This window comes from Pongo pygmaeus, chromosome 18 (assembly GCF_028885625.2).
Source record: "Pongo pygmaeus isolate AG05252 chromosome 18, NHGRI_mPonPyg2-v2.0_pri, whole genome shotgun sequence".
In the NCBI taxonomy this organism is placed as follows: domain Eukaryota; kingdom Metazoa; phylum Chordata; class Mammalia; order Primates; family Hominidae; genus Pongo; species Pongo pygmaeus.
In genome coordinates, this window is record NC_072391.2 from 47,619,307 (window position 1) to 47,760,093 (window position 140,787).

General features: G+C 51.3%; 2 protein-coding genes across 6 annotated transcripts; one reads left to right on the top strand and one right to left on the bottom strand.

The window, feature by feature from the left end:
- Window positions 1-8,377: 8,377 nt before the first annotated feature.
- Window positions 8,378-108,206, top strand: NKD1 (NKD inhibitor of WNT signaling pathway 1). Of its 2 annotated transcripts, none has more exons than XM_054454564.2 (10): window positions 8,378-8,607; window positions 8,746-8,778; window positions 9,453-9,586; window positions 67,192-67,258; window positions 80,578-80,684; window positions 84,448-84,543; window positions 89,163-89,310; window positions 89,803-89,887; window positions 91,251-91,378; window positions 92,163-108,206. In XM_054454564.2, the coding sequence occupies exons 1-10, from the start codon at window positions 8,583-8,585 to the stop codon at window positions 92,750-92,752; spliced, it is 1,413 nt and encodes a 470-aa protein (XP_054310539.1). In that variant the 5' UTR covers window positions 8,378-8,582; the 3' UTR covers window positions 92,753-108,206. The 2 variants fall into 2 exon arrangements, with proteins under 2 accessions (XP_054310539.1, XP_063511116.1); XM_063655046.1 differs by lacking the exons at window positions 8,378-8,607; window positions 8,746-8,778 and adding exons at window positions 14,850-15,088; window positions 16,024-16,315 and having other exon boundaries at window positions 9,482-9,586; window positions 92,163-105,042.
- A 17,228-nt stretch (window positions 108,207-125,434) lies between these two features.
- Window positions 125,435-140,150, bottom strand: SNX20 (sorting nexin 20). Of its 4 annotated transcripts, XR_008494716.1 has the most exons (5): window positions 139,758-139,847; window positions 135,974-136,112; window positions 134,347-134,498; window positions 126,504-126,634; window positions 125,435-125,514 (listed from the first exon to the last, which is right to left on the bottom strand). XR_008494716.1 is itself a non-coding variant. In XM_054454954.2 (4 exons), the coding sequence occupies exons 2-4, from the start codon at window positions 136,101-136,103 to the stop codon at window positions 131,995-131,997; spliced, it is 951 nt and encodes a 316-aa protein (XP_054310929.1). In that variant the 5' UTR covers window positions 136,104-136,112; window positions 139,758-139,847; the 3' UTR covers window positions 130,207-131,994. The 4 variants fall into 4 exon arrangements, 3 of the variants coding, with proteins under 3 accessions (XP_054310929.1, XP_054310931.1, XP_054310930.1); XM_054454954.2 differs by lacking the exons at window positions 125,435-125,514; window positions 126,504-126,634 and adding an exon at window positions 130,207-132,663; XM_054454956.2 differs by lacking the exons at window positions 125,435-125,514; window positions 126,504-126,634; window positions 135,974-136,112; window positions 139,758-139,847 and adding exons at window positions 130,207-132,663; window positions 139,986-140,150.
- Between the last annotated feature and the right edge of the window lie 637 nt (window positions 140,151-140,787).

Here is a 140,787-nt window from a genome sequence, read left to right on the forward strand (position 1 = left end):
AGAGAGGATTAACTCAGGGTCAGGACCTCAGTGGAGGCAGAGAGGGCGATGCTGTTCTAAGCAGGGCATCAGAGAGAGCGAGCATCTGCTGAGGTCCCCTCGGCTGGATGCCCTAAGCGTTTTACACACATTGTCTCATTTATCTCTAGAGTTGGTTTGAACAAAGAAGTGCTTTGAGAGTTCAGATGTAGAGCCAGGAACCCTGCCTGCCAGGGGATGCAGGGAGAGGGGGTGGCGAGCAGGTATGGAAGAGGGGGTTCTCTAGGATGGGAACGGAAGCCAAGAGGCCGCCCTGGTGCTGGGACGCGCAGGAGGCAGGCGGAATTCATGGGTGTCTGTGGGCTGCGACACTTGCCAACCTCTCATCTTTGCAAGGCCCTGGGGCTCTCTCCTTGGCCCTCTTCTGTTCTCTGTCCACAGTCATTCCCCAGGGCATCACATCCAGTGTTGGGCTTTCAATTCCATCTGCATGCTTATGATGCCTGGGCACATATCTGCAGCCTGCAGCTTGCTTCTGTACTCTAGGTTCATAGATCCAGCTTGCCACTCGATCACACTGCCAGGACACTCAACGCTCGTCTCAAAAGAACGTGCCAAACGGAGCTCCTCTTCTTCCTTGCCTGGCAGACCAGCTCCACCCGCAGGCTTCCTCATCGCAGTTCATGGCAGCTCCATCCTTGGAGTTGCTTAGGCCCCACATCTTGGCGGCTTCCTTAGTTTCTCTGTTTCTCTCCCACTCCACGTCCAATACATTTGCTAATGCTGTTGCCTCTAATTTCAAAATACATTCAGTGTCCAACTTCTTTTACCTCCTCCACTGCCATCACCTGGTCTAAGTCGCCATCATCTCAGGCCTGGTGCCCCACCATAGCCCTGTGACCCACACTTATTCTCAACACAGCAGCCCAGTTGCTCTGGTTACTACTGTCTCTTTTTTTTGAGACAGGGTCTCACTCTGTTGCCCAGGCTTGAGTGCAGTGGTGCAGTCTCAGCTCACTGCAACCTCTGCCTCCTGGGCTCAAGCAATCCTCCCACCTCAGCCTCCCTAGTAGCTTGGAATACAGACATGCATCACCATACCTGGCTACTTTTTAAAAGTATTTTTTGTAGAGACGGGATTTTGTCATGTTACCCAGGCTGGCCTCAATCTTCTGGCTGCAAGGGATCAACCCACCTCAGCTTCCCAAAGTGCTGGGATTACAGGCGTGAGCCACCATGCCTGGCCACAACTCTGTCTTTCTCCAGGAAGGCTGAAGTTTTTGATGACACCTATAAGGGTCTCATGATCTGTCCCCGTCACCTCCAACCTCATCTTCTTCCCAATACTCCCAAACTGTGGTCTCTCTGCTCCAGAGCCAGGGGCCTCTTTGCTGTTTCCAAAACATTCCTGGCATATCCTTACCTCAGGCCCTTTGCACATGCTGTTCCCTCTGTTTCTTCCTCATTTTCAAGTCTTTGCACAAAGCTTATCCTCTCTGACCTGTCTATCTAAAATCATTAGCTCCTGCCCTGGTATTTTTTCTTTCTCTTTATCACTTGAATTTTTTCTCCCATAGACACACCACATATTTCACTGACTTGTGTATTTATTGTCTGTCTTCCTCTATGAGAATATAAACTTCATGAGGACAGGCATTTTTGTCTGTTTTGTGGACACAAGAGCCTGATGTAAATTAGGCCCCCAACAAATCTTCATTGAATGACATGATAAATAAAAGAGAAACACCCACCTTTATTTCTTGGTTGCCTCCTCCCTGACTTTGGCCTCTCCATCTCCTCCCCAGCACGGCTGCTTACGCGAGGCAAGGGCAAGCTATGTAACCTTGGTTGCTTCTGAGAAGGCTTAACTTTCTAGAGCCTCCAAGTGTGTGTGGTCTATATACCAGCACCATCAGCCTCACCTGGGAGCTGGTGAGAAATGACTCTCAGGCTCCACTCACACTGCATCTCAACAAGATCCCAGTGAATTCATATGAACATTAAATTCCAGGGAGCCCTCCTCTAGGCTATTTGACCCTAGCTCAAGAAAGGGGGATTAAGAGTCTTACAAGGAGGGATCCAAGGTCAGCACATACAGTTAGTCAGGGACCAGTCAGTCTGTGTCTCTCTCTCCATGGGGTTTACTATCATTGCTTCCCCTAATAGTTCTTACTCCTGCTTCTCCCTGCTTATTTTTCAGCCCACAGCGACCCCAAGAAGCTGCTCCAACCCCTGGGGCTATGGAGCTCTCCAGCTGTAGACACCACCAGGAAGTGGACTGCAGGCCCCTGGCCTCTCCATTCAGATTCTGCAAAGAGATCCTGATGGGTTGGGCCAATGGGTCAGGCATCCAATCAGCTCTGGCTAAGGGGTGAAGGAGTCAGGTGTTACCAACATGGTGGCAGGGGCCACCTTGAAGATGTGTTCTGTGTCATGGAAGAAGGAGGAGGAGGAGGAAGCTAAGCTGAAAGGGAAGGCAGGTGATACAGGAAAATTAACTATGAGCTTTGCTATAGTGACCACTTTTCCTTCACTCCTTGAGCTGTGGTCTTAAGAACTGTGTACCAATGGGAGGCACTTGCATAGTAAGTGTTCAATTGCTGAACACTTACAGAGGGGTGTAAGTGGACAAATATGTCCAAAAACACATGAAATACACACTATCAACACTTGCAGATGGTCTCCTTCAGGGAACCTTTCCACACTGGCTCTCCCCTCACTGAGCTTTCCTTCCTATCACCCTCCCAGTCTAGGCTCCTGGAGTCAGTAGTTGGAATCTCAGATGGGAAGAAACCTTAAAAGTCATCTGGTCCAGTATTTTCCAAAGCATGTTCCATGAACTTGTTTTCCAGAAATGGTTTCCTGGTCTGGTGAGTTTAAGAAACCCTGCTTGTGACGATGCTCTCCTCTTAGAGAATCACAAAGCTTGGCTACTCAATGAAAGCTCTGACAAGTCCTGCAGGAAAAAACTTGTCTTCTTTTGGCTAAGCTAGGGCTGCCCAAAGTTTCTCATGGAGTCCTTTCTTTCACATAATAATAGCATCTCACAAACCAGTGGTCGGGGGAACGCATTATGGGAAGTGCTAATCTTCTGGACCCGTCCTTCTATTTTACAGTTGGAGAGGCTGTGTGGTAGTCAGGCTGGCTGCATGTAACTGGAAAACAAAGGCTTAAAAAGATAGGGGCTTCTTTTGCTCTTTTGTTAACAAAGTCTGGGAATAGTCAAAGACTGGTGCTGTGACTAGAAAGGCTTCTGATACGGTTTGGCTCTGGGTTCCCACCCAAAACTCACCTTGAGTTGTAATGATCCCCATATGTCAAGGGCAGGATCAGGTGGAGGTAATTGAATCATGAGGGCGGTTAACCCCATGCTGTTCTTGTGATAGTGAGTTCTCACAGGATCTGATGGTTTTATAAGGGGCTTTTCCCCCCTTGCTCGGCACCTCTCTCTCCTGCTGCTATGTGAAGAAGGACGTGTTTGCTTCACCTTCTGTCATGATTGTAAGTTTCCTGAGGCCTCCCCAGCCATGCAGAACTGTGAGTCAATTAAACCTCTTTCCTTTATAAATTGCCCGGTTCTGGTATGTTCTTATAGCAGCCTGAGAACGGACTAATATAGCTTCTCTGCCCAGTGTGAAGAAGAGCAGAGAGGCAGGGCTGGGAGGAGAACAAGGCGCCTGCCAAGGAGACGGTGAGGCTGGCCTGGCTTTCTCTCTCCTCCAGGCTTACCTGGGAAGCCTGTGCTCTAAACTTGCTCAAACATCCTGAACCCAGGAGGAGTTGGTGGCACAAAAATTCAATTCAATTCAACCGACATCCAGACTGTACTCAAGCAGCAGTCCTTTGGCCCAGTCATCTCCAACCTCATCTTCTCTCCTCTACTCCCAAACCATGCTCTCTTCTCCAGAGCCAGGGGCCTCTTTGCTGTTTCCAAAACATCCATGGCAGTCCCCACTTCAGGGCCTTTGCATGTGCTGTTCCCTCTGCCTTTAGTACCCAAACAGAGTGGCTTGGAGACCCCAGCCCTAGTTCTTGGGGAAGCCCAGCCTCCTCCATCTCATATCCAAGGCCTGATGCCTCTTGGCTGCCTCTGGCTCCCATCTTTTCTCCTGCAGGATATCTCCACTCTGAAGATTGCTGTTGGCCCCATTAATTACCTGTGGGAGTCATCTTTCTGATTCCTTAATTTTGTCCTGTGCCACTAACCCAGGGAAGTGGCTAGGATTTTGCTGAGGGCTTGGAGTAAGAAAGGAAGAAGAGAGCACTGCCAATTGCATGGTAGAGCTCACTGTCCCAAAAGTGAATTGGCCAGTCCCCACCTTGCTGGCTGTGCCTTCTTAGGCTCCATTATCACTCTCTTCTCGTGCTGTTTCCTTTGAGACCTTTCTTTTCCCTTTCCCTCCAAAATGCCTGATATTTTCTCATGCAGAGTAGTCTACCTTTCCCCTCCTCACCCAAACTAGGCTTCCAGGCCCCTTCGCAATGCCAAAACTCACCAGGGAACTATAAAATAAAGCAACTCCAGGGATCCAGGAGGAATCAGTGGAGACTTGGGAACTGATTTTCTCCTTCATATATCCCAGATAGTATTCTTGGCAGTACTCCCTCCTTATTGACCACAACATGCTCCTGGCTGAGGCTGGGCAGAGAGAGTTTGTCTCCTTCCACAGCAGGTGTGATGGCACCTGCTATAGGCAGTGCTGTGTTCGGCATTGCATTCAGAGATGCAAGTAAGGCAAGAACCCTGGCCTCAAGGAGCCCTGGCTCCAGGAGTGAAACAGCCTCATCCGTAAAATAAGTGGAGATGGGAGGAGGCAGGGAAACCTTGGCTAATCAGAGCAGAGGAGAGCCCTTCAGGTTGGAAGGTCAAGGAGGGCTTCCTTTAGGAAGTAGCATTTGAAGGGGCCAGATCAGATGGCTTAACTTTGGGGACAAGCACTGGGGCAACCAACTCGGTTGATGTAGGGTTTTTTTTTTTTTTTTTTTTTAAATCTCCCAGCTCTATGTCTGACAGATTTCACCTAAACCAGCCTTGTTAAATCTCAAGCCCCATGAAACCCATTTCTGTTATAATCTCTCTCTCTTATCTCTTCCTTGCCTTCCTTTCCCATTCTCCTCCCCCAAAGGATAGGAAATCTTCAAAGAAAAAGATGTGTCACTGTAAGTATACAGCCCAAGAAATGGGCCAGATAAATTATTAAAACACATGAAAAGACAGTGAGTTATGGGGTGGGAAGCCCTCGGAGGCCGAATGGCCACCCCAGGTGGACAGCATGCTGGTGGCCCCTGGAGACCCTCTTCTCAGAGCCCTGGACAGGCTAACATTTTGCCACAAGGCCCATCTCTTGGGTTCTCACCCGAGATCCGGGTAGGGGTGTCATGATTCCAATAGCAGTGAAGTCCCAGGCGCCTGCTGGGCTGGGAGGCACCAGGGTGAAGGTGGAGGGGGGCTTTGTATCTGGGCTGGACATTTGGGATTTACTCCCCGCAAGACTCAAACTGCTAACTGCAGTTTTAGTTCTTGCTTTTATCTCTTTTTGAACTGTAAAAAGAAATTCCCAAGGGGAAGAGGGGATACTTTTTTCTCATGGAAGAAGAAAGCCAGGACTGGTTTAAGAAAGTAACCAACTTTCTAAGCACTGTGAGAAAGGATGCTCCAAGTTTTGCTTTGATTTAGAGGCACCCTGGTACCAGTAGGGAGGGGTGAGAAAGGCAAACAGGAACTCCAGACAAATTCCATTGCCTTTTGAGGGGTCTGAAAGAGGGTGCCCACTCCAACTCAGATGCTCAAACCCCTGCCTCCCTCCTATACCTGACCCCTGCAGTTCTGCCCCACTTTTTCATGTTCCTACAGCTCAGGGGTTCTTACTTCAGCATTACCCACATTTGATGCTGGATCATTTGTTCTGGTGGGGTGGGGGGGCTGCCTTATGCATCGTGGGATGTGTAGCAGCAACCCTGGCCTCTACCCACTAGATGCCTCCAGGCATTACTAAGTGTCCCCCAGAGGGCAAAATTGTTTGCTGCCAGGTCCTTATGGGATGGAAAGAAAGAAACATGGCCTGTTACCCCTGGTGTAACTTACCACACTGTTTACTCATTCATTGCATTTATTGTTTCTTGCCTATCTTCCCCTAGGTGAGTGGGAGTTTGATGAGAGTGGCAGTTGTGTATTTTGTTCACCAATGTATCTTGAGTGCCTAAAACAATAGTTGTCACATAGCTGGCCCTTCATATTTGTTTCCAAATGGGAGATTCTCTTTCTAGTGGTGGAACGTTAGTTTTGCACTGTGTTGGGACAACCTGATGTAGTGAAAACAAGCCTGGGCAATGAAATCAACAGATTGGAGTTCAGTTCCTAATTGGGTCATGTATGAACTGTGTGACCTTGGGCAAGTGAGTTCACCTCTCTGAGTTGAATAGGTTCCCTCCTTTCTAGAATAAGTATGAGTCTGCATCAGAGAGTGGTTGTGAGGGCTACACATGATGGAGGACGAGGACTGGCGCATCAGAAGTACTGAATGAAGAATTGTAACATAAAAATGACAACAGTAATATATTTTTGTGGTTTCAGCACTCTTCAAATGAAACCACCCGGCCAACAGGATTTTAATGTACCTGCTTATAACATTAGCCTTTGTTTCCACCAAAAAGGGTGTGTAAAAAAGGAAGCTTGGAACATGAAACTAAGACACTTGGATGAAGAGATTTATGACTTTGGGGGGCAGTGAATTCCTAATGTCCTTTTGAGACATGTAGATCTTCCGGAGCGATGCTGCCCAATGCAGTAGCCACTAGCCAAGTGCAAATGATCACTTGCAATATGGCTAGTCTTTGAGATGTGTTTTAAGTGTAAAATACACACTGAATTTTAAAGACTTAGCGCAATACAAAGAATGTAAAATATCTCATTATATCTTGAAATTATACTATTTTGGATATACGGTGTTCCCTTGGTGTCTCTGGGGACTGGTTTCAGGATCCAAGAGGATACCCAAATCCCCAGATGTCAAGTCCCTTATATAAAATGTCCTGTAGTATTTGCATATAACCTACACACATCCTTCTGAATACTTTAAATCATCTCTAGATTCCTTGTAATTCCTAATACAATGTAAATGTTATGTAAATAGTTGTTATACTGTATTAAAAAGTTTTTTAGTCTTTATTTTTGCTGCATTATTCTTTCTGCATCTTTTCAGTCCACAGATGTTTGACACCGCAGATGTGGAACCTGTGAATAGGGAGGGCTGACTGTATTGAGTTAAGCGAAACATATTATTAATATTTCATCTAGTTCTTTTTACTTCTAAAAGATGCGGCGACGAGAAAATTTAAAATTACAAATGTGGCCCACATTATATTTCTATTGGGCAGTGCTGCTCTAGAGAGTCGGCAAAAAGGGCAGAATGGAGCCTCCATTATACAGATCACAAAACTGAGCACAGGGAATCCACTCCAAAGGTCGGGGCTGGTCTCACTCTGAGCTCCGGGTTTTCTTTTCCCACGCCCGAGCTGCCTGGTGCCAGGACGAGCGTAACACGGACCCACAGTGTCCCCAGAAGGGGCAGGCGTTCTGAGAGCCACAAACGTGGGGTGGAATCCCTTGATGTCGACCGCCACTACCCCTCCTCCCCCCAGGCGACCTCCCCGCAGAGACCTCCCCAGACAAAACAAACAAACTCTTGGGTCTGGCGAACTGCAGCGGGGAGCGGAAACCAAGGAAGATCAAAGACCCAGCGGTTACCCCCTTCCGGGCCGCGCAGTTTGGCAGCGCGCCCCGACCCGGGCGGGCACCCACGGGCCCCCGGACGAGGAGATCCGAGAGATTGGCTGATAACGGGGCGCTTTGGACATTTGTCGCTGCCTGGAGAGGGCTGGGCCCACACTGGCCCGGGTGCGCTGGGGCTCCTCCTGGACTCCCCAAATAAGAAACTAGAGGAGTGCGGTGGTGGGGGGGCGGGGCACGGGGCAGGTAATGAACACTTTCTGCAGAAGGTAGGTCGTGGGAAGACTGGGAAAAGGCAGCGCTGCCGAAGCTTGCACCTGAGCAGCTAAGGTCTCAGCTCCCGACCTCAGTTTCCCCACCTGTAAATTGGAGCCGCCGAGTCCCGCCCTGCCCGTTTAGAGGGAACCTGGAGCGGAGGGAAGTGACAGTACAGTTAGCGATGGCCGGGCTCTTCTGTCCCAATACGCCTCCTGGACAAGCCGCCCCGCCGGGTCTCCAGCCCCGGCGCTCGGCCCCCGGCCCCAGACCGCGGCAGGGAGCGCGGACTCTGTCCGGCCCCTCCCGTCCGCGCCCCGCCCCTGTCCCCGCCCATTCCCCGCCTCCGGCCCCTCCCCCGCCGCAACCAGCCTTGCCTTTGATGCGCCGCACCGGCCAATGGGCGCGCGGGGAGGCTCGGGCCGCGGCGGCTGACTGGGGGCTCGGCGCTCCCGGGCGTCAGTCGGGCCGCGGCGACGGCGGCAGGAGCGCGTCCCGGCGCCGCCTCGGGCTCCGCTCGGCTCGGGGGCTGCTACGGGAGGAGGAGAGCCAGGGGAGGCGCCAGGCCCGCCGGCCGGGCGCATGGCTTAGGGACGCTCCCGGCCGCCGCAGCCCCAGCATGGGGAAACTTCACTCCAAGCCGGGTCAGTGCCCCCGCCCGCGCGCTCGCCCCGGGCCCCGCCGCCGTCGCCGCCGCGGTCGCTAACTCTCTCCCTTCCTTTCTTTCCTTCTCCCGCCGCCGCCGCCGCCGCCGCCGCCGCCGCCTCGCGATGTGCCTGCAGCCGCCGTGTGCAAGCGCAGGGAGAGCCCGGAAGGTAGGGGCGCGCGGGGCGCAGACCTCGGGGATGGATGCGGGGGACACCGCGGCCGCGGCAGAACGGTCCAGCCCGCCAGGTCTTATGACCAGGGCCACCCCCAAGCCCCAGTTCCGGCCACCGGCCCCCCAAGCCCGCTCCCGGAGCAGCCTTCGCGCCCCCTCCTCTGTCCCTCCTACCCGCTCCCCGCGGTCCTGCGCTCCCACCGCTGACCCTCAACCCCTCCCCCTCCCGCGTCCCTGCCCTCGGCTCTCACGGCACCCTCTCTTCAGACCCCCAAGCGCCTCCCCGCAAGACCCTGCCCCCTATTCCTGCCCCCCGGCGCCTTCTCCCGATATCCTGGCTCCTGCACCTACTGCGGCCCCTCTCCTGACCCCTAGCCCTCTCCTCCGCAGTCCTGGCTGCCAGTGCTCCCTGGTCTGATCCCCAAACCCGTCCTCCTGGGGTACTGCTCACCCCTCTTGCCCCCTTCTGACTCCTCGCTCCTAGGGCTTTGCTGAACCCCCCTTTACTTACCCGCGTCCCTCTCTTGGCTCCTGCCCCAGCCCGCGAACCCCCTCCTGGCCCCCATGCCGTCGCCCTTCGCCTCCCACCGCGCCTCCTTCTCCCCCCCGCGGGGGTAACCTTTGGCCCCTGGAGCCAGACTCAGGGGCTTCATGTCGTCCCCGCCCCAGGTGACAGCTTCGCCGTGAGCGCTGCCTGGGCTCGGAAGGGCATCGAGGAGTGGATCGGGAGACAGCGCTGCCAGGGCGGTGTCTCGGGACCCCGACAGCTGCGGTTGGCGGGCACCATAGGCCGAAGCACCCGGGTATGATTCCCCACCCTGCCCCACCTCCTGGCCTCCTTTCAGCCTCAGAGATGGGTCCCCAAACCCATGCACCCCAACTTTGAGCACTTTCCTGCACAGCTTCTGGGTCTGAAAATCTCTTCTCAGCTGCCCCCTGCCCCACCAACGCGACCCTCTGCGCGCATGCCTTGGAGAACCTCGAAGTGCCCAGCTGGAGGCAGAGGGCTGCCTGGGGGAAACGTCCTAGCTGGGGAGGTGGTGAAGGTCCAGTTGATGGGGAATCGTGTCTGTACCGGAGGGATTTGGGGGCCTGCTCTGACTTCTACCTTGTTTCTGCCACCAGCATTCAAAGGTGGAGGTGGACTAGGGGCTAGAGAGAAGGGGGTATTAGGGGTGTCTGGGTGGAAGGCAGAGCTGTGCTGGCCCCAGGATCTGCATATGTTCTGATTGTCTGTGGCATTCATCAGTGCCACCCGTACAGGAACCCCAGCAGAGCAGGCGGCCCTCTGGGTGGTAGATCTAGGGGGACTGAGACCTGGAAGACCCCTTACTTGGCATATGAGATAGAGGGCCTCATTCCACTGTAGCCTGGGCACAGCCCTGAGCCTTCACCCCGTGTGTCCACGAGGCTGGAGTTCCTGGAGGAGCACTAAGTGTGATGGGAATGAGTGAGTCCAGCCCCAGCTCCTGGCCTGGGACTTGGCGTTCACAGATGTCCTGTGAGCTCCGGAACTCTGCACGGGGCTTTCAGGCGGTCTGCGTGGAACTCGCGCAAGCCTAGGATCAAAGGATGAATCAACTTTTTGATGTGACATTTAATTTTTTTTTTTTTTTTTTAACTTAGAAGGGGAATAGACTGAGTCTCAGGTCTGGTTAGTTCTTTGGTCTTATCCATGGGCTGGGGAGAGGCCAGTGGAGACTTCAGATGTGTGTGTATTTGGGTGGTGGGACCTGGCAGCTCGCTTGCAGTGCTGGTGTCGGGAGGTGGACCTGTGGATAAAGCCAGTTCCTGTGTGTGGATGAAATAACCTCTGGGCCTAGGAGAAGCTCCCCTGTCCTCCTCCACCGCCACTGCTTAGCTGGGGGCTTCTCTGTCTTCTGTTGGCCGGGTCGGACTTGGAGCTGCTGTCCCCTAGTAGAGGTCAAATCTTGGTGGGCGGGGGGCACTGCAGTTGGGGCCCTTTAAAAACAGAACTACAAACCTCCCCTTCTTCCCCTGCCCTTTCTAGTTTTTGATCTACTTATTTATTTAAAGGCCAACGAAAATGGTCTAATTTAGCCGTATGAACAAATGCATTTGCAGCTCCAGACAGAGGCCAACTGAGTGGATTTCCATTAATCAAGTTTTGGGTTTTTTCAGTCTGTTTATTTTTACAAAGTATTCCTGCAGAATGACATTTATTTGCAGTCCCTCCTTTTTCTTTTTCTTTTCTTTTTTTTCTAAACTGCCAGGCAGCTTGCTCCATGCTAGAGGGAAAACTTGAAATACAGCGAGGGCTTACTTCAATTGACTTTTATCTTCAAAGCCATAACAAATGTTACCCGCATGTTTTTGGTGGGTCTCCTTGGCATCCAGTCTGGGAGGATGGGAGGGAGGAGGAAAGAGGGAGAGGAAAACAAAAGTCTGTCGTTTTTAATTAAATAGTAGTGTTCCCAGTGAGAGGAATGCAGACCAGTAAAAGTTGCCATTGGGGGAAGTGAGGGAGGGTGGGGAGGGGGCCCCAGCTTAAGTCTGTGGCTTTGGTGAAGTCACGGAATTCTGTTGCCTGGTTTCTTCCCCCAGCTGAGGACAGCATGGGATGGTGCCTGTCCCCCTCCCTCCCTTGGCCCCTCTCTCAGAGAAACGCCGAGAGGTCATTAATGTTTGTTCAAAGTACTTTTGAAGATGTGAGGCTCAGAGCCATTGGCGTGACATGTGTCAGGTGGTTGGAGGGTGGGCCCCAGCCATCAAAGTTGTTAAGCAGGGGGCCGGCCTCTGTCTCCTTGGGAGTTGTTCTTGCTGCTGGGGACCCAGACGCCTGGGTTTTCACCAACCTTGGCCCCAGATGGCCCAGCCAGTGTGTCTGCAGAGGTAGGGATAAGGAGTCAGAACTTCAGGGGGAGCCCAGGGTGTGGAACAGCACTCCAGGCATCCTCCAGGTGATTTCAGGTGGTACCCGGGGAACATTTTAAATCTTAATAGTTATCTATTTTTTTTTTTTACCAGAAGAAAAATTAACTAGTACATCAAACCCATGATTTTGCAGATATTATTGCTTAGGATGAAGCTAAGTTAAAAAAGAGTCTAACATGAAGTCGATTCGGAGAAAAATATTAAGTACAAGTGGTCAAAATTGTGAATGTGGGAACGGAATGCCCAAAGTTTGGGAAGCACTGAGATATTGAACAGGACAGCAATGGGCAACCCTCAGGCTAGTTCATTTCCCTGATTCCCTCTGGTGCCAAAGGGGTAGCTGGTAGGTTCTTCCATGATATCATCAGGATGTAGGAGGGCGTGGGCTCCAAAGTCTGCTGGTTTCCAAGAGCTGGCAGAGGTCCTCCCACCAACCCCAGGCCTGTTTTGGGGCTAGTCTCTGCCTCTAGTCCTTTACGTGGCCTGTCAGCTAAGTGGCTGGAGACATAGTGGCTCATCCAACTAGTATTACTGTTATTGCAATGATAACTAGTATTTATTAAGTGCCTATATGTGTCAAGCACTTTGCTTACATTATCTCAATCCTCCCCATAACCTTGTAGTGTTGACAGCCCGCTGGTGTGGACTGTGTGTTTCTCCCTTTCTGGAGCACTTTCTAGGAGAAGCCATTTGTAGAGAAGCCCTGTGCCAGGGCATCCGCCTGGAGGGTGCTACATACAAAACTCCCAGAGAGGGGGTGCTTCAAGATGAGCCAGTCGTGGGGCCGGCAGAAGCAGGAGTGGCCCCTGTTTGCCCTCTTCCTTCCTGATGGGGTCTGAGGGGCTTGGGAAATGTCCCAGATGAGTCCAAGTTGCATGCAGGGTCCTGAGATGTGAAAGGGTGACCATGCTGGCATTAAACTAAGTCTGCCCTCTTAAATACAGAAATAAATGAGGTCAGGCTCTGTCCTAGTTATTTGTCACCTGTGCAAACCATTTTGCCCTTGTATACCTTAGTTAGCTCATCTGCAAAATGGGTGTAATAATATTTTCATTCCTGGCGGGTTATGATGGGATTGTAACTGTTGAACCTGGGAAGGAAGGGAACCTACTGGGAGATTCACTGAAGACATTTGTAGGGTTGGAGATGGGGGCCTACAAACAGGGAGTGATAGGGCTGGGATAAGAGCGCCAGAGGCTCTCTGCCTCCCCCACTCTCATGGCAGGCTCACTTGGAGGGACGCAGGCCAAGGGCTGGGCTTTTGCCCTTTCCATGGGGACATGAGCAAGTCCAAGGGAATATGGACTCATAGGAGAAAAGGAATGAGAAATGGGAGGTGCACGAGTACTGTGGAAGAGGAGCAATAAACTGATCAGCACACATGGCAAAGAACACCATGTTAAACAATTAGAAAGCAAAATAAGCATCATAAACTCAGAGAGAAACGGAGGATGCTGGAAACATGAAGCAGCAACAAGCAGTTAGAGAAGAAAACCAATTGGAAACACTGGGTGTGGAAAATAGAATGGACAAGTGAAAAAGCTTAATAGGTTGATTAAATAGTGCAATGGACTCAGGTATCTGGTGGGAAACCCTTGGTGAAGACCTGTGTGCCTCTGTATATGCTCACAGGCCGATTGTGAATATGTACAACCAGATTTAAAACAATCTCCTCCCCACGGCCCCAGTTGGCCCTTTTGTTCTTTTACAGCAGAGCTGCCTGAAGAAATAGGCTGAGAGCCGTGGTGCAGGCAAGCCTGCCTCTGGATCAAAGGCGGCTGCCAGGCAGTTTGGTAATTTGACTGGGGGCACCTAGTGCATTTTGATATTTGGAGAAGATGAGGAGGGTGCAGGCTCACTTGGAGCCCATGGGGACGTGTGGGGTTGGGTGATGAGATTGGAGGCTGGCCCAGCTGTTGCCCGAGTGCCGGATTCCAAAGGAATTACCCTTGAATGATACCAGTTGGCACAATTAAAAGGCCCCATGTCTTTGCCATATGGAAAGTGTTAGGCTTCTTTACGTGGTTTCAAAGCTATGTGCTGGGAGGTGGGCTTGACATTTGAGGTAGAGCATAAATTAAATATTTGGTGTTTCAGGATTAAAAGATGATTTGCTTTAAGGCTGGAGAAGGACTCAGGGTGGAGGTGTTTGGGCCTTGTTCACTGGCATTTTTTAGTTCTCCAGGGAGGGTCCCCTCTGCTCACGGGCACCAGGGCCAGCTGCCTGGCCCAGCCTGGGCACTGTCTTTCCTCCTGGGGGATGGGAAGCAGAGGCTGGGAGAGCTTGGGCTGGGCAGAGTCCTGGGGAGTGGGGGGGACCTTCTGGCTTTCCATAGGTCCCTCAGGATGGGTGGGTGGCGGCCATGGGTGTCATCTTCTTAGCGCTTTAATGGGTCTTTGTGATGTGGTCTCTGGTAGAGGCTTCGAGGAGTGTCTTGTCCTCATTTTGAGACTTTTCTTCTTGGGGAAGGAGGCTGGATGCCCCTGAGCCAGACTGTGCATGCCTTCTGTTCTCTAGAGCCCAAGAGCACCCTCTTCATTCACAGTTTTGTAGGAAATCCGGGGGAAATCAAATCCAGGAGGCACCTGCTGTGGGTCCTGCAAGGTCCTAGAACTCAGGGGATGTTTCCTCTGCTTGCCCAGTGGGGATGTTGGAAGGTGGGGATGGATGGATCTATGGAAAGTGTTGTTGTTTGTACCAGGAAGCTCAGGTACACTCTGGGATCAAACTGTCCCCACGAGGGCATGAAACATCAAGGCTGAACTGTCAGCAGCAAAAAATGAAGAAAGAAATGAAGATAGATTATGTCACCCTCCCTGCCTCCTTTTTCCCCAGCTCCTCTTCCCTGGTCAGCTTCTTTCCTTTAATTTCTGCTTCCAAATTCCGTCTTTTCCCAGGTCCTCGTGTCTGGAGTGGAAGGGTGGAACCAGGCCTTTTCTTTTAGGCACTCAGCTTAATGAATTAATATAAATTATTATCGATAATTCTTTGTTTATTATTATTATTTTTTAGAGACATAGTTTCACTCTGCCACCCAGGCTGGGGTGGAGTGGCATCATAGCTCACTGTGGCCTCACATTGATCCTCCTGCCTCAGCCTCCTGAGTAGCTGGGACTATAGGTGCACGCCGCTGTGTCCGGCTAATTTATTTTTATTTTTATTTTTTGTAGAGATCGGGTCTTGCTTTGTTGCCCAGGCTGGATTGAACTCCTGGCCTCAAACCATCCTCCCACATCAGCCTCCCAAAGTGCTAGGATTACACATGTGAGCCACCACACTTGGCCTTGTTATTAATTATGAATTAATAAGTCCCTAACTGGGCCAGGCTCTGGGGATACAGTGGAGAATAAGAGAGATGTGGTTCCTGCCCTCCTGCGGCATCCAGTCCGATGAAGGGGACAAAGCAGCAGTGAGTACCCAGGCCCACTCCTAGGGCCACACAGAGGCACTCTGGGAGGGAGGGGGCAGGATGGGCCGCTGAGGCTGAGGAAAGAGGAGGAAGGAGTTGGAGGTGGGGGGAAGAGCTGACCGAGACCCCAGGCTCAAGCTGCCCTTGTAGGATGGGGTGGGGGATTGCCGGGAGGCTTCTGTGTGGAATCAAGAGGGTAATCAAGAAGGGAATGTGGCCTCTAAGTGGCTCTGCAGCCTGTGGGAACTGGAAGTCATTCCTGGCACTGTCTGTGGAAAGCCTCGTGCGTTGGTGGCTCTTGGCGCATCTGAGTTACCTGTCTGTCGCTCTGGACAGGTATGTTGGGTGGAGCAGGGCGGGCAGTCAGCGTGCTGCCCCTGTGTCATGGACAGGTCCTTGGGGGTGCAACCTGGCCTATTGGGGTTGGTGGCCCTGCTGTAGTGTTGGGGGAGGAGGTCAGCTGCAGGGCTCCAGCTCAGCTGTCAGGGCTGCGGGGGACCTGTGGGGTGGGATTGCTGCTCAAGAATGAGGCTCTTCAGGGACCAGGGAACAAGAGGGAGTGACCAGCAAAGCCCAGAGAGAGCTAATCGTGCCCCAGAGCTGCAGCGCGCCTGTGCCTATGGAAAGAGGGTCCCCCATGTGGTTTGAGCAGGGCTGTCCGAGACAGGATGTGCAGCCCCCCTGGTAGTGGTGAGCTGTGGGGTCCTGCAGCCTTGCCCCATGGCTGTGAATCACAAGATGCTTGGGTTTAGACACTTTTGGACTTTTCACATCACTTGTTGGATTCCAAACCAGGCACTTCTGGCTGCCTCCCTGCCTTCCCTCTCTCTTGCCCACTCACACGTGTTCTTTTTGCTGCTCTTGTCTCTCACAGACGTTCTTTCTCTTCCTCTCCCTCCCCATGTCCCTTCCCGCCAACCCTCTCCCTGAGGAAGGAAAAAATTCAGTCTCTCACAAACAAAATATCTGCCATTCCATCGGAGGGAGAACTGAGGCAGGAGCCCAGAATATCCTGGAAGGAACGCCAGCGAGAGTTGAAGGCCTCAGTTGTTTAATCTGGAAGGAGGACTTTGATGTCACCCTGCTCCGTTTATCCTGGGAAGCTTCCCGCTGCTTCATGACTTCGACTCTCCGCGTGAAGGATGGCTGAGCTCCTCCAGGGGCTGGAGGCAAGCCTGAGCAGCTCCGAAGGGCAGCCTGGTGATGCTGTGCTCCTGCCAAGCCCAGGTGGGGTGGAGAACCTTCTCTAAACAAGAACTTCCAGAGACATAAGTAATTCTTTGATAGCTTCCTGGGAAGGCAGAAGGGAGCTGTTTAGCCGTGTGGGCACCAGTTGTGGGGCTCTGGGAGGAAAGCCTCAGGTCTCCGCACTGAAGTCATCCCCAGCCTCAGAGCGGTGGCGGCTCGGCCCACCGGGGTGGGTCCTGGATGTGTTTGTTTAGAGGGCTCTGAGGCATGGGTCTGGGCTTTGCTTTCCTTACTTGTTAAGTCACATGGGCTGTGGCGTGTGTGTGTGGCCGACGCCTTTCAGAGAACACCAGGGTACTGAGAGGGCTTCACATTGGTGTGGCCTCAGCCAAAGTCTCCCTGCCTGGGCTTCAGATTCTCCAGCTGAGAAGTAGAATAAAATCACGATAATTTAGCACTGTCTATTGAGTGCATTCATTCATGCATCTGCAGTAGGGTTTTTTTTTTTTTTTTTAATTTAGAGACAGGGACTTACTATGTTGCCCAGGCTGGTCTTAAACTCCTGGCCTCAAATGATCCTCCTGCCTTGGCCTCCCAAAGTGCTGGGATTGCAGGCATGAACCACTGTGCCCAGCCTTATATATATTTTTTAACTTTTATTTTAGGTTCAGGGTACATGTACAGGTTTGTTATATAGGTAAATTGTGTGTCATGGGAGTTTCGTGTGCAGGTTATTTCATCCCCCAGGTAATAAGCACAGTACCCAACAGGTAGCCTTAGATCTTCGGCCTCCTCCCACCCTGGACCCTCCAGTAGGCCCTCATGTCTCTTGCAGCGGCATTGAGTACCTGCTTTAGGCCAGGGACACCTGTGCTTGGTACCTAGAGTGAAGGCCTTGATTTCATAGAACTTACCATCTCGCAGGAAAACAGAAATATTTTCATAAACAAGTTGTGCAATTTACGTTGTGTTATGTGCCTCCAAAAAGTACTGGATGTTTTGAGAACATGTACCAGGGATCAGAACTCATCTGGGGCGTTATTCATTCCACAAGTATTTGACGGCTTTATCTATCCCACGTACTGTGCTTAGGGTGTTGTGGAAATTGTGAGGACTAGGACATAGTTCTTGCCTCTGTGAGAGTGGAACTAAGCTCTCCCCATGGCCTTTCATCGATTTTTCTTCTCTTATTGCATTGGTTAGAATCTCATTGCATTGGTTAGAATCTCGTACTCTGTTTAATAACTACCAAGTGTGATACTTTTTGTTTAAGAAAGCTTCCTTCAAATCCTGGCTTTCTGAGCTTTGTAAAATCAGGAATAATTATTGAATTTTGTCACATGCTGTTGGGATGCAGATGGAATGGATCATTCTTTGCTAATGTGGTGTGTGATTTGTATGCTTGATTTACATTGCTGAATTTCCTAGTGCAACCTTCTTGGCCCTCCAAAATTCTTTGTCATGATAGATTATTCTTTTAAATGTGACCGCATTTGATAGGCTAATATTTTACTTTGTATCTTTGCATGAAGTACTCAGTGCAAGTTAACTGTTAAAGTTATAAAACCATAAGGGAAGCACAGGGCTGTGGAGTTTGGGAAGGGTTTTTTTGAAGGAGGTAGGCATGTGAGTAGGGATTTGAAGAATGGTAAGACTGAGATCAGGGGTTAGAAACTTAAGGACCTACAGGAGCCAGAGAGGTCATATGAATGAATGCCACAGGCTCAGTGGGAGACATCTGAGAGGGGTGGGAACCAGGGTGCCCCCCGGGGGATAAACACCCTGCCTCAAGGGGGCAGTGCCACTCAACCCCAGCCGATCACTGCCATGTGGGAATATGGCCCTGGTGTTGCCACATGGGCTGATCATTAAGAAAATCCAGCTGTCTGAATTTTTATGTGAAACTTTTCCAATTTAAAAAATTATTGTTAACCAATTAAAATTTTTAGAAAACACTTTCTTTGGGTGACTCAGACGACTGGATTTGGCCTGTAGTACCCTGGCTTGTGTTTGCTGATTTAGACCTTTAAGATTCTGATGGTGGTGGTGGTAGAGAAGCAGTATGTTAGCGATAAAAGGACACACGAGTGAGTATCATATGCACCAAACATTGTGCCTAATACTTTCCATGCATTCTCTTGTAGAATCCTCACAACTGCCTTAGGTGTTATTCCGCTATCGCATAGATGAGGAGGCAGGCCCAGCAAATTAGAGTCACTAGCCCAGCCAGGGAGAGCTGGATGCAGGCTGCATCCGAGGCAGAGAGTGCAGGCCAAGCAAAGGCTCATTGCCAGGAAGCTGTGCACAGTGTATTTCAGTCTGGTGGGAGAGCAATGTGGGAGGCACAGGAAGGATAAGTAAAGATGTGGGCTGGGATGGGAGGCCGAGGTTGGTGGATCACCTGAGGTCAGGAGTTTGAGACCAGCCTGGCCAACATGACGAAACCCCGTCTCTACTAAAAATACAAAAAAAAAAAAAAAAAAAAAAAATAGCCGGGCATGGTGGTGGGCACCTATAATCCCAGCTACTTGGGAGGCCGAGGCAGGAGAATTCCTTGAACCCGGGAGATGGAGGTTGCAGTGAGCCAAGATCGTGCCATTGCACTCCAGCCTGGGTGACAAGAGTGAAGCTCTGTCTCAAACAAACAAACAACAAAACAAAGATGTGGGCTAGGAGACTTTATGCTGAAGATCAGCGTGTGCCCATAGAAGGTGCCAGAGGTGTGCTTAGAACTTGCAGAATCAGACTTCCTGGGTCTGAGTCCCAGCTGCGCTTCTCCCCAGCTCGGTGGCCTTGGGCCAAGTGATGGCTCATCTCTGATTCTGTTTTCACATCTGTGGAATGGGTAGAGTAATGGTTCCTACCTCATTGGGTTGTTTTAAGGGTAGAAATGGGTTCATTTTAGCAAGTTAAAGAATAAAGGAGATGTTACCCCTTCTTTCGCAGCTTGCCAGTGTTGTTTGCTAGTGATCACCTGGATGTGTGCTAAGTGTGGTACCAGTGTGCTAAGTGCGGTGAAGGAAAAGGATGGGGAAGGAGAATAAGGGAGGATTCTACTTCGGATTAGGGAGTGATGCATAAGTCATTAAGACCCAAAGAATAAATAGGAAATAGCTAGGTGGGGAAAGGTTTATTAAAAGTATTCCAGGCAGAAGGCACGGGATGTGCAAAAGGCAGGAGGCATGCAGGGTTGGTGCACAGAGAAAGTCTTCAGCCTCCTTCTCGGTGTCTGACTTGGAACCACATTCCAGTCTCTGAGGTGTTAGGGCAGAACTATGTGGTGCAGCAGCAGGGAGTGGGCAGTGCCTGCTGGGCTGGGTGGTACCACTGTATGTTGCATCCCGTCATGAGGCCTTGTCTCCTTGCCGCAAGTCTTCCATGAAGTGTTACTGGTGTCTGTGGACTCTAGCTTTCTGGTCAGGTTGGAAGAGGTAGGGAGGAGAACCTCTCAGTCACAAGAAATAGTGTCACCCTGGAGCGGATTGGCTAGCCTGCTGGGCTGCCCAAGCCTTCTGGCCTTGAGCATAGAGCTGGGGCCCTGGGGAGGGGAGAGGCAGAGCATAAAAGGACCCTGTTAGCAGGATGGGGCTGTCTTCCCTCAGGCCACAGCCTCCCTAATGGGCTCAGGCCGGAGGATGTTTTTCTAACTTCAGAAGGCTGCGTGGGCTGGTGGGCCCCTCACTCAGAGGCCTCGGCTTGCGGTGGCTCCACTGAGTGGGTTTGGGGGTGCTGGTGTGTGGTGCCATGCCCATTCCATGCCTGGTTTCCAGAGGGAGCCTTGTTCCAGGACAGTTTTTGACCCTGACTTTGTTGTTTTACCCTTCTTTCCCCCTTCAAAGGCAAAAAGATGATTGAAGAGAACTACTATAATCCAGGAACAAAGTTGCCTTTTCAGCGGGCACTGGGGACTTTCTCTGCTTGCTCCCTGCCCTGGAAAGTCCAAAGGCACCCACTGCCTCAGCTGGTCCTGGGCACGTGCCTGCTTTCTCAGTGGCTGCAGGCTCAGTGTGCCCGCGAGCTGCCCACTGTGTGCATAGCCCCGTGCTGAGTCTGGGAGCTGCAGCCCGAAGAGGAGGTGGTAACAGCGTAGCCGCTGCTTGCTGCGTGTCTGCTGTGTGCCAGGCTCCGGGCCAAGCACTGTTCATAGTGCTGGATTCTCAGAGCACTGTTATGAGGCCACTGTTATTATTATGCCCATCTTACCCATAGGGAAACTGAAGCTTTAAAGAAGTCAACCATCTTGCCCAAGGTCACTTGACTTGGAAGTGGAATCTTGCTTCAGCAAGATTCAAATTCAGATCACTCAGTGTGATTTTAGAGCCATCTTAAATCAGTTTAGGCAAGTTTTTTTTTTTTTCAACTGTATGTCTCAGCCCCATTCATGGTTCATGACATCAATTTGGTGACCAAAATGAAATAGAGTAAAAATATGAGAAAACATTATATATAGTAAGAGTAAATATTGTTTTGTGTAATTTTTTATTCTAGTTAAAAAAAAAATGTATACACACACTTCACACACACCTGTACCCAAACCCATACATATATATCTATATCTATCTATCTATCTATCTATCTATCTATCTATCTATCTATCTACAGCAGAGGCATATTATAAAATATAATTCTTACTATAGATCATAATCAGAGTATTAGAAAAACGCTGGTGTGGGTCACTGGTGCAGGCCCTGAGCCTGAATGCCTGGTTTTGAGCCCTGGCTTTACTTCTCACTAGTAGTGTGACCTAGGGCAACTTTCCTGACCTCTCTGTGCTTTCCAAGCTGTTTGGTTTGTTGACTTTTGGGCCTGGGTCAGTGCTCCCAGGGATGCTGTGGGTGCTTGCTGCTGGCTCACTCCCTTTGCTTAGGGAATGAAGAGGATGAGCAGTCCCATGGGGTGGCCCCATGGCTTCATCCAACAGCAGCAGCTTCATCCCAGGAGAAAGACAGACATGGCTGAGTCATCAGGGGTTGGACACAATGCTGCGCTGGGAACCCTGAGCCTGGGGGTGCCTCCAGCTTAGCTATGAGGTATCTATTATGACCTCTCCTGCCTTCTGCTTCCTCCTCTCAAAAATGCATTAAAGGAAAGGAGAAGGCTTTGTTTCTACTGCTGTAAAAAAAAAAGTCCAAAAATTAGTGACTTGATCACTTTGTGACTTGCTTAAGAGTATGCACTTTGTACCCAACCTGGGAGGGTCAACTTGTCTGTGGCTCCATGTGGCACAGTTAGTGTGGCTCTAACAGCAAGGGGCTGACTGCAGCAGCTCCAAATGAGTGACATGTCTGGAGCTTCAGTTCTCTTCTAGTTGGCCTCACCTCATGGGTAGCTTGGGCTTCCTCACAGTATGGCAGTCTCAGGGTAATCAGACTTACATGGTGGCTGTCTTTCCCAAGAGTATAGAAGCAAAAACTGCCAGGACTTTTTAAGGTTTAGGCCTGGAATTAGCAACAACACTTTCTCTTCATTAAAGCAAGTCACAGGTCCAGCCCAGATTTAGGGGAAGGAACTACACAGGGGCATAAATACTGGGAAGTGGGATTCACTGGGGGCCATCCACACAGTCTACCAGAGAATAGGTGGTCTCTTGCAGAGAGAGTGGAGTTATAGAAAAGGACTGAGATGTGTCCCTTGGGTTTAGGATCCCGGCAGTCACTGTTGGGTCTGGCAGGAACTGTCTTGGTGAAGTGACAGCAGAGGTGAGACTTGGATGGCTTACGAAGGGACTAAGAAATATGTGCAGGGGAGCAGAAGCACATACTTACAAGAACATTCATGGCTGCATTTGGAAGAATGAAAAGTTTTTGACAACTCAAACATCCATCACTAGGGTACAAGGTAACAGTGGTGTGGACTTCTCATTGAGCTCTCTGCAACTGGTCAAAGCCCAGCGAGTAAGGGCCTCTCTTGCTGACAGGAAAGAGACCCTGAAACGCTGCTGAATGAGCAAAGCAAGTGCAAAACATTCATAGGCCATGGTCCTGTTTCTTACAGTGTGAAAAAGTCTATTCAGGCCTGTGTCACTATGTATCTGCAGGTGCATAGAGAAAGATCTGGAAGAGTACACTATCAAGGACTATTTCCCTGAGGAGTGGAGAATTTTGCTTTTCATTTTGTACATTTTTAGGTTGTTTGATTTAAAAAAATGAGCATGTGCTACTTTTTGTATTTTTCAAAAAGGTGATGTATTTTAAAAGTGAATGACAGATGAGGAAACAGCATGTGTAGGCAACTGTATGGAGAAGCTTTATCAGGAGTGGAGAGAGAAGACAACAGCCAGAGGGTGTGGGGCTGGGGAGGACTTGGTGTGGCTGAGGACCACCTACATCTGAATCTCTTGGGTGCTGTTCAAAATGTAGAGTCCTTGGGGTTTCCTGAGCCTGAGTCAGAACCTTTCTGTACTGGGCAACAGCTGGGCCGACTGGACCCTGAAGGAAAGGTGACAGGAGGGTGCAGGAGTTGGTGAGGGATGAGGAGGAGGGCAGTCCCCATTTGTAGTGTAGCAGGACCTAATGAGCGACCCTACAGAGAAGCCAGTGCAGGCCCTCACTCATGACAAGCTCTCGCTCCATGGTTTTCTCTCCTCTTCCCACATCCCCATACTGTGGCTGCTTAAACTTGCAAGTGAATTTAGAGCTTCCCTGGCAGTCACTGACACCTGCCTCTCTTGAAAGAGCTGCTAGGTCTCCCACTGTAGAATGGGAAGAAGAAGGGGCTGTGGAAGCGACCTCTATACTGTGCTGACCAGTAGAACTTTCTGATGATGGAAATGTTCTGTGTCTGCATTGTCCGCTCTGGGAACATGTGGCTTAGAATGTGACCACTGGGACTCAGAGACTGCCTTTTAAGATATATTTTATTTGAATGAATTTAAATGTGAACTTAAATAGCCCCATGAGGCTAGTGGCTACCGCATTGGACAGCACAGCCCTGGATGCATGGAGAAGATCCTGCGTGTCAGGCTAAACTCCATCCTCAGTGGGCACAGCCCTGGACCCATGGAAAAGACCCTGTGTGTCAGGCTAAACTCCATCCTCAGTGGGCAGGGATGCGTCAAAGGAGTGCAAAGGAGTGATTCACAGCAGGTGGTCGTGAAAAGAAAGCTCTCCCCCACAGGAAGCACTGGTTAACCCCCTTTGGGGCCTGTCCAGAGCCCGTTCCTTGTAACATAGCTTTGTTCAGGCTTGGTTAGCCCTGGCTGGCCGCAGCCATGGCCATGGTGGGGAATGATCATGGTCTTCCTTCTAGATGGTTGGATCAGAGCACCTTCTTGTGTTGTCACAAATCGGGGCCTTTCTAGCCTTCTTAACCTTGGAGGTTCTGCTCAGAAGCTGCTACTGGGGTCTCGTCCTCTTGGCTCTGGGTCTGGGGCATTGGAAGGTAAACTCCCTGCTGAGTTGGAGGCAGCAGCATTGAGTGGGTGGCTGTTTTCCGGCCAGGATTTACCCAGGGCTTTATGGCTTGCAAAGCCTTCCTCACAGGGCTTTGTCAGGCATTTAATATTCACAGAAATGTGGCCAGGATCAAAATTATTATTATGGGGAAACTGAGGCCAGACTGTAAAGTCCACAGATCAGGTTCTTTGTGGCTCACTCTTGTATCCCTGGGCTTTTTGCACTGATTGGCACATGGCAGATCCTCAAGAACATTTTCCAGGTGGATGAGGTTCAGAGGGGCCATGCAGCTTGGCCAGAGGGCACACAGCTGCAGAGGGGCAGGGATTCTGTTCTGTTCTGTCCAAGTCCCCACCTCTTTTATGGAGCCAGGCTGTTCTGTGCCTTTGAAGAGAGCCTCTGCCCTTCAGAAAGAGTCCTCACCTTTTTCCTTTCCGTAAATTAAGTCGTACGCATGGTTAAAAAAAAAAAAGAAAAGAAAATCCAAAATAGTACTGAAGGTATGCAGTATACAGGAAGCCTCCTGCCACCTCTACCTCCCAGCTTCCCCCTTTGGAGGCATCTGCTGTAGTGGGCTCCTCAAGATACTTCTAGCCATGCTCTGTTTGTGCATGCTTATCCCTGCACGGACAGCAGAAGCTGTCTTGGCCAACAAGACCAGGAAGCACTGGTATTTGTAGGTTAACTGAAAAATTCATTTAAGGTGGAGAACCATAAAAAAGTGATATAGAGGCTGGGTGCGGTGGCTCATGCCTGTAATCCCAGCACTTTGGGAGGCCAAGGTGGGCGGATCACAAGGTCAGGAGATCGAGACCATCCTGGCTAACACGGTGAAACCTCATCTCTACTAAAAATACAAAAGATTACCCAGGTATGGTGGTGAGCACCTGTAGTCCCAGCTACTCAGGAGGCTGAGGCAGGAGAATGGTGTGAACCCGGGAGGCAGAGCTTGCAGTGAGCTGAGATTGCACCACTGCACTCCAGTCTGGGCAACAGAGTGAGACTCCATCTCAAAAAAAAAAAAAAAAGGTGATATAGAAGCCAGGTGCAGTGGCTCATGCTTGTAATCACAGCACTTTGGGAGGCCAGAGTGGGAGGATTGCTTGAGCCCAGGAGTTTGAGACCAGCCTGGGCAATGTAGCGGGACCCCATCTCTTAAAACAACAACAGTAACAACAAAAAACTAGCCAGGTTTGTGATGTGTGCCTGTAGTCCCAGCTACTTAGGAGGCTGAGGCAGGAGGATGGTTTGGGCCCAGGAGTTCGAGGCTGCAGTGAGCCATGTTTGCACCACTGCACTTAGCCTGAGCGACAGAGCGAGACCATGTCTCTCCACAACAACTACAATGAAAAGTGATACAGACCTTAAATATTTTCTTTTAACTTAAGATTCATGTATACATCTGTCTCCGCACCTTGCTTTCTTAATACATAACTTTTTAAACTTACCTTGGAAATCATTTCATATCAGAATGTATAGTCTTATTGTTTTTCATGGCTATCAAGCCTTCTGTTATAAGGACAGAACATCATTACATTGATTTCTTACTGCTGGGCATTTAGATCATTCGTGGGCTTCTGCCTGTGGTCGGCTTTAGAGCAACAGTGTGCATTTTTGCTTCTACCCCTTCCCCTGTGCCCCCGACGCACACTGCACATCGTGACACGATCACCAGGTGTGGCTCTGCTATTTTTCTGGCAAAGCTGGAGTTTTTCCCTCTGGCTGGTGTCTACAAAATCGAGGAGGAAAGCAGCTTCAGGGGGAACTTGTAGTTAAGTAGGTGCGACCTTTCTCTGTGGATCCGTTGGGACCTTTTGGATTTCAAGCCCATGTCAACTGTTTCATACAGTCAAGTTCTTGGCTTGTGTAACCAGGGAGTGGACTTCAGTTACAGCTGGATCCTCCAGCCCAAACTGTATCCCAGGACAGCAATCTGTGTCTTCATCTCTGCTTTCTTTTAGATTGGCTTCATCCTTAGGCACACCCTTCCCAGGTAATGGCAACTTGGCTCCCAGCAGTCCAGACTTCCAGCTTCAGTTGTTAGAGAAGAAAGTTCCAGCAAAAGCCCAGGCGGAGCTCCCATTGTTTTGACTTGGGTCACATCCCAGAACCCATCCCTGTGCCTCTGACAGTCCTGGGTCACATGCCTGTCCTGGAGTGGAGGCTCGGATCACCCCCTTCCCCACATCCCTTGAACCTCCCTAATGAGAAACTGACTTGAGAGGAGAAGGCTGTAGAAAGCACACTGTGTGGGTGGAGCCAACAGCTGTGGACGGCCTGGCCCTGGAATCAGAATCACTGAACAAGGCTCTGGTCAGCAGCTGGCAAGGCTGGGTAAGGACAGGGCAGCTAGGTAGCTGACCGTTGATCCACCCATTGCCATTGGATCTTGGAAGAGCCTAGGTGGTTTGCCACCTCCCCCATGCAGCCCACCTGGGTTACAGCCTTCCTTTCAAGCTTCTGACCTCTCTATGATGATCATAGGTTGATGATTTTTAACCCTCAAGGAGTGAGTAACAAGACCCTTTTGGGAATCCACCAAATCTCTTGTGTCTCTCTCCTTAGGTAAATGCTCTTACATCCGTCAGTCCAATTTCAGGGCACCCATGGCCCCAGGTTAGGAACTCCTGTTTTAGTTTTTATGGCCCCCCCCTCCTTTTTTTTTTTTAAAGACTTAATTGCATTACTTCACTCCTTTTTCCCTATGTGATCTCCCAATTTGAGGGGTGCATAGAGCTTAGGACCAGGCTTCAGACTTGGGTTTATACTGAACTGTGTTGATGCTGGGCCTTAGTTTTCTTACCTATAAAAAGAGGAACAGAATGCCCACCGTTTGGAGTTGTTTCAAAGATTAAATGATGAAGTAATGCATATGGCCATTGAAGTGTTAGCATGCAGTGAGCACCCAGCAGACGTACTCAGTAGCCCTTTAAGGCCTCTGGATCTGCTGCTGTGTTCTGGAAGATTCCCAGTAAACCCATCTCCATTTCTTTGGGGCCGAAAATAGCACCTGGAAGGGGCATGATTGCCGTTTGTCGGAAGAAGATGTTGAGAGGGGACATCACATTTGATTGCTCAGGAGTATCCCTGAGATGATTGCTCCCCATTTATAGATGGGAAAACCCAGCCCTAGGGAGGTTTCAGGGGCTTCTCTAGGTGTCTTGGAGTTAGTTTGGTTTAGCTGTGAGTGCCTTTTACACTCTGATCTCGGGACATCCCTCACTTATTTTATAAGCTGTACCTCCTCCTTGGCCAAGGACAGGCCACAGGTGACAGCTTCCTTGTGTGTTATGGCCCTTTGGCAGAGTCCCCGATCTCAACTGAGTCTTTTCCGGCCCCAGATCCCAGCCATGGCTCCGCTACCTGCCTGGCTGGACACCAGGTCTGGGGTGGTGGGTATTGTTCTGGTAGAAATGTGAAGTGGTGCTTTGCTTTGAGTATATTAAGACACAAACTCCCTGTGGTTAACAGCAAATTAATCACAGTGTTAAGGAGGGCCTGTCTCGGGTAGACATGACTTCATGAGCTTGTCACAAAGCTGGCCTCTGCCATATTTCACTCCCCAAGATTTTTGACTTTCAGAAAAGGAACCGCAGATAGAGTTACCAAGTTTTACAGAAATATTTTTACTGGGCAGAAGATTGCTTTATGGCAAGAGCCAGTTATTTCAGGAGACAAGCAAAGAGCCCTTTATTCTCACATTCTGTGGGAGGAAAATATGATGCCAGAAAGCCCGCTTCTTGGATGGGCCCCTTGAGAGGGTGGGCTGCATTTTTGGAGTTGGGAGTGGGTGACATGAGTTGGCTTGCGGAGGCCTGGGGGCCCCCTGAGTGCCCACCTACCTTTTCTTAACCATCTCTGGGGATTTAGGGCTTATTTTGCAAGCACATGGAAGCCTAAGGGTATGGAACAGGGAAGAGAGGTGGTTAGCACTGGGCTTGAAACCAGGACCGAATATCAGAGAGGGGAAGAAACTGAGAGTGGTAGGCCAGCCTATGGGGGGCCCCAGCTGGAGACACAGGAAGTCCAGGTTAGAGCTGGTGTTGCCATTTCCCGGCCATATGATTCTGTCATTTCTTGTTGTAAACTGGTGATAACAGCAGGACCTGCCTCATGGGCTTTCAGGAGGATTAAGTGAGAGCATCTGTGTCAAGCGCTTCCTCATTTATTCAGTCCATAATGTCTATGGTGATCGTTGGCAGCGAGAGAGAGGGGTCTTCCTTCATCCACATTCCTGAATCTACTCATCCCACAGCTTCCTTTGCTTGTGCCTTTGAGTGCAGTGGGCCGGCGCACTGGGAGCTTTGAAATCTGGGCCTCCTTAGCAGGTTGGAGATTTATGGGCCTCATTCTTTGAGCTCCAGTCAGCACCTCTGTACATGGAAGGGACTGTTCTCTCTTGGAAATTAGGGAGAAATAGATTGGCTTGAAATTCTGCCCCCCTGGAGGATGGGTCTGACCTTTGTGTATTAGGACTGGGTGCTTCTCTCCCCCAACGTGGAAGAAGGATGCATGCTAGAAGTTTTGTCTGTGTCTGGAGCAGCCGTGTGCCTGATAAAGAGATGGCCCCCTTGCTCCCGTCTTGCTTCTGACCATAATCCCTTTAAGTTGGGCAGTTGGCGAAGGTTGATTTATCTCCTTCTCTTCCCCACCTTCCCTTCATTATTTAGAATGTGAGGGAGAGTTTATCTGGTTCTCTGGGAGATGTATCGTCTCAGCTTTGGAACAGCATCCAGGTTTACAGAATGGAGTCTGGTGCCCAGCGCCTTCTGATAAATATTTTGGGAAGTCAGATTCCGCTGACATTACGGTGTATGGGTTGGGCAGTGGATGCTTTCCCATGACTGGGTGATAGAACTTGGACTGTCCTCATACCATGCCCTGTGCACCAGCTTCATGCTACAGCGTTTTAGCGCCCAGAATTCTGGCCTCTTTTCTTGCTTCCAAGGTTCTGCTTGTGCAGTTTCGCCCATCAGAAATGAACTTATTGCTTCTGTGTTCCCTGCAAATACATACACGCCTGCTTTATCCTTGGCTCTCTGCTTCCTTCTTCCCTTTCATGCTGCCTCCAAGTTCACTCACACCCTCCCTGAAGCTGCCCTCCTTGTTCTTAAAAGCTTCCACATGGCTTTGCTAACATCTCCTTTGTTCTGCCCTGGGTTGGCCAAGTCAAATAGGTAAACCCTGGGCAAGATCCATGGTCTGTCAAGCCTCAATTTCCTTACCAATAAAATGGGATGATGGTAATAATAGAACCCATATTCCAGGATGAGGATGAAGATTAAGAGAATGGGTGAGAAGCCCCAGAGCCTGGTGTGCAGTAGGGTTGGTAATTATTTCACTCCTTTCCTCTCACTTAGATTGTAGGCTGCTTGAGGGCAGAGGCCAGTTCTTACTCCTTGTTGTTATCTTGTGAGCTTTTTAGCATGGTGTCTTGTCTGTAGACAATAAGGTCCAAGAACTTATTAAGTGGAACCCTCTGGTTAGGAGTGATGGGGTTCCTTGGATGGAGGAAGTCCTACATAGATGGATTTTCAGGAGTTTTGGGGAAGATGTGGAACATTGCTTTAGCAGAGTGGTTGGAGCTGGGCGGGCACTGCCTACCATGGCAGCCTCTGTCGTGATGCAGCCACTGAGTGTTTGAAATAGGGCGGGTCTGGATTGGGAGTGCTCAGGGGATTTCAAAATCTTAACGTAGAAAAGGAAAAGGTTGTCAACTTTTTTTATTAATAATTAAAAAAAATCACATATAACGATAGTATTTTGAAATGTCGGTATTTTGGATATACTGGCTTAAATAACATTGTTAAAATTAATGTCACCTGTTTCTTTGTTTTTTAATGTGGCTATTAGAACTTTAAAATTACATGTGTGGCTTGTATTCTGTTCCTGTCACACAGCACTGGCCTTGACTCCATGGGGATGATGTTGACCCCATGGAGGCAGAAATTGGTTCTTGGGGGGCAAAGGAGTCTTAGTCTTTTTAAGTATAAAACACAGATATACATCCAGTATATAAACAGATTCACAAAATACCTGTGGTATTAAAATGTTATGGTCTACACAGGCTCTGTATGAAGAGGGAAGATAATGGGAACTGAGATACACTGTACTGGCCCCAGAGATAGCCAGGCCCGATTCAGATGCTGGCCCTGCCACTTACTAGCTGTGTGACCTTTGGGCGAGTGCCTTAACCTCTCTGTGCCTCTGTTTCTTCATCTGTAAAATGGGAGTGAGAATGGTGCTTAGCCCATGAAGCTGTTGTGTACATCAGATGAGAATGCCTGTGAAACACTTAGCTCCGTAGCTAGCCACAGAAAGCAGGTGATATGTAGGACGGTTATTATTCACGCGCTGTGTGACTAGCTCGGCCAGCCTTTGGAGGCAGAACGGGGTAGGACTTCCACTCCCAGGATCTGTGGAGTGACCGTGTCTATTAGCCTTGGTTTTTCCATCTGGGAAATGCGTTGCCGGGAGTGCTGTAACGTCTGTGCAGCACCTTATGCTGAGGGTGGAATGTGGCTGGCAGGTATTGGAGTGATGCAGCCCCCCGCCGCAGCCATAGCAGCCCTGCGCCAGGCACAGGGAGGCTTCCGCACTGAGGGCTGGCTGGTGGTAGCCTTCACTAGGCTCATGGCAGACCCTCCTGGGTGTGCAACTATCCTGCTGTCAGGGCCAGGCTATGCTGGACATCTCCTCCCTGGGGCTGCCTTTGAAGGGAGAGCTGAGGGGAAAGTGGAGGGGAAGGAGGGGCTGCCTATGGCCTGCTCAACACAGACAGTTGGATTAAAGGTCCCTTTCAAGGCCTTGGAAATTGTCAGTGACATGGGCTCTGGCCTAGGGGGCTGCAGGTGGCAGCCCTCCTATAACAAACCCAAATTCTGTCTTTGGAGATCACCGTTTGAGAGACACAGAGGCCAGGGCCCTGCCTCCTGTGGGGAGATGTGATCCGGAGAGGGGCAGGTCAGCAATGCAGCCAGGATGAGGACGAGCAGCTGGCCACACAGCCTGGTGGAACCAGGGTTTGTGCACATGGAGGCTTTGGGGGTTGGTAGGGACCTTGGGAGTTTCAAGTGCTCCGAAGACCTGAGTGCCCTCCACTCACTGCCGCTCACACACCCAAACAGCCTGTCAGAAGCAGCCTTCCCCACCAACTCTTGAGACCCATCTGCGGTCCCAGCCTCCCAGTCCCCGTGAAGGGCTCTCCATTCATCTGTTGCTCAGAGAGGCATCCTGGGGGGTCATTCCTAACTCCTCCCCTTCCTTCCCTGCAGAGCTGCCAGATGGACACCTTTCATCCATGTATGACTCTGTGAATCTCAGATTTGCCCACTGCTCACCACGGTCCCCATCCTCTTCTAAGCCATCATCCTGTTGCTCCTGGAGGACTCCAGCAGCCTCTGAATTTCTTCTCCCTGCTTCAGCCAGGCTGACTTTGCAGAACCCAATGAGATCCACTCCCTCTCCTACTTGAATCTCTACTGCGGCTTCCCACAGTCCTTAGAGGAACATCTAAATTCCTTCCCGTGGTCCATAAGGCTGAGCACAACCTGCCCCTTTCCTGCTTCTCATCCCCGGCTGCCCTTCCCCTCACTCCGTCCCAGCTGCCCTGCTCCCTTCTGGAACACACCCATCACATGCCCACCTCGGGGCCTTTGCAAGCTCTGTTCCTGCAGCTGGAGATGCTTCCCAGTACTCTCCCTTGTTTCTCCCCAGCTCACCCTCCAGGATGGAGCTCTCACATGTGCCTTGGAGCAGCTTTCACTGTGGTTCCTTCTCCTAACATCCTGTTCCTTCTGCATCATTGGAATGCTCACCACCGTTGGTCATTTGTGACTTATTCATGTGGCAGTTGAGTTACTGCTCACCTCCCACAGGAACAGCAAGGAATTGTGGATATTGTTATTAACCTGTGGTGGCATGGGGCAGGGTATTGTCACCCCTCTGGTGGCAGGGGGCAGGATATTGTCATTAACTCCTGGGGCTCCACGGCCTTGCACAGGGCCTGACACATATAGGCATCTGTTAATCCTTGGAGAATGAAATTGCTTTGCTGTGTGCTTTGGACAAGTTCTTTCAATCTCTGAGCTTCAGCTATCCTGTCTGTAAACTAGAGGGTGGGGGTAGTTGCTTCCATCTTGGATTTTTTTGGGGAATGAACCCCGTGTGTTACGTGGGCCTGGCTCAATGGCTGGGGGTAGTGGAGTTGTCTGCTCCGCCCTGTGTTTTGTGCTCTAACTGAGGGGAGGTGGCAGATTGGTGGGGAGGGGTTCAGGGGATCTGCTGTGGGACTCTGGGAATCAGAGAAATCCTCTCTGCACCAGTTCGCCCATCTCTAAAAATGAGTGCTCACCACCCCTATGGTTCGTCTTCTTACCCAGCTTAGGTGCAGCACGGTGTCTGAGCTTGAGCTTGTCCCTGAGTCCGACAGAGACAGATCCAAAGCCAGTTTCTTTCAAGCCCAGGAGATGTGGAGGTTAGAAAGAGTGCTGACCAAAGTCAGTCTCTGGAGCCCACAGAATCATGAGGTCGGAAGGGGTGCTGACCTGCCCCGTGCAGAAGAGGGTGTGAGAGTGGGCTCTGGAATCAGATGAGTTTGAGTTCTGGGCCTGCTGCCTAGCAGTTGTGCAAACATAGGCAACTTTCCTAATGTTTCTGAGACCTCAGTTTCCCCATCTGTAAAGTGAAACTAGTAGTTGAACCTTCCTCCTGGAGTTGGTGTGTGAATCGGTGAAACTGTGTGGCTTGGAGGTGCTCAGTAAGGCTGCTCTTATGACTAATTATCATTCCCTCCAAGAAGAAAGTCCTTTCTGGAAGTCTTTTCCCCGCCATGGGAAGGTCTTTGTTATTTCTTTCTTTGCTGGAACCTGCACCTCTACCTTCAGCACCACCCAATCTCAATCCCTGTGGTGCCCGCCTGCACAGGTGGCTCAATGACTCCAGCTGGAGGGTTGCTATGGAGACCTCCTGATGCTGAAGTTGCCCTGTGGGCAGGTGGACATTCCCTGTTCCTCCTCCCCCCATCAGGTTAAAGCGAGGCGCTTTGGAGCTTCTGGGCTCTTCTTCATCCCCTTGACCTGCCCTGCAGTGTGAAGCCGGGTGCTGCGGGGGAAAGAGCCAGCAAGTGCTTTCTGGGGTCAGATCAGAGTTCTGCTGGTCTCTGCCCCTCAGGACCTCCCCTTCTGGGTTCTGCATCTTGGCTCAGAGCTGGGAGAGGGTTCCACCCTGACAGCCCTTTAGAATCTGAGACCCTTTGCAGATGTACTGCTTCCTGAGGGCTAGGAGGAGGGTCGCACCCTCTCTGAGCTTAGCCACTTGGATCTTCTGAATGTATCTGGCAGCTGCTCCTAAAACTGTCTCTGTGTATTAGAATAGCTTGGGGAAAATTGAATAACCTGGGTTCAGCTCCTGGTGATTCTGATTCAGTTAGGTGTTTGAGAACTCTCACGGAAACAGGTTGGGCTGGCCTCAGCCACAGGGGCTGAGAGGGGAGCGGGGGCGGGGGTGAGGGTACTGAGCTGGCACAAACAACAGCTGTTGACTATATATGTCTGGGGTGCAGCCCAGCAGTCTCTTTTTAACGCACACGTATATGACATATATGTATGTATATATAATGCATGTGTGTCTATATATACATAGAAATTTTAAAATTTTATGTCTTTTCAGTACTTTTTGAAATAGACAGTCTCACTCCCATTTTACAGATGGTAAAACTGAGGCTCCAAGTGGCAGAATGCCTTCTTCCTAGTCACATGGGTATTGGGTGATAGAACTTGATGCTGGATCCAAATGCAGGACTGCCTATGTTCATTCTACCTCACCACTACCTCTTTTGGGACTCAGTTTTCTCTCCTGTCAAATGGGTATACCTCCCTTGTCTTGCCCAACCTCCTAGGTACACAGGCCTTGGACAGTGGGGGCTAGGGATTGGAAATGTGGGTGTGAGTCAGAACTGGGGGCTGAGGTGTCCTGGGAGGGCCTGTTTAGTTTGGTTGACATTTCAAAGGATGCTGGGCCTCACTGGTGTCCTGGCTGAGTCGACACAGCCGTCTTCCCCCAGGGACTAAATTTAGGATTCCTTGGGACTTGGCTGGGCCTCATCTTGTTTTTGGAAACTCTCCATTTTGCTCCTCCTGCTGCTGGTGGCCGAGGCCCAGGCGCGGCCGAGTGGCAGTGCAGCGTGGTCTCGCCTTGGATTGATCTTGTTGGAGTTCATTAGCAGCTGGCCTCGCAGGCCTGGCCTCCAGCAGGCAGGAGGAGCTGTGCCTGGGGTGTGCCAGGAGCCAGGGGGTCCCCTCCCCACATCCTTGCCTCGTTGTCGTCCCGGGCAGAGGCCCTCTGAGGGAGGCGCTTGGGTTTTCTTTGGCACTTGGTGAGCAAATGGCTCCCTCTCCCTTTTCTTCTGAGCCCTGTAAAAATAAAAAGTTAAAAGACCCTAAAGTTTGAACAGTAAAACCAAATACATGAAACCAAGCTGTTTCCATGTGGGGGCCATGGTCTGTGAACACCCAAGTTTGAAACTTCCTCTCCTTGGAATTTATGGAAGCCTTGGAAACTTTTTCCTTTTCCCTTTAAACATCAGAATTGGCTCAGGGCATTCTTTAAAAGCATAACCCTGGTGCTTCTCACAGCTTGATTTAATACAGCTTGAATACAATAGTAACTTCTGAACCCAGCTGTCTTCTGAGAGAGCTGGAAAGTTGTTTCATGACACCAGTAAGTAGGTGTGTTTTTTTTTTTCCTTTAGCCAAGAAGTATATTCTAAGATTCATTAGATTCTCTACTGCCCTCCCCCTAGTAACCCAGATTTTCGCTGCAAGGAAAGGAAACTTGCTCAGATCAAGTTCTTTAACTAGGGGCTGAGAGATAGGGAGGCCAGTCTTCTGGGTTAATGTTGGCGCTAAAAGATTCACCAGTGCCCAGAGGCTGGCTGGTTTTATAGGCGGGTGGTTCACAAGTGTTTGCTTCATAGGCCAGAGCCGGCTTAGGGCCTGGCTTTCAGAACATCAGCACCAGGGTAATTGTATTTTGGGGGAGAAAGAACAAATGGGGTTGTCTGTGTTCCTGGGAGAAGGGATTTGAAAAGCCCCTTTGACAGGTGATCTTGTGGTAATATCCCCCCGAGAAATAACATGGGCCTCCCTTTCCAGGGCTCCTTCCCAGGGCCATGGGGACGGACTTGCTGTTGAACTCAGGAGCTCGAACACTGAGAAGTGGGTTATGTGCTTTTTCATTTTCCGTCTGGACTTAGCAGAGGGCTTGGTGGAGGCTCTGGCCAGTGACCTGTACACATGCTTTTTGGCTTTTGCAGCATAAAAATATTTAATTAATTGCCAAACTTTAAAAATGGAGACATATCACATAAAAATCCAGATAGGAGAAAATGGAAGATGGGAAAACACCAGGCCTAAATTCTGGCATGGCCACCATTTGTTGCATCCTTTGGAGCAGGGGTTCTCCACGGTAGCACAGGACATTTGGCGATATCTGGGTACATCCCTCATTGTCATGGCTGGGTTGGGGGTGCTGCTGGCCTCTAGTGGGTGGAGGTCAGGGATACTGCCAACCATCCTGCAGTGCACAGGACACAGGATGTCTGGGTATATCCCTCATTGTCATGGCTGGGTGGGGGGGTGCTGCTGGCCTCTAGTGGGTGGAGGTCAGGGATACTGCCAACCACCCTGCAGTGCACAGGACGCCCCCTGCAACAAAGAATGACCTTGGCCCCAAATGTAAACAGTGCCAAGGTGGAGAAGCCCTGCCGTAGGGGAGCATCTGGGCTGCAGAGCCCACCAAGCCTCCTACCTGGGCTCAAGAATATTCTAGAAGATTCTGAGTTCCCAGAATTGATTGCTAGCTTCTTGGCTTATTCCTGCCTTTTGTTGGGACTATATGCTAATTTGCCCTTACTCTCCTGAGGGTCCCACCCAGGCCATGAACAGGCCCTGGACAGATGGAGGCTTAGTGGCGGGCAGATGTGGGTATTGCCTTCGCAAGCCTCAGAGCAGAGCTGGGAGGAGCAGCTATACTCACCCCCATATCCAATTACATGAAGACATTCAGTCACTCCCTCTCCTCTCCTCCTCCAGATGACAAAGAAGATGCAACCCCTAGTTATGGTAATTCCTGGTTTAAATATTGATAATGAATGACTCATAAGATTATCCATCCATAGCCAGATTGCTATGATCAAATGGTGATTGTTCAGAAGTGGAAGCAGTGCCTTTTGTTATGTTTCTGATTATCCTTGGTGGAGAGAGCTGGGTTAGAGGACAGGATTTGGGGTGTAAGCCTCCTGAGTATCCTGAAAATGCACCAGAATTTGGCCTGAGAGCTGCTGCCGGAAACTTGGGGAGATTGTGGGTATGCCTGTGGCTTTTACGGTGGTGATGATTTCATGGGTGTACCCTTATCCCCAAATTCATTGAGTTGTATATATTAAATAAGTATAGCTTTTTACAAGTCAATCATATCTCAATAAAGTGCTTTTTTTTTTTTTTTTTTTTTAAGAATGACTTAGAAAAACTCATTTTGGGAAAAAAAGAAAGTTATTTACCAAGTGTACTCTGTCTACCCACTCAGTGACCCACTGGGAAAGTAGTCCTACCATCTCCATCAACAGGTGAGGGCATGAAGTCAAGCAGCATGTGACTCCCTGCAGTCAGTGATGAAAGGCCCCTGCTGGGCCCTGTGAGACTGCACTGATGGATGGCCTGAGTCCCTGCCTTCAGGAGGTGCCCATTGTGTTGGGGAGGCCACCATACCTGGCTGGCCCTATACAAGGCAGAAAGTGATTTGTAGGAAATGATACAAATATTTTACACCATTCAGAGCAGGTTGGGTTGGTGGAAGGAATAGGGTCTTAAGTTAAAACCAAGCTCTGCCTCTACCAGTTTCATGACCTTGGCCAAGTCACTACACCTCCTGACCTTGTGGCCCTCACTTGTTGATGGAGATAGTAGGAATACCTTCCCAGCGGAGGGTTGTTGGGTGGGCGGGTAGAGTATATTTGGTAAATAACCTTCTTTTTTCCCTAAATGAGTTCTCATAAGTCGTTCTTTATTTTAAAAAATCACTTTATTGATATATGATTGACTTGTACAAAGCTATGCTTAATTAATATATATAACTTGTTGGGTTTGGGAATAAGTGTACACTAATGAAACCATCACTACCATCAAGGCCATAGACATGTCTATAATCTGCCCAAGTTTCCTCCTGCCCTCTTTATTATTATTATTTGTGTGAAAGAGATAGAGAAAGAACACTTAAGATCTGCCCTCTTAGAAAATTTTAAATATATAATGGAGTACTGTTAGCTATAGGCACAATGCTGTGCAGTAGATCTCCAGAACCTATTTATCTTGCATAACTGAAACTTTATACCCCTTGGCCATCACCCCTTTCCATTTCCTCCTTTCCCTAGCCTCTGGCAACCGCCGTTCCACTCCGCTTCTTTGAGTTTGCCCGTTTTAGATTCCACATATAAATGAGATCACGCAGTATTTGTCTTTGTAAGCCATTCTTAATCAAGGTAGGCATAGCTAAGCACCCAGGGGTCTTAAAGTTGACCTTTACGTAGAGGCATTCAGGTGGGAGGCATTGTATGTAGGAGGTGGTGACTGACCTGATTTAGCAGATAGATTTTTTCCTGTATTGCTTTTGCCTTGAGCTTCTTACCCCAGTGAGGACTTATTTTCTTGACCCATGTATTCTTCTTTCTTTCTGCTTGTGTTCTTGACCCATGTATTCTTCTTTCTTTCCACTTGTGTTTTAGGTGGGGCAACTCTGGTTGTTGTAGTAAAGACACCTTGACATTGAAGTTTAGAGTTTTATTTATCACTCATGGACCAGTCCAAAACAGGTATCTTGGTTGGAAAATGAGTGACTTAGTGGTCCAGGCTCCTTCTATGTTGTGGCTTGTTCATCTGTGAGAGCCTCTGAGTTCTCAGCTTCTACCTGGTGAAAGGGAAATAAGAGAGTAGAAAAACTCTTCCCACTGCTTAAGATCCCTGACTGTGAATCATTCTGTACCACTTCTGCTCATGTTCCATTGGTAAGAACTAATCACATGGCCCCACCCTGATGAAAGAGGTGCTGGGAAATGTAGTCCCATCTGGGCAGCTACCTTCTGCTGACAACTCTACACTGTGGAAGAGGAAGTAGGAATATTTGGGGGCAGGTAGCCATCTCTGCCATAGTACCAGCTTGAGTCGTTGTTCCCTTTGCAGGTGCCCTTGGTACCTGAGCCTCCTTTTCTGCTGGCTTCTGCTTCTTCAGCTGGCCATGTCCAGCTCCATGTTCCAGAAGATTCTGCCTCTTTTACTGTGTGGAGTGATGTTCCCCTGGGGATCTACTAGTGCTCTGCTGAGAGACTCACACCCAGGTTCTGATCAGATACCCACACTGTGTACATTTCTCATATTGCAGTGTCTGTCAGTCAGCTTCTGAGAAATGTGTGAGAGCAGCATTCCATCTCCTATGATTCTGCAGGTGATCAGGAGGCCTTCTGCAGCCTGTAGTTCTCCTGGGCAGCTTAGTAGCTGGCTGGCCTGGATGCAAGACCACTGGCTGGCTATGTCTCGGTCACTGCCTTATCTCATCAGGGACTGCTTTTGTCTCTGGGAATGCAAATGTCACTATGATCACCTGGAGAAGTCACTTGACATCCATGAGCCTCATCTTTAAAAAGAAAGAAAGAAATATTTAAATAAAGCCTCAGCCACATATCACATGGGCTGTTATGAGGGTCTAATAAGGCCATCATTGTGCATGTGTTCCTGCTACACATGCACTCTCTCAGTCCCACGGGTTGCCCACTATACACGCACTCTAACCTGCTACACATGCACTGTCTCAGTCCCACAGGCTACCCGCTACCACTCTAACCCACCACACATGCACTGTCTCAGTCCTGCGGGCTACCCGCTATACATGCACTCTAACCCGCCACACATGCACTCTCTCAGTCACGCGGGCTACCCGCTACACATGCACTGTCTTAGTCCTGCGGGCTACCCGCTATACACGCACTCTAACCCGCCACACATGCACTGTCTTACTCCTGCGGGCTACCTGCTATACATGCACTCTAACCCGCCACACATGCACTGTCTTAGTCCCCTGGGCTACCTGCTACACATGCACTCTAACCCGCCACACATGCACTGTCTTGGTCCCACAGACTACCTGCTGCACATGCACTCTCTTGGTCCCATGGGTACCTGCTACACACGCACCCTAACCTGCTACACACATGCACTCTCTCAGTCCCACGGGCTACCAGCTACACAGGCACTGTCTTGGTCCCACCAGCTAGTCACTACACATGCACTCTAACCCACTAAGCATGCACTCTAACCCACTAAGCATGCACCCCAACCCGCTACACATGCACTCTCTCAGTCCCGTGGACTGTGTCTTCCTTTGTTGGCCTCTCCAGGTGGGCTTTCTGTTTTTAGTTTTGATTTGAGAATGAATTCTATTTCTGAAAAGGACCTTAGGGAGTGTTGTCATGACACCATGATGGATCCCCTTGATGGACTGGCCATTCTGGCCTCATGCTCTGTGCTCACTCCTTCCCACACATGCCGGGGCCTGCCCAAGGAGAGGCGAGGGCCCAGTGCTTAGAGCAGTGCCTTAGCAAAGGCAAAGTCTGCATCTTTGGGAGGCCTTCAATGCAACTGACATAATAGCAGGTACACGCAGGGAATGCGGCACACACGCTCAGTGAATGCAAGAGAAAGCACTCGAGAGAATAAGAGCACTCAAACCCTTGCCAAAGGGTTCCCTGGCCAGAGAAGCTTGGGAAACGGGTGGCAGCACCAGATGAATGAGCATTACTCTGTCATTTTTGGCAGAAATTGCAACCTGGTGAGCTGACTCTAGCTCCCAGGAATGTTCTGTTTGACCCTTTCAATTTTGAAACAATTTGAGCCAACATTTAAAAATGAGGAATTTCACTCAGAACTCCAGATTTCTGACTTCTTTTTAAAAATTGGAAAAGCTAATATCATTGGCATCAACCTCTTAGCCTGGCAATGTTCAAGTGGAGCTGAATGTGGCTGTGCTCTTGGACAGGGCCTGTGTCCCCCAGAGCCCCTGCAGCACCCACCAACCCTGTTTCTCATTTTTCTCTGTTTTTTTCATCATTGCCTTTGCGCATTGGTTTTCTTATAGAACTATATTGCTTTTAAATAAATGTTTCTATTTCTCTCATAGGAAACAATTGCTATCAAAGATGGAAGAGAAAAGATGAACCAAAATGGTTGTTTTCTGAAAAATTAGAGCATATTTCTTCATGGAGATGAAGAGTGTTTCCATATGCCTCTTATGCAAATATTAAACTTGCCCCCATTTAACTTATTTAAATAACTTAGCTTCTTAGCTCCTATGGGATTGGGGCTTGCGGTATCTGCCCTGTACTGATGTATTGCTTACCAGGGACAATATTTCCTAAATATATTATCCCACTGGAGATTCTGGGGAAAAAAAGATTCTTTGCAAAATTAGTGTTGTGAAACAATTGCTACAACTACCCATTAAATAAGTTCCTTAACTGCAGGAATTCTCAGAGCCTTCATTGTCCTAATGTGCATTGTGAATCTGGAATATGGAGTTTTCGTATTACTCAGGATTCCTTCAGTTTAGGTACCAGTTTCCCAAGCTTCTCTGGCCAGGGAGCCCTTTGGCAAACAGTGCTGCAGGGTTTGAGTGCTCTCATTCTCTAGGGGGCTTTCTCTTGCATTCACTCAGCATGTCTATTGCATTCCTGCCTGTACCTGCTATTATGTCAGAGGCATCGAGGGCTTCCCAAAGATGCAGACTTTTTCTTTGCTAAGGCTTTGCCTTCTGCCAGCTCCTATTGCTGTGTGGGACCCCTGCCACTTACTCAGAGGCACCTTGGATGGAGAGAACTGGCTAAACAGCAAGTGTCTGCTATCTGTAGTGGGTTTGAGGCCCTGAGTACTTTTGGGGCTTCCACAGAGCTGGTGATTTATTTTTCTGATCCAGGATAATGAGGTGCTGTCTTGTAGCAGCTTTCAGTGGCTGTTAGCTTACAGAGGAGTGGGATCTGGGGAGGGCAGAATTGTGTGTGTAGCCATGCGTGCCATTTATTGCTGTTAGCCTTGATTTGGAAAGGGCAGGGTGGTTCAGGAGGCAGAGAGCATGTTGCTGATTGCTCAGAGCAAAGGATTTTGTGTCCAGGATCCGAGTGTTGCAAGGATTGGTTGTTTGGGGCTGCTGGGGTGGAAGGGATTGCCTTGTTGATCTCTGGAAGCTGTGTGTAGTTCTTGCCCAGTAATGCGTTTGTCTCTTTGCCCAGCCATCGTAAGGCAGCTCATGGACCAGATGCCAGCCTTGATCTGCTGAGCTCTCTGGGATGTTTCTGAGAAGGCCAGAGTGTGTTGCCCGCCCAAAGATGTCTCACCTAACTAGTCCACTAGAGTCAGTGGGCCTCAGATCATGAATCTGGAGCTGTCTGCTAATTATGCCTTGAAGGTGGTTTTAGTTAGATGATTAAGGACTCTCGCAGGGCTGTCCTCCCTACAGCAGTCCCTCAGGCCTGTGCCTAGAGCCCCAGCCAAAATGAGATTCAAAATGCCCTGAGAGAGAGCTGCCCCCTCCCACATATCCTAAAGTGGACCCTCCCAGGGGAGTCTGGATCTTGCAGGTGCCCATTTTCAGACTGAGGTATTTGCAAAGAATGTGGTTGCCTCATACCTTCCAGACATCCCTGTGTATGTGCAGGGAGAGGAACATTGCCATTCAGTGGTCATCCCACACATTCATTCATTCTGGAATGGCACCTTGGGGCACTCTTGTGACACAGCAGGGATTCTGGGGTTCCAAGGCTGCTACCTTTGTCTTAATGTTTATTCATGAATTATCTATGGTTCTGCTGGGAATACATATGCTGCAGACCCATCCCAGGCCTGCTGCCCAGTGTGCATTGGGGTAAAAATGCATTATTGTGGCCAGGTGCAGTGGCTCACGCCTGTAATCCTAGCACTTTGGGAGGCCGAGGTGGGTGGATCACAAGGTCAGGAGTTCGAGACTAGCCTGGCCAACATGGTGAAACCCTGACTCTACTAAAAATACAAAACTTAGCCAGGTGTGGTGGTGGGCGCCTGTAATCCCAGCTACTCGGGAGGCTGAGGCAGGAGAATCGCTTGAACCCTGGAGGCAGAGGTTGCAGTGAGCCGAGATTGCGCCACTGCACTCCAGCCTGGCGACAGCGCGAGACTCCATCCCGGGGAAAAAAAAATGCATTATTGCTCCACTTCAGGATGTGTGCTGCTACCGACTTGGGTGTTAGGCAGAGGGGGCTGTGTGTAGGAGGTGAGAGGTTAGGTGGCTTAAAGTGGCTGCAACATGTTGCCCTCCCACTGAGAGGCAGAGTTTACTCCCCACTTGGAATCTAGGTGGCCCCTGTAACTGCTTTAACCAACAAAGGCAGTGGGAGGGACGCCTAAGAAAGCCTGGCAGCTTTTGCTTTTGTGCTTTCGAGAGCCCCAAGCTGCCCTATGAGAGGTCCAGCTACCTTGCTGGAGAAACCACTTGGAGAGGTCACGTGGAGAGTGAGGCTCTGAGACAGAACAGGGCAAGAGAGAGGCCCAGTTCTCCCAATGTCCCAGTTAGTGTCCCAGCTGAGCCCAGCCTTCCAGCCACCCCTGCCAAGGCATCAGACATGAGCCATTTGGGGTATTCCAGACCAGACAAACTCCTGATGACAGCAGCCCCAGCCTTCCTTCCCCTGCAACCACACAAGACTCAGGAGCTACCAGCACAACTGCCCAGCTGAGGCCAGTTTGCCCAAAGCATCAGGAGAGATAGTAAAATGATGGTTTTAAGTTACTAAGTTCAGGAGCGGTTTTTTTTACACAATGATGGATAGCTGACACAGAGGTGTAGCTTCATGTCAGGCTGGCATGGAAGAAAGATGCTGTGTCCCCTGGCACATGGTAGAGCATTGCCTTTTAAGTATATAAAAGAGGAGAACAGATCAATAAAGGGTTCCATTTAAGGGACACGACACAGGTGTGATGGAGCGAATAGAGTTGTGACTCCCGATGTGGCTTGATCCCTTCATGGGTATTGTCAAGAATTCTAGAATTCGAATCCTGATCTAAACACAGTAACTTTTTGACAATCCCTCATTTAAAGCAAACCCTTTGATTTAAATTTCTTTCTCACTCACGATCTTAATTCTCAGGCAGTTATTTTCCTGTGTCAATAGAGAAGAGGCAATGCAGTTGGCATATCAGTTAGCTGTTGCCATGTTGCAAACCACCCTAAGACTTCGTTTTTCCTCCCACATTTGTGGGTAGGTGGGAGCTGTATGGACCTGGGCTGGGTTGATCTGGGCTGGGCTTGCTCATGCTTCAAGACAGTTGGCCACAGCTTCCTGGTCTAGATCAGAATTGACTGGGACCAGTGGCCTCTCCTCGTGTATGTCCTATCCCTCCAGCAGGCAAGGCCAGGCGTTTCTCATTGCAGGGACAAGGTCTGAGAGAGGAAGTGGACTCCCCAGTGCCTTATCAAGTTTCTGTATCACATTCACTACCATCCCATCTGCTAGAGCAAGTCACATGGCTAAGTCCAGTCTCAGTGTGGGAGGGCTCCCCCAAAAGGGTATGGAATCAGGGAGGCATGAACAAATTAGTACAGGAATGTAATCAGCCTACCCCAGTTTGGTTGAAGGGTCTTTTCCCAGCCCATAGGTCCTAGAATTGGGCAAGGTCCTACCTTTGCCGCTTTCCAAATGTGTAACTTTGGGGCATTATTTAACCTGTGCCTCAGTTTTCTCATCTGTCAAATGGATATGATAATAGAAGGGATGTTGCAAGGGTTTGAAAAGGGGATAAATGTAAAGCATGTGGCATGGTGTCTGGCACAGAGTAGCCCTTGGTAAATGTTAGCAATTATTAAAATACCAGCCAGCTTATAAGCAACCCAAGGCCATAGACACATGGAGAATTGAGACCTACTGGGGCTGTTTGGTTTCTTTCCTTTGACCTCTATGGATAAACAAGGGTCTCTTTCATTTAGGATGTCCCCTGCTGAGCCCTCTCTGAGTGTGGACAGCAGCTTCTTGACACCCCTACACTTATCCTATAGCACCTATGTATCTGAGGGCTCTGGGCTGTCGTCTGTAGATCGTAATGAGGCCCAGGTGCCCTGACTGAGGTCCAAGATGTGGGCCTGGCTGCATGGACCCCCGATTGAAGGCACCTGCTGCCGAGCCCAGGCATGGCATTCTCCCTTGCTGTCCTCAAGAGTCTGAGTGCTGCCAGATTTGGGGTATGCTGCTTTGGAGAACACAGAGGATTCTTTTTTGTTAATTTTTCTGTAAAACTTGTTCTTTCATGGGATTTCCTTCCAGTCCCTGGAGAAGGTCACAAAGGTGGTGTATGTGGAAACCTGTCATTAGATTCCGATTTTGAACATGTAGTACCTGCCACTGTCCAGGTGCAGAGGAACCAAGGGAGATAGCTAAAGTCCCTCACGGGTGCTTGCACTGATTACGTGGCTGGGGCAGGAGCTGGGGATGCTGGCACTTCCCAATTCCTGGGCTCAGGGGCTGGCAGGGCCTTGGTGGGAGCAGAGGAGAAGGCGCCCGGCAGCTGGGCTCTGTCAGCCGCATGGAGACGTGAACCCTGCCGGCCAAGGAATTCGGGGCCTGAGTCTGAGAGGCTGCTTTGGACGTGCATCCTGGGCCTTGGAAGAATCTGAGTACCCTGGGCAGCAGGCCCGATGGGGGACGTGGGGCCCGGATGCCGGGAACTGAAAGCTGGCCTGACTTCTGAGGCCGTGGAGCTGGCTCTCCAGAGGCCTTGCTGCCTCCAAGATCCAGCCGCCAAGCGTTTACCCAGGCAGGGCCTTCCCCACGCCCCAAGTCATTCCCGCCCCAGCCCTCAGAGTCTTGCATTCCTCCTCTCTGTACCTCCTCCTCCTGGGCTGGACACTGTGGTCTGTGACACTGTGGTCTTGTCTCCATTGGGAATTTGGTAATAGTAATAACTGATAGCAGTGGGAAGGACCGTGATAACACCTAGCATTGAACGAGTGACCCCTGGGTGTCACAGATGTGCTGATTGCTGTATGTTTGTCATTTCATCGAGTCTGTGCCCTGTTTAACGAACATACTCAGTAAAGCTCCCTCTTCAAAAGGGTTCTGTTCCTGTCCACTGTTGGGGTTTATTGGATGTGGTGCTTACAGCATGCTAGGCATTGCTCTAAGGTTTCACGAGGCAGGGATTATTCTCATCTTCATGTTCCAGACAAGAATATAAGGCTCAGGGAGGTCTTAGATTCACCCTCCACCCAGGGTGGAGCTGAAAGTTTGACCCCGGTGGTCAGACTCTGACCCTCAGCCCTGCCGCCTCCATGCCAGATCCATTTCCCTGGCCTTTGACATTTTCGAGGGCAAATTCCCATCAAAGTTTTTTCATTTTCACCTCGTTCTTCTGTGAACAGAGCAAAACTTGCAGTCGCTTGAAGATACCAGCGAGTGGGATATGGTTAGTGAAGGTGGTGGCCCACTGGTGAGTGGATGGGGGACTTCTTCAAAGAGTTTCCCTGTTTGAGAAAACGTGGATCACTGAGTCACAGAGGCGTCTCCTTGTTTGGGCAGGGGGTGGATGGCTGTCTCGCTACCTCCCCTCCCATCTCCAGCCAGGGCTCAGTTAGCTCTGCTTATTACCTGAGGACCACCGTGAGCCACGTGTCTGCGATCTAGGTTGAGGGAGGTGCTGGGGCTGAAGGGTTAATAATAGGCCCCATCTTCTGTTCTGACTTTTGAGACCACAGAGGCTTCCTAGGATGTCATAGGCCATAGCAACCCACAGGCAGCTTTTGGTGGGGAATGGGAGCACACCCACCTTCCGGTTCCCAGTAGATACAGAAGACGCCTTCCTGGCCTTGCAATTAGAGAGAAAAGTTCAACCCATCAAGACTGACTCCTTTGTGAAATGGGAATCCTCTTCTGTACATCCTGTACAGAAGGCCTCCCAGCCTCTGCTTGGATACCTCCTGTGACAAGAAGCTCACTCCCTTGATTGTCCTTTGTTGGACAACTCTAACTCCTGGAATGATAGAGAATTTGGGCCCTATGTGTCATTAGTCCTGCTCTGCCTTCAAGAAATATGGAGAATTGTCCTTCTTCCTCTGGTGAGGGAGTCATTCTGTCCCTGTGTGAAGGCAGGAAGCTGGCTTCTTCCGTTCTATCTCTCAGGTCATCGTGGGTTCTCACTGTTCCTTGAGTACCCCTTGGTACCCCTGATGGCACCATTATGCCATCAGCTCCACGACTCCAAAGCTGTGTGGATATAAAGTACTCACGCGTATTAAAATAGGGCTTGGTACGTGCTGGGTATGTCAATATTAGCTGTAATCATGCAGTCATCTTTCTGGTCGTCCCTATACCAGGGTCTCTCAAACTTGAATGTGTATATGAATTGTGTGGGGATGATGCAAAAATGCAGATTCTGATTTTTAGGGTAGATGGGGCCTGAGACTCTGCATTTCTGACCACTTCCTATACTATGTCAAGACTGCTAGCAATCAGTCCACACTTTGAATAGCAAGGCTGGTGTAGCTATGTCTTTCTTTATATATGAAATTTTGTTTCCAGGTGGCACCTAACCTAGTAGAAAGTAGTAGAATCATCACCTCCCAAAATATAGATGTAATACTTCTATTAACATAGCCCAACATTGTATTACTTTGGGGGGAAAAGCATTATCTAGGCTTTCCAGGTAACTTTTGTTCTCTGGCTTCTATGTCTGACATGGAAAAATTGCTCTGCAGTTTGCATATATCTTGATGGATCTGAAAGAAGGTGTGGGTCACTAAGGAGAGATGCTTTACCTCTGGACTTCCCTCTGCTCCTACAGCTGGGATGTATCATGGTCCTAAGTCCAGAGTTGAATCAGTAAATGGAATCCCAAAGAGTCCCCTAGAGCAGGGATCCCTAAACCCTGGGCCATGGGCAGGTACAGGTCTGTGGCCCATTAGGAACTGGGCAGCACTACAGGAGGTGAGCGTCTGAGCTCCACCTCCTGTCAAAATCAGCAGTGGTATTAGATTCTCACAGGAGTGCAAACCCTATCATGAACTGTGCATACAAGGGATCCAGGTTGTGTGCTCCTTATGGAAATCTATCAAATGCCTCATGATCTGAGGTGGAACAGTTTCATCCCGAAACCATCTGCCTACCCCTCTCCCTCTGCCCCCATCCATGGAAAAATTGTCTTCCATAAAACCGGTCCCTGGTGCCAAAAAGGTTGAGGACAACTGCCCTAGCACAAATGTCCTCAGGGCAGGTGTGGCTGATTCAGGTGGACAGCAAATGAAATGGGAATGGCTGGTGCCCTGGTACTGATGGGATTCCTTAATGTCCAGGCCACATTTGTACATGGAAAGGAAAACGTACACCCTTCAGTATTTTGTTTATTGCTCAGTTCATTCAACTTACGTGTCTAATAGAGGAACCAGTATTTCTTAAAGATTTAAATGCTGATTTCAAGTTAACTTAAATAACTGGGACTGAGACTACAAGTTTAGAATGACAGATCACATACCCTAACAGCAGGTAACAGTAGTTATCAGCTTGTCTGCCCTTGCAAATAAGCCCATGCCAAAGCTATGCTGTTGAGGCTATAGCTTTAATCCATTGTTTTGCCATTGTTTCTGCGTCTGACCCCACTGGGCTGAGATCTGCTCTTGGCTGAAATGAAGCAGCAGCTCAGCAGGGTGGCTAGAGCTCAGCCTCGTGCACCCAGGTAGGCTGGGTTGAAATCCCAGGGCTGCCACTTGTTAGCTACTTGGTCAAGTTTCTTTTCTTCTGCTTTTTTTTTTTTTTTTTTTTTTGACAAAGTCTTGCTCTGTTGCCCAGGCTGGAGAGCAGTGGCATGATCTCGGCTCATTGCAACCTCCACCTCCTGGGTTCAAGAGAGTTCTCCCACCTCAGCTTCCCGATTAGCTGGGATTACCAGCGCCAGCCATCACGCCCGGCTAATTTTTGTATTTTTGGTAGAGATGGGGTTTCACCATGTTGGCCAGGCTGGTCTCAAACTCCTGACCTCAAGGGATCCACCTGCCTCAGCCTCCCAAAGTGCTGGGATTACGGGCATGAGCCACCATACCTGGCCTCAAATTTCTTAACTACTGTCTGCCTGTTTCCTTGTTTGTAGAATGGGGAAGTAGCAATGTCTACCTAATGGTCGTTGTGATGATTAAATGAGTTATAAACATGGGGCGCTTGGGAGAGCGTCTGGCACATGGTTGGTGTGGCACACCATTTGGTCTTCCTATTTTGCTGCGACCTCACTGTGCCTAAAGGAAACCTAATGTCTTCTCCAACCCCAAGGCTCAGATCTTCCTTGTTGCCCGGGTGACTCTTGGTGAGCCTTGGGCCTGGCTGCTTCTCCCAAGATGGTTTAAACTCAAGCCCCTGTTCTTTAGACTAAGTTCCCCTTTTTAATACTATTTCTCGTAGAACATTTCAGACAGACATGAAAGTAGAGAGAATACGGAAATGAGTTTCCTCGCACCAGTCCCTCAGATGCAAGCACCAGTCGAGTTTCTTGACTTCCTTTTTAAGCATTAAACTTCACTGGTGGTGAAAAAGAGCTTTTTAAGCCCACGCCTTCCTCATGGGTTTTGTTTGGTTTTGCTTTTCTATAGCCCAGCATGCCCTGAGGTGCTGCACGGTGGAAGCTCTGGGCAGCCGGCACTTGCAGCCCACTCTAGTCAGCCTGGTCGGGGGCACCATTAAGGCAGGGCTGTGCCTTGCTAGTTCCAACCTGTCATTAGTGGAGCCGCCCCGAGGATTCATCCCTCCAGAGGTGGTGGCCCAAGTCTGGGTAGTTCACGCTCCCCTATAAAGGCAGTGGGCAAATGCACCATGTTGGAGGCCTTTGCTGAATGCTTGCTTTTTTTCTTTTCTCTTCTCTTCTCTTCTCTTCTCTTCTCTTCTCTTCTCTTCTCTTCACTTTTTTTTTCTTTTCTCTTTTTGAGACAGGGTCTTGCTCTGTTGTCCAGGCTGGAGTGCAATGGCAACATCCCAGCTGACTGCAGCCTCCCACTCCTGAGCTCAAGCAATCCTCCTGCCTCAGCCTCCTGAGTAGCTGGGACTACAGGTGCACGCCACCATGCCAGGCTAATTTTTTAAATTCTTTGTAGAGACAGGTCTTGCTATGATTCCCAGGCTGGTCTTGAACCCCTGGGCTCAAGTGATCCTCCTGCCTTGGCCTCCCAAAGTGCTGGGATTACAGGAATGAGCCACTGCGCCTGGCCCTGAATGCTCTTTTGACCTTGATACTATAGGTGACCTCTCCTGCCGATCCAGCTTTCCCATTTTTGGAGGAGGCCCAACCTTTTCCAGAACTCTTGGGCTCAACCTCATCTCCCCATACTGATACTTTTGTGTTTGTTCAAATAATATTAGAACACATCAGATCCTCATGTAAGTCTGGCCTATGCCTGATGCAGGAAGAAAAAAATCCCCACATATGTTCACACCCTCCTATATGTTAAAACCAATGAATGCTAAAGATGTTTAGAAACAGTCATCCTTCTTTTTCTTGGGATGGTCATCCTTCTTTTACATTACAAGTGTGTCTTTATGTACTTTATATTCACCTTCATTTTTATTTATTTAACAAGCATTTATATGGTGCTTCTAAGGAACAAGGTATTGTTACAAGCGCTTTACAAATGTGACCTAATTTAATGCTCCCAGCAACTCCACAAGGCGGATATTATTATTTACCCATCATACAGAGGAGGAAACTAAGGTACAAAGAAGTTTATTAGTTTGCCCAGCATCACACAACCTGTAGGTGACAGAGCTAGGACCCAAGCCTCAGGCCATGTGGGGGCATGGTCTGGGCCCCACACCACTTGGCAATGCTGTTTGCTCCTTTACTGCCATTATGAGTTTGTGGCCATTAGGATTAAACTTTTTTTTTTTTTTTTTGAGATGGAGTCTCACTTTGTTGCCCAGGCTGGAGTGCAGTGGCACAATCTCAGCTCACTGCAACCTCCACCTCCAAGGTTCAAGTGATTCTTCTGCCTCAGCTTCCTGAGTAGCTAGTAGCTGGGATTACAGGCGCCTGCCACCATGCCCAGCTATTTTTTTTTTTTTAGTAGAGACAGAGTTTAACCTTGTTGGCCAGGCTGGTCTCGAACTCCTGACCTCAAGTGATCTGCCTGCCTCAGCCTCCCAAAGTGCTGGTATTACAGGCATGAGCCACTGCGCCCGGCCAGAATGAAGCCTTTTTTTAAATTAACCTGATAATTCTTTTTTAAGGTACTGACTGTTAGGCTGAGGCTGATGGGGTCCTTCCTGGTGTTCCATGCAGGTAGATATTTGCTGTTTGTTCCTCAGCCTGTGAGGTGCACTTCTCTCTCCATCTGTAGCCACTGTAGCTCCCCTGGGGGCAGGGTGTCTGGCGCTGGGAGGGTTGGGTGCTGGATAGATGCAGAGTTGAGGGAAGCATTCACATCCACACTTTTCTTTCCTTCTCTTCAAAATACTTGTGCCTCCTGAGACAGACGGTACTGAGGACGGATCATTGGCTTTGCAAGTGGGCAGTGGCCCTTCTGGGTGGCCTGAAGACAGCAGAGGAGGAACGGAGCCTGGGGCCTGGCTGAATTGGCCGTCTCCTGAGCCTGTGGAGTCATGGTTTATTGTAGCAATAAAGCCTTTGGAGATACCCTCTTGCCATGCTTCCTCTTTTTGTACAGATGGGGAAACTGAGGCAGAACGCCCAGCTCCCAGGCTAGCATTTTTCCCTACCATAACCATTTGTTTCGCAGTGAGCTGGACTGAGAAGCTATGGCAAGACTTCAGAGGGTTTTGAGTTGATTGAAGCAGGGAGCCAGTGAAGGCTGTGGAGCCAGGGAGGAGTCCTGTGAAAATAAAACGAGCGTGTGCCACCTGGGCTGGGGTGCGAGCCAGGAAGCTGGTGTGGCAATGCGTTCTCCAGGTAATTGACCTCAGGCTATATGCCTGGCTGAACCAAGAAATCAGGTGGGGTGGCTGCCCGGGGATAGGCAGGAAAGCTGTGTGGGTGGGGGCCAAACAACCCAAGGGGACCCTGTCTGCTTGTCTGTGGAACAACCTGGGCTGTGTGTGGGATGTGATGGCCTTGGTCTCAGATTAGAGAGGCCCATTGCACCTGCCCCATTTGCATTCTGGGCAGTGACTTGGCTGCTGCTGAGGACAGAGCTGGCTAAGGCCGCAGGGAGACGCCAGGCCTGTGTTTTGAGCAGGGGCCAGGGCTGGATGCTGGAATAGGCAGCCGGCTCAGGTCCAGTCCACGTTGGCCTTGGATCAATGAAAGCTGTCCCAAGGCCAGCGCACTGCCGCTGCCGCCGCCTGGGGGCTGCTGGGCTGGGCGGGGCCTTCTAAGGCCACCGTCCCCGAGTCACTGGTTCTGAGAACATCGCCAGCATGTCCTGGGCCCACTGGGGGTGGGTCCTAGCCCTGCCCCATGCCCTCCCCACTCCATGATTCATAGTTTCACTTGTCCCTGCCTGGCATCGCAGCCAGGATGGTTTTATCGATGCACAGAGAAAATACAGAGCCTGCAGAGAGGAGGAAGAGAGGGTTAGCGGTGTCCTTTTTTGTCTGCTATTTTATGTGTCGTTTTCCAGGCACCGTGCCAGCTCTGTAAGGGCCTTCAGTAATGAGGAAGAAATGTACGGACCCTGTCCTCAATGAGTTTTGCTGGCTGGGGAGCCTGAAAGCCACAAGCAGTTGTCTCGCAGAGCGCCAAAGGCTGCAAGGAGGACGCAGAGTGGGGCCCACACAGAGCCCGGGGCTCCAGGGATGGCTTCTCTGAGGCTGGAAGAATGAATTAGGAGGCAGCGAGAAGCAGCGAGTAGGGGAGCATCCTGCACAGAGGGTGGTGATGGGGAGGGGGAGAGGGGCAGAATTGAAGGCGTGGGCTGTAGGGGAGGGCTAGTGCAGAAGGGGGTGGAGACAGTCAGGGTCAGTTGTAGGGACGGCATCCCTGGTCCCTTTACCCGGGGCAGTTTCAGTCTCTCCCAACCTGGGTATGAACAGCACTCCCTTTGTCTCTCTAAAGTGTCTTGGTTAGGGCACTAGCATTATATGGGCAGTCCAGGTATAAGTATCTATGTTTATCTCACAAATAGGGAAACCAAGGCTCATGGAGAGTTTGTTGTGCAAGGGCTTAGAACAAGGATGGGACTGAGTGGGGCCGGGAACCGTGCCTGCTTGACTGGAGAGCTCAGGCTCTCCCATCGCCCCATACCACCCTCCTTAGTGAAATTAAACATGTTCTCTGAGCATAGACTCTGCCCAGCCTCATGCCCAGGTGGCAAGGGTGAGGAGGAGCGAGTGAGCAGGACTCACTCACTGGCTTACGAGGAGAATAAGCTCACACTCGCTTAAGCCAAAAGGGGAGATTTTGTGGTCCACATCATTGAAAAATGTAGGGGAGGTACTAGCTTCAGGCACCATTTGATCCAGGGGCTCGAATGATGTTGTTAGGACCCCTTTTGCATCCCCTCGTGGCTCTGTTTTCCTGGGTATTAGCTTTCTTCATAGCTAGAATTTCTCTGTGAGGTGGTAAAGTGCTCTCAGCAGGGTCAGGCTCTCAGCTCACATCTCACCAATGTCAACAGAGAGAAAGAAGATGTCCTGGGATTGCCTCTCCTTGGCCTAGCTTGGGTTGTGTGCCCGGCCCTGACCAGCTCTCATGGCTGGCGTGGTGCGAAGCTCTTACCAGGCAGGCCTGGGTCATGTGCCCTACCTGGTGTTTACGGGGAGAAATCAGCCTGCCCACACCATGTGGGCGAGAGGAATGGAGGGGCAGGGTTTCCAGATAAAATATAGGCCACACAGTTAAATTTGAATTTCAGATAAATAGCACTTCATTTTTTTGTGTTTTAAGTCTATCCCAAATACCGCATGGGACATACTTATGCTACACAATGATCTGTTATCTGATATTCAAACTAAACTGAATGTCCTGTGTTTTTATTCGTGAGGTCTAGAAAGCTGCCAAGGAAAATCAAAGTGTTCCCAGAAGAAGGAGGAAGGGGGGCTGGAGACCAGGAGCTTCCGAATTGCAGATGCCCACTGCAGGAGCCAGATGAGGGACAAAGAGCTTCCTACAGCCTCAGCTTCCTCCCGAACTTACAGTCTGTGAAGCCAGCCTGAAACGCGCCGGCTGAATGAGAGAGGTTCCTGGGGCACGAGGTGCTTAGAACAAGCTTCTTGCACTCGAATTAGGCTCTGAAAGATGGGGAGGGGGTTTCCTGAAGTGGGGCTGGGAAGGGGCGGGGTGGGGTGGGAAGAAAATGTCCATTTCCATTTTTCTGCCTCTCAGGCCTGAGCCCTGGCATCAGGGTCCCTGGCCCCTCACGTAGCTGGATTGGCCACAGTGTGACCATTGCCTTTCTGGGCTGGACTGATGTTCCACCTGCTTTGTCTGAGACCAACCAGCTTGCAATTCATTGGCCTGCGTACTCCCTGTGAATTCACCAAGTGGGTCAGGATTCCTCCAACTACCTGCGTAGTTCAGGGGAGTGCCCTGTGAGGTCAGGGACTGCAGAAACAGAGCCTGAGGTGAGGGTCACGTGCGAGTGATTCACTCAGGACACTGATCCAGGGCAGTGAGGCAGTGGAGGAAGCAGGACAGACAAGAGGAAGAAGCCAAGCACAGGTGCCATTTCAGGCAAAGTCTGGGCTTCAGTCTGACCCTCTGGGGGAGCTCTGGGGTATAAATTATGCTTCTGAGTTTGTCCTGACAGGAGGTATGGGCTTTCATTCTTCTGCACCAGGCTCAGGGCCACCTGGGGTGGGGACACGGCAGTTCTCTGAATCTGCAGACATAGCCCTAGGGCAGGCCTCTGAAGAGGGCCCCAGGTGTGAGCTGCTGGGAGGGAGCACATAGGGAAGGCGGGGGGGGCACACAGACCCAGGGGGATCTGCACGTGCACACAGTGCCCTGGGGAGGTGGACTGCTATCAAAGGGTCTAAAGAAGTAAGGAGACCCCTGATCTGTGAGCACCTCGTGGGAGGCCTGCTGCAGGTGGTTTGGAAAGGCTTGAGAAGTCCACGCAGCATTCCCCAAACGTCCTGGGCCCCCATGCCTGGACCCACTACGTTTTCCTTTGAAATGTTTGGTTGCCTGAGACAGTGCTTGTGGAGAAACCGTCCAAGGGTGGGCTTGTTGGTCTGGGTGCTCCAGACCTTGGCAGTCAGGGCGTGTGGGGGCTCTTGTCCTGTGCCTCTGCTCCCCGAGGGAACTCATCGCTTGCTGGTTCTTTGCTGCCAGCTGTGGGTCCTCTATATTCGGATCCTGGCTCTGCTCCTCTTTGGCTTTGTGACCCTGGGCAAGTCCTGTCCCTTTTTGAGCCCTTAGTTTCCCCATCTGGACTCTCAGAGGTTCCTAAACTAAAATTCACAAAAGGACTTGTAGTGGGGAGTTTCATGAACCCCCTGAAATTCAATGTGCAATTTTCTTTGCATGGCATTTTTCTAGGGGGACATTCTCAGAGGGGCTGGGTCCTTCTTGCAGGTCAGAACCTCTGAACAAAGGCTCTGGCCTGGCCTGATGCTGGTGGTCCTGGTGGAAATGTGGGGCTCAGACAGCAGAGGCCTGTCTTCCAGATCCAGGAACACCCAGGGGCATGTCCTGAGAGCCCTGGCCTTCCTCTCAGGAGTGCTCCGTTTCTCCCAGCCTTACCACTCTCTTGCCTCCCCTATGACTCTCAGTCTCCCCATCTGTAAAAACAGCAATAGCTCACACGTGGGCCTCCTGGGGTTGTCGGGTGAGGTACAGGTGTGATGATGGGTGAGGTACAGGTGTGATGGGTGGAGTCACTGTCATGAAGACCTTCTTATCCCCAGGCCCAAGAGTGGCCTCAAACCTTCCATGCTGACCATACGGCCTCTCCCAGACCTCACTGGCTTCCCAGGTGACCACCCTGTGGTGACACAGGCCCCTGATGTGGGCTGTTGACTGGACCTGCAGGGGCAGGCAGTGGCCTTCTAGATCCCCATACTTTTTGCTTTGAGATCTTTGGTTGCCTGAGAATGGCAACAGCAAAATTTGATGTGTGCTGGTTGGGATGGGCAGGAGAGAGTGCCACCCTGCTCCCCCCGAGCCCCCAGTGACAGCCTGGCTTGCATGCTCAGCTATGTCTCGTGCCATTTCTGGAATCAAAGCGCTGTCTGCATTACACAGCCCCTGGCTTCCTATGCATGTACGGCGAGAGCAGTGAGAAGCAGGCAGGGGTGTGGCTGTGGCCTCTTTGTGGCCTGGGTGCACTGTGTGGCTGTGGAAGGGAGCAATGGGGTCTGGGTGGCCCAAAGTCCAGAGTCTCCACCTTCCCTCCCAGCTGGAATCAGGAGGCCACCCATTTCACCAGAAAGCTGTAGGTCTTGCCACTGCTAGGGCCAAGATCCTTTTAGCAGACTTCTGAGTGTGAGTCTTTCTAGAACCAACTTGGGTGCCCATTTTTGTATGTTTTAGCATTTTTTTTCCTTCAGAACACTTTGCTGTAATTTCTGATTGTAGAAGTAATCATGTGTGTTCATGGAAGACCATTGGGTGACCTGGAATCCGGCACCAGGCACCATTTCTGGGAGCATTTTGGTGCCCATCTCTGCAGACGTGTGCCTCCTACTACAGCGCATGGAAACACGTGCAGATAATGTTAGGAAATGCAATCACATTTTCTCTGCTCTTTGGCAACTGCTTTTTTCTTTCAAGAAAATGCAGGGCGTGTTTTTCTGAGTCAGTAAATATAGAGCTGCGTTTGGTGGTTCAACACACGCTGGTTGAGTGCCTCCGCCGTCAGGCGTTGATACATAATGTGTCAGATGGTGGGAATGCCCCATAGATAAATAAAGAAGGGAGTGTGGGAGAGGGGGCTGCAGTTTTAAATAAGAGATTTGGGAAGACCTCACCTAGGTGACAAGGTGATAATGAGCCCAAACCTGAAGGAGGGGCAGAAGGGAGGGGCTATCCAGAGGAAGAGCCTTCCGGGTACAGGGAAAAGCATGTGTGAAGACCCTGAGTGGGGAATGAGTTGAACCTGTTGGAGAAACAGCAAGGACGCCTGTGTGGCTGCAGGCGAGTGAGTGAACGGGGAGGAACAGAAGGGGTGAGGGAGGTGATAGGGCAGACAAATTGGGTGGGGCTTTGATGGGCTTTGGTGGGACTTTGGGGAATTGGGTAGGGGTTGGGGTGGCGACGAGGGCGGAGAATAGAAAATGGTTGTCACTATTCAAGAGGACTGTGGCCTGGAACGCATGGCAGAAGTGGAGGAGGTGGCAACGATTGGTTTCAGGGCGTGTTTTGAGGGAGAGCCAACAGGATGTGCGGAAGCCTCTGGGGTGTCTGGCCAGAGTGAAGGAAGCAGGGAGCTGCCCTGTGTGTACACTGGGGAGGACAGGTTTGGGGGCCGCCGGGCATCTGGTTTGGACTCATGAAGTTTGAGGTGCCTGTTGAGCAACTTGGTGACATCAAACAGGAGGTAGAGCCACATCATTTGTTTTAATGGAAAAACCGCTTTGAAAACAGTTTTGTTTTTTTTTTTTCAGTATAAAAGGGTTGAATGTTCTTGGTTTAAAAAGAGAGAATATAAATATAAAATTCAAATCACCCAGAAAATCGGACAGCTGAAGGAGACAGCGCCCCAGTTCCCATTTCTAAAGTGGAGTGTGGCCTTCCAGAAATGTTCTGGAAAATGCACCTTTTTGTTATTAACACCACAGGAGGGGACTAGGCTGTTCCTCAGCCACTTCCTATCTGACAGCACTGTGGACCCTGGGCCCTCATTCCCAAATGGCCCCTCTCACCTTCTCGGCTTTTCCACACCCACCTTTGGTGTGATCATCGTGCACTGCTGCATGGCAGGCGGGTGGGATCGGTGCCCTCATTTTATAGATGTGGCCACTGAGACTTTCGATCACAGCCCTGGCAGCATGCAGACTGCTGAGTTTCAGAATGAACTGAGTCCTCTGGAAGCCGCCAGTGTGACCCTCTTGATTATGTCCTTATCTGGTGGTTGGGGATGGTGGGAAGTCGAAATCCATAGTGGCTTGGGAGAAGGCAAAAGACTTCACTGGCAGTAGAGGGAGGAGGGCGCTCCGGGTGAAGGGGACAGGACGGCCCAGGTCTGGGAGGCTCTGAGTGGGCAGTCTGGCCTGTGAGAGGGATGGTGACAAGTTTCTTATAGAGCTGTTTTGGGGACAAGGGGACAGAAGGGGCCAGGAGATGAGAATGGGAGGCCCAGGGCTGATGGGATCAGAGTGGGTAGGAGCATGGCTTCTGCAAGATGGTTTCTCCAGGGCACTGCAGGGCCGCATGGGTGGACTCTGTGTGTGTGTGTGTATGTGTGCACACCTGTGCTCATGGACACTCTTGTCCTGTCCGTAAAATGAGGCCTCAGGGTATAGGAATCAAGAGGCTCTTACTTCATCTATTTTGTTTAGGTTCAGAAAAGCAAGAAGCTCAAGCCCTTCATTCCTGAGGCTAAGCAAGAAATTCCAGGCTTCTTGGGTCCCCAAGCCCCTTCCCTGGGCAGAAGCACACATCCTTTCCCCACAGTGAGGTGGCCTATGGCTGTGGGGCACCCTTCCTTGGGGCCAGATGACAGTGCTGCCTGTCATAAGCAGCCTGGCTCAGGGCCACCCTGTCGGCAGGTCACACGCGCTAGACCCTGGCAGCAGACCGGGGGCCTGTCCCAGGGCCAGGAACTGCTGGCAGATGCCGCCTCAGCTGCTTGGTGATCAGAGGCACGCCACAGGCCCTCGGGCCTCTCCTCTTATCAGCACTCGGCTGTGTGGCGTGGCGGGCCAGTGGCCGGGCTAGTCAGCAGTGTGGCAGGTGGTGGCATGGTGGGTCCAGTGGTGTGGTGGGCAGTGGTGTGGCAGGATCAGTGGTGCGATGTGCAGTGGCATAGTGGGGTCAGTGGTGCAGTGTGCAGTGGTGTGGTGGGCAGTGGTGTGGCAGGATCAGTGGTGCGATGTGCAGTGGCATAGTGGGGTCAGTGGTGCAGTGTACAGTGGTGTGGTGGGCAGTGGTGTGGCAGGATCAGTGGTGTGATGTGCAGTGGCATAGTGGGGTCAGTGGTGCAGTGTGCAGTGGTGTGGTGAGCAGTGGCAGGGCAGGATCAGTGGTGTGGTGGGGTCAGTGGTGTGGTGGGCAGTGGCTTAGAGAGGTCAGTGGTGGGTGGGAAGGCCGTGTGTGTGTGGTCAGCAGTGGGTGGGAGGGCAGAGACTCCGTCCGACAAGCGCTGAGTGCACTCTCTCTGCTCTCTGCAGCTGGCCAGAAGTGGAGTCGCCTGAGGCCTTCTGGGGTGATGAGGCAGTGCTGGGCTGGGCTTTGATCCGCTGTGGCATCCCTGACAAAAACCAGGACAGAAGAGAGCATGTGAGGGAAGAGAATGAAAGACCAGGGCCCGGAGGGAGAAGGAGGTGACAGCTGTGACTTGGGACAAGCTATTTGAGCCAGGCCACTCACCAAGCACTGTACACATACTCTCCATTCCTCTCACAACTGCCCTGCCAGGTGGGGGCTGTCATTTCCACTTTCAGCTGGGGAAACTGAGGCACAGTCAGGTAGATTCATTTGTACAAAGTCACACAGTATAAAGCAGAAGAACCAAGGCTCAAACCCAGACCTGACTGACAACTCGAGTGAGTCACTTAACCTCTCTAAGCCTCAGTTTCCTCACAGCCAAAGTGGGGGTCATCACAAAGCCCAGCTTCTAGGGCTGTGGGGAGCACTTGGTCGGTGATGCCCCAAACGTGCTTCATGGAACACTTGGCAGATGTCACACACTGACTAAGTCTGGTTATCATCATCACTGAGTCTTTTATATTCATGACCTCAGTTACCCCCAGGCCCCAACACGCCCATCAGATCCCAGTTTCCACTGTAGAAATGCCTTTGAACACTGTCTAGTCGGAAAATTGTGGTCAGACAGACAACAAAGTCTCCCCGCCCCATGCCCTGCCTGGCTCTGGACAATGGGCCCTACATTGGTTCATCTCTTAAGGGCTCTGAAATGCCAGCAGTTTGAGATCAGGGAGCATTCTGGGTGATGTCAAGATTTACTCTTTTCTGTTGTTGGTTTTGGTGTTTTGGTTTTTTTTTTCCCCCATTAGTCATTTTTTCTCCATGCTCAGAAATCACACTGAAGCCATGAGTCTTCAAGGAGGGTGGCCAGGTGGGAAGGTTGGTGGCCTCTCCTGGTGCCCACCTTGCCTGGTGTCTCTCCCCCACCCACCCTCTTCCTACTTGTTGGAACCAGCCTGACCACTGTGGGGGCCAGGGGGTGGGTTCTTTAAATCATGTCTTTCTGAAAGCATGGTTCAATGGTTGATGTCCTATTGAGGGGTTGGAGGGGTAAGTGGTGGGTGTCTTATATTTTAATGATTCTGAATTTGTTCAATATGAATTGTCCTTAAAAAAACAAAACAAAACAAACAAACAAAAACAACAAAAAACACCTAACCTGGGCAACATAGCGAGACTCTGTCTCTACAAAAAGTTTTAAAAAATTAGCTGGGCATGGTGGCCTGTGTTGGTGGGAGTTGCAGATACTCAGGAGAGTCACTTGAGCCCAGGAGTTGGAGGCTGCAGTGAGCTGTGATCATGTGACTGCACTCCATCCTGGGGGACAGAGTGAAACCCCCATCTAAGAACCAAACCAAACCAAACCAAACCAAGGCCCCCAACACCTGTGATTTTATTGATCTTATTGCTTTATGGCAAGACTAGGTTAAAAAGAGAGAGAGAGCCAATTTAAAGAGAAGCATTTAAGTACTCATGGTAGCCCAGAGACATGGCTCTGGAGGAAGGCATGACCGTGGCATGTGGATGCCTGTGACTTGCTGGAGTGACAGCCCAGGAAGTGGCCTTTGCTGGCCCTTTGGTGACTGAGGCTGGCTGAGGTTCAGGATTGGGCAACCCGTCTCTAGGGATTATGTGCACCCTGTCTGGTCTCAGGCCTGAGGGCTGGAGGAAGGGAGTATGGTGGTTTCAGAGTCAGGCCCAGGGTCTGAAGTCCTTCCTGCCAGCCTTGCCGTCCCACTCGTTGCTGGCTGTCCACCTTCCCTGTGCAAACTCTCAAGCCCAGGAAGCAGGCTCAGGCTGGGGTCCCCAGGATGTGGGGAGCTGAAGGCTGGTGATCTACAGTTAGGAGCACGTCGATTGCATCTTGGGCAGATAAAAATAGTCCAGGAGAAATCTGAGGAATTTTAATTGCTGCTCAATGTCTTTGGCGTCTTGAAGGCCTGGTCCTTGCAGGCCAAACACAAAAGGCCTGGTCTGTGTGTGCAGCCCCAGGAGCCTATCTTCCTTCCCGCCTCAGCCTCCACAGCTCTGAGTGGAGTCTGCGGGTGAAGCTCCTACAGGGGCCCGCGATACAGCAGGGCGGCAGGAGCTCGCTCCACTGGCTCCCAAGCTTGCCTGGGAATCCTGGATTTAGCTTTGAGGAGGCTGTGGATTGCTTCTGGGAGCTGTGGGAGTCAGAGCTTTTAGTTGCAAGTAACGGAAACCCGACCTGAATTGCTGGAAGCAGCAAAGTCCGTTTAGTGGCTTCTATGACTGTCCCATCAGTGGGGAAGGGCGGGTTAGGGTGGGCCTGCCCCAGGGTTCACCAAACAGACACTTTTTCGAGTGCCTGCGTGGTACCAGGCGCTGTTCGAGGGCAAAACAGACCCAGAGTCCTGCCCACAGGCAGCCTCCTTCTGGAGAAGGCTGGGCCTGAGGCTGGTCCCAGTACTGGCCTCTGTCTCTGTGTGAGCTGCCTCCTTGAATGAGCTGTGTCTGAGAAGCTGCCGATGAGATGAGATGCAGCCTTGGCACCAGAGAAGAGCTCGTTCCCGTCAGCTCCCGAAGGAGGGGTCCCGGGGGAGGGTTCCAGTTGGCTGGGCTGCATCCAGGGGACAGGCCTGGTGGGCAGAGCCAGGAGCCACCACCAGGTGACCTGTGGCTGTGGTGGGCTCAGGGGTCTTCAGGGGAGTGGCTGAGGACTCTGCCCTATATTTTGGCTCCTTTGGAAAGAGATGCCATTTACCTTTGGAAGCAGCATGTTGAGGCCTGGGTTCTGATGACCCAGGCAAGGAGGGGCGAGTCTGTTTTCCTCTCCTGGGGAGGAGGATGCCCCTAGCCTCTCCCATCCCTGGGTCCAGGCCTCCAGGAGCCCTCCCAAATGGCTGCCTGCCATGCCCTCTTTCCATCTCTCTGCCCTTTGATGAGGATTATTTTTGTATCACTGGCCTGCATGTTGTATAGTGTTGGGATGGGCTGGGTAATTTCCTAGCACTTTCAGCCTGCCGAGCTTGTAGGCAGAGTGGGCTCCGGAGGCCCAGGAAAGCCCTGGGGGCCTGGGAATGAGAGGGAGGCTGTGTGGGCAGAGATAACCGGTCCGCAGGGGAGAGGTATATGTGAGAGACATAGAACTTGAGGCCCAGAAAATGGACAGTCCCGGTTTTCCTCTTGTTTCCTGGGTATAGCCCTAGAGAAGAGATCTGCCCATTGATGGGGTGTGGGCTGGAACCCCAGAAGGTCTGTGCTCCAGGGAACTGTAAGCATCATCTTGTCTGGCCTCCCCATTCTAGAGACGAGGGGGCCGAGGCCTGGAGGGGGCTACCCGACTCTGTTACTTTCCATGAAACCTTGGACTTGTTACTTAATCTCCCAGCTTTTGTTTTCTTTTGTAAAGTGGGTTATTATCTGCGGTTTTACTAAATTGGGTTTTAATTACCCAAGTAATATACTCATCAGTTAAACATGAGAACACTTCTGATAAGGCTGGGGTTTATGACCCCCCACACCCTCTGCCTCTGTCTGCCCTCCCCTCTCTGGAGGTCACCGTGGCTGTCGTCTTCCGCATGTTCACCCACACGGGGACAATCTCATGGCATACATGGGTTTGGTGCTCTCCTCTGTGTACAGGTAGCAGCACAGTCTGCGTGTCCTCCTGTGATGGCCCCTTTGCCCGTCCTGTGGTCTGGTCCTCTGCCCGGGAGATCTGCAGGTCTGTCTTGTTCTTTTGGAGTCCCTCTTGTGTGGCGCTCCTCTGCGGAGATCCAGCCCACATGCCTTTGAGGGCGTCCAGGGTGTTCCTGACTGCGGGTTAACAGGAAGTGCATTGCCCTAAACATCACTGGATTTGAATGTGCCTCCTGGACACACATGTGAGCATCGTCACAGGGTGGACATTGAGGCACTGGCTCGCCAGGCATTAGGATGGAATGTGAGAATGTTCCCGAGCCTGTGTTGGGAAGAGGAGAGAAACCGATGTTAGTGCTTCCAGCTTCGCATCAGACACCATCCTACGCATGCTGTCTACTTTTTCTCATTGACTGCTCTTTGACATCAAAATCCTCATTTTACAGAAGGGGAAAATGGAGGCCGGAGAAGTTAAGTAATGTGTCTGCTGCCACTTGGCTGCCGAGGGTGGGACTGGGCCTGGAGCCCGGGCGCCCCGACTGCCAGGTCGATCTGGATGCTGAGGAGTGGAGCATCTCTGTCCTGCCTCCCGAGAGGAGACAAGAGGAAGGCAAGAGCTTGCTCTCAGCAAGGCCTTGAGAGTGCTTGGCCGGGCTGCGGCCTCAGTGTGCTGGGAAGAGAGAGCTCGCCAGGAATCTCCTGGGGCAGCTCCAGGGTAGGCTGCTTGGATCTAAGGGTTACAGGGTGGCCTGGGCCCTGCCCCCCTCCTCTTTCCCCGGCACATCCCAACCCTGTACATTCTTGGAATCTGTGAGTTGTGCCGTGTTCTGTGGGCACCGGGAGTTTGCTTTGAAACCCGTGGCACCAACATCTGTTAACTCTTAGAGAACAGAAAGATTGACAAAGCACTGCTGGGGCAGGCGGTGGGGGAAGATGTTACATTCAGAAGTAGGAAGTCTCAAAGACAGAGGAAAAACCCCAACCAAACTCCAGCTCGCTCCCCAAGGCTGCTTTGATGTGGTTTTCCCATCCCCGGAGGCCTTATAAGGTATCGTGCCTGGATTCTGGGCTCTGGACTGGTGCTGGCCGCACACCCTGTGCCCGGAGGAGCTGGCCTCTCTTCCTGGGGCCCAGTGTAGAGCAGAGGAGGGGCTCCCAGGGCCAGCTGATGGGGCACCACTGGGACTTAGGAAGGTGGCATATCTGGGCATGTGGCCTGAGAGGCCACCAATCCAGGCCATTAGACAGGAGCAGCCCAGCCCCCGGTCACGTGGAGCAGGGGCCCTGGAGACCCAGGAAGGTCTTTGATCAGAATTTGCAGCAGAGGCTAAGGCCCACTGTCCTGAAGGCCAGAGGGGAGGGGCCTGGGATCACAGAGTGACAACTAAGTAGACAAAATAAGTGGAGGAGGGTCACCACAGCAGCCAAGCCCCACATGTGGGTTTCCCAGGTGCAGTGGTGAAGGGTGTGGACTCAGGCTCTGGCACTTACTAGCTGTGTGACCTTGGGCAAGTCACTTAACCTCTCTGTGCCTCAATCATCTCATCTGTAAAACAGGGTAATCATGGCAGTCCTTTGGAATACCTGAAAGGATTGACACGAGGTTGAAATGCAGTCCCCTGAAAACAGGGTCCTGGACAGGATGTGGCATGTTTCCAGGTGTCTGTGAGGGCACCTGGGGTCTGGCGAGTCTCTCGGCTTGTCCCAGCAGTGTTCTGGTCGCCATACAATAACAATAGCAGGAGTCATAAACAGTAACTACTGACCTGATGAACCCCACTCATGCTTTCAGCTGTCCTGCTAAGCGCTTCACATGCAATGACTTCCTCACTCCTCATAGCCCCACTCCCTCCAGATATCCTGATTGCTGTCGCCCCTGTTTACAAATGGGGAGACTGAGGTGCACTAGAGATAAAGTTCCTTCCCCCAGGTGGCGCAGCATGTGTGAAGCAGAGCTGGGATTTGAACCAAGGTCTGACCCCCTCCAGTTCCATGCCCTCTGCACAGCAGCTTCCAGTGGCGCCGTCGAAGGTCTGAATGTGTCTCCTGGCAACACCTGCCTTCCCGAAGGATGGTGCCAAGGGCCTGGCCCTGGCCCTGACATGTGGGGCTGCCAGCCAGGGCTCAGCTTGAGGGCAGGGCCAAGTCCCCAAGTTGTGGGGAGGAGCAGGGGAGCTTTGAGTCCTGCTAGGCAGATGGGAGCCCTTGACCACTCACCCACTGGAGCTGCCAGCTGGGCTATTTTTCTTGCACTCCTTTAGGTGTGATCCTTGGTCCCTGGTAGGTGCCAGGACTCCTGGCCACCTCAGCTCCCATGCCCACAGGAGCCCTGGTTGCATGAGTAGGAGCCGGGGCTGAGGCATCTGAAGGAGCTGGCTCAAGTCCCCGTTCCGCCCCTTGCTGGCAGGTGATCCAGAGGGAGTCGCAGCCTCTTGGAGCCTCCTAGCCGCTTAGACGCAGGGCTGTGGGGAGGCCATTCTCCGGAGCCTCCCATGAAGATCCCATTGGTCAGTACCTCGTACACTATGAGCACTTGGTAGATGACGGGTGACTGTCATTAGAACTGTTTCCGGTTTCATACAGTACTTCAGGGTTGAGGCCACTTTCTTTGTAGAAAATAACAGTAATGATTATACCTCTCGCTTTACAATTTGCAAATCATTTTAATGAGCATCTATTTCTTGAGAGATGGAAAGACCAGGGCTGTTGTGATGATTCAAGGGGCTAATAAATACACGCTTACACAGTTGGCCCTCCTTATCCGTGGGCTCTGTATTTGTTGATTCAGCCAACCATAGATAGAAAATATTTGGAAACAAAAAAGCATCCGTACTGAACACATACAGACTTTTCTTGTCCTTATTCCCTAAGCAATACAGTATAACAACCATCTCCATAGCATTTACACTGTGTTAGGTATTGTAAGTAATCTAGAGGTGATTTAAAGTATAGGGCAGGATGTTTGTAGTTTATATGCAAGTACTACACCATTTATATAAGGGACTTGAGCATCTACAGATTTTGATAGCCTCAGGGAGTTTTGGAACCAGTCGCCAACAGGTACTGAGGAATGACTATAAAGTGCCTAGCATGGTGCCTGACACATGGAAAATGCACAGTAAGTGTCAGCTGTTTGATTATTATTATGGTTGATAACTGTGCTCATTTTACAAATAAGTAGACTGAGGTCCAAAGGCGAGGCAGGCGGTACAGCCAGGATGTGATCCTGTGTTTGGCTCAACATCCCACATGGCTTCTGGCCTAGAGACTCAAAGCTCTAGGAGCATGCACGCTGCACGCCATAGACCCTGGGCCGTGTGGCTCAGTTGGGGAGATGAATTTTTTTTTTTTTTTGAGACGGAGTCTCGCACTGTCACCCGGGCTGGAGTGCAGTGGCGCAATCTCAGCTCACTGCAGCCTCCATCTCCCGGGTTCAAGCGATTCTTCTGCCTCAGCCCCCCAAGTAGTTGGGATTACAGGCACCTGCCACCACGCCTGGCTAATGTTTTGTACTTTTAGTAGAGATGGGGTTTCATTATGTTGGCCAGGTTGCCTGACCTCGTGATCCACCTGCCTCGGCCTCCTGAAGTGCTAGGATTACAGGCGTGAGCCACTGCGCCTGGCTGGGGAGATGAATTTTTGCAAAGTTGAGCATTGGCACAGCACAGTGCGTCCATGGACCATGGCTCCAGGGGGCTTTCCAGTGTTCTCCAGAGCAGGGTACTGTTGAGTGGTGAGAAGCCTATGCCAGAACTTGCCAGAACTCTGCTTTCTGAGTGTGTCAGAGAGCTTGGTCCTCTGAGCAGGGAGTGCTGAAGCTGTCATCGGTGGTGACTGGGGTGCCTTGAGCACACGCGGTCATCGTCACAGGGTCCCACACGGCTGCCTTGTTGGTGGCGATGTCTGGAGTCTTTAAACTCTTCCAAGTGTGCCAGTAAAAAGACACGAGTACTCAGACGTTTCATTGATGCTGTCACCTGGCTGCAGTGCAGTCAGGGTGGCAGGCGCAGAGCCCCCCTCTGCAGAAGACCTCAGCGTGAAGAGGTGCGCAGATTCTCTTGAAGACTGTCGCCTGTTTCCTCGAGGAAGCTCTGCCTACCAGCCTTTCAGGGGGCGGCGGCACCCGTCTCTCTCCTGCATGAAAGACGGGCTTTAATTGGCTGCTGGGGTGTCCCAGCCATCTAATGATGCCACCTGTGTGCATCCCTTTCCTGTCATCGTCTCCCAGCTCCCCTGTCAACTCGGGCTCTGTTAACACAAACAGCCAGTTTACAAGCCCAGGAAATGTTCGATGATTATAATAATTGGCGGAGGAGGAGAGGGAAGCCATCCTGACTGGAGCAATAAAGTAGCCTGGTTTTGAAGTAAATGGGACACCGGAGTCTGAATGGCCACATTTTAACAGCTTTTAAGAAAGAGTGTGTAATGCCCTAGAAAGATTTGAAAGAAGAAAGAGAACAGCCACAAAATGTTAGCTGTTTGTCTTTAAAACAAAAAACAAAAAAAAGCAAGAGGCTTACCTCCAGCTGTGTCCAGTTGATGAGATGAGCAATACAAAGCTGTGTTTTTTCTTTTGTTCATCAAGATGAGGACTGGTATTTTTTTAAGCATCATCTGAGGTGTAGAATTTTTTTTCCCCTAAGGAGAGGGTTGGGTTTTGTTTTTTTGTCTTTTATTTTCACAAAGAGAAGTTGGTGACAGCTGCTGAGTTTGGGCTTTTTTATTGCTTGTCATTTTGTGTTTTGAGAAGCACTACCATAGCATCATCATCCCCCAAACCCTTGTCTGTCCTCCCATAACAGGAGTATTTCCTAAAGTGGGTTTCTTGGGACACGCATATCATGTGATGCGTTTGAAAAACGAAGCTCCATGATCTAAATAAGTTTGGAGAATGTAAAATATGCTAGCACTTGAAGATTCAGTGTTTAGAACCATAGTAAAAGTCCTGATAAGTCCTGCTGTAAGAGATCTTGTTTAACTTTGTTTAAAACAGTCTTCTTTGATCATAGAACTCTTCTGGCAGAATACCAATAAATACAGAAGACAGTTTGACAAGGTATGGTCTAGCTTCTTCCATATTTGGAGTTATCCTGCTAGGGTGGGTCAGACAGATGGGGCCTTTGTTGATATCCTAGAAATTTCCCAGCCCGTGGACCAGCAACACTGCCCTTGCTAGCTTGACACCTCCTGGTCAGGTTGGTTGGGATGAGATCCCAGATATCCTTAACTCACTGGTGGGGAACGGGCAGGGTGTGTGCAAGGAATCAGGCTGGTTTCCGGAAGGCATGTGTGTTGGTGAAATATGGGAGGCATGATGGAAGACCCAGTGGAGCCATAGCCTGCGGGGGCCTGAATGTTGTGCTGATGCATGTGGGTTTATGTTAAGGGCAGGAGGGACCCACCTTAGCGCTTAACTTTTTAGGTGCAATAGGATCTGCCTCGGTTGACCTGAATTCCAATCAGAAGAATCAGCCCAGGGTCCTCATGGCGCCGCTTTTAATGTCCCAGCACTGGGCTCCCCCTAACCCCTGCTCAATGCGTCTGCTCTGTCTTCTTCTAGGAGCTCGTGGGTGACGTGTTGAGAGACACGCTCAGCGAGGAAGAGGAGGACGACTTCCGGCTGGAAGGTATTCGGAGTCCATTGCTCTCTTCCCAGCAGCAGCGAGTGGGGGAAGCGGGTGTCCAGCTGGCCGTGTGCCCTGTGTACTCCAGAAAATCTGCAGATGGAGGGCACAACAGGGACCTTGTGACTCTGGGTGGGGGTGGACTGGAGGGTGGGATGGAGGAGAGGAGTAAGAGACAGGTGTGGCACTTCGTAGGTCCAAGCCCAGATGGGGGTCTGGTCACCTAGGTCCACGTCCTGGCCCTGCACCGGATTAGCTGGGGGACCTCGGACAGGTTGTTGAAACTCCGCTGCTCCTCTGGGGATAATAAGAGTAGCTGCTCAGAGTGATGTGTGAAGTGTGATCAGGCAGTGTTGGGCATGGAGTAAGCATTACACACAGTGCCTATTCTGTTTCCTCCATCGTGTCACTCTCTTGGTGCATGAGTGTGTACACACACACACAGCCAGGCTTTTACCTCTCTCCTCTGTCGTCCTTCTTCCTTTCTTGAGACGGGGTCTTGCTCTACTCTGAGTAGGATTACCTACTCCAGGCTGGAGTGCAGTAGGTAATCGTAGCTCACTGCAGCCTCGACCTGGGCTCAAGTGATCCTCTCACCTCAGCCTCTCAAGTAGCTAGGACTACAGTTGCAAGCCACCATGCCAAGTTAATTTTTAAATTTTTCTGTAGAGATGGGGTCTCACTATGTTGCCCAGACTGGTCTTGAACTTCTGGCCTCGAGTGACCTTCCCACCTTGGCCTCCCAAAGTGCTGGGGTTACAGGCCTGAGCCACCGCACCTGGCCGCTGCTTGCTTTCTTCATGGTGAAGTGCCGTGTTGTAGAGAGAATCAGGACGCTTAAGTAGAGGGTCTGCTGGCTGCTGGTGTGCTGGTTTGACTTTGGGCAGGCCACCCCACCTTTCTGAGCCTCAGTTTCCAGATCTATAGAATGGGAACAAGGGTCTTTGCCTTGCTTGGCTCCCAGAGTTGGTGCCAGGAACGGATGACAGTGTGAAGCAGAGTGTTTCCTGAATGGAAGATTTTAAATTCAGAAACAGGGAAAGAAATCACCAAATGGGGGGCTGCCTTATAAGAATAAGGAAGGACCTCTCTGCTGAGACCAGGGCAGACAGCTGGCTGGAGAGCTGGGGGGCCATGATGCAAGGGTCTGTGGAGGGGGATCCAGCCCTGCAGGGGTCTGAAGGGCCACAAGAGGAGAGCAGACAGTTCTGGGAAGTTCTCAAGGGAAGCATGGGCCAGACCTGAGGACCGTGGCCACATCTGGCCTGAGAGTTGTTATAAATATAGAATCTCAGCTCCAGCCCAGGCCTGCTGAATCCGATCTGCATTTTAACAAGCTCCCCAGGTGACTTGCATGAACACTGTACTCGAAGAAGCACTGTTTGAAGGTACTCACTCCGTTGCCTAGAAGTTGGAGGCAGGCTGGAGAGCCAGGTATCTAGCAAACTTTGCTCAAATGTAAGCAAGCCCCAGATCAAGGGGGAGGAGTCCCATGAACAGAAAGCTTTGTGTGTGCATACGGTCTAATATCTTTTATGTGAAAAAAAGGCACCAGACCATCTTCAGGAGTTTCTTAGGGTACCACATATGCATATGACTGTGTGGATAGAAGCCTAGACAGATGATAACCATAGCTCTTTCCAAACATGGGAGGAGACTTAAGTCTGTGTTATCTGCATTTCATGGTTAAACTTGTATAAGAACATAGTTGGGCATGGTGGCTCAAGCCTATAATCTCAGCACTTTGGGAGGCTGAGGCTGGAGGATCGCTTGAGCTCATGAGTTCAAGACCAGCCTGGGCAACATAGTGAGACCCTGTCTCTATTATCAATAATTCTAAAATTATATTTTTTAAAAAATCAAAAAAACCACAATTTTGTATTCCTTATGAAATTAAAAACTAATGTCAGTATTTAAAGGTGAAAACCGTAAATAAGGCAGTAGGAGTGGAGCTGCTCTGGTTTGAGTCGGGTGGGCATCTGGACCTGTCCTTGTGGCCCTTAAGACCCCATGAGGGACCCTGGGCCCAGTGACCATCTGTGGTGCTCTGGCACCCTTGGTCCTGTGGTCCGAGGCTGCCCACCCCAGGGTGGGGGATATGGTGTGGATGGTAGGCCACCACATGGCTAGGTCTGGTGAGAGCAGGTGCTACTGAGTTCTGGCCACAGAAAACCAGCTGCCTGCTCTGGACCTGGGGCTGGGGGGTCCCTCTGTGCTACTGACTAAGGGAGAACAAGCCGAATCCTGAATCTCTTCTTTGTCTTCCTGTTGGCCAAGTTCATTGCCTCTTGGCGGGCTGGAGAGCTGTTTAAGAGAGAAAAAAGGCCATCTGAGGCGTGAAGATAAAAAGAAGTCTTTTAGCCATCCCAGGAGAGGATGGCTTTAGCTCCCGCGTTGTTATGTAAAGCCGGCCCTAATCCAGCGTCTTAACCGCCTTAACTGGCCAGCTGGGAGCAGGAGGGATGGGAGATTAAGGCTGGGTTTGGTGCGAGGGCCAGGGCTGCAGAGCTCCTTTTGAACTGGGGAAAGAACAAAGTAAACATCAAAAGTCCCAAGCTCTGAGAGCTGGCTGGGCGTGGCAGGGCTGGTGAGGTGAGGCTTTCGTGGGGAGAAGGGGAGAGGTACCCCTCCTCAGCTGACCCAGCTGAGGTCTGAGGACCAGGGAGGGGTGACCCCATGCTCACCTTCAGCGCACACCTGGCCTCCCTGCCCCCACAGCTGGGCAGGGCTCCAGGTAGTCGCAGCCTGCAGCTTGGGCCCCATGGGGAGAATGGGTGGCCAGGCCGCGTTCCCCTGCATGGCCTCCAGGAGTCACTGTGTCTGAGGGTGCTGCAGCCACTGCTTCATCCCCCTCTCCCCTCTCCCCTCTCCCTCTCTCCAGGTCCCCCCTGCCTCTCACCTGGTGAACCCTGCCCCTGCCCAGCTTCTTGGCTATCTCTGTGTTTCATCTCTGGGCCTTTGCTCGTTGTCCCTCTGCATCCTCAAGTGCCTGGTTTCTATTTCCCCACTCTCCGGCATCTTCTCTAGGAAGCCTGCTCTGCAGGGCACGGTCCAGCCTGCAGGGTCCCTGCTCCCTAAAGGAGATGCTCAGAGCCACTGAAGTCAGGCAGCCTCTCCTCCTCGGGACCAGGCCCAGGCCTCCCGGCTTCCAGGGCAGGCCTTGCTTTGGCCCTGCTGCCCCCTCCCTACTGGCCTGGCGTGCGGATGTGGCAGCCCGCGGGGTGGTCTCTGCTTCCTCAGCCCAAGGGTGGATGTGCCTGGAGTTGGTGGTTCTGCCCAGCAGGGAGCAGTGTTAAGACTGAGGCCTGGCGGGGGCTGAGCAGCACTCTGGGAGCTCGGGAGCTGTTCAGCTCTGCAATGGTCCCTAACTTTGCCTTCCTCATCTCTCCTTCCCTTCATTCTGACTTTCTATGAATTCGCAGCTCAGACCCCATTCCAGCCTGGCTTACCCACACTCACTGTGTGACCTTGGGCGAGTCACTTCCCTGTGGCTCAATTTCCTCACTGGGTTCCTTGTAGCACTTCTTTGCCAGGGTTATTGTGAAGACAGTGAGGTGATGGATGTAGGTCCCAAGGGTGGCCCTGGTACAGAGTAAGTGCCCAGCACACTTGAGCTGCCATGATTCTTGTTTCCTGGGTTCAGTTTTCTTGAAGAGGTGCCAGCCCATGTTTATAATCATTTACCTAGCCCAGATCAAAGAGGACCTCTTTGCAAAGCTTCTTTAATCCTATTAGAATCTCCAAAGGCCTCCCCATACTCCCGGTGCCTGGAGTAGGGTCTGGCATGCTGTATGTGCTCAATAAATAAACACTCACTGAAGAAGGAAAGTCAACACCCTGTAGTCACTGAAAGCAGGTGACCCCTCCCTCTGCCTCACTGAAAGCCGGCGACCCCTCCCCCTCCGGCCTCTTAGGCAGGTCCTGTGTACCGTGTTGGAGCCTGGGCCAGTCCGTCCAGGCTCCCAGGGGTCAGATGTTGGGCAAAGGGACTTGAGAGGCTTGTAGTCCTTTCATCTGTAGTTGGAAAACTGAAGCCCAGAGAGGGAAGTGACCTGTCCAAGGTCACACAGCAGACTGAGAACAGAATCTGGCCCCTCATTCCTCACCATTCAGTATGTGCTGGGCATTTGCTGCAGCTAGGGGCTCTACTGGGCCCTGGGTTCACAGGCACGAGCAAGGTAGGCAGGCCCAGCAGTCACGACATCCACAGGAGGGAGGCAGGGATGAATACATAAATCTGCGAAGGAGCATGGAAGTTTCTGGTAGTGGTTCTCTGCTAAGAGGTAAAACCCAGGGAGAGGTAGAGTGAGGAGGCTTTTCTGGGAAGGCGATGTTTCATCTGAGATGCAGATGTCAGGAAGGAGCCAGCCATGGAAGAATGTAGGGGGAGAGCAGCTAGGAGTGAGCAGAACCCCAGAGTGGAGGGAACTTGGTGTTTGGGGAAGACCAGAAAGGAGGTCGATGTGGCATCAGGAATGAGAGTGGGGTGGTCAGCAAGTGTGGGACCATGCCCTTAGGTTGTGTGGTTCTGCCCAGATGGTTGGGTTGGTGACTGCTGGATTCTGACCTCTGTTTTAAGAAGTGAATTCTGGCTTCTGGGAGGGACTGCCCATGGGCAGGGAGGAAGGGGGCAATGAAACCAGGAGGTGATTGCAGGGTTGCAGGCGAGAAGAGATGGTGCTGGCCTAGCCTGGGAGCTTGGGGCTGGGGAGAGGTCCATGGGGCTGGAGGTTGGAGCTGGTGAGAAGGGGGTTGAGGGAACGACAGAGATCAGGGATGCATCTTAGACTTTTGGTTTCAGGAACTAAGGATTTGGCAGTGTCACTTCTGAGGTGGAGGTTTTGGCGGGTGACCATCAAGCCTCCCGTTTTTGGACCAGTTGGGTTCAAGATGCCCATTTAACATCCAAGGAGAGGTACTGAGGAGGCCGTGGGATACCTGGTGATTGGAGCTTGGGGTTCAGGGAGCAGTTGGACAAGAAACAGAGAGAGAGAGCGAGTCAAGACTTCTCAGGAAGTAGCCACGGACGTTGCCCGGGACTCCCGGACAAGGCTCCTCAATACACAGGGCTGGCGGTGGCTTCCCAGGAAGGCTGGGAGAAAGAGGAGTTCATGGGAGGGCAGCGGGGACCCCCAGATGGAGGGGCAGGTGCCCGTGTCCCGCCGGCTCCTCTCCCTCAGTTCAGAGCTTGTCCTGTCGGGGGGTGTCAGCAGCCCTGACTCTCCACTCCCCTGCAGTCCCCCAAGAAGCTGAGTTGCAGCGGTGACAGAGAACAAGCAGACTTTGTTACCTTGGCAGTTTCTCTCAAGTCTGCTCCTCATAAAAGCTCAGCTGGAACAGTGGAAATTCTGACTTGTGTCAGATACCGGAGAGGCTTTAATAGTTTCAAGTAGCTCGGGGTTAGATTGTAAAAGCCGAATTTCATCACATGTTTTAACTTGGGTGGGGATGGGCGGGGGAGAGTGGAAGGGACGTGATATTTTTAGCCCACAGAAGGCTTTTTCTCCCCTTTCCCCTTCTCTCTCTCCCGGGGCTTCCCCCTCCCTCCCTGAACAGATGTTTCGTCTCAATCCTGTTCAGATCTCAAAGCCGAGTGGCCACCAGCCTTATGCTCTGATGAGGAAAAAAAGGCCAGAATGTTATTTGTTGAGAAGGATTTCCTCCCCCACCCCCTTTTCCCCCTTTTTTGTTTCCCCTCAGTTACAATTGGTCCATAAGCAAAATCTAGTGGCAGTAAAATGCAGCTGGGAGGCAGGATGGTGGAGAAGAAGGCCCTGGTGGCGTTTCTGGTCTCAGGAAGGGGCAGACACCCACTGGTGAAAAAGCTGGAAATCGCTCTAGAGGGACTGCCCTGGGTGAGTGAATTACTGCTGTGGTGCTGGTGCTGGTGGTTTTTCCTAAAAAGCAGGATCTCAGAGAGATGGATTTGTTAAGTCAGGATTCTTTCGGTTCTTTTGGAAACTCACTTAAACTTTTGGCTCATGAAATTGAAAAATCCTAGGGTAGATCTTGCCTAAAAAGGCCTGTTTGGATTCTGGAGCTAAAACCGTGTCATGGACACTTGCATGCACACACACACACACACACACACTCTCACACATGCACGTATACTCACACATTCACACACGTGTCTCTCTCGCTGACCCTCTCTGTCCCTCTCAATCATCTCTCCCTCTGTCCCCTGGTAGCTTCTCCCCCGCAGGGGGCGAGGGTGGCAGTACCCAGCTCTGGGCCCTCCTATCCTATGAGCACAGCCCTGTCAGGTAGAAGAAAGTTCCCAGGTCACAGGGGTTCTTGCACATGTTGGACTCACTTTACTGACCACTTTACTGGTCACTTGACCAGGGTAGATCTAGGTTTTGTGGGACCTGAAGCTTTCGGAGGCCAAACCAAAATAAATATCTCACCAACTCAGTCTCTCCTTAGCTCATGTCCAGAAATGCCTGTATTTCCCCTAGTATCACCTCACACAAGCACAGGATGTCAGAATGGTTAGATGACAATCTTAATAGATTGAGGATAAAATGCCTAATTTGGAAAATGTTACAAATACAAACACATATGACCACATAAACACCTTGCAAAGACCCGTTCTGACTTGGAAAGGGCCCGTGTAGGTGAGAGGGCCCAGAAGCCTAGCTTCATTAGCTTCTTCATAAACTCTCCTTTCATACTGACCTAGGACCAGCCACGTGGCCTTCAGGATGAAACAAGCTGGGTCAGGTGGGGTTACTAAGTACAGTGCGACCCTGGAGTGGGATCAGTCTCCATAAACTAGACTGAGTAGGGGATGAGTGGCTCTGCAGAGGAAAGCCAGATGCTATTATCAGAAGGAGGAGAAGGATTGCTGGACAGGCAGGAACAGGTGTCTGCTATTGTGGTCTGACAGAGTGGACAGGCCAGTGGTTGAGGAGTTGGGAAACTGGGATTTAGTTCTCTTTGTTCCACAACTTCTGGGTTCAAATCTTGGTTCTGCTACTTACCGTTGTTTCATTTTGATGATGCTGATGATGATGCAGTACCTATAGTGTGATAGACACTGCGCTATAGATATGTATATCTCAGGGTATAGATATTGGGCTGATGGAAGATTCTGATGATTAAATGAGTGATATAATAATGGTGTAATAAGGCTCACTGAGCAGGGAATCCTAACCTAGCCCTGAGGGTGTGACAGCATGCTGCTCAGAGGAAGGGAGGCTTAAACTGAAGACCTGAAGGATGAGTGGGAATTGCAGAGCTGGAAAGAGTGTTCTTGGCAGGGATAACAGCGTGAGAGCATGGCATGCTCAGAAAAGGGAAAGCAGTTCCACAGAGAGACGGGACTGAGAGGTGGCAGCAGCTGGGTCGTAGAAGCCTTTGGACCCCTCCTTAGGGGAAAGGGGGCCACTGGAGGGGTTTAAGAAGGGAAACAGCATAAGCAGTTTTGGTTTTTAAGCTCAGTTTCCCCTTTTGTACGATGCCAACAGTAGCACACCCTGCACAGTGTTAAGAGGACTTAATGGAATAATGTGTGGTACTACTAACTTCACCAGCCTCTCCGTGCAGCCCACCAAAGTATGTGGCTGTGTTTGCAAACAGAGGTGGGATCACTAGGACCCTCATTCCCTAGGGAGAGCCTGATACAGATACTGCAAGAAACCATTTGGCCTGGAATGCACATATGATATCTTTCTCTTTTTACTGGCAGCAGATTTACCCGACTAATTATATTTGGCAGAGGCTAATATTAAAATTCATCTGCATTCCCTCGAACAGCTGCTGTCAGAAGGTTGTGGACTCAAACATCTTGGCAAGCAACCCTGAGACTGAAATATTTGCAGCAGATAATCTGTACGTGGACAATTGAGAAAGGACTGTGGATATGTCAGGGCGAGCATCCAGACTCTAGCAAGGAAGTTCTGGCTTGTGTTAAATCTTACATTGTATTCACTGAGAAGAACTTGCCAGGTAACTAGGCTAAGAGAGGGGTCTGCCATGCATTTGAAGTGTTAGTAATTTCTGATCTTTAGTGGGGCTGATTTAGTCATAACTGTGTTTCAAATTTGTCTCTTCTTTCCAAGTTTCATATGCACCAGGCCTTTCTGGATTGTGTTAAGATAAGCTGGCATTTACTGGTATCATCCCAGGTTTGGATTTTTACCTAAATTTCAACTCCCCACCTCCCCATGGCACTTCCCAGTCTCCATCAAGGCAGAAGGTATGGCATATTTGTTATGTAGCCAAGCTTCCTTATGCCTACCTGGAGAATGTGCTGTAGTTCAGCAGGCCTGGCGGAATCTCTGCCCTATGCACGTATGGGAAGTGCTAGGCATTGGGAAACCCGGGAGCAGAAGCCTAGAAGGCACCAGATCTCAAGAAACTTGCTTTCTGTCTGTGCAGATGTGGAGGCTCCTGTGAAACAATCAGAAGATCCCAGATAGGACTGTACAGAATAAAGTGCTAGACTGAATGGCGGGAGATAGCACCCCGCTAGCTCCGGATGCATTCATGCAAATTAGAAAAAAGCTGCCCCTCCTCAAGACACCTTTCTGCCATCTGTCCAAAGGATGTCAAAAGCAATACACATATCTAGGGTATTGGTCATGTGAGTGGCACCACCTGGGGTTGTACAGTGCACAGCCTGCTTCTTGGAGCCGGTCTCCTAGTGACCTCAAGTGACCCCGGACCAAGGGGAAGAGCCCCGAGGAGCTCACCCTATCGGACTGTTGAGGAGGGCAGGTCTGTTTTATTTCACAGGCCTTCTTCTCTTGCTGTTTGGGTGGCGCCAGCTGTCAGCAGCTTGGGCTGGGTGGACTGTGCCATCCTGCTCCGTGGGTCACTGCCATTTGCCAGGGTAAACAGTCCTGAGTGACTGTGGCTCTCACAGCATGCGGTCCCCAAGGAGCCTCCCATTGGGCCCATGGGGAGGCGGGAGGGGTGTCTAGACCCACAGTCAAAGTTGTCACCATTCAGGTATTTCCTCACTCTTCTTTCGCTCTCTCTTCCTCCCCACCCCTCCCTTTTTTTAAACTGGGGGAGGGGAGAGGGAAGAGACTCTTTGATCTCAGCGGAGGAAAAAAGTCTGTTCTGTTCAGGCTTTTGGCTAACACAACAAACAGTGTTTAAAATTTAAATTTAACTTTGCTTAATTAATTAGTAATTCTGTTTAATCCTGTCTGATCTCCCTCCAAAAGGTATTTTGAAGCTTGAGAAGGGAACATCAAAGGGAGCCGGGTGAAGATGGTCAAGTAATGCATTTAATCTGGCAGTTGCTGAGGGTGGAGAGCTGCCAGGCTGGGAGCTAATGGGGAGAGAACCGTCATTTGGTAAACACAGCAAGCTGACTCCTCGTGTCTGTGGTGTGAGGAGGGACAGGGAGCAGTTTCCAAAGAGAAGGAGCTCCACAAACCATTACCAACCCCCCAGATTCATATGGGCTGACAATAGGCCTTAAGAAAGCAGAGTTGACATTTTCTTTCTTCCACGGCCACTGTATGGTTGGGCAGGTTGTGTATTGCACAAGAGTTTCCAGCCAAGCAGGCAAGTAATAGGTGAAATTGTCTGTGCCCTGCTCATCAAGCACATATCCTGGTGGAAGTGGAGGGTGGCACACATCTAAAGCAGCAATCAATCCACAGACTTTTTCATGAAGGGCCAGATAGTATGTATTTTAGACTTTGTGGGCTCTGTTGCAACAGTTCAACTCTGCTGTCACAGAGTGAAAGAAGCCATGGACAATGCAAATGAGCATGGCTGTGTCCCAATAAAACTTTATTTACAAAAACAGGAGGTGGGCCAGGTTTGGCTCAGCAAGTGTAGTTTGCCACCTCCTGCTCTAAGTCACCCAAAAGTGCTTCTTAGGCAAGTGAAAGGCCTTTTTTTCCCCACCTGGTCCCCTGCTTTCCTTTTTTCTTCCAAATGAGCAGTGTCTCCTGTAGTTCCTCAGACTTTCAATTGAAGAGTGATCAGTATGATCAGCACCCCCTGAAATTAGGCCCCCAAAAGATAATTTCCCAAGGGGAAAAATGGCTGGCCTAAAGAGGAATCAGAGGCAGAGAATGGACTCAGACTCTGGTGCTAAAGCTGATCTCAACAGAAATATCTTCAGTGCAATCCCCCTTGGCGTGGCCTGGGCGGCCTGCAGCGAGCACCAGTCCCCCTCACCCCCCTCCAGTGGGCCTGCGCTCACTGATGGGTGGAGGGTGGTTTCTTCTGCACAGGGCTGGCTGGGGGCCGTGGTGGCTTGACTTAGTTTAGTTTCAGAGGGCGCATATGTGGATGAGGCCTGGCGCCTGCCCCTGGCATTGGGGTCTGCATGGCCGGTTCTCTGCCACCTCTTCTAGCTACTGGTTAGGGGACAATAAGAGGGTGAACGACCTTCTTTGGTGGGGATAGAGAGTGCTGACTGTCCTTGTTCCTGACCCCCACAGCCCCAGGGCAGGATGGATCACAGGCCTCATGCTGGAAGGGGCCCCTGGCGGGTTCACTGACCGTCAGCTGACCTGTGGATGTCCGGGTGGCTTTCTGAGCTGGGATGGGATGAGGGAGCCACTGGTGAAGAGAGGACAATCCGGGCCACACTGGTCTTTGGGGAAGACATATGAGGGGTCGAGGGGGATGTTTTCCAGCCCCTTCAGGTGAGGAGAAAGGAAGGAAAGGGGAGGTCCTGAGGGAAGACAGGCTGTCCGTGCACGGCGGGGGAAGAGTGCTCCAGAGGAGGAGAGAGCAGGGACAGAGGTTCCTTTTCTTTGGATTTTATCAAGTGGAACATGAAAGGCAACATTGAACCTGAAGGTGGTTTTCTGATAACTTCCCTTTGAACTTGAAGTTTGGTTTCGACAAGCCTGGCCAGCTTGCATCTCCAGCCAGGACCTCTGCAGAGAGAGGCAGCAGCTTTGAAGATGGAGCTGGGCTTTGTTTTTCTTTCTTCTTTTTCTTTCTCTTCTTTCCCCCTGCCTGGGAGGGGTGAGTAGAGGATGCTGCAGGCCGTGATATTACTCTGGTTTCTCCAGTGGGGCAGTTTGGGGTCAAGCAGGATCGTTGGGATCTGGGCTGTCAGCTGGCAGACATCCTTGGCAAAGCCAGCATTTGTCGAGCACTTACTGTGTGCCGGCCACTGTGCTCAGTAAGCACTTTCTTCATTGCCCTTTCCCAACAGCCCTGTGAAGGTGAGGCCATCATATTCCCATTTTACAGACAAGGGGACTGAGGTCCAGAGGAGTCAAGGGCCTTGTCCAAAGCTGCCCGCACAGGCTGTATGTATTTGATATAATGCTTTTGTGTCCATTTGCATTCCTAAAGCCTCAGTTTTGAGAAAACTTAGCTGCTAACTGACCTGTTCCCAGGAGTCAGTGGGATGGGGCCATCAGTCCCCTGACTGTTACTACTCATGGCCAGACCTAGTGCACTGGGGGTCTTAGCTCGTTATGATCAGAGCTTGTTGCATCCACACAAGAATCCTCTGGGGAAGGGGTTGGTAGCTTCCTCATTTTACAGTTGGGGAAACTGAGACATCTAGAGAAGGTATGTGATCCACCCAGGGTCACACAGTGCCAGAGAACAAAACCCACATGGAGATGACCACTGCCCTGGCTGGCTGGCCTCCATGAGACAGAGAGAGACAGGCTGAGAGAAGCACCAAGTCTCCCGAATTGAGCCTTGAAAGGCATGGAGGGGCAGCCTAGTGGACTGATTGTGAGCATGATTCAGGCTACCTGGGTTCAAATCCCAGTTCTGTCATTTACTAGTGAGGCACTTATCCGCTCCAAGCCTCAGTTTCCCCATCTGGAAAATGGAGCTAATCGTAATAACTGCCTCACAGGGCTTCATGAGGATGGAGTTGGTAAACAGCAAGTGCTTAGTCATTGCTGCCTCATCTTTATGTACAGTGGCGCCAAGGCGCAAGGACACCAGGGGAAGTACCTTAGTTAACTGCAGAGGAGAGAGCTCCCAGCCCGCAGGACCGGAGCAGAGCAGGAGAGCTGGGGCCCAGGCCCACTGGGGGCATCTCCACTGTGCCTGGCCCAGGGACTGCCCTTGGGTCCTTGCTTGCAAAGCTGGGGTGTGTGAGTGTGGTGGGAGTGTGGGATCGGAGAGACACAAATCCCCCATCTAGTTTCCTGGCCCAGCGGCCTCATTTCTCCAGGCTGCTGACTTCCCAAGAAAGTCCTGCCTTGCCTTCCTCTCTGACTGGGGAGTCTCAGCTCCTCACATGACCCCCTGGCCACCCTTGGGTCAGGGTGGAGGGGCCAGGGTCCCTTCCCGGAGTAGGAGCCAGGCTGTTTCTTCACCTTTAAAACAGGACAACAAATTTACTACCCCAGGGCAACAGAAGGAATCAGATGAGAGGAGCTGTGGGTGTAGACTGGAAAACATGTCTCTGGCAAAGCCCAGCCCCCCATCAGACAGAGACAAAATGGCAGAAGGGACTAAAGGAGGCTTATGGGACATTCCAAGAATTGATGGCACTTTGTAGTCTGGATCCTAGGTCAAGGACGACGATGCTACCCTGAGCTGGCATCCTCAGGAAAATAGTGTCAGTAGGTCCTGGGATTTCACACTCACCCTCCCACAGTTCCTGGCAGGCCACACACAGGACCGTGACCTTTGGCAGAGAGGGGAGGACCTGGGGTGAGCAGACGCCAAATGCAAGGTTCAGGATGAGCGTGCTCCCTGAAGATGCCTTTTGTGTACATGCGAGTGTGTGTGCATGTGTGTGTGCATATGTGTGCAAGCAGGTGTGATGCATGAGTGTACATATGTGTGCATGTGCGTGTGTATGTGTGTGCATGTGTGCTTGTGCATACATGTATGTGGACGAGTGCATGTGTGCACATCTTTGCCAACCCAGTTGAACTCTGTTTCTGGCACTCCTCCTGGCCATCCACCAAGGTGCCGTAGGCTGTGCTCAGGTGGGTGGCACCTTTGAGGAGGCCAAAATGTCAACACAGAAGGCAGTGAGACTGCAGAAAATGGCTATGATCCCTAAGCTCCCTCGCTGAGCTCCAGAAGCACCCCTCCACTCTCATCCATCTGCCCTCTGGCCTGACACTGCTCTGGGTGGCTGTGTGCCTCCACAGGGCAGAAGTCATAGGCTGGTGGGGGCCTGAGGGGGCCCCCCACGGTGCAAGTGGGTGCACTATGTTGGGGGAAGGTCTCCCCAGGCAGTACCAGGTGCCAGAGTAGTGTGATGTTGACCCCAGCAAATGGGCAGGGCAGGAGCGGGCCCAGCCCCCTGGCAAGAATGTCCAGGCCAGGCCTGGAGGACAAAGGTGCAGTGAGCGTGGCCACATGGCGTCTGGACCCTGCTCCTCATGCTCCCTCGCCTGCCTCCCTGACAGTGGCCCTGCCTCCTGAGAAGACTGACGGGCTGGGCAGCGGAGATGAGAAGAAGATGGAGAGAGTGAGTGAACCCTGCCCAGGCTCCAAGAAACAGCTGAAGTTTGAAGTAAGTTTCCTTTTGGTGCTGGGTCCTGGGGAGATGAGATGGGTTTTCTCAGCTTGGGGCTTCGGGAGGAGGGAAGCTGAGGCCCTTCCAGACAGGAAGGCCCCTACCCTGCATGAACAGCACCCTCTGTGGGAGGTTCTTTCTGCCACATCCGGGGCCGTCCTGGCTTAGGGCAGACCCCAGGGACTCACCGCTGCCCACCCCCTCAGCCCAGCCCCAGCCCCTCCATGCGGGGTGTGCCCAGCAGCCTGGGAGAGGGCATGAGAGTAAACGAGGGAGGCAGGACTCTGGCCCTGCTGTTGCTGTCACCTCTCTGGACCTCAGTTTCCTCGGTGAAACCTTCCCTTCCAACTCTTGAGGCTGTTCTGGGGGTGCCTGTGGGGGCTGTCAGGTGGGATGGGTGAACAGGAGGCACGGGCAGGAACCTGACGCTCTCTGGGCCTCAGTTTCCCCATGTGGGCAACACCAAGGATGTGCCTCCCTGTGGCTCTGTGCAGTGCTTGGAGGAGGGAGTAGCGGCTGTGGGCAGAGGTTGGTGAGGCTCTGAGCGTAGGGGTAGGAGCTGGGAGAGGGATGCACAGGGGAGTCTTTGGGAAGAGAAGGGCCTTTGGGGTGAGAAGGGGACAGTTGAGTGCCCCAGACCCAGTGGCTGCACAGTCTGTTCCCCACCGCCTGATAGTGTAGCACGCTCCTGTGCACCCAGCACAGTGCCCGGTGCTGACAGCCAGGCCCAGGCCTGCTGCATGGAGCTTCCCCACTGCTCTGCCCTCCTTGCTCCCTCCCTCCTTCCCTCTGTTTGCCTTCCTGAGACCACCAGGGCATAGCTCTAGAGTCAGCAGGCCTGGGTTCAAATCCCAGCTATACACTTAGTAGCTCTGTGACTTTGGGGCAAGTTCCCTAAAGTCTCAGTGGCCTCATGTGCCTCGCCTGTAAGGTGGGGATAATGGTGATGTCTGTCACATTGGGCTGTTGTCAGCATCACGAGTTCGTGCGCCTAAAGGTCTAAAGTGCTTAAGAGGGTGTCCCTCTTTCTGACCAAGGCTGATTGGCACCGGCTTATTGCCAGGGTACCCAGCTTAGACTGGGTGTAGTTCCTGCTGTCAAGGAGTGCACAGTGTGACCAGGGGACAGTTGAGTGCCCCAAACCCAGTGGCTGTACAGTCAGTGATGAGATGAGATCTGGGAGCCCGGAGTGGGGTCAGGCCGAGGGGTGTGTGGTAATGGACAGTTGGCATTTCCAGGCTCTGTGTGGTGCCTGGAGGAGGGAACAGCGGCTGTGGATAGAGACTGGGGAGGTGGGTGAGGCTCTGAGCATAGGGATAGGAGTTGGGCGAGGGGTGCACAGGGGAGCCTTTGGGGTGAGAAGGGCCTTTCAGGCAGAGGGAGCTGCAGGAGCAAAGGCCTGGAGGCTGAAGTGCCAGCGTGCTGTGTGGAGAGAGTGAGTGGCGTGATGTGGCCTGTGCTGGATGGTGGGTCATGGGGGAGACGCCCTGTGTGCAGGGTCCCTGGTGACCGATCTTACCCCCTTTCCAGTGTCATCTCCCTGCCATGCCCCACCATCCTGCACAGGCCACACCACACAGCTTGTTCTCCCCACATAGCACACTAGCACTCCAGCCTCCAGGAGGCTTGAAGGCTCGCCTGAGGAGGATAGGTAGTGTCTAGTAGGAGTTAGGGCTGCCAGCTTCTTCCTGGAGCCCAGCCCCGCCCTAAGCCCACCTGGGTCCTTGTAGGGTCTTTTGGGGAGCTTGGCAAAGCCCAGGGCTGAACTCAGTGGCAGAAGGAAGACTGGGCCCAGGCATCCTGCCTCCCTGGAAGCCCAAGTGTGCTTGCTTCTGGAGGGGCAGGCTTGGGACTGAGCTGTGGTCCACGGGCAGGACTCAACTGAGAAGCCCAGGTGGGGTGTGGGAGAGGCCTAGGAGACCCGCATGTGACAGGTGGGACAAGTGGCCAGTTACTCAACTCATGTTTCTGAAGCTCAGACCCAAGCTGTCTTGGAAACAGGTAAATGCTGTGTGTGTGTGTGTGTGTGTGTGTGTGTGTGTGTGTGTACACAGGTATGTGAGCATAGGGTGTGCACATATAGGGGTGTACCTGTGTAGGTATGCGTGTGTGTAGGTACGTGTGTAGGGGTATGCGTGTGTGTGTGTAGGGGTATGTATGTAGGCACGTGTGTCATGCCACATGAAACAGTGCCTCAGAGAGCAATGAGGGCCCTTGGCAGGTATCAAACGGGCGTGGCTGAAGCAAGGCTGGCTTTGAACTCAGCGTGGGCACCCGGGAATTGCTGGAGGGAAACAGCTTAGAGCTGCAGCAGCCAGGGCCAGGACGCCGTGCTGGGGCTCACTCCACTAGCGTTTGTAGGCAGGTGCCTTTCCCTCTCTGGGGAGCTGAGCCTTACTCCTGCCAGGCCAGCCAGGCGCCACCTTCCTGATGGTGGAAGGAGAGGTGGACTTTGGCATGCCATGGAACAAAATGGTCTTGTTTCCATAGAATCTTATGGATCTGAAAGGCCATTTGTGGAGCCCTTTCCTGCTGAACAGCATGCTTCCTAGAACTGTCCGTCTGACACTCAGCCAGCCTCTGCACACAGCCCTCCGGTGACCAGCTCACCACTTCGTGGCTCACATTCCCTGGGGTCAGACACTTCAGGTTGCTGAAAATGATAATAATGAAATGATTGTTTCATTGATTATTGATTGAAACAATTATTTCAATGACTGTTAATCATTACAGCAAAAATAACAGCTACTACCGTTGATTGAGCTTTTCCATGTGCCAGACAGTGCTCCAAGCACGGGTGTAAATGACACCAGCATTTACCCTCCACTTCCTGTTTCCAATTCCCCTAAGCAGAACTGACCACACGGCACTGGGAGCAGGCAGTGTGTAGGGGAGGCGATCCTGGGGCGCAGGTGCAAGGAAGGAGGGAAGCCAGTGAAGGCTGGGTTTATTTGTGGGCTCTGACTGCTGGAGAGCCTCCTAGGAGCCATGTAGCATGCACTCAGATTTGTCCCAGGGAGGGGTGAGGAGGTCTGGCGTTTCCACTGCCTCCTGTCCCTCCCTTATTCCATTGCCTCTGGGCATTCCTTCCCAGGCTCTTCAGGGCTGCCCTGAGACAGAAAAGTGTACATGAGGCAGGAGGTCGGGAACTGTCCCCACCACAGCTGCAGGGAAACAGCTGGGCTGAGGGCAGGTGGGTGGGGCATTTAATCTTCCCAGCAACCTCGTGAGAGGCTGTCATTTTCCATAATGTATACAAAGAGAAACTGAGGCACAGCAGAGGGCAGTGACATGCCCAGGGTCACACAGCTGTGGAGGGCCCTGCAGGGGCCTGGGCCCGGGGCTGACTGACACCTGAGCCCCTCATGCTCATGCTCTCCTACCCCAGCATCCTGCTGGGGCTCCCAAGTTGCTGCCCCTTTGCCTTCTAGTAGCTTCTTGCCCTTGGTCCAAGTTCAGCTTTTCTGAGGACCCAGTGCCTCTTGAGACCCCCCCTGTTTTTCCTTTGTCTTTGAAGACCCACAGACCAGCAGGCACCCCTGCAGGCATCCCTCCCCAGGCCAAACCTCCCCTGCCTGGGCTCTGGCTGCCCTCCTGGGCCAGTTCTGTCTTGGCCAAGGTGCTCCCTGTCCACTCAAGGTCTGGGGAGGGCAGAAGACAGGTGGCCGCCCCTTGGCCTGGCCTCTAGGCCCAGGCTTCCACCACCCAGTCAGTGTTGCCACAGATAGGGGACAAGCCCCGCCCATCTCTCTGCATCCAGGAGCTCCAGTGTGACGTGTCCGTGGAGGAGGACAGCCGGCAGGAGTGGACCTTCACCCTGTATGACTTTGACAACAATGGCAAGGTCACCCGAGAGGTGAGTGCACCTGCTTGGCCTCTTGCCGTGTATCATGCCTGCAGGCACACGGCCTGGGCACAGCACCCCGCCATTGCCACTTCTCACCCCTGCATCAGTCCTGCCCCTCAGGGATGGCTGTAACAGCCAGGGAGTTTCTGGGAGCTCCTGCGAGATCTGGAGGGCGTCCCAGAGCTGCTGGCAAGTGGGAAAAGAGGACAGGGAGGGAAGGCAGCTCCCCTGCTCTCAGCCCAGGCACTGTCCCTCCCGGGAAAGAAGTGGGGTGGCAGGTGCAGAGCCCCAGGGCCTCTCTGGAGAAGGCCCCAAGGCCCCAACCAAGTCCTGTCCTGCTTCCCTCTCTCCACAGTCCCAGAGCTCTAGGGGTGGGGCTGGCACCACCACAGGCCACCTCCCTCGCTCAGCCATGCTGCCCAGGAGCTTGGGGGTGGGGGCACAAAGAGGCCACACATCACCTTGTTTTGAGGCTACAGGAATGAGCACCTCCAGTGCTAAGGGCCCTGCCAGCGGCTCTGCAGTCACAGCTCTGGTCACAGCCTCATCCCGAACCTCTTCTTCCTTATCCCTCTGCAGGCCGATCTCTCTCGCTCAGGGCCCTCCTCCCGCAGCTCTCTCCTTCCTGCCTGTGTCTTTGCATATTGAGCACCAACTGTGTGCATCTATTGGGTGCTAGGTACTAGGCACGAGGACACAGCAGGGAACAAAACAGACACGTTCCTCGCCCTGGAGCTTTGACCTTCTGACAAGAGGCAGATCCAAACAATTGTAGGATAACTGTGAGCAGTGACGTGTTCAGTGAAGGAAATAAACAGGTGCTGTGACACAGACTGGCTGGAAGGTCCAGGGGAGGCCTCCTGGAGGGTCCAGGGGAGGCCTCCTGGAGGAGGCGGCAAGGGATCTGAGCCACGCAGCATGCACAGCCCTGGGGGAGTCCTGGGCAGGCAGAGGCCAGGGGCTCAGGGTGTTTAAGGAACTGAAGGAGGTGGCTGTGGTGGCCAATCAGCAGAAGAGACACAGATGTGGCTGGGGATCCAGCAGGGCCAGACTTCTGGGGCCTTGGAGGCCCTGGCAGGCAACCTGGATTTGACTTCAGGTCCTGAGGGCACCGCTGGAGGGTTGGTATCCTTCCTTCTGCTTCCTCATTCCTTTTCCTCCCCTGTCCCTCTCTGACGACCTGTCCCTCCCCGAGAGGACCCCATCTTCAGGCACGAGACCTGTTACAGATCTGAGGTTACATGCACCTGCACGGCAGTCGCAGGTTAGCACGTCTGGGCTCCACCTGCTTCTTGTCCAGCATGTGGGGGCCTCGTATTCCCAGAGAGACATTGAAGCTTTGCTGTCTGGTCTCCTCATCCTGGGTCAGGGCGAGTGTTTTCTTCTCTGTGGATAGTGCAGGAGAAGTTCACCTTTATGCTGCCATATGTGAGTTCTGGGTTAAAAAGGTCACCTCCTCCTCAGGCTATGGTTTAGGGGCTGTTTCAACAGGTTGGAGGAGGAAGTTGTGACTTTTTAAGCACCCAGGACTTGACATGTAAGTGACAGAATACATGCTCCAACTGCTGTATTCAAAAAAAAAAAAAAAAAAGAAATAGATTGGCTCATGTAACTGAAATTTGGTCCGGGGTCTGACTTTGGGGATGGCTTGACCCAGAGGCTCGGTGGCTTCAGGACAAGGTGTTCATCACTGCTCTGTTTCCTCAGTCTATTTCCTCTATTCCTCAGCTCTATTTCCCTTCTTGTGAGGCAGACTGTCCCCTTGGCAGTAGCAAGATGATTGCTGACAGCTTCAACCTGCATTGTCCTTCACTGCTTTGGTAATGAGAGGAAGGGAGAGAGGGTTTCCAAGGAAGGTGGCCCAGCCCGGCCCTGGAGAAATTGTTCACTGGGTCATGTCTTCCTCCCAGCGAGGAGCCAGGGAGTGGTTTTGAGTGGAGAGAGGACCGATCTGGTGTTTCCCTGGTCTATTTTTAGCCCTGACGCCACCCCTCAAATTTGGCTGTAAATACAGTTCCCTTCCACGCCTTCTGAGTGCCAGGGCAGATGGACTCCCACCTCACGGCATCTGCAGCCCAGAGCTGGGGTGTGGGCCAGATTTCCAATCAGAAAGAAGACCTGCTCCTCCTTCAGGCGTTCGTTCATGCAGGAAATACTGAGCACACCGATTCTTGCGTGTCTGCCCTGTGTCGTCAGTGAGGTTGATTTTCAAGCTAGAATTGCCAAAGCACATAGGCTCTGAGACTCTCGGTCTGCTGGGACCACCCCCACCCTGATCACACTCCAGGGCTCCAGGTCCTCTAAGGTATCAGAAGTTTGGGGGATGAAGTGAGCGGCCATCAGCTGCCTCATCTGTATAATGAAACCTCCTTCATGGGCTGCCCAAGATAGAGAGAGTGAGCAGACGGGGCCTTATGGAGAAGCCAGAGGGAAGGAAAAGAGGAACAAGGAGAGTCCTCTGCGGGCCTCATCGGAAGAAGTGGGATCCCTCCCTGAGATGAGCAAGGCAGCTAGGGAGTGCCTGGAGCCTGGGTCTCAAACTTGTGGCCCCCACAATTTCAATCTGGCCCCTAGATGTTCTGGTCTGGTCCCCCAAAAGGTTTTGTTAAAAATCAGTTGCCAAGATCAGCGATTTTGAAGATTTAACAGAAGATCCTGGATTTCTGGCTTTTCTGTGTGACCCCCTCCCACCTGCATTGTCAAAGGACAAGTCAACTGAGCTGAGCGGCTGTGCCTCCCAGGACAGGGTCAGCGCCTCTGTCGGCCCCCACTACTCTGGGCCACCCACCCACATGCCTGCCTGGCTGGGGCTGTGCTGGGGTTGCCTCAGCTACTTCAGCCTGTGGGACTTACAGGCAGGAGGTGAAGGATTGCTGGGCAGGTAACTGACCATGGATGGATCTGCTTCATAGAGAAACAATGTCTTCTCCAGAGGTTTCCAGTGCCATTTAAAGTAGGACATTGCCCCGCACCCCAACACCAGACAAGTGACCACAGCAGATACCCAGATAGAAAGGGCCTAGTGAGGAGAATCGGTGCCCTCCAGCCCCAATCAGAAGGGTTTTGAGACACCCGGAAGACATTGCATGGACACCCCTGTTCTGGTTGAGGGGTACCTGAGGCTTGGAGAGGAGGTGAGATTTGGTCAAGTTCTCACAAATTAGTTTATCTTTTAGGGACAGTCTCAGCCAGCTCAAGCTGCCGTAATAAGATACCACAGACTGGGTGGCTTAGCAGAAATTTATTCCTCACAGTTCTGGAGGCTGGAAGTCCAAGACCAAGGGGACACCTGCTTCAGTTCCTGGTGAGGGCTTGCTTCCTGGCTTGCAGGTGGCCACCTTCTCACTGTGCCCTCACATGGTGGAGAGACCTCTTCTGGTGTCTCTTCCTTTTTTTTTTTTTTTTTTTTTACAAGAGATGGGATCTTGCAGTGTTGCCCAGGCTGGAGTGCAGCGGTGTGCTCACGGCTCACTGCAGCCTCAAACTCCTAGGCTCAAGTGATCCTCCCACCTCAGCCTCCCAAGTAGCTGGGACTACAGGTGTGCACCACCACACATGGATTTTTTTTTTTATTATTTTTAATTTTTATAGAGAATGTTATGTTGCCCAGGCTGGTCTTGAACTTCTGGGCTGAAGTGATCCTCCCACTTCGGCCTCCCAAAGTGCTGGGATTCCAGGTGTGAGCCATATCCCTAGCTCTCCTCTTCTTCTAAAGGCCCTGATCCTATCATGGTCCCGCCTTCATGACCTCCTTTAACCTTAGTTATCTCCCTACTCCAAATACAATCACATTGGGGGTTCCGGCTTCAGGCTTCAACCTGTGGATCTGCAAGTGAGTGGGGAGCCACAATTCAGCCCATAGCAGGGACACATCTCCCTTTCCATTTTTCATTTCGAACCCGAAGCAGATGCTGTTGATGCCCCCACTTCATTTTCCCTGGGCCCACCTCAAAATTCACCTGCTGCCATGGTGGATGGTGCCCACTATAAGAGCTTTCTCGGGTACAATGAGTTGGCTTGGCCCCTGCAGGGAAGCCCAAAAGCACAAGGGAGGGTGGGGCACAGTGGCTTATGGCTCACATCTGTAATCCCAGCACTTAGGGAGGCTGAGGCTGGAGGATCGCTTGAGACTGGGGGTTCGAGGCTGCAGTGAGCCACAATCACACCCCTGCACTCTAGCCTGGGTGACAGAGTGAGACCCCCATCTCAAACAAACAAACAAACAGAAATCCAAAGTACAGGGAATGTAGCATCCTTGGGGAGCTCTCAGGCAATGAGAAATGAGAGTCCATTTCTAAACCCTCCCTCTATCTAGATGAGGCTGTTCCAAGGTGGGCTCCACACTCTCCCTCCAGGGCCCCGGTGCAACTGAGCCCCAGTTGTCCCTGGCTGTAACCTGCCCTTTTCCTTTTCTCTTATGGGATTTTCCTCTTCTCTCTCCCTGCTTCCTCACTTCTGCTTCCTAGGATCTCCTCCCAAACGAACCTGACATCCAGGTTTCTGCCTTAGGTCTGCTTTGGGGCAGCCAGAGGGGTTCAGGCCTGCAGCGTCCACCAGGCCCTCTGGTTTCTATTTTCAAGGCCCTGTGACTGAAACCCTGCATGGGTCTCCACTTCCCTCCCATTCAGGACATCACCAGCTTGCTGCACACCATCTATGAGGTGGTGGACTCCTCTGTGAACCACTCCCCGACATCCAGCAAGATGCTGCGGGTAAAGCTCACCGTGGCCCCCGATGGCAGCCAGAGCAAGAGGAGCGTCCTTGTCAATCAGGCTGGTGAGGGCTGCAGGGCTAAGCCCGGGAAACAATGTCCTCCTATCTCTCAGGAAGGACCAGAGCCTTCCTGGGAGGGCCGGAAGGGAATCTGTGGGCTTTCTGGGGCAGCTGCTTTGTGGACAGGTGGGGTTCAAATGGGTCCTTGAAGGGGTAGGAGGAAGGATGGGAAGGGGAGGGAAGGGATTCTGGGTGAGAGGCCTCATATAGGCAGAGCCATGCAGCTGGAGTAAAGGCTGGTGTTATGGGCAGCACGGCGTCTGCAAGCCTTGAGGCCAGCTGGAAGGAGGTGAGGCTGGAGGGGGAGTCGGGGAGGAGGTGAGGCTAGATGGGGATGTGTCCAGGGCAGGTAGCCTTGAGACACCTTTATTTAGCCCCAGCTCAGGGCACCCTCCCACAGTGGCCTTGCAAAGCAGCTGCACGCCAGGCAGCCCTGGGGAGGGTGGGAGCAGGTGGCTCACCTGGTGTCTCCTGTGCTTCTCGGGCCGGACTCAGACCTGCAGAGCACAAGGCCCCGAGCAGAGACCAAGCCCACTGAGGACCTGCGGAGCTGGGAGAAGAAGCAGCGAGCCCCGCTCAGGTATGTGGGCATGGTGCACATGAGCGTATGTCGAGCACCAGCTGTGTACCTGCATCTGAAGGATTCAGAGCAGAAAGTTTTGCTCTGGTCTGTGTTCTCTTCAGGGAGCCAACACTTTTGATGCACAGACTCATAAATCAAATGAAAATCTTAATAAATAACTACATGTAGTCCACATCCTTTTATGGAACACATCTTGGGCAGACAGGACTGGAGGCCAGCATTTTTTGGGCTTTGGAAAGGTGCTCTCAGCAGTGCATCGGGCTCTGACGAGTTGCTGTTTCTGCTGGGAGATGATTGGATATTCACACTAAGTGAGATAAAGACTGTAAACACCTTCCCATCCCTTTAGGGTGGGCCTGGCTGCCGCATGGGTTATGACAACTCTTAGTTTTCCGGCTTTTTGGATTTCGGAATGGTGGATAAGGAATTACGAGGCTGTAGTTACCTTTCACCTGCTACTTCTTCAGCTGCAAGGGAGGAAGGAAAGAGAGATTGTTTAAAGAAAGGGATTGAGTAAACCACAGTGACACGGCAGGCATAAGGCTGTGTTAACCTCTAGTGTGCAAATGGTAAGGGAATGACCGGAGCTGGATTAGTACTCGCTTAGGGGAAAGAAAAAACAGTTCAAGCAGAGTCACAGCCAGGTGTGGGGACAGGGCTGAGAATCAGAGGGACCCAGGCTGGCTGGAGATCCTGGGGGAAGGTGGTACTGTGTTGTGTGGGAAGGAAGCCAGGATGGGAGCAGATCGAAGAGGTCCTTGGAGGAGAAGGCTAGGGAGCCCCGAGCCCTGCAGGGGAAAAAGAAAGCCTCTGGCAGCATCTCTCCCCACCCCTCCATACACACTGTGTAAGTCACACATGCGTGTGCACACACACACTCACACACTGGTGAGGCCCATCCTGGGCCGTAGGGCAGGTCATGGGGTCTGCCAGGCCCAACTCCAACAGTTTAAGGGGCTTCTGCTGCCCGCACCCCCTGGGGAACCAGGCCAGGGGTTAGGTCGCCTACCTGCAGTGGGCACATGTGGCTTGAAGCCTGGCACTGGGGGATTCTTAGAAGTTGACCAATAACCTCTCACGTTTGCTTTGAACCTGTTCAGAGCAAAACCCCGTCCACTCCTCCCAGAAGCTGCAGGGAGGTCGGGCCGTGGGCTGTGGTCTATGGTCTGTCTCTCCATTGGCAAGGAGGGAAATGGAGGCACAGTTTGTATAGAGGACTGTTCCTCCCCACCCTCTCCGAAGGCCAAGAAGGAAATGAATGAAGGGTCCAGAGTTCGTTCTGGGGGCTTCCCAGTAGCCTATGCGCTTGCCCCCACCTGGTGGTTGGTGTTACCCCACTCACTTGCCTCCCCTGCCGTAGGTTCCAGGGTGACAGCCGCCTGGAGCAGTCTGGCTGCTACCACCATTGCGTAGATGAGAACATCGAGAGGAGAAACCACTACTTAGATCTCGCCGGGATAGAAAACTACACGTCCCAGTTTGGGCCTGGTAAGGGACTCGAGCACCCTGCAATGGGCGATGAGGGCAGGGCGTGGCTGGATGGGCCAGGCGGGCCATGCGGGTGGTGTTCACTGCTACCCCAGGCTTCGGTAAGACAGCTATTACGGGACAGATCAAAGACTTCTTGGAGAAAGTGACGTTAAAAATGGTTTCAAAATTAAAGTAATACATGCACAAAATTGAACAAAATCAAATAGTATCTAAAGGCTTAGCACCCAATGACAAACAACAGTTCTGTGCCCCATCCCATCCCACCCAAGCCCTGTTCCCGGGGCAACCACTTTTACCTCTCCTAGCTGTTTCTTCCAGCAAGAACCTCGGTTTCCCTAAGTACAGCGCTGCTGTGTCTTTATCAGCCTTGACATATGTTGACCTCTTGCTCAATTTCACTCCCACAACTCCCTTCCCCCCTTTCTCTTCATATGTTTAATTCCTCTATGAGTTACTTCTGTATGTTTTTAGCAATATACTTAGAGTTCTTTCTTGCCCCAGTGACCTTAGACAGTTTTCAGGGTCTCTGCTGCCATCTGTCTTTCTCGACTCCCTCTCGGAGAGTATTTTTGAAGACCTACCAAAGAACCAGTTCTTCCCACTTAGCAGATGGGAAAGTTCCATTTCAGAGAGTTTTCGTGCAAGGCAGTGAGGGGCAGTTGGGGCACTGGGGGGTAGCTCTGGTTTTGGAGAACTGGGGGGCGGGGGTGATGTCTGGGGTACAGCGCAAGCCCCAGCACACAGTAGGTGCTCATTAAATGTCTGTTGAATTGGTTCCTAGGCTCCCCTTCCGTGGCCCAGAAGTCAGAACTGCCCCCCCGCACCTCCAATCCCACTCGATCTCGCTCCCATGAGCCGGAAGCCATTCACGTCCCACACCGAAAGCCCCAAGGCGTGGACCCGGGCTCCTTCCACTTCCTTGACACCCCAATCGCCAAGGTCTCGGAGCTCCAGCAACAGCTCCGGGGCACCCAGGACGGGAGCAAGCACTTTGTGAGGTCCCCCAAGGCCCAGGGCAAGAGTGTGGGTGTGGGCCACGTGGCCAGAGGGGCAAGAAACAAGCCCCCTCTGGGACCCGCCATCCCTGCGGTGTCCCCCTCCGCCCACCTGGCTGCCAGCCCGGCCCTCCTCCCCTCCCTAGCCCCCCTCGGGCACAAGAAGCACAAGCACCGAGCCAAGGAGAGCCAGCAGGGCTGCCGGGGCCTGCAGGCACCACTGGCCTCAGGCGGCCCCGTCCTGGGGCGGGAGCACCTGCGGGAGCTGCCCGCCGTGGTGGTGTACGAGAGCCAGGGCGGGCAGCCGGTCCAGAGACATGAGCACCACCACCACCATGAACATCACCACCATTACCACCACTTCTACCAGACATAGAGCCCCTCCCCAGGGCCCCACCCTGCCATATGAAGGACCCCACCCCCGACACCCCAAGGCATTATTATTCTATTAATTATTGTTATTATGATGATTATTGTTATTAATAATTATTGTTACTCCACTAATATTTAGCTAGCCTTCATGTAGAAGATCTATGGAAACACAGAACTAAACTTTTATTTATATGTTGTGGGGACTGCATAACTAGCCCAGGAAATGACTCTGGTTCGGAGTGGCCTGTAACGGGCAGAGGCTCCCTCGGGGCTCGGGATCTGCAGCATCTGTGTGGATCAACCCACACCCTTCCCAGAGCCAGGGAGCCCTCAGCCCCAACTCTGCCCCACCCCAGCCTCTTCCAGGAGAGCACCCTTACCTGGCCCGGCTTCCAGAGACCCTCGAAATCTCCGAGAAGATAAACAGCTGCTACCTCTTAGTATTATTCTGATTTTATTTTGCCCTTAACTGATTGTAATGTGCTACAAGGGATTTCAGTGGACTGCAGAGTGCGAACGTCTTGCTGTTGTGTTTTTATGTCCTAACCTAGAAACCTTAGCTGTCTTTTCTGGAGTTGTCTTTCATGCTTTTCCAGTGGGATCAAGCCCTTTTCCCCGAAGCGGTCCCATCTCTTCTGCCATGCACAACATGAAAATCCACTTCTCTTCCTTCTCCTTCTTTTCCTCTCTACTTAAGAGTGATACACACACATATTTAAGGACTATCCCTGAGACCATCCTTCTCATTTTGGAAACTGCTAGGGAGGGAACCAACCACTTAAACAAGTGTGGTTTTCCAAGATCCAGGCAATTGTATGCTGTTGGTTGTGGTGGAGGATGTGGCAGATATATACGTACCTACACGGTTCTCTAACAGAGCTTTCTGTATCTATAGATAGACGCCATCTGTCCATTTCTATGTATCTTTCTATAAATATACACTCTCAGGTATCTTTTCTGGTGTGTATAAATCAGTGGTTTGCTTCTCTGGACGCTTCTGGAACCCAGATGTGACCCTGCTTGTCTCCTTTTGGGGCTGGACAGCTCTCAGATGCTTTCATCAGAGGTCCATTCTCGGGTTTTGGGGTCTGATGGATTTTGGAGAGAACTGCTGGGATATAGAAGCTTGGAGGGAAAAGGGGACTGTGGCCAGAGTTGGGACCCTGGAGCAGCAACCTCTGCAGAGAAGGATTTTGTCTGGCCAGAGCCTGGAGAAACCTGAAAAAGAACCAGTCAGCTAGCCAGGGTCTCAGAGAAAAGCAGATTACACACTCAAATTAGGTAATTTGAGCAGAGCTTAATAAAGGCAGTATTTACGAAGTGTGGGCTAAGCCCCCCAGGAGAGTGCAGAACCCCGGGGCTAGCAGTGTGGGGCGCTATTCCCACCCCTGTGCCTGAGTGGGGAAGGAGTTATCTTTAGCAGACAGAGGATTGCTGGAGGAGTGGGAGGGGCACCTGAAGGAGCTGTGACCTTTGCTTAAAGGATGCAGCCAGTCATGGGGACCCTCCAGGGAAATTAATATCCTGACCTGCTTTCCTGCCCCTACCCCCCTCAATCCATTGGCTGAGGCCACTGGAAGCCACCGGGCCAAGGGAGCTTGTTGATGTGGGTCACAGGGGCATGTTCTCGGGTCAGAGAGGAGAGTGGAGAGTGAATCTAGAGGGACACAAGAGGGAGAAGCGACGCCAGCTACCTTCCTTTCTGCCGTTTTGTCTCCCAGCTAGCATCCTCTTTTCCAGAGCCTCGAGTTTGAGTTTAATGTAGTTAGTAAGGAGTTACTTCCAAAGGCAGTGGGCTTGGTTGTCACCATATTCTTAATTTTATTAATGACTGATGTGCCTGGGATTGGATTAATACATTAATCCTTAGGACAGCCCCATGAGGCAGCTTGGTGGCAGCTCAGGAAGCATGTCTGAGGCTCAGAAGTTCATAACTCCCTTGAGGCCGCACAGAGGGCAGAGCTGGAATTCTGGTCTCCCACTCAATCCCTTCGCGACTGGTGCAGAGCTTAATCATGGCCATGGGCTGCCCTTGTTTTGAGTTGTGGGTTTCTGTTCAGTGAGAACTCAACTCAATCCGAAGTGAATGAAACCAAGTTGGAAGGCAGGGAGGGAACTGGCTTTGAGATGACAGGGTCCAGGATGTGAATGCAGCAGAGACTGGTTCTTGTCCCTCCCTCTTGTCTCTCAGATTGATACTTGTACTCAACTACATGCTTTTGTCAGGGAGCCCTGGCTGCTGGCCTTCTGGGTCCCCTAACCATAAGGAAAAGGACCACCTATTAGTGTAAAGCCCAAGGCAGGATTCTGATTGGCTGGGCTTCGATCTGGTACCCATAGCTGGACCAATCATGACATCCGAGATGGGGTCACGTGGCCAACCTGCCGCAAGGGGGTGGGGTCTGTACCGGAAGACAGGAGGGGAGGGGTGCAGATCAGACAGGAAGTAATGGCACCCCACGCCCCGAATTGCTGCAACCCTGGAGGCCAGCCAGGAGTTGAGACTACTGGTTTTAGAGCAGTTCCTCTGCCTCCCTAAGTGCCACATCTGTCAGGATTCTGTTACTTCTTGGTAACTGGGACTTGCCCAACTTTAAAAACATTATTTAAAAAAACATTAATGTGCACATGTAGAAGGTTCAAATAGTACATATACAAGGTGTACAGTAAAAAGTAAACTTCCCTCCATCCCAGGCCTGCCAGCATCCCTGATGCCAGCTTTCTGGGTGTGGCCTAGGGCCCCTTAGTGTAATGTAGGGGTTGTGAGCACAGACTTTGGCACCAGCTTGCTAGGTTCGAATCCTGACTCCCTCTTTGTAGCTCTGTGCTTCAACTGAAATACTGTGCCTCAGTTTCTCCTTTATAAAGGCGGGAATCATGAGAGTGCCTGTCCCTTATGAACACTATGAAAGTGTTAGCTGTTCTTTACCAGAATAAATGCATTTCTATATCTCCCCATATGCATTTTGTTAATTTTTAAAGTATTTCAAACACAAAGTTTAAAACAGAAAATTGTGTAACATTAACTGTGAACTTACCACCCAGAATTTACAAATGCTGACATTTTGCAATATTTATTTCCGATCTATTTTTAAGGGGGGGGAACCCTGCAGTTACTGCTTAATCCTTTTCCCACCCCACCCTTTTATTTTTACACAAGGAGCATAGTGTTCATACTTATGCTATTTTTTTCAGTAACTGAATATATTTGGAGATCTCCCTCCCTAGGTCATAGAGCTCTGCCCCCTTCTCTCTAACAGCTGCTTAGCCTTCTGTGACTAGAGGTGCTGTCACTAGCTTGCCCCATCCCCTCCTGGTGGTCATGAGAGTCATCTCTCATCCCAGGCTCTGGCGAACACTGTGCTGAGAGTCCTTGCACACAGCTCTCCCGGTGCCCACGGGCAGGAGCACAGGCGACAGAAAGTTTCCACGTGGAACTGCAGAGTTCAAGAGCAAGTGTGATTTCAATTTTGATGCGATTGTACATGACCTCTAAAAGAGGTTATACTGGCCGGGCATGGTGGCTCACGCCTGTAATCCCAACACTTTGGGAGACCGAGGTGGGTGGATCACCTGAGGTCAGGAGTTCGAGACCAACCTGGGCAACATGGTGAAACCCCGTTTCTACTAAAAATACAAAAAATTAACTGGGCATGGTGGTGCGTGCCTGTAATCTCAGCTACTTGGGAGGCCGAGGCATGAGAATCGTTTGAACCTGGGAGGCAGAGATTGCAGTGAGCTAAGATTGCACCACTGTACTCCAGCCTGGGCGACAGAGTGAGACTTCATCTCAAATACATAAAGAGGTTATACTGAATAATGAGGAATCAATGGAAGAAGAAAGAGAGAGGAAGGAAGGTTGGAAGGAAGGAAGGAGGGAAAATTAGAAGGGGAAACCATGATTGCTGGTGAGGTTTTGAGCACATTTTCCTGCAGGCTGGTGTGGGTGAGAGGTTTGGTCTTGTTTGCAAATCTTCTGAAGGCCATTCCAGAGGAGCAGTTGCCACTGCCCCATCCCCTGAGCTCTGAGCATGGGGGTTCCCCTGGGGAGACTCCTGGTGAGAGGATGCCGATTTCTGCTGATCTGTCACTGGGTACCTAGGACTGGGTGTGTTTAAGGCAGACAGCCAGGTGAGGATCCCAGCTACTGGGGCCTGCTGTCATCTCCTGGGAGTGCCCAGGGGTCAGGAGCCTAGGGGACTCTTGCACTTCACATCCAGCCATGCTAATTACACTTTTTGGCAAAGGAAACAGCTAGGAGCAGTTTCTTTCACCCCTCCAGCCCCGTTTTCTCAGTGTTTAGACCTCAAATTATTACTGGGCGAGAGGCAAGGCAGCCTCTGAAGTGTGGCAGGAGGAGGGGAAGGCTGCCTGCACTTTGGTGTGTCTGTCAGATGCCAGCACTAATAACCTGGCTTCTGTGAGGCCTGTCAGTGCTCTCAGGAATGAAAGGGGACCCCTGAGAGGTGCTCAGTACCAGCAGGCTGTGAACGCCCTCCACCCACTACCCTCACCTCCTCGTTAAAGATGGTGCTACCTGCCACACAGCAGACTCCTGGTCACTGCACACCCGAAAGACCCCAAGGCAGCCCGCCCCTTGTCCAGCCACACCCCAGCACCCACCCTCCTGGCCCCTGCCTCGGCCTCCCCAGACCAGCTGCACCCAGCCCCCAACACGCACCCCTTCTCCATATGTGTGCAGGGCCTCATTTTGCAGAGCAAAGACAGATGTTTCAGCCACGCGCTTTATTAACTTCTAAAACCTGTGCTCAGGACACTCTTCCGCAGTCATGAAAAGTTTGATCACTTGCCACAGTCAGGACCTTCGTGTGGGGCTCTGATCTGATGTTCGGTCTCATCATCTCCCAAACCAGCAGTCGTTTGTACCCCACCCCTCTGCTCAGGGGCTCACACCCCCAAATGATTTTCCTGATTTATGTATTTCCCTACAAAGGACTTTCTATACCTAGCATCTGCCTCCAGCATGAGAAGGGGGAATAGGTGAGACCCATTTGCCAGTAGCAGATGGGGACCCTGGGGAGGAAATGGCAGAGCCTGTTGGAGACTCCCTGTCTCCAGCTGACCAGCCAATGGGATTCCTCTTCCCTCCACTGTCTCCCACAAAGTAGAAGAATCCTGGCACATTTAGCCCATGAGCCTAGCACAGATCCCTATCTAGACATGAGGCCCTTTAGACGTGACTTTGGCATTGACCAGCCTGTTGGCGGTGGGTCAGGGAGGTGGAGGGGATGCTCACACCAGTAATTCTCATCCCCTGAATGCTTGGGATCACCTGTGGAGATTTCACAAAATACTAGTGCAGGGGTCCCACCTCTGATGATGCTAAGTGGTGGGTCTGGGGTGTGGCCCAGGCATCATGATGTTTCAGGCCCCCAGGTGACTTCTTAGGCAGCCCAGCTAAGCCCCTAGAGCCTTGCATTTTCCCCCAAATGACCCCAGAGGGCCCGATTTGAGGGAAATACCTAACTTCAGGGGCCGTAAGAATCCCCCAGGGAGCATGTGAAATGCAGATACCAGGCCCACCCCCAGAGATGAGCTGAGGTGGGTCAGGGGTGAGGCGCAGGGATCAGTGTTTTTCACAAGCTCCACACCTCCAGGAAATGGTGTTGTGGTTAGGCCCATAGACCAGTCTGAGAGTCCTGTTGCCTGTGCCTTCGTGCACGTGGGGTGGAATCCCAGTGGCCCTGCCTTGAGGAGGATGTGCATTAATGTGGTAGGGGAGACAGAGACAACTCCACCTGCCCCCTGCCTCACCAGCGACCTCCAAAAACTTCATGGATGTTAGAGCAAGCAGCCCTGCTGCAGCAGAGGATGAGGCTGGCAGATTTAGTAAGAGCCCTCTGTGTTTGGGCTGAGTTCTTTCTCTAGTTGCCCTGTCATCTGGCCTCTGGATAACCCACCTCTCCTCCCTCATCCTAAAATTACAGATGGTGAAAGACGGCCACATTTAGTGAGACCCCTAAGGTCCTCCAACTAGGGTGGGTCCACAGTGGCCCCTGGTGCATGGACCACACACTCTCTTCCCTCCTCTGGCTCAGGACTAGGGTCTGAAATTAGGGAGATATGAGTGGCTTTCTTGAAAACTTCTCTTCCCAATCTTCCCACTCTGCTTGGGGGCCATTGGTCAAGGCCAGCTTTGGAGACTAGGGCTTGTTGCGACTACCAGCTGTCTCATTTTGCTGTACTGCAAACTCAGGCTTGGTTCCAAGCTTATGGGGGCCCTGTCCTGCCCCTAGTAGGGTTTGTTTTGGGGTCACATCTGGTCAGACCCTTCATAGAGCTCTTCCCCGGCCTCTACATCAGGGAGAGAAGTAGGTAGGGAGGAGCATTCGAGGCTTAGAAGAAGGACTAAAATACAACAGCCTTGGAGGAACTGCCAGGAACCAAAGGCAAGCACTGGAGAAGGCAACCCAGGACCCCCTGGGCTTCTGAGCAGGAAGACCAAGACCTTCAGGGGCCCTAAGCACTGAAAACATCATTCCTCATCCCCAAGCCCTGGCATCCCCCTGTTCTTCTAAAATAACTCTTTTCTAGATATTTCTGATCGCAAAATTCTGGGTGGGTTCATCCAAGCTGACCTTTGCTGTTTTTTTCTTTCCCAACAAGGCCTCACTTTTTGGAGCCACCTTAGCTGGTGCCTAGGCAGAGGGGCAGTCAGCAGTGGTTATCAGGATCCTGGCTCTGTGGGTTGCCTTCCTCCTGGACTGTAAAGCCCCTGCAGGCAGGGACTTCTTAGATAGCTGCTTCCTTAGGGCATGGCACGTAGTGGGTGGTTAATGAATGGAAGAGAGGGAATGAGCGATCAAGGGAGGGAGGAGGGAGTGGAGTGGAGATTTCTCATCCTTTCCTGTTAATTTATGACATCCTCCTGCCTATGAGTCCTTGACTCTGGAGTTTTACAGAGCAGTCACATTTCAAATAAAAGTCTGGGAAAGCAACACATCATCGCCAACTTTTAATTTTGCTAAATAAGGATATTAGAAAAAGAATAAAAAACTGCAGTCCCTTACTGTTTAAAGAAAAACCAAAAGAAGTTAAAAAGAAAAAAAAAAAAACAACCTCATTGTGTTGTCTTTTTTTGTTTTGTTTTCTTTCCTCGGAAATCAGTGAAAGTTTGGTCAACCACACATTGTAGTAGGGCTAGAATTTCTCTTCCCATTTTAGAGACGGGAGACCTGAGACTCCAGGTGGGGGTGTGGAGTCCAAATGGACAGTTCTTCCCAAAGCTGAGCACAGACCGGCTTGCAGGTCCTTTTTCCAGTCATGGCCTCAGCTGTCTGCAAAGGACTTGGGGGAGGCTGACATCTCTGATGTCTGGAGAGGGGGCTTCTGCAACCTCCAACACTGGTCGGTAACTCCACAGAGGCCATTGGCGGGGGTGGTCTGCTTGTGTCAGCAGGCCTGTCATGGCCAGTTCAATGGTCGGCGCTGAACTCTGTCTCTTGGTGCCTGGTAGAGGGGTTGGAGTGGGCCTGAGGCCAACTTGCGCAGGGCCACACTCCCCAGGAAGCTGTGGAGTCTGGAACTCTGCCCTGCCTTCCTGTCCCCTGCCCACTCTAAGCCTTCAGAAGTCAATCCTCTGCTCACCGGGACCATACCTAGCCTGGCCCATCGATGTGTCATGTTTGACCCATCAAGGGTTTCAAAAATTTTTAATTAATTTCCAAAATCTGAGGGTTTCACCTAAAAACCTGGATGTTTGGCTTTTCTCGTAAAAATCAGAAAGCGTGTTTACCCCAGTCTCCCATTCCCACACGGCTGCAATCCGCCCGCCCCGTCCAACGGTGCACATGCCTTTTTCCCTGTGCCTGGAGCCCCTCTCAGCCTGATTTTTGGCCTGGCTTTGATGTGATTCAGCTCATGACCCCGGCGCAGCCTCAAGCACCTAATTTTTGGAGGTCGGTGATGCCACTTAAAAACCTGTTCAGGGCAGATCGTTAGACAGGAGGATGGCTAAGGGAGCAGCTTCAGGCATGGGAGGACTTTCATGGGGAAGTCTTTGGGGCAGTCCTGGAGACCCTCACAATGTGGCCTCACTCCTCCTTTAGATGGGGCAAGGTGGGCTGGAACCCCTGGCAAAGGGTCCCAGGCTGTGTGAGACCCCGCCCAGCACTCCTTAAACAGCCAAGACAGGTGGAAAGCCCCAACTCAAAAGACTGGCTGGATTGTACCTGACTCAGTGACTTCCCCTCTTTGAGACTCAGTTTGCTTTTCTGTAAAGTGGACCTAATGAGGCCCGCTTGGCTTCAGCTCCAGGGACTTTGGAGATTTAAGCAAAGCAAGAAATGGGAAAGGAGTTTGTTACATATCAGGCTTCCTGGATGAATGCCCCCAGCTCTCTCGGAGGGGGAAGCAGAAAGACTGCTGATCGGGCAGGGGATGGGGACTCCCCGGGTGGCCACATGGGCAGTCTCAGTAGGAGTCTCAGGCCAGGCTCTGTCTGTGGATTCCCACTTCTCTGGGCTGCATCTCACTGTTCAGGCTAGAGTCTGGTCCTTGCCCGTCTGCAGATCCAGGAAGATGTGGCCCCAAATTCTCTGGACCTGATGTCCTAGATCCTGTGCACTTGGCTTCATGGATAGAGTTTGAGAAGGTTGCAGGATCCAGTAGCTGGACCACAGGATGCAGCTTGGGGGCTTGGCTGAGATAAGCAGACTGGCCCATGGTTGAGACTTTGGACCTGAGCTGAGTCCTGGTTCTACTACTTCCTAGATGTGTGACTTGGGACAAGTGACTCACCCTCTCTGTGCCTTGGTGTTTTTTTCTAACATGGGGCTAATTGGGGTAACTACCTCACTGAGCTGTTATGAGTAAATGATCCAGTGGGCGTGAGGCGTTCAGCACAGAGCCTGGCACGTAATAGGCCCTCGATAAGTAAAACAGCAACAGTAGCTGCAGTTAGGAGAATGTAACCCCAGAAGCCTCATGGGAAAAGAGGTGCAGTCCTGATGGATGAAGGGTACCTGTCCCCCACCCCGGCTGCAGAGCCCCCTGTGAGACAGCTGCTGTGGCATGCCGCCTCTGCTACACACTCAAGAAACACTTGAGGACATGACTTTTCCCTGTCAAGTTTGATGGGATCACTCTGTTCCTTCCAGACCCGACTTGTGGTGTGAACTTGGACAAGCCCCTGCTGTCTCTGGCCTTCAATACCATATTTGTATTATGAAACTGCCCTTGGCTTGAAGCTAGACTATGGGGGTGGCAGCTCTAAGTCCTACAAACAGTAGGGGCAGTGGTGGGGATGGGCAGCCTGAAAGCCATGCCAGCAGTGCCTTCCTTGGGGAAAGAGGCGGCCTCTGGAGCAGTGCTTGGCTACCCTGCATCTGGGTCTGTCCTTGCCCAACTCCTAAGCTGCAGGATCGCTGAGGAATCCACATTGCCATATCTGCCACTTACAGAGTGCCTACTGTGCACCCAGCCCACATTCACTAGTGTCCTCAAAACAGCCTTGAGAGGAAACCAACGAGGAAACAGAGTTACAGTTCAGTTAAGCAACTTACCTGACTTGTGGCTAATGCATGGTAGGGTTAAACATAAGCCTGACATATGCTAGCCACATGACCCTCCCTTTCCAGGAGCCTGCTGGCATTGATACAGGTTGACAAAGACCAGTACTACTCCCTTGCCTGTCATTACTCCAGCCAAGTCCAGGGACACGTGAGGCAAGGGGAGCTGGGGCTGCTGGTGTGGCCGAGACTTCAGCTTCAGCAAGATGGTGCCCCAGGCTCTCAGGGTGCCCTGTGGTCCCCTTCATTCATAACATTGATCATGTTTGTAACTGTAGTTGATTCTCACTCATTGCAGTAGTTACATCTTATAAAGTCACCTCTGACACTAAGTTAGCGCATACTGAACTATTGATCCTAGGGGAAATATAGGGTTAGGTTCCTGCAAGCTCCTGGTCACAACATTTTCATTACCAATCAGTGCATAACCTTGTTTTATGTGTGCTTCTTTTTGAAGATGCCTAATTTGCTATATATTTTTGATTTGTTAACATTGAACTCAGCCAACAGCTCTATAACTCATGACTGAATGAAGCTTATCTAGCACACATATTTTCTCTGCAAGGCATATCAGAGCCTTCTGTGCTTAAGAGCACAAGATGGCACTCCAGCGCCATGCCTGGGGAGCATTTTAAGCAGCCAAATCACCAACACAAAGCACAAACATGCACAAAGCATGATGCTAAACAGACTGTGAGAAGGATGTTTGTGTATAGGATGAGAACTGAACCATGAAAGCAGAGCATCATCTTGTTCGACCTCAGTTGAGAACATGTGGTCGGGCCACTCAAACTTTTCACTGCTCTGCGCATATCACGAATGAAGTGAATGCACCATGAGTATTGATTTTGGGTGATAGACAAATTTTAGTGAATAGGCGATTTCATAAATACAGAATCCACGGAGGGTGAGGATCCACCGTACGTACTTATCTATGCCTCTAATTATTTGATTTCCACCAAAGCACTTGTTCACCAGATTATCTTGTAATCCCAAAGGCCCAGCAAAGACAGGCGCTTGTTCAATGTCTGTTGAGTGACTGAAGGACAACACATTCCTGGCCTCCCCACCTGCCCCCAGCGGGACCTAGCACATGGCCGGCTGTTGACACTCCATGTGTCTTTGTTGATCGAATTCATAAAGACAGATGGGAAAAGGGGCAACCCTCTTGCGGTTTCCTGATGCTGAGAGTTGTTGGAATGTTGATGCTGCCACCAGAGAAGGGTGACAGCATGCAGACAGCCTGGAAACCCAGAACCTCCTGGGGATATTCAGATGGTGTCACTGGGCTCGGCCTGTGGGCTCTCAGCACATCTAGGTCCAGGGGCCCAGGGTGACTCTGAGTGGCTCAAGTGCCCTGGCCAGATCCTCTCCAGATGGGCCCCTGGCCATCTTAGCCAATATCACCTGATTCCATTTCCTCTGACTCTGTCCTCAAAAGGCAGCATCTGATTGTGATTTGGTCCAGAAATTCCTGGCCAGAGTATTTCCAGTGTGGTGCATGTGAACTTTCCGCCTTCCCTTCCTTTCCTCCTCCCGCCTTTCTTCACTGGGGAGAAAGAATTTGGCATTCGAGTATCTCACTCCGTCTTGCTAAGCAGTTTAGTTAGACTGCAGGTCAGTCTCTGTGGTGTGACCACCCCCCAGTGGCAAGGAGCTGCCAAAACTGAGCTTCTGGGCAAGATGTGGGCAGAGCAAAGAGAGACCCACACTTGGCACTTCCTGCCCAGAAAGGACATGCTCAGGCCTGGCTGGCCTTTGCCACCATCATCTCCAGGCTTTCTGTTCATCCGTACTTTCAAAGATTTAGTGATCAAGTACTATGTGTCAGGAACCATGTTCAGCACTCGATAAAACAGACATCATCTCTACTTACCTTTGCGGAGCTTTAGTCTAGTGTGGGGGACAGAGGGACTGCTTTCACCCAGAAATGACATTTTTATCCACTGCGATAACTTCTGGGGAGACATGGGAGGGAATAATAGAGAGGACATGATGGAGATGGGGGACTGCAGAGGGACTCTCCAGGAAGCCACATTTAGGGGGTGACCTCAAGGGTGAGGAAGAATTAGCCAGGTGGAAAGTTAGAGGGAGCAGCTGGTACAAGGGCCTCAAAGGTGGATGGAGGGTGAACGCTTGATGAACTGGTGCAGGCCTGTATGGCCGGGTACAGCTGGCAATGGGGAGGCCCGGTATGGGCAGGACCTGGGGGCCTGAATGGTGGAGAGTCTGCTCGTCACCCCAAGAGACACATCAGGAAGCTAGAAGGTCAGTTGGCAGAGAGAGGATGTGACACTCTAGCCACCACCACGCGGAGAAGGGATTGGAAACAGTAGCCCGGAGAGGAGGCTCTCTTGGTAGGATCCCACGGTGACCGAATGGATGCACGTTGTTTATGACATTCTTACCCATGAAAGTGCTCAAGGATCCGCTTGCTTGCTGACATGTGGGATCAGCACTACCTTCCGTGCTGCTGAACATCTTCTTAAGCGAAGGAAAGAACCAAAAAGAAAAGTTGGCAAGAAAGAAAGGGCAAAGACAGAGAGACTGGAGAGAAAGAGGCCCCGATTTCCTCTCTCTGTTAGTTGCTGAATTGGCTCTCGTGAAGGCAGAAAGGGAAAGGCTGACTTATGTCCCTCTGCCAGGAGAGGGGAAAGGAGGGAGGCATGATATTGACTTAAACGTGGGGGATTTAAAAGGCCCCTATGTTCCCACTTTGTGCTTTGCTTCTAACAGAAAGCCTGGGACCTTTGAAGTCGGTCTGGCCCAGTGGGGAGCAGGCTTCTGTGGAGACAAGATGCTAACGGGGGCGGGGGAAGGGGGCCAGGGGGCGGCCGAAACTCTATTAGGCATGCTCTAGCAAAAAGAAAGGCAAATCCAATGATAATGTACATCTGTTTCAGGGAATTTATAAGCTTTGAACATTTTTTATGGGCAGATAAGTGGGTCCTTTTCTTACCATAACTTAGAACTTCAAAGCTGAGTGTGTGGATAATGCAAATTGCTGAAATATGAGATTTTCCTTACAAAGAGGTTTCCAAAAAAGACGAGGAAGAAAAAGAGAGGGGGAGAGAGAGAACGAAGGCTAATTGATGCCACAGTCTTTTATGTACATGGCAAAAACAGGACAGAAATTGATTTTTATGAAATAAGAAATTGATGGGAGAGGCATGGGGAGGGGAGGAGGCAGTCTTGCGGCAGGTGCTGGGAGGCAGGGACTGGGGCCGGGCGGGTCCACCCAGGCTGTGGGTCAGCCCTGCAGGGTTGAGCTGCCTGGCTGTGGCTCAGGCCCTGGACACAGTGCCCTCCCTCTAGGAGCCTTAATGGGGAAAACAAGAAGAACACTGTCACTTGTAATGGGCATGCAAGGACACTTCAGAGCCAGCCAAGGCAGTGTCAGCCCAGAAGAACACCCTGGAACACCCAAGGGGGCTCCAAGGCAGGATGGAACCCCCTGGTTTGGGAAAATCAGAAAAGGCCTCCTGGAGGAGAGGGGCTCTAGGGGGCAGGTATGATCCTGAGGGGAAGACAGTGGGGTGGGACATTTCAGATGGCAAAACAGCTGGGTCAGGATATCCCCAGGGTCATGCCTCTGCCACCCAGACCCCACCACATTCAGCCCTCTGTGCTTTTCTTGTCTCCCACATCCCCAGCCCCAGTAACTAGCAGGAACACAGTCAACATTCAATATGTGCATGTTGAATGAATGAATGAATGTGAGATTGTGAGAACACACAGCTGGCTGGCAAGGAGCAACAACCAGCTCTTTCTTTTCACTATATTACATATCTACAGTGGTAGAGTCATACTAGAAGAGGTGATGGGATGGTGGTGTGGTCCCTGTAGTTGACCCCATCATCCTTTCTGTCCATAGGTGATTTGTCTAAGCCAGACATGGCAAAGCCCTCACCTTTGCCAGTGACTGATTCAGGAAAGATCATGTGTGACCTTATTCTGGGCAATGAGATCTGAAGGGAAGTCTGTTGAGGAACTTGTAACATGTCATGATGGTGGCCATCTTGCTACAGCCTGAGGACCACAGAGCACACACAGAGAGTCCTGGGTCCTTGGGAATGATGTTGAGCAAGCACTTATACATGACCTGGCAGCCACCCAGCATCTGCACTTTAGTTATTTGGTTTTTCTCAGGAGGAGATCCTGAGATGAAGACTCAGGAGCAAGTTGTTGATTTTGCGGTGGTCCTGGGAAAGACGAGGAGGAGAGTGGGGAAGTGAGGCAGGAAAGGAAGGGAAGTTCCACTCCAGGAGCCCACATGGAACATACCTCAGTTATCCCACCTGCACAGGGAGGGAGCTGAGGTATTTACCCACCCATCCTTGTCAGTCATTGGTCAAGGGCTATTTCGGTGCATAGGCATAGGCTTCAGCAGAATTGCAGGTACTGGCAGTTGGAAATTGGACCAGTAAACACAAATGATTCCTACAGGGGATACAAGCCAGGCACAGGCAGTGTCTGTTACTTGGGGTTCCTGTTGCTTAGAGTTGAAAGCATCATAACCCATCCCAGGTGATCACAGAAGGACCTCAAAGGAAAAGGTGAGGGGTTTGGACATTTCCTGAGAATCCATGGGGGAACCATTCAGGGTTTGGGGCAGGTGTCAACCACAAGAACATGAAACAGGCTCTTTTGGCAGCAAAGTTGGGAGTGGTGTTGAAGTAACTGGGAAAACTCCACAAAGGCTCAGCGTCCACCTCTACCTGACACCCTGCCAGCATCCTGGGTGATTTCCGCAGGTGTCTGAACCCCGATCTCTCAATGTTATGGCCCCCACCACCAGGAAGTCCTCCTTTTCTCTCTTCTGTAGCCACTCACTCCTGGGCCCCACTGTGAACCCAGAAATGCCACACCATGGAAGCCACACACTCTGCCGTCTCCTTGTGTCCTCATTCCTGTCCTTCTCACAGTCAGTCCCTCTTGGCTCTTCCTAGAGTCCCTTTCATTCCCTCATTTCCACTTCCTGCTGCTGTACTGTCACCTGTGGCCTGGATTTGCACTCTTGGTCCAACACCCTCAACTCCAACACTTCTGTCTTTCTGCCCCATCCACTGGACAAAAGCTGACTCTGGAAAACATTAGGCACTCAGAATCAAGGGTTCTGGGGTCAGATGGATAATTGCCATTATCCTCACCAAGTTGCCACTGGACTTTCTTGTCCCTAAATCCACTGGGCATTTCATTGCTACCTTTCTTGACTTCTTGATTATTTTTGTGATACTGACACATCCCCCCTTTCAGAACACCCTCTGCCCTTGGATTCTGTGCACAGGAAGCTAGTTGCTCCCCTGGATATACTCTTTCTTCCTTGTAACAGAGCCTCTGATTTTGAGCCCAAGAATAAAGACTACAGTTCTCAGACTCCTTCGCAAATAAATTTTGTGACTAAACTCTAGTCAACAGTAAGTGTCATGTAGCAGCTCTGAGAATCTCCTTTAAAAAGAGAGCTTGTTTATACCTATTGTCATCTCTGTTCTTCTGTGTTCCTTCTTCCATTTTGCTGCCTGGAAAGCAGATGTGATGGCTGGAATTCCAGTCACCATTTTGGACCATGAGGACAACACCCTAGAGATGTGGAGTGGCTAAAAGAAGCCTGTGTTCTTGAGAACTTAGAGGACCAGGACCTCTATTCCAGGCTTGGACACCTACATTTAGACTATTATATGAGGAAGCAATCAACTTCTCACTTGTTTCAACCACTTTCACTAGCAGTCAAACCTGAATTGTAAGTGAAATTGCTTTCCTGATAGCAAACCTGTTGGATTTTCTCCAGAATCCCTGGGCCACTTTTAGCAGTCAGATTCGTCTAATCCTCCTTTAAAGATGGTGGCAGTGAAACTGGTACATGGGACCTGACTGGGCTTTGTTTGCAACTTTCTGAGAATTTATAATTATTTCAAAATAAAAAAATTTAAAAAATAGTGGCGTTGCTCAGATCTCAGTGCTGGCTGCCTGGCCTTCTCCGTGGACTCACTTCTTGGGATCTCGTCCACTGCCATGACTGTCTCTAGGTTGCTGCCAACGAGTCCCAACTACATGCCTCAAAACAAACTCATCATCTTACCCCAAAACCTGCTCCTAGCTCAGCAGATGGCAAGACAATCCAACAAGTAACCCAGACCAGAAGCTTGGGTGCCATCCTTGACTCTTCTTTCCCTCATCACTCCGGTTACTGAGACCTTTTCCACTCTACCCATCCCCTCCATACCCTAGCAGAGAGTCCTGTCGGCTCTCCCCAGGCTGGGGACGGTTCCTCCACTGGCCATGCTGTCTCCCATCAGTCCCCGCACTGCAGACAAAAAGCACTTTTAAAAATGCCAATCTGGGCCAGGTGCAGTGGCTCATGCCTGTAATCCCAGCACCTTGGGAGGCCGAGGTGGGTGGATCACTTGAGGTCAGGATTTGAGACCAGCCTGGGCAACATGGCAAAATCCTGTCTCTACTAGAATACAACAAATCACTAGGCGTGGTTGCACATCCCTGTAATCCCAGCTGCTCGGGAGGCTGAGGCAGGAGAATCACTTGAACCAGGAGGTGGAGGGTGCAGTGAGCAGAGATCACACCACTGCACTCCAACCTGGGAGACAGGGCAAGACTCTGTTCCACAAAAAACAAAAAACAAAAAACCAGCCTGGTGCAGTGGCTCACACCTATAATCCCAGCACTTTGAAAGGCCGAGACAGGTGGATCACCTGAGGTCAGGAGTTCGAGACGAGCTTGGCCAACATGGTGAAACCCCGTCTCTACTAAAAATACAAAAAATTATCTGGGCATGGTGGCAGGTGCCTGTAATCCCAGCTACTCGGGGGGCTGAGGCAGAAGAGTCTCTTGAACCTGGGAGGCGGAGGTTGCAGCGAGCAGAGATCACGCCATTGCATTCCAGCCTGGGCAACAAAAGCAAAACTCCGTCTCAAAACAAAACAAAAAACAAAAACAAAAACGCCAATCTGACCATGGCACCTCCTACTACAAACCCATCTCATTGCCCTCAGGACAAGGGCTCAGCTCTCAGCCCAGCAGACCAGGCCCTCGGGAGCCACTAGCTCCCTGTCTCCTGTTTCCTCCATGACTTGCTGCCCTTCCCCTCTGACCCACTGCCCTGTGCTCCCTGACAACCCTTAAACAATGGAGGACTTTCCTTTCTCTTCCAGCCCAGAATATGCTGCTCCTTCTCCCTGCAGTGCTTGTCCTCACCTCTCACCTAGCGGCTCCTGGCCTGAGCCTGGGTTCCCCAAGGCCTGGCCTAAAGACAGAGACTTGGGGGTAGGTTTTTGGTAGGGCGATGCTCAAGAGAGGAGTGATGGGGCAGGAGGGCAAGATGGCAGGTGACAAAGTGACATGAGGGTGCCTTGCTGAGGTCACCATTAGAGACAGTGGCCCTCTAGGATGAGGACAGAGTGACCCTGGGGTGTCTGGCTGCAGGGTGAAAGGCTGGAGCATGTGCTCCACTGGCCCCAGCCTGAGTCTTGGAGGTGTCTCTGGGGGTGTTGATGCCCCTTCACTTCCTGCAGGACTGAAGAAGGCCCAGGGAATGGGCAGGAAGGCCAGGTACAGTTCTGGGGGGATGAGGTGAGTCTGTGCTTGCTAGACTGTCCTCAATAGCTGCAGCTGAAATGACAGGTGGCCGTGGGTCTCTAGTACATCTGCCCCCTTCCTTCTTCAAGACCCCGCTCCTCCAGGAAGCCCTCCCTGACCCCCAAGCCTTGGGTAGCTGCCCCTCCTGGGCCTCTTGCAGAGGCCTCAGATCACAGCTGCCTGTCTGCTGTCCCCACTTAGCCATAAATTTCTTTAAGGCATAAATGAGATGGGGTGACGGGCTTAAAATAAGGCAATGGAAACAAAGTTGGAGCTAAGGGGAGAGAACTATAAAGACGATCTGCATTTATAGAAGGCTGTAACAGGGTTTGAACAGTCCAGGGCTTGCCGACCCATGGAGCTGGGGTTGGGGTACAGCCATTTCCTTGCTCTGGGCCCTCTGAGGTGCCATGGTGCCAGAATCCCACCAGGCAAAGCCACTCTCCAGCCTTCCAGGCAAAGCACTGCCCATTTCGTCCTCACAGCAACCTTAGGAGGCAGCCTTTCTATCACGTCCATTTTATTCCAGAGGACGGTAAAGCTGGGAAGTTGTGTAAGTTGTCTAAGGCATTTGACCCAATTAGGTCCAAAGACTCTCTCACCTGCTCTCTCTCTCTCTCTCCACCCCTCTTCTCTGCACATCTCCTGATCACCCAAGAAGAAGAGGCTATGGTGGACATCATACCCACTCCTGTTCCATTGGCCAAAGGAAGTCACGTGGCCAAGCCCATTACATCTGCTCCCATCTCATTGGTCAAAGCAAGTCACATGGCCCAGGCTCATCATATTAACTTTCATCCCATTGGCCAAAGCAGGTCACATGGCCAAGCTCATCCTATCTACTCCCATCCTATTGGCCAAACTAAGTCACATGGCTAAGTTCATCATATCCACTCCCATCCCACTGGCCAAAGCAAGCCACACCATCAAGCTGATTCCATTCATTCCTCTCCCACTGGTGAAAGCAAGTTACATGGTTGAGCTCATGGCATTCACTCCCATCCCATTGGCCAAAGCAAGTCACATGGCCAAGCCCAAAAGCCATGGGGTAGGGGAGCACTCTTCATGCCAAGGGGAGAGAAGAAGATGAGAAAGTCCACTGAAAAACAGTGACCTCCATTATATATGCAAACTCAGGGTGAGACCCTTTCTTGGGCATTAGATGAGCTGAGTTGAAGGCTCAGCTTGGCCGACAATTTTCTCTGCAGTCCTGAGGAAACCGTTTCCCCTCTGTAAGTCTCAGTTTGCCCATGTCTGCAATGGGGTTAATTACATCATAAGACACCGGCTGTTATGAGCAGCGAGATAATCCCCAAGGCTGCTGACAGTGAGAAGGAGGGCTGCCTAGGGTCCAAAGAGATGCAGGAGGCAGTGGCCAGTTTCCTGTCCACATCATCCCCGCAACACATACTGGTTCAGATTCAGTTCCATCTGAGCTGGGCTCCAGCTTGACCAGGTACCATGATGACAGCTGCCGCCTCACTTCCAGCACCATCTCCCGGACCACATGCCTGCTCACAAACCCTTTGGAATACTTCGGAGGCCCTCAGTGGCTTCACATCTCATAGCCGAGGGTGGATTAGGTGGGGTGCCTAGATGTGGGGAGGACAGGCAGGCCTTCCCTTAAACAGTCAGCCAAGCATCACATGCCGCCTGTCAAAGGGGGGTTTCAGATGCGGGGATTATGAACACCAAGAGTACAATTTCCTGATAAAATAGAAGAGGCGATTAAGTTAATGAAGGCTCATTTTGCTGATTTGAAAACTATAATTAATAGACATTAATTGTATATTTAGAAGTTTAGCGTGGCGTGGGCTCAGGAGCCGTTGTCAAACACAATGACATTGTAAGTACTGCATAATAGACCGAGCCCAGATGTTCCCCGAAGCCCCTCACGAGAGCTTTGCAAGGGGCTTCTCTAATGATAAAAGCTGCCTCTTGCTGTTCTGCTCTTCCTTTAATGACATCCTTTCTGAGACGATGCTTATCACTCGTGCTTTCATCTTTGGTTAAATAGCATATGGCCTCAGCTGATTAAAACCCCCTCCTGGTTTTAATCAGCAACTCAGGATCAGGTTTCTAATGGTGGCCGTGGTGGCCTTACCAGTCCCATGGTAAGGTTTTTGACCACATCTACATGTGGAGAAAGGGTGGTGGGAGTGAGGGGCTTGGAGCTGGCCCTGTCTGGGTCCTGGGTTGAAGGACAGCTGCTGTGGCCCTCCTGGAATGACCTGAGCTGGGGCCAGTTCCAGGGATGCCTTGGGGATCAGGCTGGGCTAGTTCAGGCAGTCTTCAGGGGACCAAGTTGGCTCAAGGCCAGGCCCGGCTCACCTTGGCTGTGGCTGGGAAGTTGGACTCTCAGATCCCCTCCTTCTTAGCAAAAGCTTCAATGTTTGAGGCAAACTCTGCAGGGTCCACCCAGCTAAGGAGGAAGAAGGGCCACAGAAGAGACTCAAGCGGTGGAATCAGATGATGGAGCTTGAATCCTGGTCCCACTGCCTGGTGGCTGTTTAGGCTGCACCAATTGGAGACTCGCTTTCTCATGATCATCAGATGACCTCTGTTAAGTCTCTTTTTATCCCCATTGTACAGATGAGAAAACTGAGGCTCATTCCAGGGTTGAGAGCTGACTAAGCTTGGTCTGTGAGTCAGGAAGGATGGTGATGCTCACAAAAAAGGGACACAGAAATGGGGGCCAGGAAACTTTGAGGAGGGTCTGTTCAATCCCCTCCCTTCTCCGATATGAGCCCCTTAAGGAATGGGATGGGACCATGTCTGTCCTGGTCATTATGGGAGACCCGGTGCTGAGCACAGTGCCAGGTCTATGTCAGGTCAGTCCTCAACAGGTGTTTTGAGAGGTAGTGATCCCATGGGAGGTAGCAGAGTGGACCGCAGCTGGCGGCATCCAGCAGGCAGGTGACAGAGATTTCTATTGATCACTGGCTCTGCACACACTCCCCATGTGCTCCAGCTCCCTCCTGCCTGCATATGATCATGAGGCTCATTCTGGCCTATGGCTGGGAATGGAAGTGCCTGGATGAAAGTATTTAAGAGCCAGTTCGTGTCTCTTTAGTTCTCTCTGCCCCTAAAGCCTCGTGTTGACATGGCACAGCTGCAAGAGAGGAGGAGCCTGGTTTGCTGAGCTGTGGCATGGAAGAAAAGGGTCTTGGTTACAGAAATCAGCTGGGCGTCAGTCCCAACTATTTGGGAGGCTGAGATGGGAGGATCACTTGAGTCCAGGAGGTCGAGGCTGCAGTGAGCCATGATTATGCCACTGCTCTCAGGCTGGCAACAGAGCGAGACCCTGTCTCAAAAAGAAAAGAAAAGAAATTATCCTGGAGAGTCGCCTGCATTGCCCTGGACTTCGTGAGCATGAGAAGTACCCTGTGATGCATGAAGCCACGGAGAGTTAAGGTTGTTGTCTATATGCAGACTTACACGTTCCTGCCACAGGACCCAGCCCATCCCGACTACAAGGCAGAGTTTCTGAACTGGCGTTAGAGAGGGAGGGAGGGCTGGATTCAGGGATCTGGCTGGTGTGATCCTAGTTTGACAGGCTCAGGGTCATCTGGTCAACCCCTGCCTGGCACCCACATCCCCTGGGCCATCCCCTCCTCTCTGTGTGCCAGACAAGGCAGGCTGTCGTATGGGGTCTTCTTGGTGGAGGAGGGTCCTCAGGAGGAGGCCCAGGAGAATGGGCCTGGAGGGACTTGGAGGTGGTGGCCCTTCCTTGCTTTGCCACCTTGCTTGATACAGGCCTGTGGGGAGAAGTGTGGGGGTCCTTATCCCAGCCTCTGTAGCTGTGAAGCATCCCCTAGACACTTGTGAACAGTATGCTCTGGGCCCCCCACATCTGTTCTCAATACTAAATAATTTGCTTTCTTCTCTGAGCATATTTAATTCATTTAATGTCTGAGGCAGTGGCGCTCAAGCAGCAGTCAACATTGGAGTCACCCAGAGGCCTTGTTAAAACCCACCTTGCTGGCCCCACACCCAGAGCTGCTAATTCGGTGGGTCTGAGGCAGGCCCTGAGAATGTGCATCTCCAACAAATTCCCAGATGATGCTGATGCTGCTGGTCTGAAGACCATACTTGGAGAACCAGCAGTCTGAGGCTTCTATGCCCCCAGTTCTTGGAAAACCAGCACCTATCCCAGAGCACCTTGCCCTGGCATTGGTGCCCCACCCTGCTCATTCTGGTCCTCACTGCATCCCCATGCTGCCAGCCTTTCCCCGCCCCCAGCTGCTACCAGGGCCTGTAACCCACTGGGATAACTTTGGTTGGGGGTTGGTCCAGGGCAGCCTGATCTCCCTGTGTCAGGCCTTCCTGACTTCCAGGACTGCTGTCTTTGTCCCAGACACACAGCCCCACAGAGACTTGAAAGCAGCTACATAATCAGGACTCTTTTGGTTGCAAGTAACAGAATCCAAATTCAATGTGGTTTATGCCTAAAAGAGGATTGATTGGCTCTGGAAAGATCCAAGAGCTAGCTCTAGGGCCTTCAGGCATGGCTGGATCCAGAAGCATAATCAGTGTTGTCAATCTCCCTCTCTCCTAGCTGAAAAATGAAGGAGGAAGCACTGAGTGTGTGCCAGAATAAGGAGGTGAGAGTTGGTGTGCCAGAAGTTCCTTGTCCCTGCTGGCTCAGTTCCCGAACCTGTATAGTGGGACTGTCAGGTTAAAGGAGAGGGACACTGGTTGCAGGACTCACAGGGTTACAAGGGCTTTTGATCGTTTTTTCAGGCTGTCTGCTGGGTGGGAAGACACCCAGGCTGAGATCACAGCAAAGGCGTGACCTACGACAGCAATTCTTTCTGTGGTATCCCATTTGAATGGGCCTGATAAGGTTTGGATGTGTGTCCCATCCAAATCTCATGTTGAAATGTGATCCCCAGTGTTGGCGGTGGGACCTGGTGGGAGGCGTTTGGGTCCTGGAGGCAGATCCCTGATGAATGGCTTGGTGCCTTCCCATGGTAATGAATAGGTTCTCTGTAGGTTCACAGGAGAGCTGGTTGTTTAGAAGAGCCTGGCGTCTCTCTCTGTCTCTATCTTGCCCTCTCTGTCACCATGGGATGCCCGCTCCCCTTCACCTTCCACCACAAGTGAAAGCTTCCTGAGGTCCTCACTAGAAGCAGAGGCCAGGACTATGCTTCCTGAACAGCCTGCAGAACGCTGAGCCAAATACATCTTTTTTCTTTATGAATTACCCAGCCTCAGGTATTCCTTTATAGTGATGCAAAACAGACCAACACAGGGCCTCAGTTTCCCAGTCTGTACTTGTGTCCTCTAATAGAGACTCTTCCAGTGTTGGCCTGTGATGAGCCTGGAAGGGGCTGAAATTGTGCCTAGAAATGTGGCTAGAGGTAGAAAAAACTGTATTTGCCAAGTCCTTAGGGATTGTTGCAGGGGGTGAAATGCCTGAAGATACACGTTCAAGTGATAAAAGGTCATCAGAAATGACTGTCTTTTGTCACAAATGAAAAGAAATAACAGGTTAATCAAAAAAGACAGTTCAGGCCCGGGACTGTGGCTCATATCTGTAATCCCAGCACTTTGGGAAGCCGAGACGAACAGATTACCTGAACTCAGGAGTTTGAGACCAGCCTGGGCAACATGGTGAAACCCCATCTCTACAAAAAATACAAAAATTTGCCAGGCGTGGTGACTACTGCGGAGGCTGAGGCGGGGGAATTGCTGGAACCCGGGAGGCAGAGGTTGCCTTGAGCCGAGATTGCACCATTGCACTCCAGCCCGGGTGGCAACAGTGAGACTCCGTCTCAAAAAAAAAAAAAAAAAAAAAAGCCAGGTGTGGGGGCACACGCCTGTAGTCCCAGCTACCAACTACTTGGAGGCTGAAGTAGGAGGATCATTTGAGCTGGGAGGCAGAGGTTGCAGTGAGCTGAGATGGTGCTACTGCACTCCAGCCTGGGTGGCAGATTGAGACCCTGTCTCAAAAAAAAAAAAAAAAAAAAGACAGTTTACATAGTCAGATGCAGCTTGATCTAGGAGTTTGAGATCATCAGGACAGGACTCAGCATCTGTCCATTTCCCACCCCATCTTTTGGCTCCATTTCCGAAGTTCCTCTTGGCCAAGCTCCCTGCAGCTCCAGGCTCAGGCCCCTACCCCAAGCCCAGCAGGAAGGGGAGTCTTCTCTTTCTCTGAGAAGTCAATCTCAAAAAGCCCAGGATTGCTCCTGTTTGGTTCTGATTAGGTCACATGCCCAGTTTGAAGCCCATCACTGCGGCCAGGTCTGAGTCATACACACAGCCCCAGCGCTGGGGACGGAGTCAGTGCCTCCTGAAGGGTGGGTACCCTAAAGCAAAATTAGGAAGTTCTGCCCGGGAGAAGGGGAAATGCAGGCTGAGCGGCCCACCCAACTGATGTCAACTACCGGCGCCAAATTATCAGCCTGCCTGAGGACCCCTCCTCTGCCCTTGCCTGCAGCCTCCTCCCTTATCTCTGCACCCCCACCCTACTCAATGCTAAAGGCCACCCAGCCCAAGATGCCTTGCGATTCTCCTTCCTTCAGGTGAAAGAAAGGGGGCTGCGACCACATTTTCTCATTCGTTTCTCTGACATCTTTTGTCACCTATCAGGGGAACAAGTAATTCCTTTGATCATAGCAAAAGGAGGAAGAGTATTTAAAACACGGCCTGTGAAGATTTGCTAAGCAGAAGGTGGGAAAGGCAGTCGGTGGCAGGTTTCAAAGCAGAAACATGATTTCTAGGCACCAGACTTGCTTGTCTGAGTATTGTTTAAAAAGGATGTACTCCACACACTCACCTGCAGCCTGGGGTTTTAAATGGGCCAAGGGACCCCGAGGTGCGGAGAGGGGCCCCAAGGGACTTGATGGGAGGGGTTTCTGGGAGGAAAGCGGCAGCTCAGAATTCCATTCATTATGCATTGGAGCCCAGTACAGCTAAAAGCTCAGAAGAAGGAGCACTGGGCTGCGAGCTTGAGAACTGGTGTTGCCTCTGGCACTGTGTGTGACTCCAGACCCGTCCTTTCCCTCTCTGAGCCTCAGCATCCATTCCGGATCAGGGGCCGGATCAGAATTCAGAATCTACCTTCTTTCCCTCAGGCCTCCTTCACATTTTCTGCCATATCCATCATCACCTGGCTCTGCTTTCCATTTAATATGGAACATTTCTGTCACCACCATAAATGGAAGAAATGGTATCAGCCCATAATAAGAAAAACCACCACAAAAATACATACAGTGAAAAACAACATGGCCATCGATTCTAGCTGGACACTGTGGCCTGCCCTAAGCAGCAGGAGGGGGCTTCCCTCTTGTTAAAAATGGAGATATGGCCGAGTGCAGTGGCTCACGCCTGTCATCCCAGCACCTTGGGAGGCTGAGGTGGGTGGATCACTTGAGGTCAGGAGTTCGAGACTAGTCTGGCCAACATGGCAAAACCCCGTCTCTACTAAAATTACAAAAATTAGTCAGGCATGGTGGTGCACGCCTGTAATCCCAGCTACTTGGTAGGCTGAGGCAGGAGAATCACTTGAACCTGGGAGGTGGGGGTTGCAGTGAGCTGAGATCATGCTACTGCACTCCAGCCTAGGCAACAGAGTGAGATCCTGTCTCAAAAAAAAAAAAAAAAAAAAAAAGATTGAGAAGTGTCAGGGAAGGCCTCCTGAGTGCAGCCAGCATGTGGAGCAACAGGAGCAAAACACCCCACAGAAGTGGTCAGTGTTTCTGAGGATCAAGAGGGCAAACGCAGACTGGGTGCGGTGGCTTACAACCATAATCTCAGCAGTTTGGGAGGTGGCGGCCAGAGGATCGCTTGAGGCCTGGAGTTCAAGACCAACCTAAGCAACATGGCAAGACCTTGTCTCCACAATAAAATTTTTTAAAAAATTAACAAATTAGCCAAGCATGGTGGTGCACATCTGTGGTCCCAGCTCCTTGGGAGGCTGAGGTGGGAGGGCCACTTGAGCCAGGGAGATTGAGGCTACAGTGAGCTGTGATTGCATCACTACACTGCAGCCTGGGTGACAGAATGGGACTCTGTCTCAAAAAAAAAAAAAAAAAAAAAAGATGGCAGACACAAGTGGGAGAGGTCATCTGGGCCAGATGAGGCCAGATGTGGAGGCTGAGTGGAGAAGCTTGGACTTTATGCTAAGAATAAGGGGAATCCCCTGAAAGCTTTGAGCCAGGGAGTGAGATGATCCATTTATCATTTTGAAAGGGCTGTCTGACGGCTGTGTGGAGAGTGGATTGGAGGAGGCAAGGCAGGAAGGAAACGGTGAGGGAGATGTTAGAGTTGGGGGCAGTGGTGCCTGGGCGGGATGGAACTGGTGAGGCTGTTGGGGATGAGGTGAGTTGGGCCGTATTAGAAGGTAGGACTGAAAAAACTGGGAGGTGGATTCAAGGCCTGGTGTTTGCTCCGCCACCCCCGGATGTGGGTCCAGGGGCCAATGGATAAGGAGTGAAACAGACCCATCCCGCCCTCTAATAGGGGAAAGGAAGTAGAAAGGGAGCTGTGCTTTAAGAGTGGCCCAGACAGGGTGCTGTGGGGCCCTCTGGGAAAGGGTGAGAGCTTTGACACTGCAGGTAAGGCTGGATCAACTACCATTTGGTTCAGTCCCTGAAACATCACTTATTTCAGAAAATCCAGGAATGTCAGGTGAGCATGCTCCTAGGACAACCCTTTCATTTCTGTTGTGGGTTGAATTGTGTTCCCTGTAAATATATGTTCAAACCCTAACCCTTGGTACATGTGATGTGACCTTATTAGGAAATAGGGTCTTCGAAGATGTAACCAAGTTCAAATGAGGTCACACTGGCTTGGAGTGGGTCCTAATCCAGTGACTGGTATTTTTATTAGAAGGGAGGAATTTGCTGGGCGTGGAATTTGCTAGGCATGCTGGCTCATGCCTGTAATCCCAGCTACTCAGGGGGATCGCTTGAGCCAGGAGTTCAAGACTAGCCTTGGCAACATAGCCAGACGCTTATCTCTAAAAAAAAAATCAGAGGGAGATTCGGGCACAGAAGCACACAGAAGAGAGAAGACCTGTGAAGACAGAGGCAGTGACAGGAGTGAAGCAGCTACAAAGCGATGAACGCCAAGTTTTGCTGGAAGCTGCCAGAGGCCAGGTGAGAGGCGTGGAACAGATTCTTCCCTAAAACATCAGAGGGAGCATGGCCCCACCAACACCTAGATTTCAGACACCTAGTCTCCAGAACTTGCTTACACCTCTCAGTTTGTGTTTGTTACCGCAGCCCCAGGAAACATACAATCTACAAATAGAGAAATGGAGCCCCAATAAGCGGAGGGACTGGCCCAAGTGCAGCCGGTGCTCCAGTCCATCTAAACCCTGTGGAATGAAAGCAGGGAGGGGTGTCCTCCTGAAGAAGAATAACCAGCTGCTATTTCCAGAAAGAGCCAGGCAGGAAAAACCCAGAGACACCTAATGCATGACTTGCGGTTCAGTGCTCCCTCCCGGGCGCCTCTGGCCCCTCCCCACCTGGGGAATGCTCTGGAGCATCTCATCACACCTGTAGACCGACACCTGCAGCCTGCCTATAGCCCCGGAGTAAAGAGGCTGCAAAGACACTGGGGAAAAGCTGTCTTGGCGGCAGCTGCTCTGCCGAAAGCCTGCTACACAAGGGCTGTGCAGTGGGGTGCAGGGAGAGGATTCATGAGAGATGACCCCCAAGGAAAACAGCCAAGGGTCTCAGTGGACCCCCTGCTAAACACGGTGATGCTGTATAGAAGTGGGGTCCTGAAATCTCATGACTGGATGATTTCATCCCAATGACTCCAAGACTTTTTTTTTTTTTTTTGAGACAGGGTCTTGCTTTGTCACCCAGGCTGAAGTGCAGTGGCACAATCATAGCTCACTGCAACCTCGAACTCCTGGGCTCAAGTGATCCTCCCACCTCAGCCTCCCGATTAGCTGGGACTATAGGCACGCATCACCATGCCCAGCTAATTTTTAAATTTTTTGTAGAGATGGCATCTCATTATGTTGCCCAGGCTGGTCTCGAATTCCTGACCTCCAGGCATCCTCCCACCTCAGCTTCCCAAAGTACTGGAAATTACAAACATGAGCCATGGTACCTGGCCTCCACATGCGTCATTTTGAAAAATCCATGTTTAAAAAAGAAATCAGGTTTACACCTTTCTTTTGGGGTGCATGCTTTTGTTTCTAAACACTTGGAATAGGAACAACCCTAGAGGCAGGAGGTAGGAGAGCTGAGTTCAAGTCTTCGCTCTTCTACTCATCCCTTCTCTGGCTCTGAGGCTCTTTTTCCATCAGCAAAACCATCCCAGTGGCTCCCAAATGGTGCTGCATCAAAGCCTAGGGGTGCCCTCGACAGGCCTAAGGCAGAGCTCCCTTGCTTCCCAGCTATAAAAACTTGGCTTTGGCCTCTTTTACATGTTGAGTTTCTGCATCAAATTCCATTTGAAGAAAAGACTCTGTGGCTTAAAAAAAAAAAAAGTCTGTAACTTGCACTGGAGCAGCTCTGTAATCCCTTCCAACCCAAATATTCCAAGATTCTCCAACAGAATGACAAATGTTCTTCCAACAGCCCACGTCCTGTTTAGAGGTTGTCACTAAGTGTTCTTTCTGCTGACCGCTTCCTGGAGAGTGGCCTCGTGTTTATTCACAGGAGCCTTCATCTTCTGGGGCATGATGCCGCTGAGCACGATCTTCATGCTGGGGCCCTGGGGGACCCTGGGAGAGAGGAGAAAGCAAGCAGGGGGACGAGGTGGCACTCTTTTGAGAGCCCAGAGGCTTGGCATCCCAAGGCTGGGGAAGCGGCTTCAAGGAGAGCAGGCTGGGATGGGCGGGCAGGGTGGCACAGTGGGTAAAGCACAGGCTCTGAAGTCAGATCCCAGCTCTGCCTCTTACAAGCCATGTGACTGTGGGCTAAGCTCTTGTTTTCAGTCCTTTCACCTTAAAATGGAGGCAGTAATAGGGCCTGCCTCATAGGGCCACTTGTAAGGGTTAAGTGGGCCAGGTTCATAAGGTACTGAGCCAGGGTCTGGCATGAGTGCCCTCCACGTACAAGGCATGGGTAATTGGTGGTTGTATTTATGTGGAGACTGCTTGGAGCCTCGAAGCGAATCCAGGGAAGGCAGGAGCATTGGGTGGACTGGTGCTGATCACTTCCTATCCCAGACAGGTCCCTTCAGGAACCCTGTGCCAACACATCCCCAGATCTCACTACTGTCTATAGACAATGTATCAGCTAGCTATTCCTACATAACAAACAGCCCCAAAACAACAATAACATCTGAGTTGAGTTCACAAAACACATGGCTGAGAATTGGCTGATCTTGGCTGAGTTCACCCACATGTCAGAGTGGGCTGGCATCAACGGATCTCAGTTGCCCTTGGCTCAGATCCACGTGTCACCTCATCCTGTGTCTCCAGCCGGATACCCTGGGCATTTTCTTCTCATGACGACAACAGAAGCTCAAGGGGGCAAGTGAAATGCATGAGGTCTCTTGAGGCCAAGGCTTGGAGCTGGCATACTGTCCCTTCTGCCACATGACATGGGCCAAAGCCAGTGTCCAGGACAGCCCAGACTCAAAGGGGAGGGAAATTAAACCTGCTTCTTTAGTGAGAAGAACTGCAAATGTGTGTGGCAAATGGCATGGAGACAAGGGATGAAGACCCAGGCCATCGCTGCAATTCACCACACACTAGTATGTTAAGGAGGTGCCTGTGAGGAACTTTGGCCCCCTAGCTGGTTGCTATTCCTGATTCTTTCCTTAGAGAATCTGGGACTTTGGAATTAGAACACTGTGCTAGCCTCAGGCTCAAATTCTAGCTGTCTGACTGCTATCAGACTTGGTGCTTAATAAATATTGAATTTATATTTGATGCCCCAATTTATTATTTTATTAACATATTTATATTTTTTAATTTTAACATTTTTTTTCTGTTTTTTGTTTGATTTTTGTTTTTGTGAGACAGAGTCTCACTCTGTTGCCCAGGCTGGAGGGTATTGGCACGGTTTTGACTCACTGCAACCTCTGCCTCCTGAGTTCAAGAAATTCTCCTGCTTCAGCCTCTCAGGTAGCTGGGATTACAGGCTCCCGCCACTACACCCAGCTAATTTTTGTATTTTTAGTAGAGACAGGGTTTCACCGTGTTGGCCAGGCTGGTCTCAAACTCCTGACTTTAGGTGATCCGTCCGCCTCGGCCTCCCAAAGTGCTGGGATTACAGGCGTGAGCCACCGCACTCGGCCAATTTTAACATTTTTAAATTTTAATTTCTTTTTGTAGAGATAGGGTCTCACTATGTTGGCTGGGCTGGTCTCAAACTCCTGGCCTCAAGTGATCCTCCCACCTCAGCCGCCCAAAGTGCCGGGGTTACAGGTGTGAGTTGCTGCACCCAGCCTATTAAGATATTTTTATTGTGAAATATAACACACAGAAAAGTGCATAAAAGTGTATAGCTTAGCAAATTATTACTAAGCAAATACGCTTATAATCATCACCCAAGAGTAAGAACTGAGACTCCTCACTGTCCCCATCCCAATCAAAACCTCCTCACCCCCTGGAAGTGATAACCACCGTCTCAACTTTTATAGTAACCCTTTCTGCTTTTTTTAATTTCAGGAGTTGTGATGGTTAATTTTATGTCAGCTTAACTGGGCCATGGGATGCCCGGATGTCTGCTTAAACATTATCTCTGGGTATGTCTGCTAGGAGAGATTAGCATTGGAGTTGATGCCCTGAGTGAGGCAGACGGTCTTCCCCTATGTGAATGGGCGTCTTCCAATTCACTGAAGGCCTGTTTGGAACAAAAAAGGCAGAGGACCGTTGGATTTGCCTCCTCTCTGACTGCCGAGCTGGAGCCTGGATCTCCTGCTCTTAGCATTCTTGGTTCCCAGGCCTGCAGACCCGGACTGGAGTCTACACTGTCAGCTCGCTGGCTCTCAGGCTTTGAAACTGCACCACCGGCCTTCCTGGGTCTCCAGCTTGCAGATGGCAGATGCTGGGACTTCTCAGCCTACATAATTGTAGGAGCTCATCGCTTATACTAAATCTCTTTATATGCAAATATATAGACATATACTATTTGTCCATATCCATATCTATCTCTGCTCTTGGTTCTTTTTCTCTGGAGAACCCTAGTACAGGAGTTTTGCCATCTAAGCAAGCATTCTTCAGCCCTCTGGTTGAGTCCGACCTGTCCTTAGCCTTCAGGAAATGGAACCACACAGGCTGCACTGGTCTGTGTCTGGCTTCTTTCATGCAGTCTCTTGTGAGGTTCATCCACTTCCTTGTGTCCAAGCATAGCTTGTTTCATAACTGCCTCATGTTCCACGTAAGAATACCACAATTCCCTTCTCTGTTTTATGGTTCGCAGACACTTTGGTTGTTTCCAGCTGGGGGACAGTATCAGGAACGGTTCCTGCTGTGCAGTTCTGGTACATGTCTTTTGGTGAGCATGCTTGCCTATCTGTCTATAGGGTATATTCTTAAGGGCGGCATTGCTGGGTACTTATAGGGCAGTTTACGTTCAGCTTTGAGGGATGGTGCCAAATGGTTTTCTTAAGTGGTTGTACCATTTATACTCTAACAAACAGGGAATGTCATTTCTCCTTTCTTTTCCTCCCAGCCTCCTTCCATTTTCCTTTCTTTTACTTATTTATCCAACCCACATTACTCACAGTCTCTATAGCCTTGTGTGTCTACTGGTGAATTAAAAGGTCACTAGTGGCGTCGTCCCCTGGGAGTCCTCTTCTCACTCCCCCAGTTCAGTAGGCAGATGGGTGGGGAGCCCCCCACGCCATCTGGGTCCTGAAAAGGTGGGAGATGGGATCTGGGAGGAGCGGAGCATTCAATCTCTCCCCCTGGAAAGCGACGTGGCAAGGACCTTACTGGGGAAGGGCCTCTCCCCCCAGACCGAGAGAGGCGCAGTTAAGCCCTTTCCCGGGAGCCATGGCCGGTCCTGCTCCTGGGGGCGCTGATACTGGCTATTTGCAGCGCCCTCTCTTGTGAAACCCTGAGGATTCCGCTTGCGGGAGGTGGAGGGCGGCGGCCTCCGCCTTTTGGGGCCTCCGGGAAGAGGATGGAGGGGCAGAAAGGGAGTGAGGTCCCAAACCCCAGGTGGAGGTCGCCCCGATTGGGAGGGGACCCCCCACCAACACTTGCTGGGGAGAGGTTATAGAGGCAGCAAAGCTCTCTTTGCAGCATGATTTCAAATCCCGTCTAAGGGCTTTCAGAAGCCTGGAGAAAGTTTCGGTTTCCCAGCTGTTTCAGCTTTTTCCGCCCGCACCGCGGCGATGCGTTCGGAGCCGCCGAGGCGGCAGCGCCATCTGCTGTCTACTCTTTAAATTGCAGGATCAGATCCTCTCGGTCTTCTCCCCGCGGAAAGGGAAAAAGATTAAACCAGTAAAAATAGTTTAGATCACCTGAGGTCAGGAATTCGAGACCAGCCTGACCAACATGGCGAAACCCCGTCTCCACTAAAAAAAGTACAAAAATTAGCCGGGCGTGGTGGCGGGCGCCTGTAATCCCAGCTACTCAGGAAGCTGAGACAGGAGAATCGCTTGAACCCAGGAGGCGGAGGTTGCAGTGAGCCTATATCACGCCACTGCACTCCAGGCTGGGAGACAAGAACGAGACTCTGTCTCAAAAAGAAAAAAAACAGTTTAAAGGCCAGGCGCGGTGGCTCACAGCTGTAATCCCATCACTTTGGGAGGCCGAGGTGAGTGGATTACAATGTCAGGAGTTCGAGACCAGCCTGGCCAACATGGTGAAACCCCCGTCTCTACTAAAAATACAAAAATTAGCCGGGCGTGGTGGCGGGCGTCTGTAATCCCAGCTGCTTGGGAGGCTGAGGCAGGAGAATCACTTGAACCCAGGAGGCAGAAGTTGCAGTGAGCCAAGATCATGCCACTCCACTCCAGCCTGGCCACAAAGCAAGACTCCATCTAAAAAAAAAAAAGTTTAAAATGCCGACAGCCACTGTTATGCAATGTTCAAGGGCCTCTCTCACACTTAGCTGGTGGAGGAGTGAATACAGCCTTTCCGAAGAGAGAAAAATTAAGTAATAGCAAAATCATTAAGTGTTTATGATTCATAAATACAATATTTGTCAACTAAAAAAATAAAATATGTAGAAGTCAAAAAAGTGTCCGTGATTCAGAAATGCCACGGTTAGAAGTTGCCATAAGAGTGCACACAAAAAGGACATATGGGTCAAAGTGTTTGCAGCAGTGTTGTCCCAAATAAGGGCATTTTGCAACATTGTGGGGTGGTTAAAATAACTATAGAATATGCATTAGAATACAATGAAACCATTAAACATAATGTGGAAGAATACTGTATATTATAGGGAAATGCTCATAATATATAGTGACAATTTAAAAAACAGATTACAAAACAATATGCCAAGACATGATTTCTGCCCAAGTCTGCCCTGATGGGTGAGCTAACCAAGGTTGCTGCACTGAGGGCGAAGGGGCTGCCCCTCGGCCCCCACCCCAGCCACTGGGATCCTCAGGAAAGGACATGTGAGTGTTTACTGCACATCCTACAGATGAGGAGCTCACAAGGACCCTGGATGGGGGAGTCCTCTGAGGTTGCTGGAGCTGCTGCGGCCATCTTGTCACTGCCAGGGGAGAGCTCTCTCTGAGAGCGAAGGCACAGTGGAGGAAAGCAGAACTAAGAAGAGACAGAGAAAGCGAAAGTGGGAGAGAGAGAGACATGAGATGACAAAGTGTGGGTCCTTGGATCCTGCTTGGTGTAAAGCTAGCCTGCTCCTGGACTTTACAGATAATAAATTCCTTCCTCATCAGATTAACCTGGGTTTTTGTGGCTTGTAACCAAAAGGGTCTGCACGGCCCACACACAGGCTCCCAGCTCATTTCCTTTGCAATGAGTGGTAACTGGAGGCGGGCGGTGCATGGACCTGCCTTGCAAGGCTTCTCTGTTAGTGGTGCCTGGAGCCCACTCTCTCAGCTGGCACAGCCAGTGTGACACATCAGGCCGGGTGTGTCCTGGATCTGCCCCCTTTCTGGGCGCAAACCAGAACTGAGGATCCCGAGGGTGGGGGTGTAGTTTCCTGCCTCAGGGCTGTGCTCCTGCTACCCCTTTGCCTAAAATTCTCCCCTATCTGTGATCCCAGGGCCAGCTCCTTTGTATGCTCTGCGATTCTTTGAACAGCATCCCCTCTAAGAAGCCTTCCCCGACCACCTGGCTGAGGACATCATTCTGTCCCAGCTTCCATTTGCTTTGGGAGTGGCCTCCTGACACTTCACTTCCATGAGGCAGGGACCAGTTCTGTCCTGGTCACTGCTGTATCCCCAGCTCTAGATAAGGCCTGAGACATCGTAGGAGTGCCAGGGATCTTTGGTTACTGAGAAAATGAGCAGCTTAGATCAAGGTTCCCAACACCAACACGCTGGGGACATGTTGGGAGTCAACTTAGCCCTACCAGCAGGTGGAACTAGTTTTGCTGCTCCAAAACAGAGTTCTAGCTATAGGGACAGCCACTAGAGAGCAGAGCTAAGGCCATGCTATGCTGAGGGGCCACAGTCCGCCCTGAACTGTGCCTCCCAGCCTGGAGCTAGTGAGGGGGCCGAACCTGGGAGCTGACAGATGGGGGCTTGGTGTGGGGACTTTTGGAGGGGAGGGCATTTTCTTGCTCTTACCATGGGGGCAACAGCTAGATGGGTGGGGGGACCCACACAAGGACATACTGCGGCTTCAGGCTTCGAGCAGCCCAGAACACTCGCTCCATCTGAGGGTCTTGATATCAGGGTGTGGTGTCAGGAGCCGGAGCCTATGGGTTGAAAGCCAAGAGTGGGCAATCAAAGCTGAAACCAGGCTGACGACTTAGGAGCTGGAGAGCACACAGGGCTGAACACACAGCTTGGGGACCAGGAAACCAGGGAGCAAAGTCTCCAGGGTGCTTCGGCAAGACCCCAGATGGTCTGCAGCAATGCACAGGCAACACGGGATGATCAGCGCTACGTGGTGAGAAACTTACCTCCTTTCACAGGACAACATTTTCCAGTCCTTCTGAGTAAATCAAAGAGAAGTCTCAGCTTGGTGATTGCAGGTCTCTAATGCTTATTTCCCTGTCTCTGGCTGTCTCTCTTTTAACAAATGTCTACCAGCGGCCTCAGGCTCAGGGCCTGTCTCAGGTAAAAGCGGGTTAGGGTGTAATAACAGTGATCGGTTTCATTGTGTTTATTTTTATAGCTACTTTCTAATTATAGCAAGTGATTCTGAGTTTCCATTTAGGATAGTAATAGGAAGTTTCTTTTTCAAGTAAATGTGCATAAGTAAAACGAGACTGCTCAAAGGAAAACAGCTGGTGATTGCTAGAACAGGCTGTGGCATTGTTGGGCCCCAGAGGGAAGGGCTGTGTGAGCATGCAGGAATTTCTGGGAAGGCAGCTAAATGCAGTTACTACATGGGGGCCAGGAAGCATTTGGAGACGTTGCTGGGCACAGCTTGGCTTTTGAGCCCAAGAGAGGCCTGCTGGGGATGTGCTGGGAACCAACCTACCCCTACCAGCAGGTGGAACTGGTTTTGCTGCTCCAAAACAGAGTTCCAGCTATGGGGACAGCCACTACAGAGCAGAGCTAAGGCCATTCTAGGCCAAGGGGTCACAGTCCACCCTGAACTGTGCCTCCCAGCCTGGAGCCAGAAAGCTCAGGGAGGCTAGAGGCCCTGCCCAGACCTCAGCACTGACCCTGCACCCCTAGGCCCAGCTGGATGACCCCTAAGGGCTTTCTGGAATTTGGATGCAGGGTTATTCTGTGTGTGCTGCCTCTCAGAGCATGTCACTTTGACCTGGACATCTCGGGTCTGGTTCTGGTGCTGTCCCTGTCTCGCCATGTGACCCTGGGTAAGTCATCTCTCCAGGCCTTGATTTCCCCATCTGTAAACAGAGATGAGTGAAATGACCCTTAAAGGCGTGTCAGTCCATTTTGCATTGCTATAAAGGATTCCTGAGGTTGGGTAGCTTATAAAGAAAAGAGGGTTATTTGGCTCACGGTTGTGCAGGTTGTACAAGAAGCATGGCACTGGCATGGCTTCTGGTGAAGATTCAGGAAGCTTCCACTCATGGTGGAAGGGGAAGGGGGAGTTCGTGACTTACATGGCAAGAGAGGGAGCAAGAGCCATGTCAGGCTCTTCTAAACAACCAGCTCTCACGTAAACTAACAGAGCGAGAACTCACTCATTACCAAGGGTAGGGCACCAAGCCATCCATGAGGGACCTGACCCATGACCCAAACATCTCCCACCAGGCGACACCTTGAACACTGGGAGTCACATTCAGCATGGGATTTGGAGGTGACAACCATGCATCCAAACCATATCAACGACCCATTTCGGTGAGGGGACCAGGAACATATCCCTTCCCCTCTCCTCCACATCCTTTAATGTGGGGCTCAGCAAGGAAAGTAGGGCTTGGGTCAAATTAAAGCCTGGGCTTAATTTACTGGTCCAGTTATTAGCTGTGTAACCCTGGGCAAGTCACTTAACCCCCTCAGGTTACAATGTTACAAATGATCCCATTTTCCTCAACTGAAAAATGGGATAGGAACATGTCTCAAGCAGAGCTGGAGTGACGGTGCTATCAATGGCCCGGCAGTGCCTGGTCACACAGTAGGCCTGGGGAGCCCTGACTTTTACCGCACAGGGAGCTGCTTGCAGAGCTTGTTTTCAATCGTGGGCTTGGCAGGGACCTGCCGGCATCCCAGGGGACAGGGTCTCATGAGGATGCCTAATCCCAGCTCAAAGTGGAGACCCCAGGACTCCGTCACAGCCAGTGGGGGGGAGTGGCTGCTGCAGCAGGGCTTCATTGGAATGAACCCCTTTAAGCTCCAGGCCAAATGCCCAGAGTGGTTTTGCAGGTATGGTTGTGAGGCTGGCATGGTGGTCCCATCTGCAGTCCCCTGGGATGGGGCACCTCTATGGTAGAGGGCCTGGGTGGAGAGAAGACAAGGATGGGGATGAACCCAGGACCACAGATGGCCCAGTTCCATGGATGATTTTCATCGAGGTGCCTTCAAGTCAGTTCAACACTGGGCTTCTCAACCTTTGAGGTATGCAGGTAAGAGTCACCTGTGGCAGTGGGGGATGCTCTTGTTAAAGTTTAGACTCAGATTCAGCAGGTCTAGAGTGGGGCCTGAAATTCTGTGTTCCTAACAAGGCTCCATCCTGGGTATGGAGGTCAGGTACTCCTCACCTCTCCTGTGGACCCAGCTTTTGAGGGGTCAGGAGAAGAATGTTCAGTCCCAGCTGCCACCACTCTAAAGTCCCCTAGAAACAAGGACTAATACAGGTGACGTGGGAGAGGGCCCAGGCAAACAGGGAGGTGGGGTACCCCGGTGGGGCTGCAGTGGGCTCCCCGGAAAGCTTGCTGGAGGTGGGGGCCTGAGGAATTCAAGGACTTGTTCCAGGAACCCAAGGAATGAGTGGGCTCTAACTGCTGCAGCATATGGGAGATGCCAGGAGGAGCTGGCTGTGGCAGGCCATTCCAGGCCATCAGACAACTTGTAGTGGATGAAGATACAATGTCTATGGCCAGAAGAAACTCCCATGGATGCTCAGGCCAAGGCTGCCAGAAGCACGAGGAGGGGCAGCATTGAGTGTCATCGGGTAGAGGCAAGGTGATGGTCCTGAAGCTGCCCCATGTGGCCAGTCCCTTTTTGGGAAGCCTGAATAAATCCATTTCCTGTGCACTGTGTGGGAAGCCAACCCCTCTTCAGAGGTACTGATGGGGAACCCCCCATGTGATTCTATAGGCTCCTTTACTCCCATGTAAGTATTTTCTCTCTCTGTGCACACCACACACACACACATCCCACACATATCTATCTGTGATTTTGAGATGCACTTCTTTTTCACGTTTCAGCACCTCTGAACTCAACAGGATCCTACACTTCTTATAGGCCTGGCTTGATGCTGACATCCTTCAGCCCCAGGGAATAAAGATCTCCAGGTCTCGAGGCACCTGGAACACCTCCATCTGAGACCACTTTAACATGATTTCTCTGCTTGAGGGATTTTGGACCACGCTGTGTGTATTCAGCCCTAAAACATGCGTGGGTGCCTGCTTGCAGTGCAGATTCTCAGAGGAAGTTCCCTGTACTCCACCCAGTGCCAAGTTTAATTTGTGCAAATTTCCTTAATGTCCCCTCCTGTACAACAGGTTTATTTGGTGTTAACCCTCACATCGGGGGTCTAACTCTTCGGTTTTCCAGTTTTTTGCTGGAATACCCCATTAAACTGTCCATATTGGGTATTTTTTCTTTCTTAGTAAACATTTGGTGCATCTTAGAGTTGATAGCATTTTAGATTTGAAGAAATAACTGACAAAATCAATATCATCTGTTTCATCATTACAAATAGACTCATAGCTCTTTAATTTTTCCATTTAACACTTTAATTTTCCATAGGCCTAGATTTTCAAGAAGTCCAATATCTCTCACTTGAAGTGTCTTTTCCTTGGAGTAGATTGGGAGATTTGAGGGACATCTGTCCAAAGACGAGACAGTCTGTTTCTAGTTTCCCATCCAGCCTGATGGGGCGTCTACAGTTGTTACCACAAGGTGTCGCTGTTGAACAGATTCTGGTGCAGTCTAGTGCATAGTTGTCCACTTCTAGAGTGATCACTTGCTGGGCCAAGTTCCTCTCCTTAAGTGGTGCCTCACATTAAGGTTCCCAAATTACAGACTCATTAATTCACCCTAATAAGCTCATCCAGGCAGTTTAGGTCTTCAGGGGCTTCCAGCCTCCAACACGCATTGGGCCAAAACCAGCCAGTACCACCAGCTCCAAGCCCTGTGTTGAATCTAGGTCACTGGTCCAGATACCCCTTCATTCTGGGCCTGTGGTGTCCTTTCCAGACAGCAGACCTCAGTTAAGGGCATCCCAGTCCATCAGAGAGGTTCCAGGATCACAGACCCTCAAAAGGGGCAGTGTTGAGGATTCAGTCTGTTTTCTACCCAGAGGCCCCATTAAGTATGTTGTATCACCTCCTCCCAGGGCTGTTTCTACACAACCCAGGGAAGCCATTCAGGGAACAGCTGCCTTATGAATGAAAATCCACCCCTAGACAATGTGCTATGCCATCCCAGCCAGAAAAATTGTTGGCAACTTCCCTTGCCAAAAATGCCTTGTATCACAGAATCTTATGCCATTATTACTTTCTGGCCCAGGGTCTTCCCACCCTTCAAAAGGATGGCATACAACTCCCACCGTGTGTGTGTGTGTGTGTGTGTGTGTGTGTGTGTGTGTGTGTGTGTGTAGAGGCTGTTCTTGAGGGCAATAAGTGAGCTTTTGTTTTGCTTCGTCAGGTCTACAACTGGGCGGAAGGGCTAGAATACTAAGATAGTAGTAGGATAATGGATGGAAATATTTTAAAGCAATTCCGAGGTGGAAGGAACAGAGAGAAAAGACTTGGAGCAGCTGGAGGGAACTGTTTTCAAGCAAATGGATTAAGTTTTGTCTAGAATGTGCGAGGTAAACTTCTCCTCCAGCTTCCCATGAAGATACTGGTGGGGTGGACACTGCTCTGGATGGTTTTGGCAGTTGGTTTTGTGTTTTGGAGACGAAGTGGCCCTGGCATCAAGGGGACGTGGGACACAAGCAGAGGCTTCCAAGGGGTCCCAGGAGCACCTCTGTCTGATACAGATGGGGAAATTGAGGACCAGAGGAGGGGCTTGTCCAAAGTCACCCAGCGAGTTAGAGCCCCTAATGGCTTTTCCCATTAAAAATGAACCCCAGGCCAGGGGTGGTGGCTCACACTTGTAACCCCAGTGTTTTGGGAAGCTGAGGCAGGAAGATCATTTAAGGTCAGAAGTTAGAGACCAGCCGGGGCAACAGAGAGACCCTGTCTCTACAAAAAAATTAAAAATTAGCCTGGTGTGGTGGTGTGCACCTGTAATCCCAGCTGCTTGGGAGGCTGAGGTGGGAGGATTGCTTGTGCCCAGGAGTTTGAGGCTGCAGTGAGCCATAATTGAGCCACTGCACTTCAGCCCGGGTGACAGAGCAAGACTGTCTCAAATAACAAAAAAGAAAAGGAAAAAAAAAAAAAAAAAAAAAAAAGAAGAACCCCAAACAGCCCACTGTGAGCCATGGTGACCCCAAATCTCCAGTGTCCCTGCGGGGTCCCAGGCCAGCTCAGTGCAGGTATTCTCGCACGGTGAGCTCCTTCAGGGTGATGCCTCGGGGCGTGGGCCTCCGGAGCTGGCTCTCCTCTAGCCTCTCCTGCAGAGACACGAAGTCCTTGCCCAGCGCGTAGGCCAGGCGGATCATGGCGTCTAGCAGAGGCGCGTAGTAGCGATGGCCCTCCCGGGCCTGCAGGCGCTGCAGGGCCCTCTCTCCAGCTGCGAAGGCCTCGGCGGGGCGGTCGAGGTCGCGGTGGCACAGCAGCACGGCGCACAGGGCCGGGACGGCGGCCGCAGGGCAGTGGGCGGTGAGCTTCTCCTGCAGCGGCAGCACTCGCAGCAGCAGCTCCAGGGCGCGCGGGTACTGGCCGGCCCGCAGGCAGCCGAACGCCTCGCGCAGCTCCGGCCGCGTGAGGAAGTCCAGGAACTCCCGGGAGCGGCGCACGCAGCGGATGGCGTAGAGCAGGCCCAGGTACTCTTGCAGGGCGCGCCGACGCTCACAGATCATCTCCTCCGCGAAGTTCCCAGTCAGGTGCTTCCTGGGAAACTCCACGTCTTCGATCTCCTCCCTGAACGTCTTCAGCAGCGCTTTCTGGAGCTTCGCGAAGTCGGAATAGCGCCGTTCCAAGACGGCCTTGTTGTTGTCAAAGCTCCCAGTCTGGATAACGATGATTTGGTACACCTAGGGCGCAACCAGAGAGAGCTGTGGCCACCTCCCAGCAGGGGCTGCGGTGGACGGAGCACCCCCAGAGTAAAGTTAACCAGGCTGGTGTAAAGCATGCCCTGAAAACGGGCGATCCTTATATGCAATTGTTTGTTTGTTTATGTATTTATGTATGTATGTATGTATTTATTTATTTTTAGAGACAGGGTCTCGCACTGTTACCCAGGCTGGAGTACAGTGATGCGATCATACCTCACTGCAACCTTGAACTTCTGGGCTCAATTGACTCGCCCACCTGAGCCTCCTGAGTAGCTGGGACTACAGGCACACCCACTACCCGACAGATTTTTTTTATTTTTTTTTTTAAAGATGGGGTCTGGCTGTGTTGCCCAGGCTGGTCTCGAACTCCTGGGCTCAAGCGATCCTCCTACCTGGGCCTCCCAAAGTGCTGAGATTACAGGCATGAGCCACTGCGCCTGGCCCAATTCTGTTTTAAATTGCTATTGGCATCAGCCGTGTCAACCCTGGAACAACAACACAGCAAGGTGGGGACATCTGGGAGGAGAAAGGGCAGAGGGTCCTGCCCTGCAGGTTGCTGGGGTCCCTCTTGGCTTTACTTGCTAAAACTGGGCCTCTGTTTTCTGAACAGAGATGCTGTGTTTTCCAAATGTTTCACACTTGGGAATTAGTTTTAGGTACAATATAACATCATTTAGGTACACTGGTGATGCCGTTATATGGTAAGAAAATCAATCCTTTTCAATTATCTTTCAAGAGAATCCTGATTACAGGCAATTATATATTAAGGGCAATTATAACCCATGCATCTGATTCCAGAGCCAGATTGCATGGGTTATAATTATAGCCCTACCATGGTCTAGCTGTGTGGTTTTAGATGAGTAATTTAACCTCTCCGAGTCTCACTTCTCTCATTCATAAAACAAGGATAGGCATAGTGCCTACCTCACCCAGTGAGGATTAAATGAGTTAATGCACTGAAACCACATGGAGCTGTGCCTGGCATGCCATTGGCATTCAGTGGTAGCTATGTTATTTATCCTGGTCCCAGGTAAGTGAAGGAGAAGGATGAAGTGTGGCTCTTAGGCAGTCTTTAACATCCCTTAACACAAGCTAAAATTCCATTCTAACAGAGAGAGCAGCTCCCAGGCGCAGGGCTTTCCTGAAGCCACAGTACCCAGCTAGAATTTAATAACAGCACACAGCTTTCCTTGTACTGACTTTCTTTGTATCGACTTTTCTAGTATGTTACTTTTTCTTTGTGCCATGTGATACTGGTTTTCCATTTAAGGTATTTCTCTTTGAAATAAATGTGCTTCATGTTTTTAAAAAGTGATCCAATTTAAAGAAAAAAATAAGTAATCATAATTATAACACACACAGGGATATGGCAAAATTGGTGAAGAAAGGACACAGGTGACCGACACCTGATAAGATGGGATTAAACTGGGCTATTTCCTTCTTGGGACCAAGAAATATGACTTATATGGTTCGAATCCTCACAGACCTTAGCAGGTGCTGAGCCTGAAGTCTTGCTCTTTGGCCATTTTCTCCAGAAGAACGCTGTGAGTTAGTGTGTTGACTCATTTCATAGTTGGGAAACCTGAGGCTCTACAAGACTTATTCAGGGCCAGGAAAGAAGCAGAGTGAAAGAGGCTCCACCATTTCCCGATCTCTGCTTACCACAAACTTAGAGACTTTTCTCTCCTCGATGCGAGCTGAAGCAATCTCAAAGAGCAGTTTGACGTGCTTCCAGCGGCATTTCTCATTCTGCCAGTACTGCTGAAGCTCCCGCGTGGTCATGCTGGAGTTGGAGCTCAGGCCGCTGTGTGTGTCTGGAAGGACAACACCCTTAAGGATCTGCACCCGGTCAGTGCACTTTCGAGGCATGGGCTTGGGGAGATGGCTGGGTCTATCTGAGATGGCGTATCAGAACTCCTAAAGAGTATTGAATATCCTTCTCTCCCACCCCGCCATTTATAGGCCCAATCGGGGCATCAGACAGACCTCTGTGCCCAGCCTGGCAGAATCCACCTTACCACTGACAATCTCAAATAGCCCATCACCCCCAAGTGGTTTCTCAGCTGTGGAATGCGGTGCAGGCACTTTGCATCATCCAGTTCTGGTCTGCAGATTGGCTATGGTGAAATCCCTGCTCTGGACAAGCAGAGACGGTGGCTTGTGTGTTTCTGTGTTCCCTGCAGCCCTGACTTCGTGACTGTTGCCACGACTCCTTGAGCACACATCAGTGGGCGGGGAGGCAGTGATGAGGAAGTTATGTTCCAGCCTCAGCGGGCTGGCCCTTCCTAACCTTCTCATCTAACTGCCCACATGCCGGGCTCTTCTCGGACATGCACTGCTCTGCCTTGCATCCAACCCTCTATTTCCATGCCTGGAAAACCAACACAGTGTTTCTTAAACCCCACTTGAGCCCTGCGCCACTCTGAGCTTCTTAAGAAGCACAAATAATTGTGCATTTTATTGCAAATGGCATGGGTCCCAGCTCTTTTCCAGTCTACCCTTCAAGACCCAGCCCCCACATCACTGCAAATGCCCCTTGGCATTAGAGTAAGAGCCTCCCACCTTGTTCCTATAGCTTTTTTATTTTATTTATTTATTTTTTGGTGGAACGTCTAACTATTTTTCACTGATCTGTTTCTCTACCAAACCTCAGGACTAGTGCAGTGTTTGATTTGTTCCTGTTTCTGTTTCCCCAGTGCCCTGCATAGGGCCAGGAACAGAGCAGGTATTGAATAGGGCATCTCGAAGGATTGTAAGAAAAGATTTGTTCCAGGAGATGGCACTACAGCAGATGCTATCCATGCCCCAGGATGGACCATGCCCTCTTGGCACCCACTTTCCCAGAACATGCCACTGGCTTCCCTGAGGGCTTTCTAGGGCCATAGCAGCAGGCCCAGGAGCATCCCTTCTCCTATGCAGGGCAGGACTGGTAGATAACAGCCGGGCTTCCTCACCCCTAGGATAGGACAACCCAGAGATACGTTCCAGGGTCTCCCAGAAGACCCACGCTGGGGTTGAGCCTCAGCCACCTACCGTGCCTATCTGTTCACTGATGTCCTGCCCTGGCCTCTTGCCCTTTCCTTCCATTCCCACTCCCCTGCCGTCTATCCTAGGACCATCTCCCGGATAGACAGCTTACACCAGTTCTGTGTCTCAGTGTCTGCTTTGGGATAACCCAGGTTACAAGAGCTGCCCGGGCCTCTTGCTGCATCCGACAAAGTGACCCACATTTGTACTTTGAATGTCTTCAGACCTCTCCCCCAGACCGAGTCTCAAGCCTCAAGCCCACCTAAGTGCCCGTCAGGTCCTGGGCGCAGGAGGTTGGGGCCAGTGGCTGGTGCTTCCTGCTGGGTCCTTGCCGTGCACTGGGTTATGGGTCCCGTGCAGCCAGGGCTCCCAGGGTGCTCTGGACTTGCCATGCTCCAAGGCTGCCAGAGGAACAAGAGAACAGTGAGGACCCACTCCAGTTGGGGTTCCCGGTGGCTCCTGGGGTGCCTAGGAGCTGTGTCATGCCCCCTCCTGGCAGGCAGAGGGAATGACAATGGCCCCACGGCTCAACCTTCCCCACTGTCCCAGCTGCCAGATCCCAAACCTGGGTCTGCCCCTTTGCTGGGCAGGTTACTCCAAGGCAGAGAAGACCCTTCACCTATTGTGATGATCCATGTGTTATTGAGGTGATCCTTACGTATTGCTCAGAGTTTTAAATGAGATGATTTCAAGTAAAATTATTGGCTTTAGTGATTACTTGAAAGAAAGATGCTGGCTTGTCTAGATACTCAGTTTTATGTTACACATGCGAATGAAGTCTCAGTGTTCAAGCCGAACATGGCCGCTCATGCCTGTAATCCCAGCACTTTGGGAGGCTGGGTTAGGAGGATCACTTGAGCCCAGGAATTTGAGACCAGGCTGGGCAATGTAGTGAGACCCCGTCTCTAGAAAAAATAAAAAAAAATTATCCGGGATGCACGCCTGTGGTCCCAGCTACTTGGGAGGCTAAGACAGGAGGATCCCTTAAACCCAAGAGACTGAGGCTACAGTGAGCTATGATGACACCACTGCACTCCAGTCTGGGTGACAGAACAAGACCATCTCAAAAAGAAAAAAAGAAAGGTCAGTGTTCAGAGCAGGTAGATACTGGTATGAATCATCTGTTGATCAATCAATCAATTATCTATCTATCAGCAAAATTAACTGATAGCTTATTATACCCACTTCATGCCCACCTAGGTTCTTCATAGCCCCTAATCTAGTTTAATGCTCACAAAAGTCTATCATTACCACCACATAACAGATGAGAAAACTGAGGTCCAGTCTAAAGTCACGCAGCTGGGGAGTGTGCACAACAAGCAAAGCTGAATTTGTCTCCAGTTCTTGTGACATGCTGGCTGTGCACTTCACACCCAACACATACTCTTGCACTAACCTGAACACTGTCTGCACTCGGGACTGTTTGCGTCTCCCTTTTGTGGTGAGGGAACTGAGACTTAGAGTTGCCAAAGATGAAGAGCTGGTGAGTGGTGGGCAGGATACAGACCCAGGCTGGGCTGACTTCAGAATTCTCTCCACCTTACTAAGGCAGGGAGAACAGGCAGCTGGGATCAGGTTTACATAATAACTCTGTCTGTGACCTGGATAAGTGGATGGGATGACCTGGTAGCTGGCAAGTGACTCAACTTCTCTGTGCTTCTGTTTCCTATAAATTGGGGATAATAACAGAACCCATGTTCACAAGGCTGGGGTGAGGATTCAGTCAGGCAGACTCTGAAGCCTCAGCTCAGGGCCCTGTCCATCCCAGGGACTGTGTAGTACCCCTGCTCTTAGTGTCTGGTAAGTGCTAGATGTTTCCAGAAATATTTGTGAAATAAATGACTAAACTAAGGTGGATTGGAATAGAATTACAAATGTTTGAGACAACTTAGAAAAAGGGACAATTAAAACATTAGCTCGGCTGGAGGGAGTAGCTGGTATACTGGTTAGGCATGGAAATTCAAGACAAGGAAGCTGCAGATGACCTGAGGAAGCTGCCAGTGGAACATAGAGGTAGAGCTGGGACTTGAACTCTGGTCTGTTGGATTCTGGGCTCTTGGTCTGAACCCCTGGGCTGACTAAGGCCTAGAGAAAGATAGAGCTGGTGCCTCCCTGGCACCCCCTGAGCACAGATGGGGACGGGAGTCATGCATGTCCCTGAGCACAGCCAGCGCCTGTCCCTTGCTCCAGGGGTGAGAGTCCCTGGCCTGGGAGAGGGGAGGTCAGCTGGGGCCCGGAGCCTGCACTTCAGGGGGAAGTGCTTGCTGTGTCGGGTGAAAGGAACCCTGGGGCCTTCTCCATATGGCTCTGCACAGCCGTCCAGTGGGCGGCCCTCAGGGACCCTCGATCCAACCTCACCTTTTACAGACGGGCAAACAGAGGCACGGAGCAGGGGCCTGGCTGGCCCAGGGCTGCACATTCTTGAGCATGCCGTCACGGGCACCTCTCGCTTGTCTCTTGTGCCTGTCAGGGAGTCAGGAGACATCGCCTTCCATCCTGACCAACAGTGTGTCCTTAAGCAAGTGCTTTAATATCTCTAGGCTTCAGTTTCCCCACCTGAAAAATGCGGCTACAAGCCCCGTCCTGTTGATAACATGACGGATGACTAGGGGTGGGTTCCCTACGTTCTGATAGGTGCCTAAGTGAGACAGCGGATGGTTTACGTGATTCTTGGTGGCTGGGATTCTTGGGGGCCCAGGGCACTCCTATGCTCAGCACTTCCGTAAAATGGGTGATGGCTAGTGGCCTTGGCCTCAGGGGCCCCAGCCTTTGCAGATCTGCTTTCATGACCAGGCAGCTGGCTCCAGGTCAGAAGCAGGGCACTATTGGCCCAGAGACCCTGTAAGACCCTAGAAATGATGCCTCGGCTTGACACTCCAGTAAAGACTGAGAAAGCTGATTCTAAAACCAGGCCTTAGAATAAAATCAAATTCAGCAGCCACAGTCAGCTCCCTTATGGTTGTCTCTTAAAGGTTTCATTGGGAGTCACCCATTTAAAGAGGAGGGGGAAGGCAAGAGTTGTGCACTGGTGTATCCATGGGGCCTTGGGTAGCTTCCCATCCCTCTCCAGGCCTCAGTTTCCTCATCTGTGAAATAGGAAAGCAATCTTGTCACTCTAAAAGCTCTCGGGATAGCCACATAGACGGTTCCATGGCCCTTTCCTCCCCTCTCCTCACCCTCTGTAGCAAAGATTTCTTGACTTTATAACAAAATACTAAAAGTGTTGTCACTGTTGGCCTGGGGGCCTGTAGTTGGCCCAGGGGACAGAGCAGCCCCCTCTACCTTCCAGCCCTGTGTGCATAGACAGTCATTCTCCTCCTCCTGTCCTCAGGTGTCCTAACCACCCCACTTTCCAAGAGCTGACTGCCAAGTCCAGTCCTTCTTCTGCTGGGCACACAGAGGCCACACTATCTTTCTGAGGGCCTGCAAAGGACTTTTCATGGGGGATGAGCCTCTAGGGGGTGAAATAAAGCACCTGGCCCACTCTGGGAGACAGAGATCCCAGGATGTTGGATGTGTGGCTGCCTCTCTTGGGGAAAGGGTGGGTACCCTCCAACAACTGGATGCTCACCTGAGAAGCCTTGCCAAAGCCAGGGGCTCCCAACCAAGTGTGCGTAAGAATCCCCTGGTGGGGTGGGGGTGGGATCCCAGGGGCTTGTTCAAGAGCAGGTTTCCTGGCTCCTAACATAGGAAAGTGCCATTGAACAGGCCTGGATTCTGCATTTTCCATGAGTCCTCTAAGGCTATGCTGAGGCAGGGGTTCCCTGACACTGTTTTTTGAGAAACACAGGTGTGGTGACTCATTCTCCAGGCCCGAGATGGGTTGTACAAGCGCCTAGCATTTCAAAAGGAATGGAGGTGATGGAGGGTCCAGGAGCTGTCCCTTCCTCTGCCTCAGTGTGCTAAGGAGAGCTCGAGACACAGCGGCTGTCACTAACTCTTCCCCCTCCCACCCTGCCCCCAGCAGGTGCCAGGCAGGGCCCCAGGAGAAGGGGACTCAGGCCACAGCGGGCAGAGGACAGCTGAGCTTGGGATCAAATACTGACCTCCAGTCTCCAAGGCTGTGTGTGTCCAGGGGTCCGGGAGGAGTGTCATATGGCCCCTTCGAGCTCTTGGTTCTCAGCTCCGGCGACAAGCCGAGGGGCTGCCACTTTCTAAGTTCCCCGTTTGAAAACAGGAAACAGGCTGTGTGACCTGCTTCTGATCGCCCCAGCCCATTGGCTGGTGAAACATGGTATATTGAACTCAACTGCCAGCCTGCCAGCTGTACCCACCTCTTCTTCCGGGTAACGCAGAGAAGGGCAAGGCGGTGTGGGGCCAGCCCTGTGGGATTTAGCTCAGCCTCACTTTCCCTGCAGCCTTGCAGAGGTCTGGCTGTCCTTTGAGTCCCCGTTGATCTCTGGCATTCAGGCATTAGCTCCCAGAGCCCTTTAACATTCATTATTCTACTCTATGAGCTAGGCATGATGGGGGCCGTCATGCCCCTTGAACAGATGGGAAAACCGAGGCTTGGATCACAGAGCTGGTGGGACACAGAGCCAGTGACTGACATAGAAGAGCAGTGGGGTAGAATTACAGTTCCATCTGGTGCCTTTTCTCTGAGCAAAGCTGTATCCATCACCACCAACAGAAAGTCCCAGGGAAGCGAAACCCCAGGGCAGTGGTGTGATTCATGGCCACCCATCTTTGTGGCCTTGAGGGCAAGAGACAGAAATCAGACAAAAAAAAAAAAAAAAAAAAAAAAAAGAAATAGAACTTTGCTGGCTCGCCCAGAAGTTTACCATGTGTTGTTTTCTGAGCCATGATTCCCTTCCTCCCTATTAGAGGTAGTTACAGTCCTGATTCAGATGGGGGTTACTTCTTGGCTTTTCCTTAGAAATTTACCACCTATGAGATCCCCAAACAATTCAGTTTCATTTCACTCATTTGTGAATCTTATGTAAATTGAACCATGCATACTGTGTGTATTCTCCAGTGCCTTGCTTCTTTCATGCAACATTTATGTGTATAAGATTCACTGATGCATTTCTGTGTAGCTACTTTTTTTCATTTCCATTGTTGTGTTGCTACATTATT

Coding starts and splice junctions, on each gene's coding strand:
- NKD1 (XM_054454564.2), top strand. CDS start 8,583: ATGGGGAAACTTCACTCCAAGCCGG. Junction 8,608..8,745: donor GAAACTTCACTCCAAGCCGG/GTCAGTGCCCCC, acceptor ATGTGCCTGCAG/CCGCCGTGTGCAAGCGCAGG. Junction 84,544..89,162: donor ATGGCAAGGTCACCCGAGAG/GTGAGTGCACCT, acceptor CCTCCCATTCAG/GACATCACCAGCTTGCTGCA.
- SNX20 (XM_054454954.2), bottom strand. CDS start 136,103: ATGGCAAGTCCAGAGCACCCTGGGAGCCCTGGCTGCACGGGACCCATA. Junction 134,499..135,973: donor AGGACCTGACGGGCACTTAG/GTGGGCTTGAGG, acceptor TTGTCCTTCCAG/ACACACACAGCGGCCTGAGC. Junction 132,664..134,346: donor GAAAAGTCTCTAAGTTTGTG/GTAAGCAGAGAT, acceptor GTTGCGCCCTAG/GTGTACCAAATCATCGTTAT.